Source organism: Oncorhynchus masou, chromosome 30 (genome assembly GCF_036934945.1).
Source record: "Oncorhynchus masou masou isolate Uvic2021 chromosome 30, UVic_Omas_1.1, whole genome shotgun sequence".
NCBI classification, from domain to species: domain Eukaryota; kingdom Metazoa; phylum Chordata; class Actinopteri; order Salmoniformes; family Salmonidae; genus Oncorhynchus; species Oncorhynchus masou.
This window is the reverse complement of record NC_088241.1, coordinates 51069908-51214086: the sequence shown is the minus strand read 5'-3', so window position 1 is coordinate 51214086 and position 144179 is coordinate 51069908. Positions and strand designations below refer to the sequence as shown.

The following is a 144179-nucleotide window of genomic DNA, read 5'->3' as shown; positions in this document are numbered from 1 at the left end:
CCATGTTTGACAGTGGGGATGTTGTGTTCAGGGTGATGAGCTGTGTTGCTTTTACGCCAAACATAACGTTTTGCATTGTTGCCAAAAAGTTCAATTTTGGTTTCATCTGACCAGAGCACCTTCTTCCACATGTTTGGTGTGTCTCCCAGGTGGCTTGTGGCAAACTTTAAACAACACTTTTTATGGATATCTTTAAGAAATGGCTTTCTTCTTGCCACTCTTCCATAAAGGCCAGATTTGTGCAATATACGACTGATTGTTGTCCTATGGACAGAGTCTCCCACCTCAGCTGTAGATCTCTGCAGTTCATCCAGTGATCATGGGCCTCTTGGCTGCATCTCTGATCAGTCTTCTCCTTGTATGAGCTGAAAGTTTAGAGGGACGGCCAGGTCTTGGTAGATTTGCAGTGGCCTGATACTCCTTCCATTTCAATATTATCGCTTGCACAGTGCTCCTTGGGATGTTTAAAGCTTGGGAAATCTTTTTGTATCCAAATCCGGCTTTAAACTTCTTCACAACAGTATCTTGGACCTGCCTGGTGTGTTCCTTGTTCTTCATGATGCTCTTTGCGCTTTTAACGGACCTCTGAGACTATCACAGTGCAGGTGCATTTATACGGAGACTTGATTACACACAGGTGGTTTGTATTTATCATCATTAGTCATTTAGGTCAACATTGGATCATTCAGAGATCCTCACTGAACTTCTGGAGAGAGTTTGCTGCACTGAAAGTAAAGGGGCTGAATAATTTTGCATGCCCAATTTTTCAGTTTTTGATTTGTTAAAAAAGTTTGAAATATCCAATAAATGTCGTTCCACTTCATGATTGTGTCCCACTTGTTGTTGATTCTTCACAAAAAAATACAGTTTTATATCTTTATGTTTGATGCCTGAAATGTGGCAAAAGGTTGCAAAGTTCAAGGGGGCCGAATACTTTTGCAAGGCACTGTATGTGGAGGAAGGAATGAAGCTCATAGAGTTTAATGACCTACAATGTCAGCGAGAGCAAGATCACAACGTCGACGTAGAGTGTTGATGCATAGCAGCCCGAAGCCAGTGAAGCTCAGCGACAACAGGAAGAAGCTCAGCATCGACAGCAGGAAGCTCACCGGGCCCGAGGAGCATCTACAGAAGGTATCTAATGAGCTAGATCTAGCCAAGCTTGTCACGTCTTTTCTTAAAGAAAGAGATGAAGGTGTTGATGCAGCCAGAACCCAGATGACTCAGTCAGAGGAGAGGAGCCCCTCGCCAGCGCCGTCTGATGAATTATGTGACAGCTTTGAGTCTATCCCACTGACACAACCACACCACGCCAACCTAGGAGAAAGAGGCGGAGCTTCACATCATCTCAATCTTTGCGCCAAAGAAGCAGCAGCAGAAGCGTTGCGCCAAAGAAGCAGCTGTCGATGCCACGCTTGGAGCTGTGTGCTGCACTCACTGGGGCTCAGCTGGCCAGTGTACCTCAAGGAGAAACTCACCCTGCCTATCGGACAAGTCATCCTCTGGGCCGATTCCACCACAGTCCTTCATTGGCTCAAGTCAGAATCTTGTACATAGAGGGTTTTTGTAGGAACCCATGTTACATAGATTCAGTACCTTACGGATGTAGTCAACTGGAGGTATGTGGATACTGCGAACAAGCCGGCAGATGACATCACTCTGGGCATGACCTTGAAAGAGCTGGCCCAACCACATCGATGGCACCAAGTCCCTGAGGTCTTCCAACACTTAGAAGATCAGTGGCCTTCAATGCCTTCTGCTGACCCGGAGCATGATGACAGCGAACTGAAGAAATTAGCCTTCTGCAAACATGTGTCTGTCAATTCCAGTCCTCAGTTCCCAGATATCAGCAGTTCTGATACATAGAAAGACCTCATGAAGGCAGCAACTAGTTCCTTACACAGGGCGGCCAATCCACGCTCCAGTTCACCCAGCGATGCAGTTGACTACATAGCTGCAGCGAACCAAGCAGGCTCAGATGGAATCATTTCCTGAAGAGGTCAACGCCATCATGTCAAACCAGTCTATACCTTCTAACAGTCATATGGGTCCCTTGTCTCCTGAGTATGATAAGGATTCAGGACTCCCTAGAGTTGGCGGTAGACTGCGAAGAGCACAGCACCTGGAGATGAATGCTATGCACCCCATCGTATTGCAGTTGCATCTACTGCTGACCAAGCTACTCATTCAAGATTTTGACGAGACTCTCCGCCATCCCGGCCCAGAGAGGGTTCTGGCGGAACTGCACTGTAGATATTGGATTCTGCGGGAAAGTGAAGCCATCCGAAAGTTTCAGCACACCTGTTTGCAATGCCAAAGATGGTGCGCCAAACCTGAAGTTCCAAAGATGACCTTCCTCCTGCTCTTCTGCGACTGTACAAGCCACCCTTGTCGCAGACCCAGATCCCGGCACACCGAGCCGCCTACTTATGAGATGCTATGACTCTTCTCTTCCTCAGGTTTTCTATGACTCCAGTAACATGAAAGAGAAACGCCGCTGGAGGCATAGCGAAGTCCTTGCCGATCACTGTTGGTCGGAGTTCATTCGCTATTACTTGCCAAGTCTACAGGAAAGACAGAAGTGTAGGAAGGATGGAAGAGAAATTACTATGGATCAAGTGGTTCTCATCATGGACCCTCAGCTCCCTTGAGCTCTCTGGTCTGTTGGGATGGCGACTCATACTTACCCCGGAGCTGATGGACATATTAGGACTGCTGCTATCCTGAGGAAGTGTCTCTCTCACCGTCTCTCTAATAGGAGTACAATCTCCATAACTGTAAGGAATGATGCTTGAGAAGAGAAGCAGGTACGGGGAGTTGACATTTAATTTGGAACGGACATGCAACAGGACAGGAACAGCATCAAAACTGGGAAACACAAAGAGAGACGACAATCAATCCCGAAGCAGGGAACAGAGCTAGGAAACAGACAGATATAGGGAAGGAAATTACACAAGTAATTGAGTTCACGTGAGTCCAATGAGCACTGATGCGCGTGACGGGGAAAGGCAGGTGTGCGTACTGAAGGTGGCTTGAGTGTGTAATGTTGGGGAGTCTGGCACCCTCGAGTGCCAGAGGGAGGAAGAGCGGTAGCAGGCGTGACAATAACCTCACCTACTCAATCACTGTATACATTTCAGAGGCATCATCCTCTAATTCAGTTTGACACTTTATTCAGACAGCAATGAAATTGGATGGGCAGACAGGCAAATGGGAGAAACAGTGGGAAGGTCAGTGGGAATGCTCTGCACAGGAAATACTAATATTAATGGCTGATGGCAGTGGGTCTCATTGTCCATAGACTGCTTTCAAGGTAAGGACTCAAACGTGTTGTATTTTGTCATTTTTGTCAACTATCTCTTTCAAACAGGTCTGGAAGAATATTCTGCTAGCTCTCCAGGAGGGTTGGCCAACCCTGATCTATGTTTCCCAAGTGCTGGGTGTTTGAAAATGTTCTTGTTTTAACAATTAATTTCTCAAAATCACTCATCGTTCAAGAAAAATTGAATACATATCAATACTCCTGTGGTTTATGCCTACTAGTTGAAGATCCTTGCCATCAACTTACTCCACATAGAAAAAATATGATGTGTTTATGAGTCGTGAGTCTCAAATCTCAAAAATTACATTCTAGCCCTGGAGCATTTAATAGCCATTGCTCAATTGTAGGACTTATTTAAAACCGTCCACAAATGGCTGCAAAACTACATAGCCTTATATAATTCATTTTCAAAGACACAGGTAGGCATTTCAGACACTGGGTAAATTGGGGAGAAGTGGAATAATAAAATACTGTGAATGTGGGGAAGAATGGTAGGGTTCAAGCATGAAAATGTCCCTTTATTTGAACCATTTGTTAATAATGAGAATTGTACAACTGATCAGACTTAATAAAGTAAATTGATAATAAAATCTCCTGAAGACAAGATGACATAAATCTTCCCCTACACCTAACCAAATGATTTGTATATTTATTGTCCCCCTTCTAGAATGACATTTTGACTTTTGGGTTCACAATATGTTTGGCAAAATTATTTCCATAGTCACAAATAAGGTCATCCTACCAAACTTCGCTGCTGTCTACTGCCTTTTCATTGTCCCAGCCAAAAAACCAATCTCGAAACGAGGGGACTAATGCGAGTGTGGATTAAATCGACTTTTGTACATGCTGTCAAAAGGCTGCATTCTGCAATCGGGACCGGAGTAACAGCAACCTAATTTTGTTGACAACATTGTACATAAAACAACCCTACTGTGCTGCTCTTTTTAGGGTCTTATAAACTCTCTCTCCATTTAGTTCCACTCTAATCTTGAGGGGCCTTTCTTTAAAATGTGCATCCAATTTCCTTGATCCCTTACATAACTACACCAATCACAGTGCTGTGGCAAGACAGGACAATAATAGAGGTTTTGTGCGTGATGTTAAATTGCTGTTGCAGATGCTCCGATTTCAAAACTATTTGGAGCACAGTTCAAAGGTTACCGCACTATATGCAATGGACTAATTAGAAAAATAAAAGCAGTAATTTCCAACGCGTCAGATATAAGAGGTGTTGCGTGTGACCGTGAGAAGAGGGTCAAATGCGTGTGCTTCATGGACAATGCATGAGAGTTGGCAGCTCTGTTAAGGTTTAGGCATTAGGTTAGCAGTGTGGTTAAGATTAGTGTTAAGGTTAGGTTTAGTTTTCAAATCAGATTTTATGAAGATAAATTGTATAAATGGGTAGGTTTAGCCATAATTATGACGTTGTGTCTGTGTTAACAAGTGACAACCCATTGAGACCGTGGCCAGCCAGCTGCGCATACTGGTGGGATGGGGGTGGGGGAGAGAGATAAACTGAATAAAGTAGGCTAGTAATCAAAATTTACGTTGAAAGTCTGTTTTCTTTTTGGTCAGTTGGATTAAAAAAAACATGGTATCTCTTTTGATGTCAAGAGACATTTTTATGGGGCAGTGTCTCTGCTTCTTTGTGAATTTCCCAAATGACCATATGGACAAAATGCAGTCAGTGCCCAATGAAAATAACTGTCAATTTAATTAATCCTACCCATGGGTGATTTTCAACAATCAAGTAAGAATAGCCTAAATGGGACTTTATGTAAACAGTTTCTCAGAATTTGGATGAGGTTAATCAATGTTGTTAAAAAGCTGCAGGAAAAACAACAACTTGTATCTAAAGCATGCAAAACTTTTGATATGCCAAGAGGTCTGGACCATTATGGCACAGGCTGTTGAGCACTTGGCCTGTAGGTTAATTATCTGCAGGCTCCTTATGAAATAGATCCACCTGCAGATTCACTTCTCTCTCTATGGCAGTGGTTCCCAAACTAGGGGTCGCGACCCCTTGTGGGTCACCTGATATGAAAATGAGGTCGCTTGAGAATTACCAAAATACTGAGAAAAAAATATGTATATACAAAAAAATATAATATTGTTTCTGTATTCCAAATTGATTGTAATGTGGCTAACCTTAAAAATCTAAAAGAAAATTATTGAAATTGAAAAGAAAAAAAGTCAACCAGAGAGCACCATGGGAAAAGGTAGCAATTGAATAATTCCCATGGTGAATGGCTAGGCTTGCTATGCTATGGAACCACACACTATTGCAGAGACTTTGATATTGCCTACCGGCCGCAATTGATATAGTGAAAACAATGTGTTGGGAGGCAGAGGCACAGAAACTCGCATTAATACCGTTGTCAGATAACACTGTTAACTGAAGAATTCATGCTAGCAATCAAGAGTAAATTCTGACTGAATGACTCAAAAACTCCCCAGCTTATGCTCTCCCAATGGACGTTAGCTGTGAGGGCAGAGGTGCCCATGCATTGACTTTTGTTCACTATACATGTCGGCGGGATGCTATTCACGAGGACATATTGTTCTGTCTCATGATCCCCGAGCATCAAACGGCACAGGGGATGTTCAATGTGCTGCATGACTATATTGACGAAAAACACGTGTCACTGTGGAGGAGTTTTGGTTCCTGACTCAAAGGGAATAATACCCTTCTGCATTCAAAACAACTAGGATCTCGAACTGGGAACTCAGAAATCTCTGACTTCCGACTTCAGTTTATTCAAGACAACTGGGAACTCTGAAAAAAAACAAGCTATAACAGGGAAAAAGAGTTTTGAACAGTCATCCAACACGGAATTCCAATTCCCAGAACACTGACCTCTTTCCAGCGCTCTGACTTTCTGACCTGATGTCATGATTTGACCTAGTATTTTTCAGAGTTCCCAGTTGTCTTAGGAAGAGCACCATCAGTTCTCTCTCGTCTGCATTAAAACAAAATATCGATCCAGGTTGAATGTTGGTGGAGTGGAAGGGTGTGAAAGATGGCGGAAGTGGATGCTGAGTTCTAATGAAGCAGCTCTTCAAGTAAATTCAATTGTGTAATTCATTCAATTGTGTGATTGCCAATATACCATAGAAGAAGAAGAAGAAAATTGTATGTGACAGCAGAGATGAGGCGCGCTCTGTCCACCACTCCTCCCATCTCATGTGTTAGTGAGATAAGACACATTATGTCAAACTAATTTGCAATTGACTGTCATGGACGAGGGATGCAATGTCGGAAGCATTGTGCGATTCTCTTGGCGCGAGTACAGTTGGTGAGAATGAGTGGACGATGGTGAAGAAGAGTGGAGTAAAGTTGAAAATGAACAGCAGTTTATGGTTGGAGTGAGATTCACTATTCACATTTTTTTGGGGTGACCCGTTTGCGGTCTCGAAGATGGTGTAAGACGAATTGGGTAAAGTGGAATCGGTCAGAGTGACCAGGATCGGTATGATGTTGATTTCGTGTGTGCCAAAAGAGCAAAAGTAGAAAGATCTGTGTCTTTACAAGATGGCGACGTATGATGTGGAAAGCTATGATTTTCAGAGTAGAGCACTGGTTAAAGATGCCATCTCTGGTGCCTCGTTGGACAAAGAGTGTGTGGTTTAGGGATAACATTCCAGGAGTGGTAGATGCACGTCACTTGAATCAAATGATAGATCGGAAAGAAGGAGCTAAGCCTATCGGTTTTACTGTCGTTTGATGAAGTGGTTCTCCCAATTTATGTAAAACTTGGGTATGTGAGATATGTGGTGAGACTGTTTGTCCAGTGTTACAATTATAAAAAGTTTGGACACGTGGCAAGGGTTTTTCGAATGAATAAATATGTCGTAGTTGAAGAGTCAGATGAAACACTTTGTTGTAATTGTGATGGGAATCACAAATCCAAATTCCCTGATTTCCCTGTAAGGATGAAGGAGGTCGCAGTAGTTAGGATTAGGGCCATCCAGCAAGTCTGCTATGTGGAGGCAGTGAAAATAGCTGAAGGAGTGAGTAGAGAGGAGATGGTAGTGGATGTCCCACAGTCTGCAGTGAATGCCAAGCAGGGGAAGGATCCCGACACACTAATAGTGAAGAAGGTGGACTTTTATCAATTGCACCAGTCAAACTAATACAAAATCAAAGAAGCTAGATGTCATTGTGAAGAAGGACCTGGACTTTATCAATTTCCAGGACACCAGTCAAACTTATACAAAATCAAAGAAGCTGTTCCAGATGTCATTATGAAGGTTCCCCCCACCCATGTTCCAGGAAAGCCAAAACGTTACAGATTTCTGTTCCAGATCTCCAGGACCCCCACCCATGTTCCAGGACCTTACAGCCGAAACGTTACAGGGAGTACTGAGTGGAGAGGTTCCCCCCACCCATGTTCCAGGACCTTACAGCCAAAACGTGGAGAGAGTTCCCCCACCCATGTTCCAGGACCTTACAGCCAAAACGTTACAGGGAGTGTGTAGGGATGTGATTTCAATCCTGCTGAAGGAGTACAGTTTTTTTATTCAGGGTATTAGTGTGAATTTTGTGAATTTGGTTAGTGTTTACTGAGTGGAGAGGTTCCAGGACCTGGTTACAGGGAGTACTGAGTTCCCCCACCCATGTTCCAGAGAGGTACTGAGTGGAGAGGTTCCCCCCACCCATGTAATTAGTATGAATTTGTTAATCCAAAACATATTTCGTTTTTGGGGTATTTTTTACTACCCCGTACAGTAGGTGGCGGCAATACACCTTATGAGTGTAGTCTGCCAATAAGACTAAAGACTAAAAGCTGTCATCAAGGAAAAGGGTGGCTACATTGAAGAATCTAAAATCTAAAATATATTTTGATATGTTTAACACTGTTTTGGTTACTACATGATTCCATATGTTTATTTCATAGTTTTGTTGTCTTCACTATTATTCTACAATGTAGAAACTAGTAAAATAAAGAAAAACCTTTGAATTAGTAGGTGTTTCCAAACTTAACTGGTACTGTATATTCAATGTATGCTTTTTTTAACCTATCTACCAATAGGTGCCCTCCTTCGCAAGGCAGTGGAGAACCTCCCTGGTCTTTTTGTTGAATCTGTGTTTGAAATTCACTGCTCAACTGAGGGACCTTACAGATAATTGTATGTGTGGGGTACAGAGATGAGGTTGTCATTTAAAAATCATGTTAAACACTATTATTGCACACAGATTGAGTCCATGCAACGTATAATGTGACTTGTTATGCAAGGTTTTACTCCTGAACTTACAGTACATACGTTTGTCACTCAAGACATTTCATCTTTTCATTTTGTATTAATTAGTAAAAAATTCTTAAAACATAATTCCACTTTGACATTATGGGGTATTGTGTGTAGGCCAGTGACACAAAATCTCTATTTAATAAATGTAAAATGTAGGTCTGTAACACAACAAAATGAAGAAAAGGTAAAGAGGTATGAATACTTTTTGAAGGCACTGTAGATATATTCATACTGATACTATACATTTAAACATCCACTGTATATCAAGCTTATACCCACAGTATATTTGTATATCTGCTCATTCTCTTATAGGTCTATGCTCACTCTACTTAGTTGTACAATATATAATCTATGTAAACTTTTGAAACTCTGCTGTCTGTATTCTGTCTCTAAATCTTGTCTATCACTAGCAGTGGCTATATTAGCATGTAAGTCTTGGTGTGGCAAACGCACATTTTTTTTTTTAGATGCATGCCAGCAACGCCGCTACACAACACTAAACAATACATTAATTGCACTATAACAGTGACAAACAGTGCCCACACACTGTTAGGGCCGACATAAAGTTGTACCAATAGCAGAGCTTGTGAATCCTTACCACCGCTACACCTGGCTAAGCCTTGTCTAGCAGCGAAACAGTTCATTCAGATTCATTTACTGCCTTTAAAAAAAACATAGTTGATATGGCTGACTTGTTTAAACAAATGTGGTTTCTACTGACAGTTTGAGATGTAAAAACTATGGCATAAGGAAACGATGAGCATATAAGAGGCAATTAGTCATTTCGATGAATACATTAACGAGTGAGCTAAGGCGGACGCAGTCAATATAACTATTTGTTCAGCCCTTTTGAAATGTACAGCGACAGAATTGAGAATGTGAGCCGTTCTTACAGTATTCTCCCTGTACACCAAGTCAGAACAGTAGGATAAATAAAGGGGGCATATAAACAGAAAATTAAAGCGCTTACAATATTCAATGATGACATTTCTCTAAAACAGGCTATAGGCTACATATGCACCACCAAGTCAGAACAGTAAACTAAGTTAAGAGGGGGAAAGTGATAACATTATTAGGGTGAGGCACATGTGCTTCTAACAGCTTACTACACAACATACATTTAGTATCATTTTCTTAGCTACAGTATACATATCTCCCCATCTCTTCAGTGGGTCATATGATCGAGTGTAGTCTGGCCCAGGAGTGGGAAGGTGAACGGAAAGGCTCTGGAGCAACGAACCACCCTTGCTGTCTCTGCCTGGCCGGTTCCCCTCTTTCCACTGGGATTCTCTGCCTCTTCTCGGCTCTCTCATGCCGTCCCTGGAAGGGGTGCGTCACCTGAGTGGGTTGATTCACTGATGTGGTCATCCTGTCTGCCCCCCCCCCTCTTGGGTTGTGCCATGGCGGAGATCTTTTCGGGCTATACTCAGCTTTGTCTCAGGATGGTAAGTTGGTGGTTGAAGATATCCCTCTAGTGGTGTGGGGGCTGTGCTTTGGCAAAGTGGGTGGGGTTATATCCTTCCTGTTTGGCCCTGTCCGGGGGTGTTCTCGGATGGGGCCACAGTGTCTCCTGACCCCTCCTGTCTCAGCCTCCAGTATTTATGCTGCAGTAGTTTATGTGTCGGGGGGCTGGGGTCAGTTTGTTATATCTGGAGTACTTCTCCTGTCCAATTCGGTGTCCTGTGTGAATCTAAGTGTGTGTTCTCTAATTCTCTCCTTCTCTCTCTCGGAGGACCTGAGCCCTAGGACCATGCCCCAGGACTACCTGACATGATGACTCCTTGCTGTCCCCAGTCCACCTGGCCGTGCTGCTGCTCCAGTTTCAACTGTTCTACCTTATTATTATTCGACCATGCTGGTCATTTATGAACATTTGAACATCTTGGCCATGTTCTGTTATAATCTCCACCCGGCACAGCCGGAAGAGGACTGGCCACCCCACATATGCTCTCTCTAATTCTCTTTCTTTCTCTCTCTCGGAGGACCTGAGCCCTAGGACCATGCCCCAGGACTACCTGACATGATGACTCCTTGCTGTCCCCAGTCCACCTGGCCGTGCTGCTGCTCCAGTTTCAACTGTTCTGCCTTATTATTATTCGACCATGCTGGTCATCTATGAACATTTCAACATCTTGGCCATGTTCTGTTATAATCTCTACCCGGCACAGCCAGAAGAGGACTGGCCACCCCACATAGCCTGGTTCCTCTCTAGGTTTCTTCCTAGGTTTTGGCCTTTCTAGGGAGTTTTTCCTAACCACCGTGCTTCTACACCTGCATTGCTTGCTGTTTGGGATTTTAGGCTGGGTTTCTGTACAGCACTTTGAGATATCAGCTGATGTACGGAGGGCTATATAAATAAATTTGATTTGTGATTTGATTTGATTTCTTGCCTAGTGTAAATGAAGTGCACAGAGCTTTATGGTGGCACAGTAGAACTCTACACTGTCCTCCATATTAAACCTGCCGTCTGCCATAACAACGTCCCCTGACTCGAGATTGTCAAGTAAGCCACTCAGTCTGTTCTGTCAGCTGTTTGTCACTTACTCTGCCACCCCATGCTACAGAAATAAGTTCTTCCTCCATTTCAGTAATGGCAGTGTTGGTCAGGTCCGTCTGGCATGCAGTGCTGACAGATGTACCTATGGACAACAATATGATATATACCAATGTCTTAATATAACCTTCCAATATCTTTCAAGTTTATTTCTTTAGGCCTAATGTGCAGTAGAACTCTGGCTGCCTGTTCCTCATGCACATCCACATCTAAATTTACCGAAATTGACCAAGTTCACAACTGAGCCCAAAATGAGATTGTTATTTTCAAATACACAATCATTTCATACCTTGATTACATTGAGACACAATCACATCCCACCGGGCAAAAACTGGGTGAATTAACGTTGTTTCCGATTCATTGATGACATTGAATCATTATGGAACACTGATTCAATTTTTAAAAAGTAATCAATGTAAGGGAATCTTTTTTCCCCCAACTTTGAACCTAAATCCAATGACATGGTGACATTTGTTGTTGATTTCAAATAGAATTCACATTAGTTGACAACATAACCAAATGTAAATAAAAACTAGACTTTCAACTGACATCTGTTCCCAGTGGGATATGTCTCTTGTTTTGTTGTTGGTGGGAATACTTGGGAACAGATTTTCAAAATAATTTTGTTTCCTGGTTATTTTTTTATTTAATACTTTTTTTCTCCAAAAACTAACATCCCTTTTCTAAAAAAAATGTTTAACTTGGGGGGCAAAGAAAATATAACTTGCGGGCTGTTTTTTGCCAGTGGTCCGCTTGTTGCTGACCCCTGTTCTATTTAGCAGTGATACATAAAACTTCATAGTAGACTATGTGCACTATGCTGTGGACCATTGGGGCGGCAGGGTAGCCTAGTGGTTAGAGCGTTGGCCTAGTAACCGAAAGGTTGCAAGTTCAAATCCCCGAGCTGACAAGGTACAAATCTGTCATTCTGCCCCTGAACAGGCAGTTAACCCACTGTTCCTAGGCTGTCATTGAAAATAAGAATTTGTTCTTAACTGACCTAGTTAAATAAAGCAAAAATAAAAAATTGTACAGGCCATGGAACCACAAGGTCACTTGTGTAGGCAATTAGTGCCACCTCTCTCCAGTCACATACAGTATATTCTGCAGTGACATTTTGTCACTTTAATGATGGATGGTCATTCAAGCATTTTTATGGCCATTTAAGATTTTGCCCCCAGGATGGACAGAGACCCCCGACCAAGCCGTTGTCCATCTGTCACTGTTTCCGGTGGTGAGTAGGGTGAGCCTGAGTAGGCTAATGCACAGCACGCATCGAGGGAAGCCCTGCTGGTTTAAACCTGCACGCAGGGAGTGAGGGAAGAAGGGAGGGGGGATAACGAGTGTAATTTCAGTCTAAGAAGATTAGTCAACGTCATTAGCCCGTTGGAGGCATTTCGGCTGCCCTGGTGGGCTCCGCACCACTGGTAAAGAGCAGGGAGACAGGTAGATACACAGGTGGCTCGAGGAGGCATGAAAGGCGCTCCTCACCTCAGGATGATTTATTTTACTGTGAGTCTCATGTGGGTGGCGAGGATACTGGCATTACACAGGCAGCAGGTATACCAGATTTGACGGTTAACGTTTTTAAGGGGGGGGGGGGTGAGATCAGAGAGGCGCCATGAAGACGCGGCCCACGGGTATCGGTGCCTCGAACGCCAACTGGATGAGCTCACTCTCCCCCGAGCTCACAGCTATGCCCCTGAAGCACCTTGCAGTGCCCGGTAAGCGCGCGCGTGTGTGTGTGTTATGTAAACAATTAACCATATCTGTTATTTACAGAGCCTTCAGAAAGCATTCACCCCTTGACTTTTTCCACATTTTGTTGTGTTACATAGTGGAATTAAAATGGATGTAATTGTCATTTTTTGTCGATGATCTACACAAAATACTGGAAGAAAATTCTAACATTTGTAAAAAAACAAACAAACTAAAATATCTTGATTGGGTTTATTCAACCCCCTGAGTCAATACATGTTAGAATCACCTTTGGCAGCTGTGAGTCTTTCTGGGTAAATCTGGGTAAATCTCTAAGAGCTTTGCACACCTGGATTGTACACCTGGATTGTACAGTATTTTATTTTTATTTTTTTTAATTCTTCAAGCTCTGTCAAGTTGGTTGTTAATCAGTGCTAGATAGTCTTGCCATAGGTTTTCTAAACTGTGACTAGGCAATTCAGGAACATTCAATGTCGTCTTGGTAAGCAACTCCAGTGTAACATAACCTTATGTTTTAGGTTATTGTCCTGCTGAAAGGTGAATTTGTCTCCCAGTGTCTGTTGGAAAGTAGCCTGAACCAGGTTTTTCTCTAGGATTTTGGCTGGTCTTTGTGGTATAATCTGTGTTTTAAATTCACTACTTGACTGAGGGACCTTGAAAATCATGTTAAACACTATTATTGCACACAGAGTGAGTGAGTTCATGCAATTTTATTATGCGACTTGTTCAGCACCTGTTTACTCCTGAACCTATTTAGGCTTGCTAATAACAAAGGTGTTGAATACTTATTGACTCAAAACATTAAAGTTTTTCATTTTTTATTAATTTGTAAACATTTCAAAAACATAATTCCACTTTGGGGTATTGTGCGTAGGCCAGAGACACACACATCTCAATTTTATCAATTTATTTCAGGATGTAACACATAAAAATGTAGAAAAAGTCATGGGGTGTGAATAATTTCTGACGGCACTTTACGTGTGTGTGTGTTGTAGGGGTGTCATATGTCGGTCGACATGAGGCGTATAATGATGACTGTTGGCTCTGACTTGGTTTATGACCTCCCACTGGTAAAGTCTATCTGGGGTTATATGGTTTTAACAGCAAAGCCACACTTTAGCTAAATTAAGTTTAGCACCTTCTCTGTCTGAAAACAGCATAGGCTACTGTTGGGCTAGAGAGAAAAACAGTGATGCAGCACCTGTGGGTCTGGGGAACTGGGGTGCGGCTGATTTTCTGTGTGACGTGTATGTGAGACGGATGTGGCATGCATGTGTTTGTTTTGTTTACAATGTAGTGAGCCTAGCCTAATGGATTCAGAGAGGGTTCTTGGTGTTAATCTGTACTACCTGCATGAGACCTGAGTTTGTGTGTTTGATGGAGACAGAAACAGAAACAGAGAGAGGGAGGGAGAATGCACAAAAGTAGATGGTTAGCCCACTCATAATATCGGCAGAAGGACCTTCACTTCCTTTTCCAGACTGAAAAGGCATATCTTTCTCTATCTCACTTGAATCTGTCTCTTCCCCTCTTCCTCTCTCCCCTCCTTCTCCCAATCTCCCCTCATCCCTCTCTCTCAGGGTCCCATGACTCGTTTAGTTTCTGGGTAGATGTGAAGGCCCCGGTGGGCCCTGACCAGAAGGCCATAGTCAAATACCTGGCCACAGCCTTCCGTTTCGTATCCAAGAAAGTCATGAAGAAGTGGTCCATGACACAGGTGAGGGTTCAACTGGTTCAGATGATTAACCAATACTCTATTGAAAAGATGGGATCCTCAGTCTTTGTCAGCATATGACTTTTATCACCAGAACCTGACGTTTAAGGAGCAGCTGGATGCAGGGATTCGTTACTTTGACCTGCGTGTGTCATCCAAACCTGGAGAGTCTGGTACTGAGATCTACTTCATCCATGGCCTGTTTGGACACAAGGTGGATGTACTGACCCCATAGCCAGACACCTAGAAGATCAATAAACATGTTATTATACAAAAACCTCCTCCTACTATTGACTTCTCTCACTCTCTCTCAGGTGCGTGACGGTCTGTCGGACATTAACGCTTTTCTGGACGCCCATGGTAAGGAGATGGTGTTCCTGGACTTTAACCATCACTACGCCATGGGGATGGAGCATCACACCTACCTCATCAACATGCTCCAGGAAGTGTTCGGACCTAAACTCTGCAAGATCGGCGTTGTTGAGGAGATCACTCTGGACTATCTCTGGGAGAACAAGTACCAGGTGAGACAGACAGGGTGAGGTCAGAAAGTGTGAACACTCCTCCACGTCCTCCACTTACAGATATAGTTGAACCTCTGATAGTAAGACCCAGTCATCTATATGTTGAGTGTGTGTGACACCTTAGAGTAATAGTGGAGTCAGGATTTCAGTAGAAGCTAAAGTGGATTGCTTACTAAATGCTGCTGCAGCTATTTCAACCTGTCAATCAGGGATCTCATCTCACAGACATTGATTCTCTCTTTGTCTCTCTCGCTCTCTTTCTCACACACACACACAGCTATTTCGGTCTGTAAGCGGCCAGTAAGTCTTAATGGATGACAGAAGATTAAGTCAGGAGGCAGTTGGTGTGTGTGTTTGCACTTGTGTTTGAGAGTGCTTGGGAAAGAATAGTGTTGGTATTTGTATCGTGTGTGTGTGTGTATGTGTGTGTGTGTGTGTGGGGGGGGGGTAGGAGCAGTGGTGGCTATTCAGCATGATAAATGTGACTTGTTTCAGGAAACTAGGTGTATGTCACACGTCACTACTTCACAGGAGAGGCATTTGAATGTAATTAAGTTTTATTCAAATGTGTGTTTTGGCAGAAATGAACATGTGAACTTTCATGTGCTTTAATAACAAAATTGTATGCCATCTGTAAATTACAATACAATTGTCAAATAATGAGCCTAGTTGGTTTAGCCACAGAAAAAGACAGGAACCTTCCCGCTAGCCATGATTGGCTGAGATCATGGATGGGGTGGACATGCCGAGAGAGGAGTTCGGATTAGTCTGCCATGTAGCACGCTTTTGTCTACAACAATAGCTGCAGTATGTGTAGGTAATCTTTTCTAACGTGGCGTTTTTGAAAGATATCACGAAGAACTGCAAAAATGTTGCTAAGGCTCTCCACTTTCTGGAGGATCGAGCTTTGAAGTTAGTAGGGAAGCCGAGTGTGATAGCTAAGGAGACTGAGAAAATTCAGGCGTGTTTGCAAGTGAGAATTGAGTTGAGAACAAATAAGGCTAATATACAAAACTGTCTCCGGATTCCATCTTCAAACTATGTGCAACCATGGCATTTGTGACAGAGGGAGAAGCATTCTTCCTTATATATGGGTAAGAGAGTGTAGCTAGCTACATTTGCAGATATTATACATTTCATATTTTGTCAGAAAGTTGTTTTTATTGCAAGTTAAAGTGTACTTTTAGCTAGCTAGCTAACATTGAGCCTATACTGAACAAAATATAAATGCAACAATTTCAAAGATTTTGCGGAGTTAGTTCATATAAGGAAATCTGTCAATTGAAATAAATAAAACCCTAGATATACAAAAACCCCTAGACAATACAAAAACTAACATACCCACCCTAGTCACGCCCTGACCTAACCAAAATAATAAAGAAAACAAAAATAACTAAGGTCAGGGCGTGACACCAGCCAATCAGAATTAGTTTTCCCCACAAAAGGGAAAACAGCAATACTCCTCAGCACCCCGCTTACCCCCTCTGACAAACCCGCAGGTGAAGAAACCAGATGTGGAGGTCCTGAGCTGACGCAGTCTGCGGTTGGACGTACTGCCAAATTCTCTAAAACGACGTTGGAGGCGGCTTATGGTTGAGAAATTAACATAAAATTATCTGGCACCAGCTCTGGTGGACATTCCTGCAGTCAGCATGCCAATTGCACGCTCCCTCAAAACTTGAGACATCTGTGGCATTGTGTTGCGTGACAAAACAACACATTTTAGAGTGGCCTTTTACTGTCCCCATCACAAGGTGCACCTGTATAATAATCATGCTGTTTAATAAGCTTCTTGATATGCCACACCTATCAGGTGGATGGATTATCTTGACAAACGAGAAAATGTTCACTAACGGTGATGTAAACAAATTTGTGCACAAAAATTGAAAGAAATACGCTTTTCATGAGAATGGAACATTTCTGAGATCTTATAATGCAGCTCTTTACATTTTGTGTTTATATTTCTGTTCAGTGTAGTTGGTTAGCTTTAGCTACCTGTAGATTCATGCAGTGTAGTTACGTTATGAGTTGGGATTATGGTTAGTTGTTTAGCTAGCTAGCTACATGTCTAAACAAAGGACTCCACTATGCAGGTAACCATTTCACTGTACTGTTTACATCTTCTGTATCCTGTACATGTGACAAATAAACATAGACTTTGTTTGATATAGTGTGTGTTTACCAGAGATGATAATGTGAAGAACAACATGACCTGCACCAAGGTCAAATTAGGATATAAAGTTAGGCCAATGAGACAGTGTCCAAGTTCAAAAATTCTCTGGTAGAATGCCTGCTTTTATTTCATCACGCTCACAACCAACCGTAAGCTATTTTCTGTAATCAGCTTTCCATTAACTTGTAAATAATGATATTGTTGTAAGTTTATTTTCCTGTAATAATGAATACAAATGAGCTAAAGTTAAGGAGTTGTCAGCTATATGATATGGTCATTATTTGAACTGGCTGGCCAGCTAACTTAACGTTATCTAGCTAGCTAGCAAACTAGAAACTAACCAAAACATTGTTTAGAAAGTTGCTTTTAGTTGCCTGGTTCGCTAGATTGACATATTTGTAAATTATTGCTGTTAAATTATTGCTGTTAAAATACACCAGTTATGCTATTTTGGACCACCAGGCTGCTGTCGTTTTTGGGTTTATAATTGTTCATAACGACAACAACAAGTTTGATGTTGGATGACAATAGCATGTTCATGATGTCACTGCGACAACTGTATACAGACATGTCGATAGACGTAATATAAACCAGACTTTAGTCTTGGGTTGTTTAAAACACTACTGCACTCACTGTTTAGCACATGGCCGCACATGTGAATCCTTAAAGAGATGGGTGGGGCTAAGCTTAAGGGGGTGTGAACAATGCTGAATGGATGTAGACAAAGAAGAGCTCTTCAGTAGGTGTACCAAAACATTCAAGGGACATTTTCTCAAAATAATTACTATCCCATTGTTCCTCAACTGTAGTGTATGATATGCAATGATAGTGTATGATAACATGATATCCAATGTTAAAAACACAAAGTTTGCTACATAAGACCGAATTGAGCCAATCGGTCAAAAATGTCCATTGGGGTGGGGCCAGGGTAGATGTCTGTTGGGGGGGTGGGGAGGATATCACATCATTTTATGAATCCGGTGACTGGGTCTGCTTAGTCATTGATGTTATCGCCAGAAATAACCCAGAACATATTCCAGTCCACGTGATCAAAACAGTTGGAACCTGGATTCTGATGGGTCAGACCAGCATGTACAGACCTGACCACTGGAACTTTCCTTGAGTCTTTGTTTATAGGCGGGAAGGAGCAAAATGGAGTCATGGTCAGATTTGCCGAAAGGAGGACGGGAGATGGCCTTATACCCGTGTCGAAAAGGTGTGCAGCAGTGGTCCAGCGTTGAATCTCCATGAGTTGGAAAGTCAATGTGTTTATATTAATTTGGGAGCACGGTTCTCAAATTACTTTTGCTAAAGTCCCCTGCAACAATGAACGCTGCAGATACGCGGTCTCCAGCTTGTCCAGGGTCCAATAAAGATCTTTGAGTGCATTTTTGGCGTCGGCTTGGGGCGGGATGTACACAGCCGTGTGTCGGCTTGGGGCGGGATGTACACAGCCGTGTGTCGGCTTGGGGCGGGATGTACACAGCCTTGTGTCGGTTTGGGGCGGGATGTACACAGCCGTGTGTCGGCTTGGGGCGGGATGTACACAGCCGTGTGTCGGCTTGGGGAAGGATGTACACAGCCGTGTGTCGGCTTGGGGCGGGATGTACACAGCCGTGTGTCGGCTTGGGGCGGGATGTACACAGCCGTGTGTCGGCTTGGGGCGGGATGTACACAGCCGTGTGTCGGCTTGGGGAAGGATGTACACAGCCGTGTGTCGGCTTGAGGCGGGATGTACACAGCCGTGTGTCGGCTTGGGGCGGGATGTACACAGCCGTGTGTCGGCTTGGGGAAGGATGTACACAGCCGTGTGTCGGTTTGGGGCGGGATGTACACAGCCGTGTGTCGGCTTGGGGAAGGATGTACACAGCCATGTGTGTCGGCTTGGGGAGGGATGTACACAGGCGTGTGTCGGCTTGAGGCGGGATGTACACAGCCGTGTGTCGGCTTGGGGAAGGATGTACACAGCCGTGTGTCGGCTTGGGGCGGGATGTACACAGCCGTGTGTCGGCTTGGGGCGGGATGTACACAGCCGTGTGTCGGCTTGGGGAAGGATGTACACAGCCTTGTGTCGGCTTGGGGAAGGATGTACACAGCCATGTGTCGGCTTGGGGCGGGATGTACACAGCCGTGTGTCGGCTTGGGGCGGGATGTACACAGCCGTGTGTCGGCTTGGGGAAGGATGTAAACAGCCGTGTGTCGGGATGTACACAGCCGTGTGGGGAAGGGATGTACACAGCCGTGTGTCGGCTTGGGGAAGGATGTAAACAGCCGTGTGTCAGCTTGGGGAAGGATGTACACAGCCGTGTGTCGGCTTGGGGAAGGATGTACACAGCCGTGTGTCGGCTTTGGTGTGGGATGTACACAGCCGTGTGTCGGCTTGGGGAAGGATGTAAACAGCCGTGTGTCGGCTTGGGGAAGGATGTACACAGCCGTGTGTCGGCTTGGGGAAGGATGTACACAGCCGTGTGTCGGCTTTGGTGTGGGATGTACACAGCCGTGTGTCGGCTTGGGGAGGGATGTACACAGCCGTGTGTCGGCTTTGGTGTGGGATGTACACAGCCTTGTGGGGAAGGATGTACGGCCGTGTGGGGGGAAGGATGTACACAGCCATGTGTCGGCTTGGGAGGGATGTACACAGCCGTGTGTCGGCTTGGGGAAGGATGTACACAGCCGTGTGTCGGCTTGGGGAAGGATGTACACAGCCGTGTGTCGGCTTGGGGAAGGATGTACACAGCCGTGTGTCGGCTTGGGGAAGGATGTAAACAGCCGTGTGTCGGCTTGGGGAAGGATGTACACAGCCGTGTGGCTCGGCTTGGGGAAGGATGTACACAGCCGTGTGTCGGCTTGGGGAAGGATGTACACAGCCGTGTGTCGGCTTGGGGAAGGATGTAAACAGCCGTGTGTCGGCTTGGGGAAGGATGTACACAGCCGTGTGTCGGCTTGGGGAAGGATGTAAACAGCCGTGTGTCGGCTTGGGGAAGGATGTACACAGCCGTGTGTCGGCTTGGGGAAGGATGTAAACAGCCGTGTGTCGGCTTGGGGAAGGATGTACACAGCCGTGTGTTGGCTTGGGGAAGGATGTACACAGCCATGGTGATAATCCCTAAGAACTCTCTCGGAAGGTAAAAAGGGCAACATTTGATGACCAAGTATTCCAAGTTGGGTGAGCAAAAGCTTGTAAATTCCTGTACGTTTCCCCATCGCACCACTTGTTATTGGTCATAAACCAGAACTCTCTGCCTTTGTTCTTGTGTGTGTGTGTTTTATCATAAACATCTCATTTAGAGATGTTGTCAGGTGAGTTTCTATGTTCTTTTGACCCTAATCTCGATTCTAGAGCCAGATTACCTGGCAGGTGACAGGTGTGTAGTAATCAGACAGGCGACGAGACCGGTACAATAGTTGAGTCATGTTCTGAGAGTGAGTCTGAGTCTTGTGTGTCCCAGGTCATAGTATTCTACCACCACCCGTCAGCTGAGAGCTGTCCATTGATATGGCCGGGCAACAAGTGTCCAGCTCCTTGGGCTAACACTACAGACACCACCAAACTCTTTCAGGTCAGTGCGTGTGTGTGTGTGTGTGTGTGTGTGTGTGTGTGTGTGTGTGCGTGTGTGTGTGTGTGTGTGTGTGTGTGTGTGTGTGTGTGTGTGTGTGTGTGTGTGTATTTTGTAGTGGATGAGATAAGGGGATACATCTCATATAAAAATTCTATATAAATCCAACTGATGTTGATAATGATTACGATTATGATTCTAGTTCCTGGAGACAACACTAGGTGAGAGGGCTAAGATGGGGTCCTTCCACGTGACTCAGGCCATCCTCACCCCCAGAGTCAAGACCATTGTCAAGGGCCTGGTCAAGGGGCTACGCAACTACCTAGTTGAGAGGTGTGTGTTATTAGTGTTTATGTGTGTACTGAGCGTATAGTATGTATTCTGATAGCAGCCAGCAGAGGGCGGTATACACAGTCAGTTTTGTCAGTTTATCAGTCAGTCAGACTCCCAGTAGGGTGAAGAGTCTAAACACGGACTAATCTAAGGTCAGTTTGGCATCTCCCCCTAATGCCTAAAGGTAGGACTTGGGGAAGGTAAACTGTAAGGGTAATTGTTAGTTAGACTCTCCAGGTAGTTGCCCTTAGGTACAGATCTAGGATCGGGTTGCTCTCCATAAATCCTCACATTAACCATTAAGAGATGACAACAGAAATCTGACCATAGATGAGTGTCTAGAAGCGACTCTGAAGCGGATATTTAGTGGAGACAGCAGGCTGGGAGGAAATGGCCTAATTTTGCATATCCACAGAAACAAGATGGCTTATTATCACAGGATAAACATTCCCACTTCCTGGTTTTGTCCTGACGGCTGCAGGGGCTTAGTGGAAGGTTAAGGGCTCTATCACTGATACGACCCTGGCCGTTGTGTGTGTGTGTGTGTGTGTGTGTGTGTGTGTGTTTGCTGAAATGCACCCATAACTAAAACAGCGAGAGCTCCAAACTTAAACAATGCTTTGGATACAATAACTATAGTCTGACTCAGACACAACAGCTCTTACACTCCTTCTTTTCTCTCTTCCACTCCCCCTTCCTCCCCTTATCATCTCCCCCCTCTTCCCGTCCTTCTCCCCTTCTCAGGAACCTTCCCATCATATTAACGTGGGTCGAGACCCAGAAACCCGGTGTTGACGGGATTAACATCATCACCTCTGACTTTGTGGACCTGACTGACTTCGCCAACACAGTCATCAACCTCAACAACCTCCTGCTCAACTAACAGGACGGCAAGAAAACCTGACTAACGCCACCATAGAGTCAGAATGAGTAGACTGAATATGAGTCGAAAAGAAACCCACTTGGATCTTTTCACGGTTCCGTTCTACCCATCAAGGCAGCTGCATCACTGATCACATGACCAGACACCAGGGACACGTGATAATGGGACACTCAGACATACATCACGTGACTATCTCATGCACTTAAAGCTCACATGACCAGTATTGACTGATCATGGTCAAGAAAATAACCACAGAGATTCACATATTGCGCTTATAAGTATAGCAATGTACAAGGACTGAGACTGCTTAAGCACACACACACACACACACACAGATTTAACACTATTTCAATGGTAGCAGTTTACAGCTGTGTGTTGACATGCAGTTATTATGATAACACATTCAAGATAGATCATAGCAATGTTATCGTGATTTATAACTAGCAATGAAAGTCTGGCTACAGCCACTCACACAGCTGTCTGGATGTGCGTGTGCGTGTGCGTGTGTGTGCGGCTTGTGGCAGTCCACTGATTATCACACTGACACAGAGAAAAACTCCCAGACTAACTGTACATTTCTGTGGTCCTCCTGGAGGGGAATGATGGGAGGGAGAGAGGAGGAGAAGAGAGGTGGAGACCCAGACAAGGGCAGACAGAATGGGGAAGAGCGATAGAGAGGCACTAAAAGAAAGAATAAGAATCAAGGAGGAAAGAAAGTGTGTGTATGAGAGAAAAAGAGAGAGAGAGAAATAGAGAGAGAGATTGTATCAGCACAGCTGCTGTCTGCAGGCAGTGAGGATCTCATTTTATTCTCCCTTATTGGGAAAGATGTTTTCATTTTAGCTCCCTCCCTTTTTCAAATCAAATCAAATTGTATTAGTCACATGCGCCGAATACAACAATACACCTTACAGTGAAATGCTTACTTACAAGCCTCTAACCAGCAGTGCAGTTAAAAAATACAGATAAGAATAAGAGATAAAAGTAACAAGTAATTGAAGAGCAGCAGTAAAAACATAACAATGTATACAGGGGGGTGCCGGTACAGAGTCAATGTGTGGGGGCACAGGTTAGTTGAGGTAGTATGTACAGATAGGTAGAGTTAATTAAAGTGACTATGCATAGATGACAACAGAAAGTGGCAGTGGTGTGGAGGGGGAGGGGGGGGACAATGCAAATAGTCTGGGTAGCCATTTAACTAGATGTTCCTTCCCTTTTTCTCAACTGGTGTGTGTGTGTCTCTCTCAGGCCAAACCGCATTGTTGACGCTCTTGCTCTCAGTATCACACATACACACACACACACACACACACACACACACACACACACACACACACACACACACACACACACGCACACACACACACTAATTGTAGAGTCATTACACATACCACAGAGGCTTGTGGGAGTGGAACGTCTCAAATGGACGAAGAAAGACAGACGCGTTCCTCTGTTATTTGTTTGTTCTGGTTTCTTTCTCTCTCTCTCTCTCTCTTCCTCTCTCTCTCTCTCTCTGGTCCCGATGATCCCAGTCAGTTCCTCAGGTCTCCAGGGAGAGTCAGGGTTTCTCGACCCCAAAGGGACCCTCGCTTCAGTGGGTACAAGAGCATTCTGACGTAGGGCCTTGGTAGTAGGTTATGGATGTCAGGGCAGGCGATGATAATCACATCCCGATCAGGGGACTCCGGGCCTCTCTCTGTGTGTCAGTATTTATTTAACTCATTATGAGAGGTGTCAAATGTAATGGCCTAGTATGATGCTGTGACTGTGTGTAGAGAAGAGATAATGGAGGGAGGAAGAGATATTGAGATGGAACTGGTTAAATGCAGCTTGGAATCACACCAAACCACACAGAACCTACCCAAACCACTCTGGATTGTACACACTCCAACCCTCTGGAGCAGTATGCAGTTGTCCCAGACACTGCTCCGTGGTGAGTTTAACTGTTTCCCCTCTAATAGATCAAGTTAGGAGTTCGGAGAGGATAAGCTGATTCTAGATCTTTGCCTAAGGGTAACTACTGCAGAGCACTCTCTTTGGGCTTCTTTTTGACTAACAGTTTGTTACAGACTTCACTCAGCAATCTTTAGCCGAAATGTGTTTCCTAACCTAAACACTGAGATTTGTCTGAATAACGTGTTTTTCTGGAATTACAAGGCAAAGAGCCCCTGATTCCGAGCGGCATCCCTGTCACAGCAGCTATGTTGTGGAGTGCCCACCCTCCCTGCCCCTACCTGGAATCACTTGGGAATTGTAAAATTCAGTGTAGAATGCTGTCCAACATTCCATGGCCATCTCTCTGCCACCAAAATCTGTGTTCCCCTATGATGATGTCATTGTGAAAGTTCAGTTCCTCCAGATGGGAGGAGGCCCCCATGGAGAACTCAAACACTGGCCAATCTTTGCTATACCTACCAAAGAATGGAAAATAATTATTAAGCAACATATTTTATAAAGCTATTTGTTTTTTTACTTTACGCAGCAGTTATCAAAAAGCCACCTGGACTACAGGAACTCAATTGTATGTTTATCGTTCAATGACAAGTAGGATGACTTGGTAGTTAAGGCTGGACAACTAGGTTATGCAAAGTCTGTTGATTTCTGGTAGAGTATACCTACATCAGGGCTGGCTCTAGGCATATGCGGTCGCTAGGGCCCCTGGTTGATAGGGTGCACCCAGCCCCCCTTAATATATATATATATATATATATATATACAAAAGTATGTGGACACCCCTTCAAATCAGTGGATTTGTTGTTGCTGACAGGTGTATAAAATCAAACACACAGACATTCAATCTCCATAGACAAGCACTGGCAGTAGAATGGCCTTACTGAAGAGCTCAGTGACTTTCAATGTGGCACCGTCATAGGATGCCACATTTTAAAAGTCAGTTCGTCAAATTTCTGCTCTGCTAGAGCAGCCCCGGTCAACTGTAATTGCTGTTATTGTGAATTGTAAATGTCTAAGAGCAACAACGGTTCAGCCGCGAAGTGATAGGCAACATAAGCTCACAGAACAGGACCGCTGAGTGCTGAAGCACTTTGCGCATAAAAATCATCTGTCCTCGGTTGCAACACTCACTACTGAGTTCCAAACTGCCTCTGGAAGCAACGTCAACACAATAACTGTTTGTCGGGGTGCTTCATGAAATGGGTTTCCATGGCCGAGCAACCGCACACAAGCCTAAGATCACCATGCGCAAAGCCAGCTGTCGGCTGGAGTGGTGTAAAGCTCACCACCATTGGACTCTGGAGCAGTGGAAATGCATTCTCTGGAGGGAGGAATCATGCTTCACCATCTGGCAGTCCACAGACAAATCTGGGTTTGGCGGATGCCAGGGGAATGTTACCTGCCCCAATGCATAGTGACAACTGTAACGTTTGGTGGAGGAGGAATAATGTCTGGGGCTGTTTTTCATGGTCCGGTCTAGGCCCCTTAGTTCCAGTGAAGGGAAATCTTAACACTACATCATACAATGACATTCTAGACGATTCTGTGCTTCTAACATTGTGGCAACATTTTCTGCAAGGCCCTTTCCTGTTTTAGCATAACAATGCCCCTGTGAACAAAGCGAGGTCCATACAGAAATAGGATGTCGAGATTGGTGTGGAAAAACTTGACTGGCCTGCACAGAGCCCTGACCTCAACCCATCAAACACCTTTGGGATGAATTGGAACGCCGACTACGAGCCAGGCCTAATAGCCCAACATCAATGCCCAACCTTACTAATGCTCTTGTGGCTGAATGGAAGCAAGTCCCCGCAGCAATGTTCCAACATCTAGTGGAAAGCCTTCTCAGAAGAGTGGAGTCTGTTATTGCAGCAAAGGGGGAACCAACTCCATATTAATGACCATGATTTTGGAATGAGATGTTTGACGATCAGGTGTCCACATACTTTAGTTATGTACAGTATATATACATATACACTGAGTATACATAACATTAAGAACACCTTGCTCTTTCAATGACAAAGACTGACTAGGGGAATCCAGGTGAAAGATATGATCCCTTATTGATATCACTTGTCAAATCCACTTAAATCAGTGTAGATGAAGAGGAGGAGACAGGTTAAAAATATATTTTTAGGCCTTGAGACATGGATTGTGTATGTGTGCCATTCGGAGGGTGAATGGGCAAGACAAAACATGTAAGTGCCTTTGAACAGGGTATGGTAGTAGGTGCCAGGCGCACCGGTTTGAGTCAAGAACAGCAATGTTGCTGTGCTTTTCATGCTCAACAGTTTCCCGTGTGTATCAAGAATGGTTCACCACCGAAAGGACATCTAGCCAACTTGACACAACTGTGGGAAGCATTGGAGTCGACTCAATATTAGGAAGGTGTTCCTAATGTTTGGTATACTCAGTGTAATATATTAGGAACAGAGTTGGGGTCTCAACTTACTGTTAAGAGTTAGAATAGTAGAATACATAAGGTCCAATTTCGACAATTGGTTGTGCATCAGGAGTGTTTATCTTATGTCAGTCATTGACTCTCACTCGACTAGCCATGTCAGCTAACATTTTATAGGTTGGTAAGTTAGTCTAGCCAGCTATCTAAACTTGTAGTAATCAAGGGGAGCCCCCATTCATTTCGTTAGTCGTTCTCACTCAGATAACATGTTAACATGGCATAAGGCATGCCAGAATGTGTAGAATTGCAGGACATAACCTGTAAAACTGGACCTTTTTCATGGCAAAAATGTTTGAATTGCATGAATTTAGCTTTTTTTGCAATATCTTCTCTGCGCCCTTTGGCAAAATGTGTTGAAATGCAGGAAATTAACTCTAAAAGGCTTCTTGACCTACATGGAAAATTACTTCACATTGAGAATATTTTGTAGGAGTAGGATACATGGTGACCTATGACAATGCCAAAATAAAACCATTTGTCCATTACAAACAAGATGGGACCTTTCATTCAATGACCTTCAAATGTATTGGGTGATTGGTTACAAATGTACATTCATGCCATTGGGTGGGACAGTTGGATTTTCCTGTTTATGCTGAGTCCTCTCTGTGTCAGATAGCCCCCTCTGATCCTGGGTAGCCTCTCCTGCCACACAGAGAGGAAGAGGTGAAGCAAGAGGTTTTACCCCGCCCAAAATCAGTCCACGAAAATAAACCCACGAAGTGAGGAGTTTTTGTATGGAGATCAATGAGAGTGTCAAATCTGGTAAAAAAAAATGTAATTGCTAATTTGTTACATTAGGCTATTTGATTGAATAGACGTTTCGTAATGGTTATGTTGCTGCAAATGCACTGATATAATTGGATGCACGTGGCATTTCAGCAACTTTGGAGAAGAAAAAAAACGTTATATCAGAGTTGTGCCTGTTGTCATAGAAATAGATAGAGGACTCATCATGGATAGCCCATTTTAGCATGGACATTGCCATCGAGGGCTTGCACCATTTTTAAGTAGTCAACTGGGTGTGGATTCCTATGAGTTCTGTCAATGCAGAAGAAGAACATGTACTACTTTAAAATGGAGATAGCCTCAATGGCTCTGTCCCATGCTGTCACATAGCTATAATGGTACAGATACAAAGATGAGTTCTCTATCCCTATGGCATGTTGGTCACACTCGTATCTGCCCACTCATATGCTAGAATTGTCCCAACTGATCTCTCCTCCTCCCGCCTGCCTTCCATCTCTGAGAACATGTATTTCCATTGTTCGAGCGGTCACTCAAATATCTTGTCAATATAATAGACAATCTTTGCGCCACACCACCGCGAGCCACCTGGGAAACTGGATGGGCGTGCGTAAATTGAGCGGGTCTTGTACAGACTATTGACAAAAAAACACCAGAGATTCGCGTGCTGTCGGCGTACTCCAGTGCATAGCAGGGCAAATTCCGTTTCGCACCTGTGGACGGCAGGTATGTGATGAAACGATGAGCCTTTACCACCGCTCTCTTGAGGCTTCCGTTACATAGAAGATGGATTTTTTTATGGGAATGAAAATCATTTAGCTGTATAGGCTAAGGGATTTCAACGTTCTAATCATAGCTCTAACTGAGTTAGGATACATTAGGAACTCTATTGTCATTATATGTTATTTCCCCCTGAAATAGGCTAGTCATCGTGCAATGAAATACATAACTGAAGTAATTAGGTTTGCTAAAAGATGTTTCAGTCAGGGCAGCTCAAAGGGAGTTGATTTAAATGAGATTAAAGCTACATGCGTAAAGGGGACTTTGTCTCAATCCGAAGAAGAGGTCACAATTTAGATATCTTTCTCAGAGGAGGAGATGAGGAGTTGGAAGAGGTCAAGCAGAGAGGTCTGTTAACACCTACCCATTATGACTGTACATTTGAGCACGCGCACACACACGCGCGCCCCCTGTCCAGTCCCTGTTCTTCCCAGGTCCTGTTCCAGCTGTTGTGCATTCCTGTGCGCTACATGGCCAGCCTCTCAGTGTGTATGTCTATGTATGTATATTTTGTTTGTGGGTGAGAACGGCGCATCAAGTCTCTCCTGAAGAACCGCGAGTGCCGTTGAACTTCTCGGTCCAGCGGTGGAATGCGCCGGTGATGCGTCCTGGACAAGGTTTCAGAGGAAAGTGACAGCAGCAGAACCGCTTGGATTTTTTATTAAAGAGAAAGTTTGGGAACTTTTGTGTTTGTGTTGGAATCTTCTCTCGTCATGACCGAGCTTCTCAGCACCGTTTCAACAACGGTAACCTTGATATTCTATTCGTTTTACGTTTATTTCGGTGTATTATTTACACGTGACAAGGTCTATATGTTATTTATAGCCTACCTCGTTTTCATAACATGTTATTCTGTTACATTAGCTTAAATGTTTTTTTTTAACCGGTAGGCTAGTCCTAAACTACCGGTTCCGTTGTTCTTTTAGAGGTTAATTTCCTGAGTGAGCCATTTAGCAGCACAATGACAGATTATAGCTCAGTAATCCGTATTTAATTGCAGATTTTGTTATTTTTGAACACACAAAGAACACGGTTGTTGATTTTATATTGCTGTGCACCCTGCATGCCAATATTGGCTATGGCTTTGGATACAAGTCTTGCGCAGGCAAGCCTGTGCCTGACGCATGAATGTTGTGTACAGTATACAGAATATGATCACGTGAATGATCCAAGATCTGTATACTGTATGGTACACCACGCCCTCTCGGTTCCCAGGTATTCTGATAGTGTTGGTGACATGTGCAGAAGATAAAGCTCCCTCTCTCAACAGGTAACTGGGTCAGTCTATATGGGAAGGTGGAGTTTAATGTAACATGAACCTGGTACACAACATACAGCATTACCATATAACCCCAGTGTGTATCAGACCATACCCCCTGACCCTATAACCTTTGACCCAGCCTTATCTTTTCAAGCCAGAGTGAATGTAGAATTTGACCTGAGCTTCACAAGCTACACACCCTAGCCATGTTCTCATAGTAGCATGAAGGTGAGATGGGCAGACAGGCCAGTGGCACATTGTCCGTGTGATGAGACGATCAATCACAACAGTGGAAGGAAGGAAGAGAAACCTAATTTAGCAGTTTGTCTCTACACAGACTGTGGAGAAAGTGCTGCAATGTTTTCTGAAATAGTTAGTATTTCCATATTTTTCTCAGATTGAAGGTAAAGACGGGGTTCTTCTAGTTTGAGACAAACATTTGTTTACTTGGTGGTGCAGAAGATAGTGTTAGGTGGGTCTAAGCAGTGTACCGTTTAGGAACCACAGGCATAGCCAAGTGGGGAGATACTATTGTAGAGTGGTATCTCACTCTAGTCTGTTTCTACTTAGAACCAGAGGGGAGTTTCAGAGTCTGGTCTGATATGAGGGAATAGATCCTCGTGAGAAACAGATACAGACTACCTCTTACTACCCTATTTTTCATCCAAACAACCACCATTCCTTTTCATGCTTTATACATTTTCTTGCTTTCTCTCTGTTTGAGGGACTGTCGTTTTTTTTCTCTCCCCTGATGACTCTCCCTTTTGTGCTCCTCCTCTCCCCTCTCCCGAATCTCCACCCTGCAATCTCGCCCCATTCCTCCTCACATTTCCCTCTAATTCTTTCATCTCCCACTCTTTCCCTCCTCTAATGTCTGGTCTATCCCAGAGTGATTTGGCATCTAAACCGTATAGGTCAGCTGACTCAGAACTAATTTAGTATCTGTCTGATATCCATCCTTCTACAAGTCAAAGCACTAGCTGATCCACCGCATAGAGTATATACTGTAAGTAATCTTGGGTTTCCTAATGCATACCTTCATATTAAATATCAGATTAGCTTCAGTGACTTTCAGCTGTACCAATATTAGTCATCCTGTCATATGTTGATTTGGATTCATTATTCATTTTTTATTTGCTTAAGGGTGATGCCAGCATTATCACAATGAAAACAAGAACTTCCTGGTCTACATGTATGTGTTTGAGGAGGGGTTCAGGCTAGGATTTATTAAGCAACTCTTCAGCTCTGCTCCTACACTTATTAAAACACACACACACACACACACACACACACACACACACACACACACACACACACACACACACACACACACACACACACACACACACACACACACACACACACACACACACACACACACACACACACACACAGGTTAGAAAGGCCATGCGGAGGATGAATCCAGAGACAGAGGGGGGTTTCTTTCTAAAGGTCACTATCGCCCAAGTGTGTGTGTGTGTGTGACTCTCTAAAGTGTGTGTAGGTTTCTCTCTCCAGTGTTGGAGACAGCTTTCTCCTCTCCCGGGTACTTAACTGATCAATTTAAGCCATTGATTTGCCAGAGAGTGATTGGAGTGAGACAGGGAGGGACGGAGGGAAGGGTGGCCACACTCGACCCTCATGTATAAGTGTTTCTGCGTGTGTGTGTGTGTCACCCAGAGGGGACGAGGCAGAAGCAGGGACACAATAAGAGCTTTGTCAGCGTAAGGAGACCTCACATGGAATGTAGGGAGGGACCGGCCAGAGAAAGGAAGACAGAAGAGAGAGTGGAAGAGAGAGATATTAAATTAGTGAGCTTGCGTACAGTTTCCTCTTTTTTACACCCCCACCCCTAAGGCCCACACCACAGACCGTAAGGGAGTGAATGTTATTTATAATAAGGGTTACATGGAGAAAATTGGACCTCTCTGAAAAGAAAATGGATGGCCCTCCCTTCAGCAAAATATATTTGACCTAAACCCTCACTGAACACATGACAAAAAACAAGTGACCCTCCCCTGTACCCCAAATGATCATTAAAACATGAGGTGAATAGGAGAGCACCTGTCTACCCTTTACCCCCACTTCTTGGACAGACCAGAGCCTTAGATATGCAGTTTTATAAACTAAGCTTTGTCCTGAAAGCATTACATGTCAACACAGGAATTTTGATCATGCACAGGGCTGCGGGCCAGAAGGTTGTGGGTTCACAGACCACCGTGGACAAGAGTAGGAATGGAAAGATCTCCTTTATAGTAAAAGCAAAAGCATTGCATGAATCTATCATCGTATTTGCAGGTCATAAAAAAAGTCATTTTATAACCATTTCATGAAATTCTATGTAATTTTACATATTATCAAAATATGATTTAATACCACACAAATTACCAAAATGACAGGCTAAGAATAGACAGAGAGATAGGCCTATGTGTTCCTTTTATCATATTTCTTCAATGTCAAATCAGTGTGTCTAGTTTGCAACTAAACTGTCCCTGTTTGCAAATAATTAAATCTGAGACGTCATTAGGAATCTGAGCATTGTACTTTCAAAACTTAGGCCTACCTTTCCACCCCACACAGAATAGGCCTACTGACGCATAAAAACTGCTGGCTACTCTTCTTCCGTGGCTTAACCCAACGAGAGAAGGTCACTTCTATTGCACAGAAAGTGAATAGCTTAATCAATTAATAGTGACAGAATTTGATTACTTCCCAAGTAAGTACATTTTTGGTCTCCTTGGTAATAGAAGGTTGTAGCTCAGCCTCTGAATGTCAAAGAAACAGCTGTTTCTAGCATAAAGCATCGCAGACCAAAGCGCTGTTATAGATCACTATATAATCGGATCCGTTTTATTTTCCTAAAAAACCTTAAGCTAACATGGGGTAAGCCTGTGCTTTTTCTATAATAAACAGTAGGCCTCTTATACCCCCTCAATTTGAGTCTTGGTTTTAACTTAGCAGCTCTTCACTGACAACGAGAAGGCTATTTAATGGAAGGTCGAGGAAATGACCTAAAAATCTATGGATATAGCAGCCTATAGCCTAATTTAGTCTGTCAAACAGGTAGGCCTATGTCTTATTTCTTAAATAGGAAGCAATAGGCTCCAACACAAAGCCCTCGTTAGTAAATTCAAATGAAAACGGTTTAAATGAATTATGCTGTTTACTCAAATTTGCCTATTTTCAGTACCATGTCCATTTCCGATTAATTGTGCCGCAGCTGCTGCTTGAAGTTTCAGCTCCACAATGTCATTTTCTCAAATCTGGCTTATTGTGAAGTGAATAATTCTGCTAAATAAGCCTACATCATGGGAAAGAAACATTATTTTTTAATAAAATTAATTATAGTAGTAGCAAGCTGTCAAAGTTGACCTCTAGTCCTCCTTCACATCTTTGTGCTCTCCTTCTCAAACTGAACAAAGCATATCCTATAGGTTAGTCCAAGCGCAAAATAGTGCATTTTTTGGATTAGGCCTAATCAACAACTAAAATCGGAAGAAGCCTTTGACTCTCCTCCTGAACTGCCACTGTAGGCCTACAAAGCACAGCCATTGGTTAGGCAGCACACAAACAAGTTTCTGATCAGCAAGAGCAGAGCAGGTCTACTGCCATTTCAACCTTAAGCAGTAGACCTCTGTTATGAAAACACATTAATCTCTGGGTTAGAACTCCTTTAGGAGCGACATGGACCGGGATACGATCCCCATCACCAGAGCCTATAGACGTATAGGAATGTGACACACATGCACGGACGGACGCACACACACACACAAACAACCCAAGAATGTGGCTGCTGAGGGTAGTTCAGAATTCTGTATCCCGGGGCGACACACCTGAGTGCTCCGCTAAAGCTTAACGAGGCCAAACACCTGCCCTGACTTGCCTACTCACCTGGGTGCGTGTTGTTTTGGGATGGGGGCTCTGTAGAAGTGGGAGGCGTGAAGATGGATAAGGGTGATCATAAAGCAGCTCCTGTCATTATGAAGAGCACTTCTACTTCAACTGCTGTTGACCTCCATCTACATCTGCTCATCTCAAACACCTACACATACCCCATTTATAGTGCCTTGCGAAAGTATTTGGCCCCCTTGAACTTTGCGACCTTTTGCCACATTTCAGGCTTCAAACATTAAGATATAAAACTGTATTTTTTTGTGAAGAATCAACAACATGTGGGACACAATCATGAAGTGGAACGACATTTATTGGATATTTCAAACTTTTTTAACAAATCAAAAACTGAAAAATTGGGCGTGCAAAATTATTCAGCCCCTTTACTTTCAGTGCAGCAAACTCTCTCCCGAAGTTCAGTGAGGATCTCTGAATGATCCAATGTTGACCTAAATGACTAATGATGATAAATACAATCCACCTGTGTGTAATCAAGTCTCCGTATAAATGCACCTGCACTGTGATAGTCTCAGTGGTCCGTTAAAAGCGCAGAGAGCATCATGAAGAACAAGGAACACACCAGGCAGGTCCGAGATACTGTTGTGAAGAAGTTTAAAGCCGGATTTGGATACAAAAAGATTTCCCAAGCTTTAAACATCTCAAGGAGCACTGTGCAAGCGATAATATTGAAATGGAAGGAGTATCAGACCACTGCAAATCTACCAAGACCTGGCCGTCCCTCTAAACTTTCAGCTCATACAAGGAGAAGACTGATCAGAGATGCAGCCAAGAGGCCCATGATCACTCTGAATGAACAGCAGAGATCTACAGCTGAGGTGGGAGACTCTGTCCATAGGACAACAATCAGTCATATATTGCACAAATCTGGCCTTTATGGAAGAGTGGCAAGAAGAAAGCCATTTCTTAAAGATATTCATAAAAAGTGTTGTTTAAAGTTTGTCACAAGCCACCTGGGAGACACACCAAACATGTGGAAGAAGGTGCTCTGGTCAGATGAAACCAAAATTGAACTTTTTGGCAACAATGCAAAACGTTATGTTTGGCGTAAAAGCAACACAGCTCATCACCCTGAACACAACATCCCCACTGTCAAACATGGTGGTGGCAGCATCATGGTTTGGGCCTGCTTTTCTTCAGCAGGGACAGGGAAGATGGTTAAAATTGATGGGAAGATGGATGGAGCCAAATACAGGACCATTCTGGAAGAAAACCTGATGGAGTCTGCAAAAGACCTGAGACTGGGACAGAGATTTGTCTTCCAACAAGACAATGATCCAAAACATAAAGCAAAATCTACAATGGAATGGTTCAAAAATAAACATATTCAGGTGTTAGAATGGCCAAGTCAAAGTCCAGACCTGAATCCAATCGAGAATCTGTGGAAAGAACTGAAAACTGCTGTTCACAAATGCTCTCCATCCAACCTCACTGAGCTCGAGCTGTTTTGCATGGAGGAATGGGAAAAATGTCAGTCTCTTGATGTGCAAAACTGATAGAGACATACCCCAAGCAACTTACAGCTGTAATCGCAGCAAAAGGTGGTGCTACAAAGTATTAACTTAAGGGGGCTGAATACTTTTGCACGCCCAATTTTTCAGTTTTTGATTTGTTAAAAAAGTTTGAAATATCCAATAAATGTCGTTCCACTTCATGATTGTGTCCCACTTGTTTTTGATTCTTCACAAAAAAATACAGTTTTATATCTTTATGTTTGAAGCCTGAAATGTGGCAAAAGGTCGCAGAGTTCAAGGGGGCCGAATACTTTCGCAAGGCACTATATCAGTTGTTGATTATCCGTTGTGTGTGTGTAAGAGTGTGTGTGAGTGATTGCTGGGAATACACCTGCATGAAGGTAACACCCATTTCTCTGAAGCGTGGAGTAGGATGTGTGTGTGAACATGATTGTGTTTGAGTGTTTGTGTGTGTTCTCTCGTGATGTGATGTCGGGAAGCAAATGTGATAAAGACAAGAGCTGATTTGAGACGTTGGCTGTGTGTGTGTGTGTCTGTGTGTGTATGTGTGTGTGTGTGTGTGTCCGTGTGTGCGTGTGTGCGTGCGTGGGCATGTGTGTGAGAGAGAATGTGTCTGTAGAGGGGCAATGGTGCTTTTGCACTGTAAAGGAAGTGAGCTCAGACAGGAAGAGAGTTCTGAATTAGAGGAAGTGCTCTGGAGCGGCTGGTGATTTGTGTTTCCTCTGCAGAGGAAAGGAGGAGAGGAGGAGAGAGATGATAATAAAGGAATGAAGAGGAGGAGAGGAGAAGGGAGGACCATGGAGAGGAGAAAAGAGTAGATGAACATGGAGGAGGGGAGAGGAGATGAGAATAGAAGAAAGAGGAGTAAAGAAGATGAGAGGAGAAACAAAGGAGGGGACAGAGGACGGCTGAGAAGAGACAAATGAAAGGAGAGAAAGAGGATGGAGGGGAATGATAGGAGGATAAGGAGCAGGAGCTGGAGGACGAGAGAGAGGGAGAGAAAGGAAGGAAGGAGGGGTGATTGAAGGGAAGGAGGTGCGGTTGATGGGGTTTTAACAAGGCTCTAATCATCTCAGCTGTGCTGTTTCACTCGTCTCTGTGTGTGTGTGCATGTGGTAGGGGTAAACATACTTCGATCACTCGCCAAGGCCAACCCACCCAGATCCTCAACAAACATAGACACACCTCCCCATCATGTCATTCTGGTGCTCTTACTGTTTGTATACATATCTATATGAATATTTTCTCTGTGTTTAATCCCTCCCCTTGCTGCTATTGTCCTTCGCTTTAATTCTTACACAGAGCTCTGAAATAAATCCCACTCCAATCAACAGTTGACAATTCACAATCTCTGTCCCATCTCATTCCATGGCCTTTAGGGTGGAATTGTCATTACCACTGCCAAAAACTATGGTCGTGGTCTTCTGTGGTGAACTTGGTCCCTCAGGGCGGTTTGACCAGAGACAACCACTCATGGTCACAGTCATGGTTGTAGAATGCCACTGTGGTGTGTGTGCATGTCTGTGTGTGTATGTGTGTCCCCCAATGTGGGCATGGGCATGCCAAACACTCCCATACACTCGTGGGAAAACGGCATGGAACATTCCAACCCATTCCTCCCACTGGAGTGTGTGTGTGTGAGTGTGTGTGTGTCATTCCAGCCTGTGCCCTGCTGAAGTCATTTTCTCCCTTCTGGAACACTTTCACACAGACATTCTCTCACATGTGGCAGCTGTGCTTGGAGAGAGGTTTCTGTGAGTGTGTGTGTGTGTGTGTGTGTGTGTGTGTGTGTGTGTGTGTGTGTGTGTGTGTGTGTGAGAGGGGGGGGGGGTTTTTGTAATATATGTATTTATAAAAAACAATTGTTTCGGGGGTTGTTCAGCTTTAATAGTGCAGGTAGATTGTAGATTCCATCAATGTAATTTTCTGCATCATTTCCATCCCCCCATATACGTATTTATATATATATATATATAACTCAGCAAAAAAATAAACATCCCTTCTTCAGGTCCCTGTCTTTCAAAGATAATTTGTAAAAATCCAAATAACTTCACAGATCTTCATTGTTAAGGGTTTAAAACACTGTTTCCCATGCTTGTTCAATTAAGCATAAACAATTAATGAACATGCACCTGTGGAACGGTCGTTAAGACACTAACAGCTTACAGACGGTAGGAAATTAAAAAGTCACAGTTATGAAAACTACTGACTCTGAAAAACACCAAAAGAAAGATGCCAGGGTCCCTGCTCATCTGCGTGAATGTGCCTTAGGCATGCTGCAAGGAGGCATGAGGACTGCAGATGTGGCCAGGGCAATAAATTGCTATGTCTGTACTGTGAGACACCAAAGACAGTGTTACAGGGAGACAGGACGGACAGCTGAACGTCCTCGCAGTGGCAGACCACGTGTAACAACACCTGCACAAGATCGGTACATCCGAACATCACACCTGCGGGACAGGTACAGGATGGCAACAACAATAGCCCGATTTACACCTGGAATGCCCAATCCCTCCATTAGTGCTCAGACTGTCCGCAATAGGCTGAGAGAGGCTGGACTGGGGGCTTGTAGGCCTGTTGTCAGGCAGGTCCTCAACAACATCACCTATGGGCACAAACCCACCGTCGCTGGACCAGACAGGACTGGCAAAAGTGCTTTTCACTGACGAGTCGCGGTTTTGTCTCACCAGGGGTGATGGTCGGATTCGCGTTTATCATTGAAGGAATGAGCGTTACACCGAGGCCTGTACTCTGGAGCGGTATCGATTTGGAGGTAGAGGGTCTGTCATGGTCTGGGGCGGTGTCATTGCATCAACGGACTGAGCTTTTGTCATTGCAGGTAGTCTCAATGCTGTGCGTGACAGGGAAGACATCCCCCTTCCTCATGCGGTGCCCTTCCTGCAGACTCATTCTGAGTTTATATACACACAGTACAAGTCAAAAGTTTGGACAAATCTACTCATTCAAGGGTTTTTCTTTATTTTTACTATTTTCTACATTGCAGAATAATAGTGAAGACATCAAAACTATGAAATTACAGATATGGAACCATGTAGTAACCAAATAAGTGTTTAACAAATCAAAATATATTTTCGATTTTCGATTCCTCAAAGTAGCCACCCTTTGCCTTGATGACAGCTTTGCACACATTTATCAGGTTTCAGGTATGACCCAGATGCAGACAGTGCCGAAGAAACAAAAGCTTATTTCTAGTACCGGGGCAGGCGAACGACAATTCAAAGGCAGGCAGAGGTCAGTAATCCAGAGAGGGTGCAAAAGGTCCAGAATGGCAGGCAGTCTCAAGGTCAGGGCAGGCAGAACGGTCCAAACTGGGAAGGACTAGGAAACAGGAGCAAGAACAGACAGCAGCAGGGAAAGAAACTCTTGTAGGTTTCACGAAACAAAACAAACTGGCAACAGACAAACAGAGAACACAGGTGTAAATACACAGAGGATAATGTGGGAGATGGGCGACACCTGGAGGGGGTTAGAGACAAGCACAAAGACAGGTGAAACAGATCAGGGTGTGACACTCTTGGCATTCTCTCAACCAGCTTGTTGGAATGCCAACAAAGGAGTTTCCACATATGCTGAGCACTTGTTGGCTGCTTTTCCTTCACTCTGTGGTCCAACTCATCCCTAACCATTTCAATTGGGTTGAGGTTGGGTGACTGTGGAGGCCAGGTCATCTGATGCAGCGCTCCATCGCTCTCCTTCTTTGTCAAAAAGCCTTTACACAGCCTGGAGGTGTATTGTGTCATTTTCCTGTTGAAAAACAAATGATAGTCCCACTAAGCGCAAACCATATGGGATGGCGTATTGCTGCAGAATGCTGTGGTAGCCATGCTGGTTGGAACTTCATTGGGAAACTGCCTGTTTCTCAGGCCCAGAAGCTAGGATATGCATATAATTGGTAGATTTAGATGTGTTTTCTAAAGTTTGTAAGGAAAGCGCTTGGAGGAAAGCGTGTTCTTTCTTATATATCTCCGGTAATGAACGTACTATTCTCCGTCTTAAATTTGATAATTTATTTGCGTATTAGGATACCTAAGGATTGGTTATAAACGTTGTTTGACTTGTTTGGAAAAATTTATTAGTAACGTTTGGGATTCATTTTGTATGCATTTTGATGGAGGGAAACGGAGTGGATTATTGACTGAAGCGCGCCAGCTCAACTGAGTTTTTCTAGATATAAAGAAGGACATTATCGAACAAAAGGACCATTTGTGATATAACTGGGACCTTTCGAGTGCCAACAGAAGAAGATCATCAAAGGTAAGGCATTTTTTATATCGCTATTTCGGACTTTCGTGTTGCACCTGCCTGGTTGAAATGTGTTTTTCATGTGTTGGTATGTGGGGCGCTGTCCTCAGATAATTGCATGGTTTGCTTTCGCCGTGAAGCCTTTTTGAAATCTGACATGGCGGCTGGATTAACAACAAGTTAAGCTTTATTTTGATGTATTGCACTTGTGATTTTATGAAAGTTAAATATTTATATTATCAATTTCACCGGATGTTGTCGCGGTGTCCCGCTAGCGGCACGCCTATCCCAATGAGGTTTTAAGTGTGCCTTGAATTCTAAATAAATCACAGACAGTGTCAACAGCAAAGCACCCCCCCCCCCCCCACACCATCAGTCCTCCACGCTTCACGGTGGGAACCACACATGCTGAGATCACCTACTCTGCGTCTCACAAAAACACAATTTGGACTCATCAGACCAAAGGACAGATTTCCACACGTCTAATGTCCATTGCTCATGTTTCTTGGCCCAAGCAAGTCTCTTCTTATTATTGGTGTCCTTTAGTAGTGGTTTCTTTGCAGCAATTTGACCATGAAGGCCTATTTCACGCAGTTGAAATGTGTCTGTTACATGTGAAGCATGGATGGCAGGCAGCTTAGCCCCAGTGATGTCCTGGGCCGTATGCACTACCCTCTGTAGTTGCGGTCGGAGGCCGAGCAATTGCCGTACCAGGCAGTGATGCAACCATGCTCTCGATGTTGCAGCTGTAGAACCTTTTGAGGTTCTCAGGACCCATGCCAAATCTTTTTAGTTTCCTGAGGGGGAAAAGTTAGTTTCATGACTGTCTTGGTGTGTTTGAACCATTCTAGTTTGTTGTTGATGTGGACACCAAGGAACTTGAAGCTCTCAACCTGCTCCACTACAGCCCCGTCGATGAGAATGGGGGCGTGCTCGGGCCTGCTTTTCATATAGTCCACAATCATCTCCGTAGTCTTGGTTACATTGAGGGATAGGTTGTTATTCTGGCACCACCCGGCCAGGTCTCTGACCTCCTCCCTATAGGCTGTCTTGTCATTGTCAGTAATGAGGCCTACCACTGTTGTGTCATCTGCAAACTTAATGATGGTGTTGGAGTCATGCCTGGCCATGCAGTCGTGGGGGAACAGGGAGATCAGGAGAGGACTGAGCACGCACCACTGGGGGACTCCAGTGTTGAGGATCAGTGTGGCAGATGTGTTGCTACCTACCCTCACCACCTAGGGTCAGCCCGACAGGAAGTCCAGGATCCAGTTGCAGAGGGAGGTGTTTAGTCCCAGGATCCTTAGCTTAGTGATGAGCTTTGAGGGTACTATGTTGTTGAACGCCATATAGCATTCTCACGTAAGTGTTCCTTTTGTCCAGGTGTGAAAGGGCAGTGTGGAGTGCAATAGAGATTGCATCATCTGTGGATCTGTTTGGGTGGTATGCAAATTGGAGTGGGTCTAGAGTTTCTGGGATAATGGTGTTGATGTGAGCCATTACCAGCATTTTAAAGCACTTCATGGCTACGGACGTGAGTGCTACGGGTCTGTAGTCATTTAAGCAGGTTGCCTTTGTGTTCTTGGGCACAGGGACTATGGGGGTCTGCTTGAAACATGTTGGTATTACAGACTCAATCAGGGACATGTTGAAAATGTCGGCGAAGACACCTGCCAGTTGGTCAGCACATGCCCAGAGCACACATCCTGGTAATCCGTCTGGCCCCGCAGCCTTGTGTCTGTTGACCTGTTTAAAAGGTCTTACTCAAGTCGGCTACGGAGAGCATGATCACACAGTCGTCCGGAACAGCTGATGCTCTCATGCATGCCTCAGTGTTCCTTGCCTCGAAGCGAGCATAGAAGTGATTTAGCTCATCTGGTAGGCTCATGTCACTGGACAGCTCGCGGCTGTGCTTCCCTTTGTAGTCTGTAATAGTTTGCTAGCCCTGCCACATAAGATGAGCGTCGGAGCCAGTGTAGTATGATTCAATCTTAGCCCTGTATTGATGCCTTGCCTGTTTGATGGTTCCTTGCAGGTCATAACAGGATTTCTTGTAAGCTTCCGGGTTAGTACCTCACCTTGAAAGTTCCGCACCTTGAAAGCGGCAGCTCTGCCCTTTAGCTCAGTGTGAATGTTGCCTGTAATCCATGGCTTCTGGTTTGGGTATGTACGTATAGTCACTGTGGGGACGACGTCTTCGATGCACTTATTGCAGGGGTGGCAGGGTAGCCTAGTGGATAGAGTTTTGGACTAGCAACCGAAAGGTTTCAAGTTCAAATCCCCCAGCTGACAAGGTACAAATCTGTCGTTCTACACCTGAACAAGGCAGTTAACCCACTGTTTCCAGGCCATCATTGAAAATAAGAATTTGCTCTTAACTTACTTGCCTAGTTAAATTGAAAAATTAATTGATAAAGCCAGGGACTGATGTTCCAGTCTGTAATAGCAAAACTGTCCTGCAGTTTAGCATCTGACCACTTTTTTATAGACCGAATCACTGGTGCTTCCTGCTTTAATTTTTGCTTGTAAGTAAGAATCAGGACAATAGAGTTGTGGTCAGATTTACCAAATGGAGGGCGAGGGAGAGCTTTGTGCGTGTCTCTGTGTGTGGAGTACAGGTAGGTGATCTAGAATTTTGTCCCCTCTGGTTGCACATTTTACATGTTGATAGAAATTTGGTCGTGTCAATGGCATGCGTACTGGGAGCGGAGTCAAGTGCAGGAGAGCAGAGAGTTGTGAACAGGCGCACACTTTATTTAGGCAGGAGAAACCAACAGACGGACGCCACTGTGTCGAAACCTCCAGCCAATGCAGAAGTGCAAACGAACAAACAGTCACAGTAATATTGTATAAACACAATAACATACCTCGTGAAATAAAACACGGAATAAACGCATACCAGTAAAACGTGTCAACATAGACACGTAACACAAAACAATCTCACACAAAGACATGAGGGGGAACAGAGGAATAAATACATGTAGTGTGATTGAGGAAAGAAAACCAGGTGTGCAGGGAACAAGATAAAACAAATGGATAAATGAAAAATGGAGCGGCGATGGCGAGAAAGCCGGTGACTTCGACCACCGAACGAACAAGGAGAGGGGCTGACTTCGGTGGAAGTCGTGACAGGTCGAACTGATTTAAGTTTCCCTGCATTAAAGTCTCCGGCCACTAGAAGCGCCACCTCTGGGTGAGTGGTTTCCTGTTTGCTTATTTCCTTATACAGCTGACTAAGTGCGGTCTTAGTGCCAGCATCTGTCTGTGGTGGTAAAATAACAGCCATGTCTTAAGGTAATGATGGACTGTCTTTTCTCTTTGCTTATTTGAGCTGTTCTTGCCATAATATGGACCAAATAGGGCTATCTTCTGTATACCACCCCTACCTTGTCACAACACAACTGATTGTCTCAAACGCAATAAGAATGAAAGAAATTCCACAAATTAACTTTTAACAAGGAACACCTGTTAATTGAAATGCATTCTAGGTGACTACCTCATGAAGCTGTTTGAGAGAATGCCAAGATTGTGCAAAGCTGTAATCAAGACAAAGGGTGACTAATTTGAAGATCCTCAAATATGAAATATATTTTGATTTGTTTTATACTTTTTTGGTTCCTACATGATTCCATATGTGTTATTTCATAGTTTTGATGTCTTCACTATGTCGTAAAAAGTCCTTTATAAATTTGTCTGTCCTAGTTAAAGACAAGTTATCATCCAATAGGCTTTGATTACATTTCCAATATCCTCGGCCCACATGGAAATTCTATAAGAGTAATATAATTGCCAATTATTTGATGGTCTGACCGCGTTCTGTCCCCTATCAACACTTTTTTTTGTGCCTGCATGTGTTTACGTTTCTGTGTTTGTTCTCAAAATGCAATCAGCCGGCTGTGGGCATCCCCGCTTCTCACACGGGTTCCCGGGTTTTACAGCTGTTGGGGTGTGTGTGTGTGTGTGTGTGTGTGTGTGTGTGTGTGTGTGTGTGTGTTTATCTTTCTGGGCCTCTCTGTGTCTTTACAGTATATGTGTGTTTGACCGAGTCTAACCTCACTCTCCTTTCTCTCCTGTAGGACCCAGAGACACTCTGTCAGCCAGAGTCAGACCAGATGAGTCCAGACGAGCCACAGGTGACAATAGATATCTCACTCAGCTACATCACAATGTACTGGTAGTAGAATAGGTGCTAGAGTAAGATCTTTATAGTTTGGACCAGCAGCACTATGGAAAGCTGCTTTCAGTTTATTTTCAAAATAAGGTGTTAGAGTTTACATGCTCAATTTTTCCTTACTTTAAAATAAAAATGGGTTGTTCATGAAAAGAAAGAACACAAACATACCTTTAAGATGTAATATTAATAACCATTTGACTGTATATGAAATGTGTGCATGTTTCTTCCCAGTCTCCCTTGGACCTGATAGACACAGGGAAATGCCTGAAGGTCCAAACAGCCACACCACATCTGGTCAGCCTGGGCAGTGGGAGACTGAGTGTGGCTATCACCCTACTGCCCCTTAAAGAAGGTAACACACACACACTTGATTGGGCCATACATGCCATGTCCCTTTTATCTGTTTCCCTAGAACCCCCTGTAACCATGGTAACTGCTACTGGGGAGAGGGAGAGAGGGGGAGAGAGAGAATGGGAGAGAGGGGAAGAGAGAGAAAGGGAGAAGGGGAGAGAGAGATGAGGGAGAGAGAGAGAGAGAGGGGGTGATAGAGAGATATGGGGACACAGAGAGATGGGGAGAGGGAAGAGAGAGGGAGAGAGAGAAAGAGAGTTTGGGCGAGAGAGAGGGAGAAATGGGGAGAGAGAGAAAGGGAGATGGGGGGATGTGATACTCTGGGAGGAAATCAGGTCACAATAGAGCCAGGACAGGGAGCCAAGCTGACTTCCTCCCTCAGGGAACACTAAAGACACACACACACGCATGCACGCAAATGCAATCGCACACACACTGTAACAAGTGCACACACATACATGCAAGCACACATGCGCACAGTCACGGTATTTTTACTGTATAATGACATAATTACAGTGTATTTATAGCCCTTTCAGTCATTGACACCACAGGTGTCTCTGGTTCATCAGTATTCCAAACAGATATCTTGTTAACAAGCCAACAGGGTGTAGATGGTAGCAGAGATAACAGAGATCTACACACAGAATCAGACTGACTGGTAGGGAGACTTAAACACTCTCTTAAACAGATGTGCTAAGCTTAGCTGACTATATAATTCTCTAGCCTAACAATGCAACACTCACCCCCAAAAAATCGGATCTAAAGTCAACTCAACTTTCACCCACAACGACATAACATACATTTTTCCAGGAGTGACCCGTATCGGGCGTGAGGATGCAGCGGTACCCCAAGACATCACCATCCAGGGTGTAGGTATTGAGGCGGAACACTGCATCATCATCAACACATCAGGGGTCATCATCCTCGACCCTTGTGGGAACCTCTGCTCCTTGGACGGCATCCCTGTGACATCACCTGTCCCGCTCACACAAGGTGAGATATACACAGGAATGCACACACAAAACCGCAAACAAACACACTTTGTCACCACCTACTGGTAGTACTTGTTTAAGTGCAGTGTTGTTTGCCTTGCCTGTGTGCCTTGACTGCATTGGTTACAAATCAAATCAAATGTTATTCGTCACATGCTTCGTAAACAACAGGTGTGGACTAACAGTGAAATGCTTACTTACAGGCCCTTCTCAACAATGTAGAGAGAAAGAAAGTAGAGAAATTATAGAAAAGTAAAACACGTAATAATACTGTAGATACACAATGAGTAATGATAACATAGTTATATACAAGGGGTACCAGTACCGAGTCGATGTGCAGGGGTATGAGGTAATTGAGGTAGATATGTACATATAGGAAGGGATAAAGTTAATAGGCAACAGGATTGATTATAAACAGTAACAGCAGCGTATGTGATGAGTCAAAAACGTTAGTGCCAAAAGGGTCAATGCAAATAGTTAAATAGTTACCTAGCTACCCAGACTAACTATTTAGGAGTCTTATGGATTGGTGGTAGAAGCTCTTCAGGGTCCTGTTGGTTCCAGACTTGATGCATCAGTACCGCTTGGTGTGCGATAGCAGAGAGAACAGTCTATAACTTGGGTGGCTGGAGTATGCCAATTTTTAGGTCCTTCCTCTGACACCACCTGGTATAGAGGTCATGGATGGCAGGGAGCTCGGCCCCAGTGATGTACTGGGCCATACGCACTACCTCTCTGTAGCACCTTGCGGTCGGATGCCAAGCAGGTGCCGTACCAGGCAGTGATGCAACCAGTCAGAATGCTCTCAATGGTACAGCTGTAGAACCTTTTGAGGTTCTGAGAGCCCATGCTAAATATATTCAGCCTATGAGTGTGTGTGTGTGTGCGCGCATGTGTGGTTAGCTTTTTCCTTCCTGTATACAATGAGTATACAAACATTAGGAACACCTTCCTACTATTAAGTTACTCCCAGTTCAAAGGCACTTAAATATTTTGTCTTGCCCATTCACCCTCTGAATGGCACACATACACAATCTATGTCTCAATTGTCTCAAGGCTACACTGATTGAAGTGGATTTAACAACTGACCTCAATAAGGGATCATAGATTTCAACTGGTTAGTATATGTGACGGAAAGAGTAGGTGTTCCTAATGTTTTGTACACTCAGTGTATATGTGTATGAATCATATGGGGAAGGTTTATGACCTGGGTTCTTCATGGTGTTGTGAAGCTGTGTGTGTGGTGTTTGTGTGTGGTTGAGTCATTAGCCTTTTAGCTTAATTATCCTTGGTTTGGAATGGATAGCTCCTGTTGTTTACAATGCCATGACTCACAACTTCCAACTGCAGAGAACACACTCGTATTTTTCCATTCCTCTCTGTCTCTCTCTCTCCTTCTCCTTTTCAGTCTTTCTTTAGACATTTATTTTTCTCTCTCTTTTAGTCCTTTTCACTCTCACTTCTCCTATTTCTCATCTTTAAATCCTTGATCCATTCTCCTTTTAATTAGTTTTCTTCTCCTTCATTACCCAACATTCCTTTCTCTTTTTCCTTCTTTGGGTTTTTGGAAGGTGTAAACAAGAACGCAAACACATTCCTCTATTTTCACATTCTCTCACTTTTTTCCCTCCCTCTCTCCCCATTAATCTCCCTCTCTCTTTCCACACCTCTTCCCCAGCTCTGTCGTGGTCTGGTCGGACCACTGTCAGTTAAATATTGACTGACCTGTTTGTTTTCTCACTGTGGCAAGCTGACTCAAATATTGACAACATCTTGGTGTGTATATGTACTGGAGACCAATGTGCCTCTATACTGCGCTCACATAAGAATTACGGTATTTTGCCTGTAAAAAAAAAAGAGTAAATGTTTACATGACCCCCTTTCAAACAGGCCCATTTTTTCCACATTCTTGCCTGCATATAAAGGTTAAATAAAAAAGTATGCCTTTTATACCTCCAGTGCCCATGCTGGCATGCCATTGACAAGTGGTTTGAATAAATCCATTGACTATACAGCATCAAAAAGGAATTCATTGTGAATTTGTTTAGGCAGGTCCAAAACAACAGAATGGCATATTTTGAGTTGAATCATCTTACGTCTAAATGAATGATATCAATAGTTCATTATTTTGTTCATTAAACAGACAAGCCACACTTACCAAGATCACAGTCAACACACATACATTTTGTAGTAATAATATACTGGAATATAACAGAATAAAATACAAATTGACTCTAGACACATAATAGGGAGGGGGGGGGGGTTCGGAAGGCAAGAAAATGGCCTTGCCGAAGTCCCCCCCTTCGAATTCCCTTAATTGTGTCACTAGAGTCAAATACTTTCTGTGGCACACATCGGAGTCAAATACTTTCTGTGGCACACATCGGAGTCAAATACTTTCTGTGGCACACATCGGAGTCAAATACTTTCTGTGGCACACATCGGAGTCAAATACTTTCTGTGGCACACATCGGAGTCAAATACTTTCTATAGAACACACTTCACGTCAAGATAGGCAACCAACGTGAATATGTATGGATGTTAAATTAAATATAGAGGAGGGAGTAAAATGTAGGCACGCAATAAACATTTCAGAACAACTACTAGTCGAATAAGAAATGGGAGAAATGACAAGTTTTGGCAAAGAGATGTATTTATAGACCAATACACTTGGAACAAATAGCCAAACCGAAAACTGCAGACATTACTAGTGCCTCCCATGCGATCAAACCGCCATAAAAAAAAAAATGAAACTTAGCCTAACTTGATCATTGACAGCTGCCTTTAAGGACACAAATAAAAAATGCTACTGCTACTAAGATCAGTGAAATGTAGGCTAAACTGACATCGGAGTGAAATCTCAACTAGCAAGCAAGTCTCAGCAATGAAGAATTGAGTGTGTGCGCGTTTACGCAAAGGGGGGGGGCTCTGGCAGGGGGGAGATTTTTGGCACAACACCTGCAATACCTTTCAGATACAAAGAAAAGCCGGAAAAACATCTTAGTGTGAAAAGAGAGGGATGATAAGAAGACAAAAAGGCCAGGGCAGAGGGCAAGAGGTCGAGAGAATGGGAGAGTTCATGGTAAGGACAGAGAAGAAGGAACAGAGAGCGAGAGAACCTTGTGGGATTTAGAGAAAGAGAGCGTGAAATGGAAACATCCTCTAGGATAATCTCTCAGGCTACAGACGTTAGCCACACACACACACACACACACACACACACACACACACACACACACACACACACACACACACACACACACACACACACACACACACACACACACACACACACACACACACACACAAAGTGATGTAACTTGACTGTTTTGTTGGAAACACATATTGTGTTTGCTCAGTATTACCAATAACAGAGATTATAAACCATACTGCTGACTCATATCAATATGATGATGTGGAGGCACCAGACAGACACACACACACGCACACACACACACACACATACACAGAAACACTATCCCTGAACATGTGTCTGCCAGGAGCAGAGTGATTCCTCACGAAACCAGGACAAAAAAATACCATGATTTTAGTGAATTTTACTCAATTTAACCCATAAAATGTCCCTTTGGAGGAAGGATTGTTTACATATATTTGACATTTGTTTCTAAAAGCATAATTGAGAAATAATTGATCAAATATGGGATATTTATGGAATTCTGGCCTTACCCAGGCCACCTTTTTTTTGTAAAAAAAAAAATGTAAGCCGTATTTTACCAGGTAAGTTGAGTGAGAACACATTCTCATTTACAGCAACGACCCAGGTAATAGTTACAGGGGAGAGGAGGGTGGATGAATGAGCCAATTGTAAGCCAGGGATGATTTGGTGACCATGATGGGATGAGGGACAAATTGGGAATTTAGCCAGGACACCAGAGTTAGCACCCCTACTCTTACCATAAATGCCATGGGATCTTTAGTGACCACAGAGAGTCAGGTCACCTGTTTAACATCCCATCCAAAAGGCAGCACCCGACACAGGGAAATGTCCCCAATCACTGCCCTGGGATATATATTTTTGACCCGGGAACAGTGTGCCTCCTACTGGCCCACCACTTCCAGCAGCACCTGGTCTCCCATCCACGACCAACCCTGCTTAGCTTCAGAAGCAAGCCAGCAGTGTGATGCAAGGTGGTATTTTAAGACACTATAAAATTTGATATTCAGGTGCTACTAAGCAGAAATTGTCATTTGAAGTGTCACCACTTGTTTTGTAATATGGGTAGTATTTTGATTTCAATAAAAAATGTCTTACATTAATTTATGAATATTGAGAAAAAAAAAAACATGAATTAGCAAATATACACATTTTGATTAGTCAAATTTGTCTATATATTCTTGAACATAATAGCATGGGAATATCAATGTTCCAGAGTTACATTTTGTGAAAATCCCCAAAATCATGGTCTTTTTTTGTCCTGGTTTTGTGAGGAATCACTCTCTGAAAATATCAGAGTGGATGTTTTTCTCCTTTTCTCTCCACCCTATACCATGCAGTCTCTCATCACAGTTCTCTACCTCATTCCATTCTGTCCAAGGCTTTCACTTATTTTCTAGTCCACTGTCTCTCTTTCCTTCCCCTTCTCTATTGAGTAGTTTTCCGAAGCTGTACTTCTGTGGGTCAGATCAAAGTTGTTATCTAATTAAATATTTAGGCTGAATTTGGAAAAATATGGCTTTGATAAAAAATCACATCTATTTAAGTTTGAGTTGTTCTTTTCTCCCTCTAAGCTGTTGAGCTCTATAGATGTGAGGTTGGTAACATTCCTCACAAGGTGTTTCCACAGAGAAGGGAAAAGTAGGCTAGGTAGACAAAGAAATAGAGTAAGGGGGCGGGGACCAAATACCTCTGGCTTTTAAACCACTGTGTTCCAACCAACAGAGAACGGGGTCCGAGACTGTTTTAGCTGAACTGAAATGCATTTTTAATCAAATACATTAGTTTGGGGTTTTACAAGCGGCTGCTTTTGATCTCATTCAGAACTTGTAAACTGTCTTAGGGGAGGGTTTTGCTTTTTACCCCAGTCTATTCGCGTCAAGCAGGCGTCACCACCCCTTTTTTGGAGAGTTGGTGCGCTCCTTACCTCAACCCCATCTGGATGGAAATCTGTTGAACCCCGAAGTCCCGAGTCATTTCTGGAGCTTTGGACTGGGTTGAAGGAGGATAAGAACGCGATGGTAATTGTTCAGACATAGAGAAATAACCGAAAATACCGCAGTTGTATTCGCTGAATGGGACTCTGTAAAAAGGTTAGTAAAGATAACCTCATTTCAGAAATTCCCTGAATTGGAAGACCCCTGTGAGTGCGCGTGCATGTGTACATCAATTTGGTTTTGTAGCCTTTTGTGACTAGAAAACGACAATAAGGTCTGACCATCCATGATATAAAACGTATAGTTTTAACCATGTTTAGGCTATATAGTGTTTGTTTACAAATATTGGAGTGAAACAAGCTTATATTTTTGGTTCTGATGCGGTACGACCGTTGAACTAAACTAAGAATAAGTTATTTTTCAAGAATCAATGGGTACGTTTAATTCAGAACTCCCAAAATAGATGAAGCAACTGCAGATTGCTCCTTGAAGGAAACGTTTAATTTTTATGATACAGCTCTTTTCATTGTTTGGCAAATTGTTGTTTGTCAGCTGCTCTTGATTAGGCTAAATGCAAACCATTTGCGTCACGCTTGCTCTGTTGCAACCATAAATTGTATAGTTGAGATAAGAACCTCCTGCTTAAATGCTTTCCAGATAGTCTTTTATATTGTCTACGTTTGCAGGGGGAAATTAACTTCATGACCTACGATCAAATTTGAAAAGGCTACCTTGACGTCAACAAGGTAAGCAGCACCGTACGAGTCACCTTTGTGAAGAATGGTATTATCGCGCGCACCTCGGGGGTTGTAGTTCACAGACAACCAATCACGTCGTTCACTTGACAAGAAAAAACAGCCTGCGGTCATAGAAAGTAGAACTGAAGTGACGCCAAAGGAAATCTTTATCTGCCTTCCTGGGACTCGGTTATTGAGAGAGTGCCTTTGATTTCAGATGTCTAGATTAGTCACGTTACTTTATTTGTTTTATAAAGGAGAGAGGACATGTAATTGAAAGCGGCAGCATCTGTCAGGTGACATGACAAAGCTACACATGTACACCAGCTGCCTCCCCTGTTCAAATGCATCCTCCCTCCCTTACTTTCTTTCTTCATCCCATCCTACTTTAGGCAATAGTAGGCCTATTTTTCAAAGGGACACTAATCGTGTCAGTTATCACACCGAGGAAGGAATGATGCATTGACTTTTGCAGTGTTTTTTTTTTTAGGGCCCTGAAAAGCCGCTGTGATCCACTCAATACATCCAAGCAGCAGACCAGAAGATTGAGCCCCCACCCCCCAAATCCAATAACCTAGATTGGAAGATCGTATTTGGTAGTTATAGGGGCCATTACCTACCCTCCTCTTCCCCTCCAGCAGCCAGTGTGACATATAGTCTGTGGGATAAAGGTCTAAGTGTTTAATATTATAACCTAATGGTCCACATTTGGCAATTAGATAGACACATATTCTACTCTTATTCCTAAATATAGACCGGTTTCCCTCCCATAACATTGTGGTTCCGTGTTAGGTTAATTTAGATTAACCAGAAGAAATTGGTACCAGATGTCTTCTTCACTGGCATCTGTGAGATCAAAGTGTGTGAGGTTATCTTTGTAGCTGGGGATATCTGTAAAAAACAAGATTGTGTGTTTGTTGTTTGGAGTGGTTGTTGTTTTTGGGAGAAGGGAAATTAGAATGTAGTGTAATGAACAAATAAGGGCAACAGTCCTATAAAATGGGCAGACAGTTGAGTCAAGGAATTTGAGTTTATGAAGAAAGACTGCTGTTACACACACACACACAGATGTTCTCTCTCTCCTTTCCTCTGTTTGCTGTCATGCTAAACACCATATGGTACTGTGAGTGATTAAACAGAGACTGTAAACAGTCTTTATACACACCCATGGTCACACATGGCATATACAGCTTCGTTATCCTATGATTCTACACGACCTGACCAAAGGTATGTGGACACGTGCTCGCCGAACATCTCCTTCCAACATCATGGTCATTAATATGGAGTTGGTTCCCATCCTTTGCTGCTACAACAGCCTCCACTCTTCTGGGAAGAAATAAGAATTTGTTTTTAACTGACTTTCCTAGTTAAATAAAGGAAGAGAAAAAAAGATGTTGGAACATTGCTGCTGAGACTTGCTTCCATTCAGAGCATTAGTGAGGTCAGGCTCTGATGTTGGGCGATTAGGCCTGACTCGCAGTCTGCGTTCCAATTCATCCCAAAGGTGTTCGATGGGATTGAGGTCAGGGCTCTGCGCAGGCCAGTCAACTTCTTCCACACCTATCCGGTGTATGTGACAATACAACATATTTGTTTATTTTTGATTAAGTCGCATGCATGGACACCTTTGGGATGCATGTGTGTGATCTTTGATGTGTGTGAAGATACGTGCCAAATCAACACAATGTGTCCTATCCTACTTTGTTTACTTTGTAGTGCCTAGTCCAGCTGCATAGACTAAACAGTCCTGTGTGAAAACATTCTCAATTCAATGGAAAAGGTCAAAACCAGAATTTCACATTTATGTCTTGAGTATTATTTCCTGTGTTAAGTGTGTGTGGGTAATAAGACACACTCAGCAGTGTGGTATGAGAAGTTTTGGTCTTAGTCCTGTCCTTGGCTTATTCTCTAGAAATACTACAGCGAGCCCAGAAAAGTACCCTCAGCTAAAAACACACACTTGCAGTTTTTCAGTAAGGGGGAAGCATGTCAGACATATTTCTTTACATGACCAGACACACACACACACATTATTCACACATACACACATTACTCACACACACACATTAGTTACACACACACACATTACTCACACACTAGTTACACACACACACACACACACATTACTCACACATTAGTTGCACACATCAGCAACATGTTAAAACCACACACACACACCAGATCAGACTCTGAGCCCTCTAAGGGAGTCACGTCATCCCTATTACCATTACCCCCTCTCCTAACATTGGGGTTTTGGGACAGAGAGGTGAGTGAGAGAGAGAATTAGCCCAGACATTTTTCCATGCTGTATTTTTCCATTCTTTCGCTCGCTCTCTCTTTCCTCTCCCCGGTTTGGTTTACTCTCTGGTATCTGTCTGAGTGTAGGTATCTCTGGTATCTGTCTGAGTGTAGGTATCTCTGGTATCTGTCTGAGTGTAGGTATCTCTGGTATCTGTCTGAGTGTAGGTATCTCTGGTATCAGACAGATGGATGGAACAGTTCTGTCATTTTCACATTGTTTTTCTCCATATTTAAGCTGCTTGGGAGGGATCCCTGAAACATCAATCCTACAAGCATCAGCATTGTTTAATACAGAGATAAGTGGCTGAATTGTTTATCTGGATCATGTGGAAGGGTCAGTTTGAGGCTGGCAGAGAGATGGCCAAGATGGTGTTCTTTTTCTGTCCTTCACTCAGGGATCTTCTTACCACTGCATTCAAGAGAGAAATAAAGAGAGCGATAAGGGGTTCCCCCCTCGTTCTTTATCTCCCTCTTTCTGTGAGGTATTTGGAGAGAGTTATCAGGTTGTGACCCCGATGTCTTGTTTAATACCTGACTCTGTGATCCTAATTGATGGCCAAACACTGTGGTCTGGAAAGTCCCAGACTGTGTGTGTGAGTGTGGTGCAGATGGATTGTCTGTTATACAGAGAACCTGGAGGTCTAACACATGTACTATGTTGAATTATTTATTCTGTCTTCTGTTATTTCTTCTGTCATTTAGTGTGTGTTTATCTGACTGTTTTCTCTCCAGGTTATTCTCTGTGTCTGGGTCAATCCTACTTCTTCCGCTTCAACCATCCAGAAGAGGCCAGCCGTATGAAGAGCATGCTGCCCCAGAAGAGCCCTGTCTCTCCTCTGGCCTACAGCACAGGTAGCACACACTTGGCCCTACCCTCTTTCACCTCTCTTCTCCTTTGTCCCCCCCTCTATAGATCCCATATCAGCCCCTAGTCCCACAGTTCTCATGTCACTTCCTCTCTCCCAGTGTTAGGGTATAGTTACAGGTGGAGCCCGCCGCGACAGGTGTACGTGATTGAGACGCGGTCATGTGTAACTGCTTTATTGAGGGAAAATGTACTTGCTTTGACTCTGTGGTTGTCTCACCCAGCTATCTTAAGATGACTGAACTAACTGTAAGTCCTTCTGTATAGAGGAGACTTAGCATCTGCCAAATGACTAAAATGTAAACTAAAGCATTCTTAGGTCCTTAATATGTATGTGGATATCTTCATATGTTTTTGCTGAGGCAGAGGGTCTTTGACAAGTCACAGGGTTAGAAACATACACACACACACACACACACACTTCTCAAGATGGGTGGAATGTTTTTCACATCTGGCAATAGCTGTCGTCGTGGTGATGCAGCTGTGTTCTGCTGTAACCGTGGTGATTGATCTCTGCATTTGAACATGGTGTGTGTGTGTCTGCGTATATCATCGCTGCTCGCTCACTGTCTCCGCAGCTAGACAGCAGGAATGTACACACACAAATATACATCTGTATAGGGGTCACACACACTGAACTCAATTGTATAGCGAGGAGCCATGGACCATTTTTAGTGTTAATAGTTTTAAAAAGATTAGAGTGAACTGATATTAACCAGACCTTAAAGGAAAATCTGTCTATTAATGGAGTCTACTGTGATTGTGTGTTTGTGTTTCTGACAGCGTCTCAAGACCAGATGTCTTCTGCTTTCTGCCCCATTTATCCCCCTCTTTACAAGGCTGAGGTTAAACCTTTACACACTAGGACCCCTCGCTCACACAATCTTACCTACACACACTCATGTGTGCACACACAGGACATGCACAATGAAAGATTAGTGGAATCTGTGTGGGTAGCTGGAAAGTAGGATGACTGACAGTGAAGGTGAACAGGTGGTCATGTGTCAGGTGACTGAGGAATGGATGAGACTGAGGCAGGAATTCCTTTAACCATAAAGTGGTATATTTACTGAGTAGTCTGTGCTGCATCACAAAGGAAGAAAATAACATGTATCCAATCAAATTCCTCATCCCAAAGATCATATCATAACAATCATTCACGATTAACATAATTAGGGAAGTCAACAAGCCAGTTCATTAATAAGTCAATAGTAATCATCCGTGAGTAATTTTGGCTCGTAACTATTTATCATAAATCATGAAAGAGAGCCAACAGTGAATGGTTATTAAATCTATAATCCCCATTTAGTTTGATATCAAAGTCGATCAGTTAGCAAACAATGATGTTTCTCATTTCACCCTTTCAATTGTCTTCATGTGTGCAGGTAATTAATTGCATTACATATTAACCATATCGATTGCATAATTGGCCTATGAGGATCCGTAGGGCCGTGATCATTGACAATTCACATTACATAATAGATTTGAAGTGTGTGCTCCAAGTCGCCCTCCGCGGTAATAACTATTAACAATAACTGATGGCCCACACCCCTGATTGCAACAGATAGTTCAGATGAAAGGTAACAGTCGGAGACATACGTGGATTCATGGACGCACAGAACTTCTGGATCAGGCGGAGTTAAGGAAGAGAGAGCAACGAGATCAGGCGATGGCAATTTCCTCCTTTTATGGAGTTGAGATCTGTCGGACATTTCCGCCTGACCTAATTAAAGCGCCCCTGGCCCAGCTGAGTAAGTGGCAATGAATTAAAGGATTATTCCAACAACTTCATGGGCCTTTTCTGTACACAGTATACATACGGTCATGTACACATTTAGTACATGTATGCACACACTTCTAGGTAAACACACTTCGGACATGTGTACACACAAGGCACACATGTCCGTCTATATCTAGTGATTTTATGTGTGTTTTGGAGGACATGTGTGCGTTACTGTCTTGACGGTATGTAAAAGAGGAGTCCCATTACTCAGGGTGAAATGGCTAACCTTGTCTCCTTTTTGTTTAGGTCTTTGATGAGTAAAATGACTAGGTTTCCTCTCTGTTGGATTTTCAAGGGGGGATTGAAGAAATTCCTGACCACTGAGAGGTTTTCTATTTCCCCAGGAAGTCGGTTGCCCTGCTACTTTTAGAGACCTGAACTACCATGTGTGTTATTTTTAAATCTGAGAATAGGTGGGAGCGTGTGAGTGAGTTCTGTGTGTGTGTGTTGGCTCTTGGGCCCTTAGTGTTATAGGCCATTTACTGGCAGCTCTCTGCTGTTTGGGTTATGAGTATCCTGCCAAGTCCAGCTATGAATAGACTTAGCTGCAGGTACAACCACCATATAACTTTTTCCTTTACTCTCAGACCAAAACCACACAGAAGAAGGCACACATTGACGCACCTATACACAGAGACATTCTCAGAATAATAAGAACACCCTCAGACCTATAGGCTTCAACAGACGAAACAGATGATGGACAGAGAGCTCGTGTAGAGGATGGTTTTTAACTGTTCACTTAGATAAGACACTTTAAAATAACAACATGTCTTATGTGTATTCTTTTCTGCTTTCTCCTCCTGTATCTACTGGTGCATTGTCAAGAAGGAACCTGCAAGTAAGCATTTCGTTGGATGGGGTATACCATGTGTTTCCTGTACATGCAACTTCTACAACTTAAAGTTGAACTCTTCTCCCTCCCCATCTCCTCTCCCTCCCTCCCCAGACTATCTGAAGTTCAGTAGTGACTACAGCCATGGGGTGGTGGGAGGGGCCGGCAGTGCAAGAGGGATGCGTTCTGCCTCAGAGCTCCGTGATTTGATGGACACCTTACAACGAAAGAAGATCGCCCTGGAGACCAGCCTGAGAGCCAATGGGGACTCTAGCCCCTCCTACTTCAGTATGACACAGGTATGACAGCTGTAGCTCTCAACGAACCCCAGCAGAACTGAGGAATGCACTAGATGGACATGGTTTTACACTTCTAATGTCTTTTCCCCTCTCTCCCAGTCTCCACCCACCACGCCTGTGACCTCACCCACCTCGATGTCGTCAGCCTATCAAGAGCAGGCTAGGCGTTTCTATGGCTCTGATCGCCCGCCCCTCTCAGTCAAAGCCGCGGTCCCTCCCTCCCCCTCTCGGCGCTCTGACCCCCCTTCCTCCCGATCCTCCATGACCCGGAACCAATCCTACCAATCACAAGACAGCCTGCTGGCCTCCCCTGGCGACGGGCGACGACAACTAAACCCAAACTCCTCCCCCCTGTTGTCGATGTGGAACGGTGGAGGTTCCTCTAACTCAGTGGCCGGTGGTGAGAGCCTCTCCTCTCCTCCTCCACGCTCATCCCTCTCTCCAACCAGTGGAGCAGCCAGCGTGCCCTCCAGCCCCCGCCTGGGACGCCGAAGTCATGGCAACCATGAGCCGACACCTAGCAACCGAACCAGGAAGTACTCTGCAGGGTCGATAGGCGGCATGATAGGAAGTCACAGCCTCTCTCTGCCCCGCCTCTGCCTGCCATCGTCGCCACGTTCCCATGATAATGGAGCCTTGGTGCTCTCTACCCTCCCCCCGACCTCGCGGCGCTCTGAACCTCTACGTAACTCTTCTCACAACAATAGCCAAAACCACACCACAAACAGTAACTACAACTACAACCAAACCACTAACTTTAACTACAGCCAGGCCCAAAACATGAATCACAAGGGGAACCAAGGTGAGGGGGTGGTATCCATCTCCCTCTCCTCCCCAAAGTCTCCCACCCAGGCCCCTCCAGACGTGACTGTCCCATTCCGATCAGGGGGCTCCTCCAGTCCCCGCGTGGCCAAGAAACTCAGCCTCACCTCCACCAGCTCCACATCCAGCCTCCAGGAGCCAGAGTGGCCAGCCAGCTGCGGAGTCTCCCCTGGACCAGAGCTTTTTTTCGGGGAGAGGGAGCACAGAGGTGGCAGCCTGGAGCCTGGTCTAGGGTTAGGGGAACGGAGACAGTCTTTTGGGAAGGGTGGGCTTGAACCAGGGTTCGGTCTGGGGGAGAGAAGACAGTCCTTTGGAAAAGGAGGGGTAGAACCTAATTTGGGATTAGGGGAACAGAGACAGTCTTTTGGGAAGGGAGGTTTAGAGCCAGGTTTAGCTTTAGGGGAACGAAGGCAGTCATTTGGGAAGGGAGGAGTGGGGCTGGGGGCGGGGGTGACCCCACCGGTGGGGTTCAGGGCGAGGAGTGGCAGTATCAGCTCCCTGAGTGGGAAGGAAGAACTGACTGACTACCACCATCGCCAGAGAGATGAGAGACTACGAGAACAGGAGGTGGAGAGACTGGTGAGTAGTGTGTGTGTGTGTGTGTGTGTATTTTTTTAAAGATCTGAATGAAATGGCAAGGCTTTGAGGTGGAATCAGATATCTTCCCTCTGACCTCTCGACCTCCTAACACACTCTTCGGGAGCTACACTGTTGGGTCATATACACACAGATGAATATGCATGCACACGAACATATGTTCCCTCAGGGAAGTACTGCCTCTGGCTGCTAGCCTATGTTAACATGCTCAGCTATTCTTACTACTCCGCTGGGTTGGGTCCGGTTTAGAGGAAAACACTGGCTTTTTTGGGCCCTCTGTGGTTTTGTGTGTGTGGTTCCGTAAGTGGGGCCATCTGCAGTTCAGCACAGTTAGGTTGGTTTGGATCGTTAGGAACCCATAAAAGAACTGTCAGATGTGGGCTAGAACCAGATTGTATTAGGATAACAGAAATATAGGGCAGGTGGATGCACACACTCTTTTTCTGACACACACACAAAGTAAACCGGGCTAAGTCCAAAATAAAGACGAGCAGCCACAACTGAGGTGTGCTGAATATTCCCAGAGGATCATTCCTCAAAGTATTTTCCCTGGCGATGTAAAGGCTGCCTTCATGGGAGAACAGACAAACATGTTGGAAACACACATCTCTGCACCAATCACTCAACAGAATTAGGCTTTATCTCAATAGTCTAAAATGGCTTCCTCTCTTAGTCTCCTCTCCTTCATCTTCACTATTGTAGACTATTGAGATGCGTCTCCTCTGAATGCTAACTCTGGATCTACTCTGCCCTCTAGAGGCGAGACAGGAGAACATTCACTACTACTCTGTCCCGGATTTCACTATTGGGAATTTATCTCCACCAGCTGCTCCTATGCTGGGTGAGGGAGATCTCAGTAAAACAAAAATAATGGTGTTCCAAAAAAGGCCCAGTTGCCAGGACCACAAATACAAATTACATCTAGATACCGTTGCACTAGGGCAGTGGTTCCCAAACCTTTTATAGTCCCGTACCCCTTCAAACATTCAACCTCCAGCTGTACCCCCTCTAGCACCAGGGTCAGCACATTCTCAAATGTTGTTTTTGTCATCATTGTAAGTCTGCCACACACACTATATGATACATTTATTAAACAAGAATGAGTGGGAGTGTTTGTCACAACCTGGCTCTTGGGAAGTGACAAAGAGCTCTTTTTGGACCAGGGCATAAATAATAATAATCAATCATTTTGCTCTTTATTAAGCCATCTTCCCAATAAAACCTGACTCAACACAGGCTAATGAGAAGGATGTGCTTCAAAGGATGCACATAACTCTGCAATGTTGGGTTGTATTGGAGAGAGTCTGTCTTAAATAATTTTCGACACAGTCTGTACCTGTATTTAGTTTTCATGCTAGTGAGGGCTAGAGGTTGACCAATTATGATCTTTCAACGCCGATACAGATTATTGGAGGACCAAAAAAAGCCGATACTGATTAATCGGCCGATTTTAAATAAAATATATATATTTTATTTATTTGTAATAATGACAATTACAACAATACTGAATGACATTTTAACTTAATATAATACATCAATAAAATCAATTTAGCCTCAAATAAATAATGAAATATGTTCAATTTGGTTTAAATAAATAATAAAATAAATAATGCAAAAACAAAGTGTTGGACAAGAAAGTAAAAGTGCAATATGTGCCATGTAAGATAGCTAACGTTTAAGTTCCCCTTGCTCAGAACATGAGAACATATGAAAGCTGATGGTTCCATTTAACATCAGTCTTCAATATTCCCAGGTAAGAAGTTTTAGGTTGTAGTTATTATAGGAATTATAGGACTATTTCTCTCTATACGATTTGATATTTCATATATTTTTCATATACCTTTTGACTATTGGATGTTCTTAAAGGCACTTTAGTTACAGTGTAACAGTATAGCTTCCGTCCCTCTCCTCGCTCCTACCTGGGCTCGAACCAGGAACACATCGACAACAGCCACCCTCGAAGCAGCGTTACCCATGCAGAGCAAGGGGAACAACTACTCTCAGAGCGAGTGACGTTTGAAAAGCTATTAGCGCGCACCCTACTAACTAGCTAGCCATTTCACATCGGTTACACCAGCCTAATCTTGGGAGTTGATAGACTTGAAGTCATAAACAGCGCAATGCTTGAAGCACAGCAAAGAGCTGCTGGCAAAACGCACAAAAGTGCTGTTTGAATGCTTTATGAGCCTGCTGGTGCCTACCATTGCTCAGTCAGACTGCTCTATCTAATCATAACTTAATTATAATATAACACACAGAAATACGAGCCTTAGGTCATTAATATGGTCGAATTCGGAAACTATCATTTCGAAAACGAAACGTTTATTCTTCAGTGAAATACGGAACCGCTCCATATTTTATCTAACGGGTGGCATCCCTAAGTCTAAATATTCTTGTTACATTGCACAACCTTCGATGTTACGTCATAATTCTGTAAATTCTGGCAAATTAGTTCGCAATGAGCCAGGCGGCCCAAACTGTTGCATATACTCCGACTCTGCTTGCACAGAATGCAAGAGAAGTGACACAATTTCACCTGGTTAATATTGCCTGCTAACCTGGATTTCTTTTAGCTAAATATGCGGGTTTAAAAATATATACTTATGTGTATTGATTTAAAAAAAGGCATTGATGTTTATGGTTAGGTACAGTCGTGCAACGATTGTGATTGTTTTCGCAAATGGCTTTTGTTAAATCATCCCCCGTTTGGCGAAGTTGGCTGTCTTTGTTAGGAAGAAATAGTCTTCACACAGTTCACAACGAGCCAGGCGGCTCAAACTGCTGCATATACCCCGACTCCGCTTAAACAGAACGCAAGAGAAGTGACACAATTTCCCGAGTTAAAAGAAATTCATGTTAGCAGGCAATATTAACTAAATATGCAGTTTAAAAAATATATATACTTGTGTATTGATTTTAAGAAAGGCATTGATGTTTATGGTTAGGTACACGTTGGAGCAACGATGGTCCTTTTTTCACTAATGCACACCACATCGATTATATGCAACGCAGGACACGCTAGATATACTAGTAATATCATCAACCATGTGTAGTTCACTAGTGATTATGATTGATTGTGTTTTATAAGATAAGTTTAATGCTACCTAGCAACTTACCTTGGCTTCTTAGTGCATTCGAGTAACAGGCAGGCTCCTCGTGGAGTGCAATGTAATCAGGTGGTTAGAGCGTTGGACTAGTTAACCTTAAGGTTGCAAGATTGAATCCCCGAGCTGACAAGGTAAAAATCTGTTAACCCACCGTTCCTAGGCCATCATTGAAAATAAGAATGTGTTCTTAACGGACTTGCCTAGTTAAATTAAATTGTTAATTAAAAACAAAAAAGGCCAAATCGGTGTCCAAAAATACCGATTTCCGATTGTTATGAAAACTTGAAATCGGCCCTAATTAAGCGGTCATTCCGATTAATCGGTCGACCTCTAGTGAGGGCCAAGAATCCACTCTCACAAGTGCGTGGTTGCAAAGGGCATCTGTGTCTTAACAGCGCGATTTGCCAAGGCAAGAAACTCCTGAGCAGTGAAATGAGGCTACGCAGGCGAGAGAGAAAAAACTCACCCAAATGTATAGCCCCGTTGGAAAATATAAATGTCCTGTTTGAAAATGTGAAGAAATAAAGTTATCTGACAGTGGCTTCTGATTCAATTCAATTTTCACAGAACCGCTTGTTGCAATTTTGATGAGGCTCTCTTGTTCTCACGTATGTTACCACTCCACTATGTCTCCCTGTCATGGCTTTTGTGCCATCAGTACAGATACCAACACGTTTTGACCACCAAAGTCCATTTGATGTCACAAAGCTGTCCAGTACTTTAAAAATATTCTCTCATGTTGTCCTTGTTTGCAGAAGAGGATATGTTTCTTAATATACCCCCTATAAATGTAACGGACATATACCAGAAGCTGTGCCAGGCCTGCCACGTCTTTTGACTCATCCAGCTGTAATGCATAGAATTCACTGGCTTGTATGCGAAGCAGTAATTGTTTCCAAACATCTCCTGCCATGTCACTGATGCATCGTGAAACAGTGTTGTTTGATGAAGGCATTGTCTGTATTGTTTTTATGGCCTTTTCCCAAAGCATTGTCCCAGCCATATTATCTGCGGCAGCAGGAAGAATGAAGTCCTCCACAATAGTATGTGGCTTGCCTGTCCTAGCCACTCGGTAGCTCACCCTATAAGACGCTTCTAGCCCCTTCTTATTAATGGTATCTGTTGCTTTGATACATGTCTTACTACTCTAAAGTCATGTTTATTCTCGCTCCAAAAACTCTGGTGGCTTATTTTTCAAATTGTCATGTTTCTAAAAGTCCTCGCAAGAGTGAAGCTTTCCCGCGAGAGAGTAACGGTTAATGTGATTGGATGTTAATTATTTGACTAGGCTACCAGTATTTGATATTGTGTGGTTATTTCACTGAACAGTGGATGGTTTAATTGTTTTTTTGGCAGTGAAATGAGGCTACGCAGGCGAGAGAGAGAAAAAACTCACCCAAATGTATAGCCCCGTTGGAAAATATAAATGTCCTGTTTGAAAATGTGAAGAAATAAAGTTACAAAAACAATAAAATATTTATTTGGCGTACCCTCGACGGCATTGTGTGTACCCCTGTAACTATTTGATGACATTTGAAATGTCTTTACACTCACAAAAGTTTCAAAATAATGTTTCCTGTAAACATTTGTTATTGTTTATTTCACTTTTGTTTATCTATTTCCCATGCAAATAAAGCCCTTAAATGGAATTGAAATTGAATTGAGAGTGGTGGGTAGAGACAGGAAGGGAGAGAGAGAAAATGGAGGTGGGCAGAGGGGGAGATTGTGAATAGGGATGGATGGAGGGAGGGAGGGAGAGCAAGAGTGAGAGGGTGTAAATCAGGAGAGCGGGATGGTGAGAGAAGAGGAAGGATTGCATTTCTATATCAGTATATCCTCTCCTGTGGGAGCCAGGGCTGTTTGTGATCAGATCAGGTTACACCCAGAGCCAGTTGCTGTTATTAACTGTACTGCTTCACCTCCTTTTGTGTAGTAGGTCTACAGCGGTTTGTCTCCATTAGTACTGAATCAGGTGTCAAATTGACAAGAGTATTGCTATACTCTGCTACTTGTTGACTGACCATTGTTATTAGTGGCCTCTGTTTGTGTGTGTAGATGTGTATGCATGTGGGATGTATTTCTAGTCCCTCTCCTGTGTGTTTGGGATATATTTCCAATGTTGTATGTAGTACGTTGGGCTTTTCCGGTTGGAGAGTCTTGACACCGAGCCAATAACATTCGCAGGAAAGCCCCCTGCTGCCTCTTCTCTCTCACACATACAGACACACACATACATGAATTCTCTCTCTCTCTCTCTCTCACTCACTGTATCTGCTAGCAGCCACTCAGTTCTCAGGGCGATGTGGTTTCTAATTTCTCTCACCTGCAGCAGTGCATTGCAGATAGCAGCCCACTGTCTTTGTGAATTTCTATGTCTAGTTCAGTAGCACAGTGCTAGTAGTTAGTTAGTTAGCTATAGGTTTAGTTTTAGTTATAGTGGGCTGTTGTTATTCTCTGAGAGAAATATAAGGGCTATGAGAAAATTCTGTTTGCCCTGTGGAGTGTCTGTGAGGAGAAATGCTCCTAATGGCAGCCATGCTTCCACAGGTAATATCTGTGTATTTGGCTTTCAGTTGGATACAGATAAGAATCCATGTGCTTGCTGTGTGTGTGTGTGTGTGTCTCTCTCTCTGTACATATATATCTAAGTATGTCTGTGTGTGTAACTCTGTATGTACGTATTTGTGTGGGCTTCTAACTGTGTGTGCTGTGTTGTAGGAACGCCAGCGGCTGGAAACCATTCTGTCTCTGTGTTCAGAGCTGGGTCGATCGGAGCAGGACAGGGAGAGGAGTGTTGGTTCTAGTGTCAATACCGGTGCTGGTCTGGCCGACCTTCAGATGATCAACCGGGAACTAGAGAAACTCCAGGTCTCTGACGACGATGAGTCAGAATCCGTCTTCTCCGACTCAACTGTGAACGGAAATGGGGCCGGTAGCGGCTCGGAGAACGGTTACTATGGTAACGACGAGGAGCGTCCAGTCCGACAGCGACGGAGCAGCGGCCACCAGGACAACATGGCAGAATCGCCGGCCATTATCCTACGAAGCTCCGCCACCTCGCTCACCGCGCACCTGCCTAGGACTAATCGGGTGAGAGTTTTTCACTTTCTCGCTTGCTTTTGCTTTCTCTCTTTCTCCCATTTATATTTGATCTCTTGTTCCCTTTCTCCTGTACTTCTTTCAGCCAACCTCCCTGCCTCTCTCTCTCACTCACACACACACACAGATACATAAGGTGCTACTGCTGTCCTTCCTCTGAGTAAAGCTTAATTAAGCCTTGTTAAATGATTGGCAGGAGGCAGAGTGTTTATTACCTGGCAACCTGTTAATGAGACCTCTGGTCAGGCAATCCTTACACAGGCCTAATCAAGCTTAATAACAGCCTATGAAGCTATATGCAGCTTAATGTAGCTTCTCATGACTAAATGAGAGTTAAAGGAGAGAGAGGAGAGTGGTAGAGAGAAAGAGAGCTCCCCTCTCACTGTAAACAGAAGAGAACACACACTAGCCATGGTCATGGCTCAACCCCTCCTTGTACATTCCTTAGTTCTGATGTGGAAACTCCTCTGGAATCTGACTTTCCTTACCATTTAAGGTCCACATACTGTATTTATATTTTCCCTACTCTCAAACATGTATTTTCTTCTTAGACCTCCACAGCAACCTATTGTTTTAGAGGTCAGAGTTGTTTGTTGTTGTGAATTAGTCTTCAATTTAACTGTGAGAACCTGGAGGTGCTGGATATTGTAAAAATGGTTGCTGTAAGAGGTCACACACACATGAGATATTTACAGTCTGGTTATTAGATTAGAGAGTGCTAAGGATAGCAACCTAAGGTGGGCTGTGTGTGTGTGTGTGTGTGTGTGTGTGTGTGTGTGTGTGTGCTCCATATGAACAGCTGCATAGTTTCTGGTGAGTAATTGAATAACAGAAATGTACTCTACAGTGTATCATGTTAATACCTATAACTTTTCTATGAACCATAGTGTTTTTCACCCCTCATTCAGGACAACCTGTAGCTTTTGTTCCAGCCCTACACTAACACACATGATTCAACTAATCATCAAGAGCTAGATAAACGGAATCAGGTTTGTTAGTTCTTGGCTGGAAACAAATGTATTCACTCCCTGTAGCTCTCCAGGACCTGTGAATAAAGAACATAGCATAGATTCCATTGTGAGAGTGTGACGTCATCTTTAGGCGCTGGTGGAGGAGGGCCAGCGGAGGCAGGAAGTGACCCGTGTGGAGGAGGAGAGGATCCAGGTGCTGAACAACATGGAGGAGCTGGAACAGAAGATCAAAGAACTGGACAACCAGATGGACGAGTCTCTCAGAGAGGTAGAAGGATGGAGGGAGAGGGATGTGCTAGAGAGGGGGATAGAGGGAAGTAAAAATGGTGGTTAGAGATGAAGGGAGGAAGAAGGAGGTAATAGAGGTAGAGCTGGATAGAGACTCACTCCCTCTTTCTCTCCATCCAGGTGGAGGTGGAGCGTGCCCTGGTGGAGGCAGAGCAGCAGGCAGAGCTAGCGGCCTTGCAGCAGGAGAGAGATGCTCTGGAGACACTCAACACCAAAATGTCTGACATGGAACAACAGGCACAGAACCAGAAGACTCCGGTAATACCACTGTGTGATAACACTGGGGCAACTGGGATCAACGCAACATGAGGGAGGGAGAGAGAAAGTGTGTGTCTGTGTGTGTACTGCTATATGGAGTTTCTAAGAGTTTGTGGTATCATAAGCACTGTGTGCATATGTAATGAGCATGCTGCAGTATGTATTCTCTAGCCACACCCAATGACACATTGATTGACATGTGACTAGCTGACTTGGTATGTGTAAATCCCTGTCATGCAGTCTCCGGTCCAAATATACAGCTGTTAATACACAACAGGGTATAGTGGTCACTACCCTAGTGTGTGTGTGTGTGTGTGTGTGTGTTGACACCCTCATCTCCTCTGGGTCGTGTTCAGGCCTGCTTCCGGAGAGTTCCATTAACCCTACAGCTGGCAGATACATGAGAGAGGAACCACATACCATATGGGGGGGGGGAGTCTTCCCCTTACACATTTTGGTGATTACAGATCTGATGAGAGGAAGATGGATAATGAACAGTTGAGAGAAAGACAAAAATAAAGTTGACTAGTTTGACACATACTGTGTCTGGTCAGTTAGCCTGTTTCTCCTGCGTCTGGCCAGTTTGCCTGGTTTCTCGTCAGCCTGAACGTCTTGGACTGTTGGGGGTCTGTGTTGAAGACCCCTTTCCCTCTCATAATAACCCTCATCATCCCCAACCCACAGCTGTATCAGTCCTTCCCTCTTCTCTGCCCTCTAGTCCATTCTGCTTTCCTGACCACTGTAACACTGTAGTAACTAACTCTGCCTCCCGACTCCCACTAACGCTACCATCCTCTCTCCCTCTGTCCTGTGTCTGCTTGTCATTCCTGTGTGTGTGTGTGTGTACTGTACCTCTGCGTACATATGCACATTTGAGCGTGCTTGTATGCTTGTCGTGTGTGTGTGTGTCAGGCTTGTGTGTCGCTGCAGGCTGAGAGGGCTAGGGTAGAGCAGCTGTCTCAGAGTGTGTGTGAGCTGCGCTCCCAGCTCCACTGCTGTCCTGAGGCCATGAAGGAGCCCCTACAGGAGCAGCTCACCAGGGTCAGTACACACACACACACACACTTCCTGCTAAAAATGTCCTGTGACACACCTTCCCCACCTGTTCACCCATCCTTATCCTCTTGTTCCTTCCCCCTATCATTTATCTACAGGAGGGTCTCTCTTCCTCTCTCGCTCTTCCTCTTCACCTCTCCTCCTGTTTGTCAGTTTTAATGTGTCATATTATGTCCGTCAGGAAAGCTCCACACAGTCAGCCTGCTCATGGGGGATAGTAGCAGTTTTTTGATAGGATGAGGAGGCATGATTGTGCAGCAGGTTTGGCGAGAGCATGCCTTTGTGTGGATGTGTGAGTATGTTTGTGCTTGTGTGACTAAATGCTCTCTCCCTCATGCAGAAAATAGTAATTGAACACTTGCGGACAGCCAAAATGTTATAACACAATCTTAGAAAAACGTGTGTGTGCGTGTGTCAGAACTCTGAGGTGCTGGAAGCTGAGACGAAGCGTTTTGAGGACCTGGAGTTTCAGCAGCTGGAGAGAGAGAGTCGTCATGATGAGGAGAAGGAGGAAAGCACACAACAACTCCTCAGAGAGATAGCTGACTACCAACGGAGCACCGTCACACGCAAGGTGTGTGTGTGTGTGTGTGTGTGTGTGTGTGTGTGTGTGTGTGCGCGTGTGATTAAAACTACTGTATGTGTGTGTTCCAAGGAGAGGCTGGTGGCGCTAAATACGCAGGCGGGACAGATTACCCAGCAGGCTCAGCGAGAGAAGGACAGCTTCCTGAAGGAGCGGACCAACCTGCAGATGATGGTGCAGAGGGTATGTACACGCAGTGTGTCTGTTTGTGTGTTTTGCAACAGACCATTGATTTCAGTCCTAATTGCATGTTAGTCTCTCTCTCTCTCAGGAGAAAGATAACCTTGCTTCTGTGGAAAAGAAGTATGCTGACCTCACAGGTGGGCGGGGCTTCCCTCTCAGCCCTGTCAGTCTCAAGGAGGTATGTTTGACTATTGCCTAGCAACCTTCTCCATTCCCACCCATGGTCCCCCTCGTCTCACTGTCTTCCTCCTCTTTTCCTCTCCTTTCCTCCTTTCCTGTTTCCTAGGATACGGCGTCGTTGGCTGACGTGTGTCAATCTCCTAGTGGCCAGTCCCGTGACCACGCCTCTTCCTCTCTTTCTTCTCTTATCCTTCCTGCTGACCTGCTGGTCCTATCCTCCCTCCTTTCTTCTCTTTCCATAAAGAGCGCTGAGGTACTATGTCCTCCCTCTATCTATCTTTCCAGATTTCTATGAAATATGACCTATAATTAATGACAAATAATGGAGTGAAATAGTTTTCCTTCCAAAAATGGTAATTAAGTATGTTAAAAAGCAGCTTTTTTGTTTTGGAATGATGTGGGCGTAGCCCAACAACATGACCGGCGTATACTGGTCATAAAAAATATTAATGTGAGTAGACTGCTGATTGGCCAGCTCATCCTCCTCAGAAGGATGACATCATCAACTATGATGAAATGGCAAGCGTTTTTTAAACGGTCTGTTTGAGATACAAGTTTGAGGCAGGGTTTTTTAAGTGTTTTTTTTTTTTCTCTCCAATTTATACTTGGCCACAAATACGAGTATAGGACGAGTCAACAACATTATTTGTGTACGCGTTAACAGAATTTAAAAAGTGAGTTTCACTGGACAGTTACTTTAAGCTAGTGTTTCTTAGAATCTTGGTCCCTTGTATCAAAAAGGTTATGGTCAAAACGATAACATGAGAACTATGGAATGAGTTGTGTGATGGATAGTTTCTTGTAGATCCAGGAATCTTGAGGTTGAGAAGCACTTTTTACAGCCCGTTTTAGAAACACCTCCTCTTGTCTTCCATTTATATAGTGATAATAACACATTCCACTGGTAACAAACTGGCCTTTAAAGATGTTCATATTGTTTATGTTTAACCTTCTCTCTTCATACATTGTCTATGTGAAACTAATGGAACAGTACAGCTCTGTCTCTGTCGCTGCAGTTTAACTGACCAAGCTAACAAAAAGTTTTAACATGGCTGAATCTCTCTATCTCTCAAACCCCCTCTTTATTTAATCTCTCTCACTTTTAATCTCCCTCTCTTTCACCATTGTTTATCCCTCTCTCTGTCCACTTCATCTCTAGCCACTTCTTCTCTCCCCCCTTTTCCCTCATGGTATGTTCCAGGGCTATGTAACAGTCAGTGAGATCAATGAAATTTACTCCCAGCTGGGGGGGAACCCTAGTCCTGCCCCTGTTCTGGCCAATCCCTTCCCTGATTCTGAGCCTAGCCCCCCCACTGACGACAGCGCCCCAAAACCAGCGGATGACGAGGTGTGTGTGTGTGTGTGTGTGTGTAAGGGGCACGTGTGTTTGTTGGTCAGTAGGTATGTTTGTTGGTCAGTAGGTGTGTTTGTGTGGAGGAGGATAACATTATTTACAGTGCATTCAGAATGTATTCAGATCCTTTGACTTTACAGTCTTATTCTAAATGACAAAGTGAAATCTGATTTGTAGAAATGTTTGCACTTTTATTAAAAATAAAAAACAGAAATACCTTATTGACATAAGTATTCAGACCCGTTGCTATGTGACTTGAAATTGAGCTCGGGTGCATCATGTTTCCATTGATCATTCTTGAGATGTTTCTACAACTTCATTGGAGTCCACCTGTGGTAAGTTCAATTGATTGAACATGATTTGGAAAGGCACACTCATGTCTTTATAAGGTCCCACAGTTGACAGTGTATGTCACTGTATGTTTTACCCAATAAATTACTGGGAGGTTATACATATGGAGTGTACAACTTTCTTTGTTTTTATAGCTTAGAGCAAAAACCAAGCCATAAGGTCGAAGGAAGACAGGATTGTGTCGAGCCACAGATCTAGGAAAGGGTACCAAAACATTTCTGCAGCATCGAAGGTCCCCAAGAATACAGTGGCCTCCATCGTTCTTAAATAGAAGAAGTTTAGATCCACCAAGACTCTTCCTAGACCTGGCTGCCCGGCCAAACTGAGCAATCGGGGGAGAAGGGCCTTGGTCAGGGAGGTGACCAAGAACCCAATGGTCACTCTGACAGAGCTCCAGAGTTCCTCTGTGGAGATGGGAGAATCTTTCAGAAGGACAACCATCTCTGCAGCACTGCACCAATCAGGTCTTTATGGTAGAGTGGTCAGAATGAAGCCACTCCTCAGTAAAAGGCACATGACAGCCCACGTGGAGTTTGCCAAAGTATTCTCAGACCATGAGAAACAAGATTCTCTGGTTTGATGAAACCAAGATTGGATTATTTGGCCAGATTGCCAAGCATCTCACCTGGAGGAAACCTGGCACCATCCCTATGGTGGTGTCTGAAAACCTTCCGAATGCACTGTATGTCTTCCTCAGTTCTCCATGCATTTGCCTTTTCAGTTTTTCTAGATTTTATATTTTGTCTGCTGTACTCTCTTTCTTTGATGGTGTTCCTCTCTTCCTCTTTAAGCTCTGTCGCTCCTCCTCTCCTGTCGATTGTCCTTCCTCCTTTTCCTCCCAACCCCTATTGCCCCGCCGCCCCCCTCTCACCAAAACCCCCTCGGTTCATTGGCCGGAGGACATGGTGACCTATCGTGACCCCTCTCCCCTCCCTGACTCTCCTCCTCCTCCTCTGCCTGTCAAAAAACACAGCCACAACAGGCAGGTAAAGGCTGTGTGTTTGTGTCCTGTGCTGTTGTGTGTGTGTGTGTTTGTGTTTGTGTCCTGTGCTGTGTGTGTGTGTGTGTGTGTGTGCGATTCTGACTATTGTGTGTGTGTTCAGCACTTCCGTTCACTGGAGGAGAGAAAGAGGTTAGTGAAAGAAGGTGGGGCCCACCTGAGTGACACATTACCCAGGAAGAAGACCACGTCCATCGTCACCCCTCAGTTCAACTGTGCTACACTAGGACGCAGCATGCCTAACAAGGTACACACACACACACACACATTCACTCTCTCTCAAACACACACACACACACACACACACCTTTAATCTCTCTCTTTCTGGTCCTCCACAGTCCCATCAGCCCCTGGTCCAGAGTTCTAGCTGTGGCAGTATTTTACCCCGGGCCATGTCTGTCTCCTCCAATAGAGACACAGATAAACGGCGCCTGCACAAGGGTGAGGACACACCTCACGCATGTGTAAACTGACCGCGAAACTGAAGTAGTGAGAGGGGAGGGAAGAGGAGTTTGTCTAGGAGAGTTGTCTGTCACACCACCAGTGACCCTCGGGACAAGTTAGTCACACAGCTTACCTTATAAGGCAAGGGTTTCAACCTATAAAAAAGATGGATCATCAGATGTGTGTGTGTGTGATGGGTGGACAGACGCATGGTTTGTTTATTTGTTTGTAGAGAGATTTGAGGAGAGGCAGGAAATGCTCTGCTGTTGTGAAGCATCCGTTAATAGGTCCTAGTAACCCATGGATAACGTGTGTGTGTGTGTGTGTGTGTGTGTGTGTGTGAGATTGAAGCCTGTCCCTTGGGGCGGGTCATCAGAGGGGTGTGGTGTGTCTCTGACCCTCTTTGGGTGATGGTATCAGGCTTCCTGTGTGTGTGTCTTTGTTGTACCCTACTGTAGTGTTACATTACTCCCTTCGTAGTGACAGTCAGGTTGGAGGTCCACTGCTTGTGGTTGTTCATTTTGTTCTGGGATCTATTTTTTTGGACTATACGGTTTTGGACATTGTTATTTGGACCTTTTGGTTGTGGTAACTTTTTGCACCTTTAGTTTGCTGTATGTGCTTTAACCGTGGCTGGTCAGTGTGATCAGAGGGAGGGCCAACAGTCTGTACCATACGGTCAGACTGTGGTCCCTGAGGTGGCGGGCGGTCATGGAGAACAGGGCTCAGTGCAGGGAGGGGTACAGACAGGTAACTCGATGGTATACACACATCAAATATGCACAGCTTCTCTCTCGCGCTGTTTTAAAGTATACGCCGGTTTCTGGTCTTTGTTCTCTCTCTCTCGAACCCTGTGTGCTTTGGTAGTGGTCTCTCTCTTTCTGACTGTGTGATTTTGTTGTTGTTTCTGTCTGTGTGTGGTCTTGGTCTAGGTCAGCCGAGCTCTCGCGCCGCCTCCCAGTCCAACGTGTACCTGGACACCTACGGTCACTGTGATAACGGCCAGGCATACGACACCATGAGCGTGGACAGCTCGGACTCAATGGAGACCAGCATCTCTGCCTGCTCCCCGGACAACGTCTCCTGGTAGGTGGGGGTGTGTGTGTTGGGGAGAGAGGAGAGGTCAACGAAAAGGGGGATATGTGTGCTACGTGTGTTCAGAGGCTGAATGTACATACCGATCATATGAAGTCAGTTTCTCATTTTCTATAATGTGAAACATGGAGGGAGAGAGGTGAATGTTCATGCATGTTGAAACATTTGTGTGTATTTGTGTAGCGCTAATGTAAAAAGTATGTTTGCAAATGGACCTGTAGCTCTCCCGCCATTTAGGCTCCCTCCTCGTGGGGGGTTTGAAGGTTAGGGGAGTCAGGTTACAAGTGGGGATAGCTATTGAGCGGTGGTAGATTTGGGCTTCAGCCTCACTGGGGTGAAATCATGTGTTCTGCATGCAGAGTGCTCTCTCTCTCTCGCTGACTCTGTATCTCTCGCTCTGGAGAGGTTTTAGATGGGTTAGTCTGTTAGCTGTTTGCTTGTTTCTGTGCACTGTGGAGCTTTCCGTGACACAGCAAAGCACAATTAGGGTTTGTGGTTTCATTTCGGATTGGACTGAAGGTAAAATGGGATTGTTTCTGTGAACTCACGGCACAGATTCTGTATTCTGTGGGTCTTTACTCTGGTTGGTTATTTTTGGGTTAAATTGGACTGGACTAGCTTGGAGCATCTGAATGGACCACAGGTTCCATTCCCTCTCATTTATGCAGGTAAGCAGGAGGGAGTGAGGGAGTGAGTCTGAGCTTCAGGTTGCTTATATTTCTTGGCTAGTGTTCCTGTTGGATTACCTCTCTGATCCGCATGGCGCTGTAATCACACATACAAACACACACACAGTGCTCCAATCAGGATAATTCCCAAAGGAGTATCCACGTAGCCTCGGGAATGGAACACCATATGGAATACTGCATCTCTGTAACGCTGTGTGTGTGTGTGTGTGTGTGTGTGTGTACTTGTTATGTAAGAGAGAGGCCTCTTTCTGACAGGAACAGGAAAGAGAAGCCCCGTGTGGCTCCGTTGGTAGAGCATGGTGCTTGCAACGCCGTAGTACAAAAAAAAGATGAGAATGCATGCACTCACTACTGTCGCCCTAGATAAAAGCATCTGCTAAATGATTCAAATGTAAGCGAAGAGATGTCGAGAGGGAAGAGGGTTGAGAGAAGGAATGAAGGATTATGGTAGAGATGAAGCGGAAATGGATAGAGGAGGAGTTAGTGGGTGTTAGTGGGTGGGGGGGGGGGGGGGTCAGACTTATTCCAGGTGTTTCTTTTGAAGTGGAAATGAAAAGCAGCAGACTTTGCTGTGACAAACACACACGTCCAGGCTGGTTCCAATGTGTTCCAGCAGGGCCCATTCTTAATGACTGTGTGTGTTCCATGGGGGGAATCAGTCCTGTGCTGCATCATTCCCAGCCTGTAGAATGTTGGTGTGTGTGTTGCAGTGCCAGTACGTCTAACGTGACCAAACTGGAGGAAATGGAGCGTCTGCTGAGACAGGCTCAGGCAGAGAAGAATCGCCTCATAGAACACAAGGTAACATACACACGTGCACAGATAAACAAACAAACAAACAAACACACACACACACACACACACACACACACACACACTGAAATCTAAAGTAAAGCATGTGTTGTGTCTGGTGCAGGAGCAAGAGATGGAGTCACGCAAACAGGCTCTGGAGGAGGAGAGGAGGAGGAGGGAGGATCTGGAGAAACGACTGCAGGAGGAGACCAACAGACGACAGAAACTCATCGACAGGGAGGTGAAACTACGGGAGAAACAGAGAGCACAGGTGAAACAGTAGGCTTACGAAACAGTATCTCTTCAGGACTAAGATTGCTGACCACTAGAGTAACCTTTAACCCCTGTCCCCACAGTCCCGCCCTCTGACGCGCTACCTGCCAGTTCGAAAGGATGACTTTGACCTAAAAGCCCATATAGAGTCAGCGGGCCACAGTGCTGACACCTGTTTCCACCTGTCCCTCACGGAGAAGACATGCCGAGGATTCCTGGTCAAGATGGGGGGAAAGATCAAGACCTGGAAGAAACGCTGGTTCGTCTTTGACCGCAACCGACGAACGCTCTCCTACTTCTCAGGTATAGAACAGACAGGTACCATGGACTGGAGTGTGAGTAACACACACCTCAAAGTCCTAATCTTCTGGTCTGATTGTGTGTTTTGTCTCTGCTGCAGACAAGCATGAGGCCAAGCTGAAAGGGGTCATCTACTTCCAAGCAATAGAGGAAGTTTACTATGACCACTTAAAGAACGCACACAAGGTACCTACTCATTTGTTGTGTGTGTGTGTGAGACACGGTCTTTCTCTTATTAAATGCTGAATCTTTGTAGCCTTGCTGTATCTGATCCCTATTCTTCTCTCCCCATCCTTCCCTCCCCCCTCCAGAGTCCTAACCCGTGTCTGACGTTCAGTGTGAAGACTCATGACAGGGTCTATTACATGGTGGCCCCCTCTCCTGAGGCCATGAGGATCTGGATGGATGTCATTGTCACTGGGGCCGAGGGATACACTCAGTTCATGGTGTAGAAGGAGTAATATGGTCATGGCGGAGGGATACACCCACTTTATGGGGTAGGAGACTTGATCTGTACGCGTCGGAGGGATACACTCAGTTCATGGTGTAAAGAGGGGTGCTTCGGAGTGGAAGGATACAGCCAGCGTGTGGTTACGACGACAGGACGAGCTCCTCTTTTCTCTGACACAGATGGACTGTTTTTATTTCTGTATTTTATTATTATAGAAATGTCCAAGGACGTGTTCTCCAACAGTGTGCCTTAACTCTCACAGTAGCTCCGCTGGGATTGGCCAGTATTTTTATGCATCATTAGTAAACAAGCAAACAGAACGGTCATTTCAATTCCAGGTTGTGTAGGGTCAAATGATCAGGCGGCAAGTTACTGATATTTACTCATCCCCAAAGACCTCAGGTCTCGTGTGAGTGTGTGTGTGTGTGTGTGTGTGTGTGTGTGTGTGCGCGCGTGTGTTTTTTGCTACATAACCCAGAGGTGCTAATCTTTTTGTATGTTGTCTTTTCTCATGAGGCCAATGTCCTCCATTGCGTCTTCTAGTGTAGCCAAAGGTCAAGTCATCTGTGGTAAAATATAATACCCAAGGTTGCTACTTGGGGAATAGGTTGTCATTGGGATGCAGCCTTATACATGTCAGTGGTAGAATAAATACAGGATCATATTGGTTAACCCTCACAGATTATAATCATGCTGGTCGAGCTTTCGCTGCGTATTTTATCGCTGACTAACCAGATAGTTATATGGTAGCTGTGAGTTGTATTTAGTTGTATTTAATGCCTTGTTTCATGTTTAATGGTGAGCAGCCTTGGCATATAGGCTTACTGTATGTTCATGCTCAGTCATGATGCTTTTCCTTCCCACCATCATATACATCTAGTTATTCCCTCTCATCAGTAGAGGATGACAGCTGAACAGTCTGAGGGACAGAGGATGACCCCTAAACCATCCCAACTCTACCCTACCACCTTCTGCAGTGAGTGTAGAACTGAAAGGACAGATGGAAGCAAATCCAATCCATGTTTGTCACTTGCTTCATAAACAACAGGTGGAGACTAACAGTGAAATGCTTACTTCAATGACTCAATTCCACCCTGCCCATTATTTCTACTGTATCCTTTCAGATATGAAGCATCCGGGGTTGGGCTAGCCAGGCGTTTGATTCATTATCGGGCATTGATGTGCTTTTTAACCATTATACAGTGGGGCAAAAAAGTATTTAGTCAGCCACCAATTGTGCAAGTTCTCCCACTTAAAAATATGAGAGGCCTGTAATTTTCATCATAGGTACACTTCAACTATGACAGACAAAATTAGAAAAAAAAATCCAGAAAATCACATTGTAGGATTTTGAATGAATTTATTTGCAAGTTATGGTGGAAAATAAGTATTTGGTCAATAACAAAAGTTTATCTCAATACTTTGTTATATACCCTTTGTTGGCAATGACAGAGGTCAAACGTTTTCTGTAAGTCTTCACAAGGTTTTCACACACTGTTGCTGGTATTTTGGCCCATTCCTCCATGTAGATCTCCTCTAGAGCAGTGATGTTTTGGGGCTGTTGCTGGGCAACACAGACTTTCAACTCCCTCCAAAGATTTTCTATGGGGTTGAGATCTGGAAACTGGCTAGGCCACTCCAGTACCTTGAAATGCTTCTTACGAAGCCACTCCTTTGTTGCCTGGGCGGTGTGTTTGGGATCATTGTCATGCTGAAAGACCCAGCCACGTTTCATCTTCAATGCCCTTGCTGATAGGAGGTTTTCACTCAATCTCATGATACATGGCCCCATTCATTCTTTCCTTTACACGGATCAGTCGTCCTGGTCCCTTTGCAGAAAAACAGCCCCAAAGCATGATGTTTCCATCCCCATGCTTCACAGTAGGTATGGTGTTCTTTGGATGCAACTCAGCAGTTCTTTGTCCTCCGAACACGAAGAGTTGAGTTTTTACCAAAAAGTTCTATTATGGTTTCATCTGAACATATGACATTCTCCCAATCTTCTTCTGGATCATCCTAATATCATTGGTTAATAATCAAATATTAAGATGTCATACAAAGAACAGCATACAAACAAATGGATATCATACGATCATAGATTAACTTGACTACACAAGTTTACAAACAATTACAATGGCAAAGTCACAATAATCACAAGAATGGCTTTGTGATTATTGTGACTTTGCCATTGTAATTGTTTGTAAACTTGTGTAGTCAAGTTAATCTATGATCGTATGCTATCCATTTGTTTGTATGCTGTTCTTTGTATGACATTTTAATATTTGATTATTAACCAATGATATTAGGCCACTCTTGGCCATGATTACAGACACCTGTGTCTTTTGACACTATATAAACAAGTCATCCCGCAGTGTTTGTGATTATACCCTGATGAAGACAGCTTGGCTGTCAAAACGTTGGTATTACATTTTTGCATCTGAGCTCCTAGAGTGTGCGGCTCTTTTATTTTCAAGTTTCTATTCCGCTAGCCAGCACCTCGTCTTAATAGGTGTGCGTTTTCTTTTTCTTCTAGATCGTCTTTTATACTGATAACAAGTTCAAACAGGTGCCATTAATACAGGTAACGAGTGGAGGACAAAGGAGCCTCTTAAAGAAGAAGTTACAGGTCTGTGAGAGCCAGAAATCTTGTTTGTAGGTGACCAAATACTTATTTTCCACCATAATTTGCAAATAAATTCATAAAAAATCCTACAATGTGATTTTTCTGGACTTTTTTCTCCCTAATTTTGTCTGTCATAGTTGATGTGTACCTATGATGAAAATTACAGGCCTCATCTTTTTAAGTGGGAGAACTTGCACAATTGGTGGCTGACTAAATACTTTTTTGCCCCACTATATATTTTTTAAATGGCAGTTTTTTTTATCATGTAGCTATATCATGCTGTATTTATGCTATTGATTATCAATGCATGTATCTTTATTTCTGCATACAGAAAAAGCAAGAACATATATTAAAGTAAGAACATATTGTCACTTAAAAATGTGTTTGGTCATTTTTCTTGAAAATATAACATGTTTTCATGAGACATTGATTTGATGGAAGGGTCTATGATCCATGTAAAGGTTCTGTTTATGCTAAACGTCACTGGGAAACTCTGTGATCAGAAGCAGCAGTGTTGTATCAGAACCGCTAGATGGGTGATCTGGTCCTGTATTCAGACTGGCTCTCAGTCCTCTTGGCACATTGTATACACACAAGGGTTACATGAGGAGAGACCTTCAACCAAAGAACAGGGTCACTTCTCCCACGGTCTTAAAGAACATCAGATAATCGAGACCTGCTATAACCTCATCTTTGTCATAGTTTTCTGTTCAATCAGCGAGTTCTTGAAGTTCTTGTTTTTCTGTCAGAAACAGATGTTAAATTCTCATGTGGTGGCTCCCTCACTTGTGCATGTATATAAGGAAGGGGATTGTGCCTATAGAATACATCATGTCTAAAAGATGTATCATTTCAGAATAAGTGGTGCTGTTGTAGGTCTGCTGATGTTGCTGTTCTGTCTGTCTGGAGCATGGAGTCAGGGAGAGAGTGGAGGGGTCAGAGAGAATGACATCACTCAACAGGGTCACAGGGAAGGGCAAGAGACCACCACCACCCCTGACATCTGGACCGAACTGAGGTGCACTGAGTGATGTGGTGTAACAGAGAGTGGATGTTAGATCAACATATTCATATTGTTTCCCTTTAATTCCAGTCAAAGTAGCTGAATTGTTATCCATGGGGGGCAGAGTGACAGTCAGTGAGAAAGAGGTGAAGGAGCTGGAGAGAGAGAATGCAGGTACTATACAAGTATAGACATGAACTGGCACGTTTATTTATCTTACTACAAATGCATCTTTCTAAATATAAAATGCAATGTAAATCATCCTAAACATGTATACAAGCGCCTTCAAAAAGTATTCAGACCCCTTGACTATTTTCCACATTTTATTACGTTACAGCCTTATTCTAAAATGGATTAAATAAAACAAATCCTCAAAATCTACACACAATACCCCATAATGACCAAGCAAAACATGGTTTTCAAAGTTTTTGCAAATTTTATAATAACATTTAAAAAAGGATACCTTATTTACATAAATATTCAGACCCATTAATGTGAGACTCTAAATTGAGCTCGGGTGCATCCTGTTTCCATTGATCATCCTTGAGATGTTTCTACAACTTGATTTGAATCCACATGTGTTAAATTAAATTGATTGGACATGATTTGAAAAGGCACACACCTGTCTATATTAGGTCCCACAGTTGACAGTGCATATCTGAGCAAAAACCGAGCCATGAGGTTGAAGTAATTGTCCGTAGAGCTCCGAGACAGGATTGTCAAGGCACAGATCTGGGGAAGGGTACCAAAACATGTCTGCAGCATTGAAAGTCCCCAAGAAGGTCTCCATCATTCTCAAATAAAAGAAGCTTGGAACCACTAAGACTCTCTTCCTAGAGCTAGCCGCCCGGCCAAACTGAGGAATCGGGGGTTAAGGGCCTTGGTCAGAGAGGTGACCAAGAACCTGATGGTCAATATGACAGAGCTCTAGAATTCCTCTGTGGAGATGAGAGAACCTTGCAGAAGGACAACTATCTCTGCAGCACTCCACCAATCAGGCCTTTATGGTAGAATGGCCAGATGGAAGCCACTCCTCAGTGGAGTTTGCCAAAAGGCACCTAAAGGACTCTCAGACCATGAGAAACAAGATTCTCTGGTCTGATGAAACCAAGATTTAACTATTTGGCCTGAATGCCAAGCGTCATGTCTGGAGGAAACCTGGCACCATCCCTACGGTGAAGCATGGTGGTGGCAGCATCATGCTGTACGGATGTTTTTTAGTGGCAGGGACTGGGAGACTAGTCAGGATCGAGGCAAAGATGAACGTAGCGAAGTACAGAGATATCCTTGATGAAAACCTGCTCCAGAGTGCTCAGGACTTCAGACTGGGGTGAAGGTTCACCTTCCAACAGGACAACGACACTAAGCACACAGCCAAGACAACGCAGGAGTGGCTTTGGGACAAGTCTATGAATGTCCTTGAGTGGCCCAGCCAGAGCCCGGACTTGAACCCAATCGAACATCTCTGGAGAGACATGAAAATATCTGTGCAGCAACGCTCCCCATTCAACCTGACAGAGCTTGATAGGATCTGCAGAGAAGAATGGAAGAAACTCCCAAAATACAGGTGTGTCAAGCTTGTTGCCTCATACCCAAGGAGACTCGATGCTGCAATCACTGCCAAATGTGCTTCAACAAAGTACTGAGTAAAGGGTATGTATGCTTGTGTAATTTTTTAATAAATTAGCAAAATTGTCTAAAAACCTGTTTTGGATTTGTCATCATGGGGTATTGTGTGTCGATTGATGAGGGATAAAAGGTATTTAATCCATTTTAGAATGAGGCTGTAACGTAACAAATAAGGTCAAGGGGTCTGAATATTTTACGAAGGCACTGCATAGACAGACATTCGGTCCAACATCCCCAATAAGTTGCAATGACAGTGTTGATCTCTCCCTGCTTCTCCTCTGATGCATGTATTTTCACAGCACCAGTGAGAGGAGTCTACTACTACAGATAAAATACAGTGGACTGGCGCAGCTATAATACAGGTACAGTTCTTTTCCACAATTATCAGAGGGTTATGGTAAAATATGAACACCCTGACATGGAAAACATGAGTTCTTGTCCCGTTTATTGTCTCTAGAGCTGGAGGAGGGGGATGTCGTCTATTCAGGGTGTGGGTTCTATGGTGACATAAATAATTACACCACCTTCATTGGTTTCCTACTCTTCCCTGTGTGATGGAGAATGCCGTATTTAGCTCAGGAGGTTAGGTGTAGAGTCAGGAGGTTAGGTGTAGAGTCAGGAGGTTAGGTGTAGAGTCAGGAGGTTAGGTGTAGAGTCAGGAGGTTAGGTGTAGAGTCAGGAGGTTAGGTGTAGAGTCAGGAGGTTAGGTGTAGAGTCAGGAGGTTAGGTGTAGAGTCAGGAGGTTAGGTGTAGAGTCAGGAGGTTAGGTGTAGAGTCAGGAGGTTAGGTGTAGAGTCAGGAGGTTAGGTGTAGAGTCAGGAGGTTAGGTGTAGAGTCAGGAGGTTAGGTGTAGAGTCAGGAGGTTAGGTGTAGAGTCAGGAGGTTAGGTGTAGAGTCAGGAGAATAGGTGTAGAGTCAGGAGGTTAGGGCTTCCTCGACACCCAACTGTTCTTCTCGTAACCCTTAATAACCTCCTTATAAAGGATTTGTGTCTCTTTTTGTATAATTTACTTTCTACTATTTGGTCTGCACACACTTACATACAGATAACCATATTTATTTGCACATATATATCCCCTCTAAAGGAAAAAGATGGTATATTACCTTGCTATATTACCATGTATGTCAGTGGGTGTATGTTTCAATGTGTTCCTGCTTCCTTTTGTTTACTTTGGCTAACTAACCAATGAAGGCTGTCACTTTCACCAAACAACAACACAGACCAGAGCAGGAGGGGAGAGGCCTTCAACCAAAGAGCAGGTTCACTTCTCTTACAGTCTTAAAGAACATCAGACCTGCAATTACATCTTCTTTGGCAATTTTTTCAGAAACATTTGCACAATTCTTATGAAGCAGCTTACTACTTACTGTACATTGTGTGTGCACTGAGTATACAAAACATTAGGTACACCTGCTCTTTCCATGACATAATGACCAGGTGAATACAGGTGAAAGCTATGATCCCTTATTGATGTGACTTGTTAAATCCACATCAGTCAGTGTAGATGAAGGGGAGGAGACAGGTTAAAGAAGGAATTTCAATTCTTAAGACAATTTAGATATGAATTGTGTATGTGTACCATTCAGAGGGTGAATGGGCAAGACAAAATATTTAATTGCATTTGAATGGCGTATGTTAGTAGGTGCCAGGCACACCGGTTTGAGTGTCTTTGAACGGGGTATGGTAGTAGGTGCCAGGCACACCGGTTTGAGTGTCTTTGAATGGGGTATGGTAGTAGGTGCCAGGCACACTTTGAACGGTTTAGTAGTGTCTTTGAACTTTGGGGTATGGTAGTAGGTGCCAGGCACACTGGTTTGAGTGTCTTTGAGTAGGTGCCAGGCGTATGTCTTTGAGTAGGTGCCAGGCACACCGGTTTGAGTGTCTTTGAATGGCGTATGGCAGTAGGTGCCAGGCAGTAGGTGCCAGGCACACCGGTTTGAGTGTCTTTGAACAGGGTATGGCAGTAGGTGCCAGACTCACCGGTTTGAGTGTCTTTGAACGTGGTATGGTAGTAGGTGCCAGGCACACCGGTTTGAGTGTGGCTGGGTTTTTCACACTCAACAGTTTCCTGTGTGTATCAAGAATGTAAAACCACCCAAATGACATCCAGCCAACTTGACACAACTGTGAGAAGCATTGGAGTCCACATGGGCCAGCATCCTTGTGAAATGCTTTTGACACCTTGTAGAGTCCATGCCCTGACGAATTGAGAGCAAAAGGGGGTACACCTCAGTATTAGGAACGTGTTTCTAATGTTTTGTACAGTCTGTGTATATAAATAAGGGGACAGAGCCTCATAGACTATGTAATTTCTGAAGAGGTGCCATTTCAGAATAAGTGGTGCTGTCGCTCTGCTGGTGTTGCTGGTCTGTCTGTCTGGGGCATGGGCTCAGGGAGAGAGTGGAGGGGTCAGAGAGAATGACATCACAGTAATTTTGTCTCCATGTTTGTTTCCACAAAAACAAATTTGTTTTAAGAGGCCTGCATATATTTTCTATGTGCAGTAGCCTATCTTCTCTTCAAAAAGAAATACGTTGATTAATCAGCCAGCTGACTGCCCTGTGTTCACAGACAGGCCAAATGTGGCCTTCTCTGCAGGTTTGACTGATTCAGAAACTGTAGGACCTTTCAATACTGACACCACACCGGTCTACAGTAGAGTCATCACCAACACTGACAGGGCCTACAACCCAAAGGCAATTAAATATTAAATATCATCTTCACATCACCAGGCAACACCAATCAACACACACTGAACAGTTTACTGTAACATAGAAAAGTGGGCAGTGCTGCCCCCCTGCTTCTCCTCTGATGCAGGTATCTTCACAGCACCAGTGAGAGGAGACTACTACCTCACATTCACTACTATAGAGTATCTTGGACATAATATGGGTGTAAAGCTATATCACAATGACCTCAGAGTTGTGTTTAATGAGAATATCAATATCGATTCACATGGCTAGAATGTGCATATTTAAAATGCATTCTCTCTAGAGCTGTAGGAGGGGGATGAGGTCTACCCTCAGACAGGAGGCTCTATGATAATAGTAATAACTTCAACACCTTCAGTGGTTTCCTGCTCTCTCCTGTGTGAGGGGGAAATGTTTCTATCTCAAGTGAAGTTAGATGAGGGCTTCTAATTACCACACATAACTGTTCTTCTCATTAGCATGAATTAACAGATAAAGGCTTTATGTCTCCTTGTACCTATGACTTCTTACTATTCTATACTGTGAAACATAGTAGTGGATAGATGAGGTGACCTGGGACAGTGAAACATTGTTTTGTACATAGTGCAGTGTTGGTTATTATTGAGGCACTGATCAACATCATCAATTAGAGGCTCCATCATGCCTTATGTCATTGTGCTCAGGACCCGCAGTTCCAAACCCGAACCACTAGATGGTAATCTTGTTCTGTATTCATTCTGGCTCTGAGTATTCTCTCCAGACATAGGTGTAGACTAGAGGTGCATTGTGTACACATAGGGGGTTACTTTGGGACAAAGCACAAGTTCATTTCTCCCACAGTCTTAAAGAACATCAGATACAAGAGACCTGCTATGACATCATCTTTGGCAAAGTTTTCTGTCCGATCAGCGAGTCAGAAACATGACAAATTGTCATGCAGCGGCTCACCACGTTGTGAGTGTATATAACCAAGGGGACAGAGCGTCGTAGACTACATCATTTCTGAAGAGGTTTCTGAAGAATTAGGGTTGCTGTTCTCTGCTGGTGTTGCTGTTCTGTCTGTCTTGGGCATGGAGTCAGGGAGAGAGTGGAGGGGTCAGAGAGAAAGACATCACTTAACAGGGTTAAACACAGTCTACCAGCCTTGCCGCTCAAAATGAGTGGAGCTGAGGAACATGGAGGCCAGACTGAGGGACAGTGAGGGGGAGAATGCAGGCAATTAGCTGATGTAAAGGGCATGATGAGGTCATATCAGTGAAAGATTAATCATTTTTGAGAACTGATTGTCAAAATGACAATTTCATGTGTGGGCCAGAGTGACAGCCACTGAAAACAAGGCGATGGCTCTTAGAGAGGAGCAGAGTGTCGCCAAGACTGAACTGTAGCTCCAGAAGAACAAGGTGGAGGAGTTAGAAATGATACATTTACTGTATTTGAGTAATGTTTGATATTATGGTTTAACTTTGTTCAGTATTCATATTTTATTTCATGTTATGTCAGCCCTGGTGGCCAGTGACAGCCAGTGACAGCCAGTGACAGCCAGTGACAGCCAGTGACAGCCAGTGACAGCCAGTGAGAGCCAGTGAGAGCCAGTGAGAGTGAAAACACAAGTACTAGGAGGACTTTGACATAATGAAACCATTACCTTAAAAATGGTCAGGATAACTAAATTCAAGTTCGCTTTTGCATATGTTTTCTGTTAAACAACAGCCTTGGAAGCCAGAGTACCAGTGAGAGGGAGGTGGAAGAGCTTAAGAGACAGAATGCAGGTAACAGATGCAGACAAACCTTTCCTCAGGTTTATTCATCCACATTTGGATTTTAAAGTTATAGTTTGCTTTAGGATTTGGATAAAATGCATAAAAGACAGCCAGTGGTTTTTGTGAAAATGTTGCGTGCTAAATGCTACTCAAAATGCTAAGCTAGCTTAGCATACTCTTACACAAATTAGTCAATTGCTATGGTTCAAAAGCATATTTTGAAAATCTGAGATGACAGTGTTGTTAAGAAAAGGCTAAGCTTGAGAGCAGGCGCATCATTTTCATTTTATTTGCGATTTTCAGAAATCGTTAACGTTGCGTTATGCTAATGAGCCTGAGGCTTTAGTCATGATCCCGGATCCGGGATGGGGAGTTTCAAGAGTTAAGAGACAGAATGCAGGTAACAGATGCAGACAAACCTTTCCTCAGGTTTATTCATCCACATTTGGATTTTAAAGTTATAGTTTGCTTTAGGATTTGGATAAAATGCATAATAGACAGCCAGATAAAAGCATGATCTTATTTTACTTTGATTACACATAAGTACATTATAATGTAAATGTCTTTTTTTCACTCTCCCGTGTTTACAGACAGACCAAAGCTGGCCTTCTCTGTTGATTTAGGTGATGGACTGTTGGGACCCTTCTTCAGTACTGAAATCCCACTCATCTACAGTAAAGTCATCACCAACATCGGCACAGCCTACAACTCAGTTACTGGTATAGTAGTGCATACTACTACTTCTTCAAAAAGTATTAGTTGTACCATTACAGTGCCATCAGATTGTAAAGAATAAGTATAGGTATACACACAGAAAACAAGAACAATGACTTCTGAATCCTACTCCTGGGTCACAAGTCAGTTGTGATTTTAGCATGTAAATCTTGGTGGGGCAAACTCAACAATAGCAAACATTATGCATGCCAGCAAAGCTACTACAAAACACAACACTAAAACAATACATTAATTGTACTATAATGGTGACAAACAGTGCCCACAAACTGTTAGGGCCAACATAAAGCTGTCCCAACAGCAGAGCTTTCTTTTCATCACAATGGAGTGAATCCTTACCACCGCTACACCTGGCTATCAGCGGAGCCTTGTCTGGCAGTGAAACAGTTCATTCAGCCTCGTTTACTGCCTTTTAAAAAACATAGCTGATATGGCTGACTTGCTGAAAAGAGATTAGTGGAGTGGTTGAAAAACAAGTTTTAATGACTCCAACCTAAGTGTATGTACAATTCTGACTTCAACTGTATGTCTAATGCATTGTCTCTAGAGCTGGAAGAGGGGGATGTGGTCTACATGTGTCTCCCCAAAGAGCATGTGCTGGCTGGTTCTTCTTGGTTGCGCAACACCTTCAGTGGCTTCCTGCTCTTCCCTGTGTGAGAGAGATGTTATATTGAGCTCAACTTAAGAGTCAGGAGGTTAGAGCTTCCTAGACCAGGGGTGGGGCAACTGGCTGCTCCCCTTTTGTGTTTAGGAGAGATTAGCTTTAAAACTGCAACATTTTCTCTATGCCTAATGGCAAAATGTTTAGAATTGCAGGAAATTTACTCTAAAACTTCTCTCCACTGTCAAGAGGGGGCTGACAAAATGTTTAGGTCGTAAGGTGGGGGGGATCCCCCATCAGAATGTTGCTTAGGACCCCCAAAAGATTAGGGGCTCTGACTGCATGTGTCAAGCACCCAAGGTAACCCTCATGGTGAGTTCAGAATGTTTGTGGCCTCCAACCCATCCAAGATCAATTGTTCTCATAACCATGAATAAAAGCATTTAAGTATTTTCCCTCTCACCATTGACTTTTACTGTTGATAGTACTGTATCCTGATGCCATCAAACATTTCAAAACTAGACCAAGTAACTGAATACCCATTATGGCATCGATGGTTTTTTCTTAATTTGTTTACTGTGAAACAAAGCACTGGCTTTGCAGTAAATAGGTGAATTGTGCCTGTCAAAAATTGTAGTTAGATTCTCTGGTAATTGTAAATTTTTTTTGCCAGTAGTTCTGGCGAGCCAACTATGGTCCCAAAAATCACTCAATCACTGCTGTGCCCACTGAGCTGTTGGGCCGGCCCTGCAACCTCATTGGATAATGCTGGGCAGGCCTCTTGCTAGATGTCACTTAAATGGGAGGGGCTGAAGATCATTGTCTCAACTTAATTTGCTAGTGGGCTGGTCCACCTGTGGTGAAATTGTAGGGAACATGACACAGCTTTAAGGAAAATTGCTTTTAAACTAGGGATTACAGCTAATTGAAGTAAGACAGTAATGACTTATTATGCATGTATGAATTACACTGACACAGCCAAAAATGTGTAAAAAATGTACAGAGCATGTCTTTAAGAGCAAAGCTTCAATGTGCCTACCATCTCATATGAATTAAATGTTTGACAGTGCAGATAAGTATTACCTACAAAGCAATAGTGACAAGTGTACTCAAATGAATCAATGAACAGTATTGCACAAGCATATTTGTACCATATTGGGTGAAAACCCACAGAGAAGAAACATTTCACAGACCAACATTTTATTGATGACTTCAGCTTGAAGGGGGGAGGGGGGGCGGTTTCAGGATCAAATGATAAATAACAGTACGCAGGGTTGGACACTGTGCTGGACAAGTGCCTAAAGGCCTAGGACACTTAACATTCTAGAACACAGACAACTTCTAGAACTTTGCAGAGTAGAGTTCTAGAACATTCTAAAGCAGTAATTCTAGAACACCTCATTCTAGAATATTCTAGATTAGAAGTCTGCTGAGTCCTAGAAAACTGGGCTGAGACTGGCACGCGCTCAGTGGGGGTAGGTGGCTAGGTGGGGGTCCTTAATCTTCAGACTCTCCCGGGCTTCTGATGTCATCGATCTTCAAGATCATCTTAACCACCTGGGTGGCCAGAGAGATCTGCTGCTTTTTCCCATGCAGAGTCTCAATTACATGTTGCTGCTTCATGTCTAGGACAGAGAAAAATAATCCACATCAATAACAATTACAGCTATATTAAAGATATAACGCTTCATATTAAGTGTTTACATGTAGCCCCTAGACAGGTGAATGAAAACATTTAACATTGTGAATGTTGGGTATAAACACAAATGTACAGTTGACAAGTTGTGAGTCTGTCCTTACCATTGGTGTTGAGGTGCAGACAGTCGATGCCCAGGGCGGGGTTGTTCTCGGTGACCTGCCTGGCGCGGACCTCTGTCATGGTCTGGATGGAGTTAAGCCCGCTGTTCTCTGCCAGGGCCATAGGGATCACCTCCAGGGCATCAGCAAATGCACGCATGGCATACTGCTCCAGGGACGGGCACTGCAGAGAGAGATGGCGGTATGAGCACATTGCTTTGTTTCAGAATCATCATCAGGCTATTACTGTTACTCCGGGGCACACTCTTGAAGCAAGTCAAATACAAAATCTTTCACCTGAGACTGTGTGTGTGTGTGTACACACTACCTTGTCAGCAGCCTGGTTGACAGCGAGGGCACAGGAAATCTCAGAGGCTCCGCCCCCGTACACAACACGGTTGTCTCTGACCAGGTTACGGATGACACACAGTGCATCATGCAGGGCACGCTTAGCCTCCTCGATGATCTGACACGGAAATTAAACAGTTAGTTCTGGGCTGCAATGAAAGCCTGTACACTTAGGTACAGGAAGTGTCCATCCGTGACCTAAAGATACAGCTGATGAGAAATCACAGCTGTCTACATTAACTGATTATCAGTTGCCTCAGCATAATCTCTTAACAGTCAACATTAGCAGACTACCAGTACACCCACCATCTTGTTTCCTCCACGGATGAAGATGGTGACTGCCCTGGAGTTCTTGCACTCCTCGATGACCAGCATGCGGTCCTTGGTTGTGCCAAAGCATATCTCCTTAACGACGCCAGCTGAGCCCAGCTTCTCAGCGGTCAGCTCAGAGAACCGAGGCACGATGCGGCCCCCTGTCGCTATGGCAATCAGCTGAGGGAGGAGAAAACAGGGAGGTTAGCGATGCAGAAATACTTTAGCGAACCCCCCCCGATAACTTTTTGTAGGTAGATGGCAAGATGTATGTAGTTTGTGTGTGACGGTGCGCGTATCACCTCGATCTCAGGCCCTCCGACCCAGCGGATGGCAGGCAGTTCATTCTGCAGCAGCAGGTGGTTGGCCTCGTCATCAAAGCCCCACTGGCAGATGGCCAGGTTAGCACCGGTATCCTTGATCTGTTTAAAAAAAAGTAAATAGTTAAAATATTACATTTGACCCATTCATGTTATTTCACCAAACTCTACTATCTGGTTTAAATAAATAAAAAAAATTGTCTTTTAGTTTAGATCATATTCAATTAGGTTCAAGGAGATGAGGGGAACTTCATATACACATATTTAAGTTGTCCAGACTGAATGGCTGGAATTAACCGTATGCAGCTGTGCTATAGAGATATGAAGTCCTAAAGTTTCTGTGACTGACCTGTTTGATCATCTCCAGGAACTTGTCCTTCTCATACTTCTGCAGGGCCTTGTATTCCTCCACACAGGTCACGTCCAGCTTGTGCTTGGTCTTGGGCTTAGGGGGCTCAAACGGGCAGGTCAGGATGGCCATCTTTGTGTCTTTCAGGAGCTGAGGGGAAAAGAGTACAGGTAATTACTGTACAAGATAATGTATCTGGCTAAATACAATAAAAACAATTTTTAAAAAGTGCTTCAGACTTAGATGGACAAAAAAATAATACCCCTTAAATCTACAGAAATCGTCAGCTCTCTCACAAGCCTAATTTAAGGTGAATGTCTTAAATGAGAGGCGAGACAGCTGTGGTGCTGTATCCAGTCAATGTCAGACCACTCCACTGGGGACAGAGTGACTGGAGTAAGGGAGGGGAAGAGTTACTGATCCAGTCAGTCCTAGTTTACACTGGGTTGGATCTGAGGTGTGCTAACATGACCCTTGTTTGTATCAACTGTATGACTGGGTTTGGAACTTGGATAAGGTACCACTACCTTCTGATGAAGGTCATGCTAGCCTAAACGTCAACGCTATTACATTAAACTATCCTGAGCTGTGTGTGGTGTGTACCTTGGGCATCTGAGGGTGGCTGAACTCCTTGTCTATGATGACTCCCTTGATGAGCTGGGTATCCTCCAGCTTGCCCCCCACCTTGCCCTCCATCTTGATCAGCTCAAAGTCCACGTCCTTACGGTTCATGTCCGCCACAGTCAGGACGGCGTTCACTGCAATCTCCGCCATCTGTCTGTGGCAGCGGTTGATCCTGAGAAAGGGAAGATGCGGGAGAGAAATCTGTATGAGACCTTATGAAACCAATGACCAGGTTCACAAATAATAACTTAATCCTACTTTCCATACGGGCCAAATCAATTTGTGTATCATTCATCTTTGTGCAAAGACTGCATGGTTCCATTAAAATAAAAAATACAAGTAGACGTGCAAACAATAAAAAGGCAACTGCTAGCTGGACCATTAATGAAATTCTTGAAAGTTGCCATGACGACCACAAAAAACACTAACTGCCAGTGAGACTCACACTTTGGATCCCAGTGTGGTCATGGCGGTCTGAATGAGTGGCTCCGTGTTGCTGGGGTCGTATGGGTAGGTCTCGCTGATCTTGTCCAACTGCGCGATGGCGATCTTGGCGGCCTGGTCATAACCGTCAGAGATACGGATGGGGTGGATGCCCCTGTCCAGCAGCTGTTCTGCCTCCTCCAGGAGAGCACCAGCCAGCACTGGAGGGGAGATTAGTTAGGATGAGTGTACCAATATGATTCTGCATTGATGAACACAATCTTATCATAGAAAGAATTGAGCATGGCTTTTAGAAATGATCAGCTGTCTCACAAGCCCCATGTAAGATTAAGTTCCTAGTTGGGAGAAGTGAGAAAGCCATGCTGCGGTATCCCCTGTCAATGCAACATTAATCCAATGTCCAGATTAGTGCCAAAAAAAGGAACCAGGAGAAGAGTACAATCCAATTTTCATAATAGGATAGCGATGCAAGAAATGACATTTTTATTTAGTAAGCTAATGAGTCAGACCAATCACAGACTCAAATCTGTAGGGTCCCGTACCAACGACTCCGGTGGTCCCGTCTCCGATCTCATCGTCCTGAGACTTGGAGAGCTCCACCATGAGCTTGGCGATCTGGTGGTCCACATCCATCATGCTGAGGATGGTAGCTCCGTCATTGGTGACGGTCACCTCTCCATCCCGGTCAACCATCATCTTGTCCAGACCTGTAGGAAGAGGAAGGGGGGGAAATCAAATGTACTACACGATGAATGTGTAGCCATTACTGTGTTGAGTAATGAGGGACTGGGCACACACCAATACTAGAAGTTCCTTTATTGCTCTGTTTACAAATGTTGCTCCCGAGTGGCACAGCAGTCTAAGTCACTGCATCTCAGTGCTAGAGGCATCACGACAGACCCTGGTTCGATTCCAGGCTGTATCACAACCGGCCGTGATTGGGAGTCCCATAGGGCAGCGGACAATTGGCCCAGTGTCGTTAGGGTTTGGCCATCATTGTAAATAAGGATGTTAACTGACTTGCTTAAATGAAATCTAATAAATAAGCTTCAGTGTGGCTGTGTTTGTTCGGGCTTACCGTTTGGTCCTAGAGAGGTCCTCAGCGTCGAGGCAACTGCCTTCGCTGCCATGATGTGAGACTGCACAACACAAAAGGACATTCGTGAATTTTTCACTGAGGCTGGGATTCTGCAGGAGTCAAACTATAACCAAATAAAATCAACATATCTATGGGACCCACTGGCTAGATGGCCATGTCCGTGAAAATTAAATTGACGATCAAGATTCCTCGTTAATTGCCAAGAAGCAACTGCCAAATATTGTCAGCTGAGTTAGGCTATCCAACGAACTGTGTCGCTAAACTACTTTACCAACGTTACCTAGCTACGTCATGACTGAATGTGTAAAAAAAGAAAAAAAGGACTTTATTCATCATAAGTGATAAACACAGAACTGTTGGTGGTATGTTATCTAGCGAATTCCATTGTTAATTTGACAACCAGCCGCGCCTCACTGTGGCGTCCTCAGAAAATAAGCACATGGGCAGACTAGCCTGCAGTTGCTAGCTAGCCATATAAATAACGTTAAAACTTTCTAGCTAGCAAGCAAACTTTTACAACATGAACTAAACGTATGCATTGGCCCGTAATGTTATAATGCAGCTAGCTAGCCAACTGTCTAGCTAAACAAGTGGGTCTGAAGTTGTTGTGCATTTGAAGTGTTCTGCATTTGCCTTGACAAGATCTTGACGCATGAATGAAGTGGCATGCTAGCTGACTTGCTAAATCCATTGTACCTTCAGTGCGTCAAGGCCCGATAAGCGAGTCTTCTTATCCTGATCCTTGATGATGATGAACGGCCGTCCATACTCATCGAATGCGAGTTGCCCCATAGCGGACATATTGCCCGAAAGACGGCGACACTTTAGAAGTGTCCACGGATTAAATTCAGACTTTCACCGGTGAAAAAGTGGAGTGTTGGTAGGCACCTGGTCACACTGGTCTGCTGGCGACTTCTAGAAGGATCTCGGGGCGGGGAGGGCGAGACCAAGTAGGAAAAGGGGGAAGTTGATACATCATTCAATTATTCGATTTTTTAAAAACTATATTGTTAAGATACATTTCGTTTGCCTTTTCTACAATTACATTTTGAGACAGATGTTGTGCATAAAAGGCTTGAATTCATGAAATGTTTTCGAAATCACCAAAATTCCTCTCATCACGTTGTTGCCAAATCAGTTCTTCTAGTCTCGCGATCTCACTCTTTTTACTCTTGTCTTGTTTTCTCGCGCTTTAGATACATCTTTTGGTGCTGAAATTAAGAAACCAGGGGTGATAAAAATACTCAGCTAAAGAGAGTTTAAAACTTCAATGTATTAGCTTGATAATGTGCGTTGGGATGAATACGTTCACTTGAGTGAACTCACAGGCAGCTACTTTTTCATTATCACTGGTATTGTTTGGCTCATTGCATTGGCCATCCAGCCCAAATCGTCCAGAAAAGTGTTAAACATTTGACTTGTGTCAGCTCCACCAAATGTTATGGATATACTGGCAAGACATGTCTCCCCGCCCTAACAATTGTCTACAAAGTAGAATGGCAAAGACCGAAGTTGCCGGGATGTCACGTGTCCTACTTATATCAGTACACACGTAACAACTTAACCATTACGAAACTTATATTTGATCAAATAAACCTCAAATAACAAATAAGCCATTCATTTTTGTAAGATCAACACCTCACAAAAACTAATTGCGGACGAAACAACGAAAAAACGCCACCTGCTGGAGGGCGACAGATTTTCTGCAGAGTTGGGCCTCCTCTCTTCCTCTCTGGCTCCGTTACGGAGTTTAGTTTCTGGCCCCTGTCTCGTGCTGGAAGACTAGCACTCGGGAGTTTTACTAGCAGACCAGTTGGATGATACGCGAATCTCATGGAGTTACAGAGAGCTGTTCTCCAAAAGCATTCTCACATCAGAGAGAATAAGTTCGTGTTATGTTATAAGTTTGATAAATACATGGGCACAAATTCAAGTACATACACATAGTTCTGTACACTCACACATACAGGTTGTTCCTTGCTGGGGCGACAACGTGCCGTGCGTCAAACGTGACGTAACTTCCGGGTAAGTTTTGTAAGGCGTTGAACGTGTTCAGTTATGTATTTTCTACAATGTTAGAAAAGGAGTTCCACGGGGATCTGCAACTAACTTTTCAATTTTCCGATTGTGTATGTACGATAATGACACGCAGACAGTCGTGGACCTTTTGAGGATTTAGATATTTTCTGAATTCACAGTTTTATTTGGTTGGTGTGTAGTCTGTTGAGATGGAAGAATCAGTGTCATGGATGATGTTTCTCAGTTTTCAATCCAGCATGTCGATGTCTGCAGAATGTTTTGTTGTTGACAGCGGTGACAATGTTGCCACAACAGTTATTATATATATGATACACTCACTGTAACAACTTGCTGCAACGTGAAGTTACACTGACTGACTTATTTAATTCCCACTTGTCCAGCAGAATGCCTTGTGAGGTGAAGCCCCGGTTCCTGGTTCTGTACGGGTCTCAGAAAGGCCAGGCACAGTCCATAGCCGAGGGGATAGCTGACGAGTCTGAGGAGAGGGGACTGGTTGCTGACATCTACTGCTTGAGTGAAGGAGGGAAGGTAAAGTTGACAAAATAGTGTTAACCTGCCCTGGCTTGTATTCCAATGCTGGCACAACACTGATGATTACAAAACGGATGATTACAACACTGATGATTACAACACTGATGATTACAACGCTGATGATTACAACACTGGTAAACTACTATCAAGCTGCTTAGGAACAAAACTAAGTCTGTATCATCGCATTTGTGGCAGAGTTGTTGTTACCACTGGTCTTTTCGGCTCTGGTATGAATACTGATCCTGTCTCCCCTCAGTTTAACTTGGAGAAGGAGAGTGCACCTGTGGTGTTTGTTGTGTCTACCACTGGGGATGGGGACCCACCAGACACGGCCCTGAAGTTTGTGAAGAACATTAAAAAAAAGACCCTGCCCAGCGACCACTATTCACACCTCTGCTATGCTCTTATAGGTAAGGAAGGAGTGTGTGCCTAATCTTGGTTAACCCAGAACTACATTCTTGCGTAATTGGTCAGGTGCTCGATTAAGTTCCAGGTCCATACATGTTGAGAAAATAGATCAAGAGATACTAGAATGTGGAGCAGAACTGGAACGAGGAGCTCCACCCTCTTTCTTTGCAAGTTAAATGTCAAATGTCCCCTCCCCTTTTGAAATTCGAAAGATGCTAACACCTGTGAAATTGGGATTTGTCCAAGTAACCAGTGATGAAAAACCCTGCTCGTTCTCAATTGGTGCGGCCATAGTATAAAGACAGTTCTACGGTACCATTTATGTTTAAATAGTCTGTCCACAGCAGATTAGGGTGTGCCTAAGACTAAAGGCCTAGTGCTGAAATTAATTGCTACTGCTTTCGTCTTTATCTTATTTGATGGCTTTAAAATAACAGATTCATTGATACATTATGTGTGATGATCAATATCTTGTTTTTGTCTGTGCTCCAGCTCTGGGTGATACAAACTATGAAAATTTCTGCAACTGTGGGAAGACTATTGATGGCCGTCTACAGGAACTTGGTGCTAAACATTTCTACGCAACAGGACATGCAGATGATGGTGTAGGGTAAGGCCCAAGGTCTTTTAATAGGGCAAATACATTTTTTTACATGTTGATGTATGAGAAACACTCATCAAGTCCTGACACTCACCTAAGAAGCTTTAAAGTAGGGGCACAATGTCTTCTTGAATTAGTAGCAATAAAAGTGGTACCAATACAGACACACTTTGAATGTACTTTCCCCATTTACCTTGTGTCACCTCATTTGTGGTATGTGGCACATTACCTTTTGGATCCTTCACACTGCTTATCTCTGAGTCTGAGTGGACTTTGCTTTCTGTCCAGGCTCCAGTTGGCGGTGGTCTCTTAGTGGGTTTCCCATGTTAATAATTTAACTCTTAATCCAAACTGTGTGTGTGTGTGTCTAGGCTTGAGTTGGTGTTGGACCCCTGGCTTGAAGGACTCTGGGAGGCCATCAGAGGAGCATTATCCAAGATGGCCACCCCTCAGCCTGAGAGGGATGGCCATGTAAGGGACCTGAGAGCATCGTTCAACGAAACACCCAAATTGTCAGTGACAGATGTCAAACTCCACCTCATGAGTCTTAAAGAATCAGAACCTCAGAGCTCTGGCTCACTCAGAACGGCAGCAGAGTCAGAGAGTACTAAGACTGAGCCCAAATCAGCTTCTCTGAATGTTACAGAAGCAGCCTCTGAGACAGGGAGTGCAGTTACTGATGTTAGACCAGTGTCATTGACCAGCAACAATAGGACTGCTCCTAAACTAGATGGCGTTGTCACTGATCCCGAGTCAGTGTTAGAGACACAGAGTAGAGCACCCTCTGCTGTTGTAGAGGCCTCTCTGACATGCTCCTTGCCTCCACTGTCTGAGTCTGTCCTCAATGTCCCTGCTCTGCCTCCAGCCTACCTGGATGTCATGCTCCAGGAAGCCACCATAGAAGAAGAGGTGGGTTGTGGTAATACTGGGTTCTTTTGGCAAATTCATATTTGTTTGAGTTCTAACATCACCAGCCACTCTTTCCATACCACCCCCCCCAGACCAGTGCTCCGGTCAGTAAGGGAACCCTACACGAGGTTCCGATCTCCAGGGCAGTCCAGTTGACCAGAGATGACTCTGTGAAAACAGCCCTTCTGATAGAGCTGGACATCTCAGTGAGTGGCAGGCGTTTCTTACTATATACACTGAGTTTACAAAACATTAATGACCCCTTCCTAATATTGAGTTGCACCCTCCACTTTTTCCCAAAGCAGCCTCAATTTGTCGGGGCATGGACTCTACAGGGCGTCGAAAGCGTTCCACAGGGATGCTGGTCCATGTTGACTCCAATGCTTCCCACAGTTGTGTCAAGTTGGTTGGATGCCCTTTTTGGGTGTTGGACCATTCTTGATACACACGGAAAACTGTTGATAGTGAAAAACCCAGCAGCATTGCAGTTCTTGACACAAACCGGTGCACCTGTCACCTACTACCATACCCTGTTCAAAGCCACTTAAATATTTTATCTTTCCCATTGACTCTCTGAATGGCAGACATACACAATCCATATCTCAATTATCTCAAGGCTTAAAATCCTTCTCTAAACTGTCTCCTCCCCTTCATCTATACAGATTGAAGTGGATTTAACAAGTGACATCAATAAGGGATCATAGCTTTCACCTGGATTCACCTGGTCAGTTTATGTCATGGAAAGAGCAGGTGTCCTTAATATTTTGTACACTTAGTGTAGTTTCATGCAGAGACCAAATATATTGGTCAGTAGTTCAAAATTATGGTTAAACTAGTTTCTTTACTCCGTCCTTGCCTCTGTGTACCTAGGCCCATCCGATTGCCTACCAGCCTGGGGACTCGCTTGACGTTCTCTGCCCAAACAGAGCCTCCGAGGTGGGGGAGCTTCTCCAGAGACTCTGCCTGCAGGACCAGAGGAGCCACCGTGTCCAGCTCTCACTGCGCAAAGACACCAAGAAGAAAGGTATGCTGTTCTCTCTTGTCATACACATGACAGGGACATTGTGTGTTTATAGTTTCACATTCAGTACCAGTCAAAAGTTTGGACATCTACCTTTTTTCTTTATTTTTACTATTTTCTACATATTCTACATGTAGAATAATAGTGAAGACATCAAAACTACATATATAATCATGTAGTAACCAAAAAAGTGTTAAACAAATGAAAATATATTTTAGATTTTAGATTCTTCAAAGTAGCCACCCTTTGCCTTGATGACAGCTTTGCACACTCTTGGTATTCTCTCAACCAGCTTCACCTGGAATGCATTTTCCAACAGTCTTGAGGGAGTTCGCACATATGCTAAGCACTTGTTGGCTGCATCCCAAACCACCTCAATTGGGTTGAGGTCGGGTGTTTGTGGAGGCAAGGTCATCTGATGCAGCATTCCATCACTCTCCTTGGTCAAATAGCCCTTACACAGCCTGGAGGTATGTTGGGTCATTGTCCCGTTGAAAAACAAATGATAGTCCCACTAAGCGCAAACCAGATGGAATGGCTTATCGCTGCAGAATGCTGTGGTAGCCATGCTGGTTAAGTGTGCCTTGAATTCTAAATACATCACAGACACTTTCACCAGCAAAGCACTCCAACGCCATTACACCACCACCTCCATGCTTCACGGTGGGAACCACACATGTGGAGATCATACTTTCACCTACTCTGCGCCTCAAATTTGGACTCATCAGACCAAAGGACAGATTTCCACCGGTCTAATGTCCATTGCTCGTGTGTCTTGGCCCAAGCAAGTCTCTTCTAATTGGTGTCCTTTAGTAGTGGTTTCTTTGCAGCAATTCGACTGTGAAGGGCAGATTCACACAGTCTCCTCTGAACAGTTGATGTTGAGATGTGTCTGTTACTTGAACTCTGTGAAGCATTTATTTGGGCTGTAATTTCTGAGGCTGGTAACTAATGAACTTATCCTCTGCAGCAGAGGTACCTCTGGGCCTTCCTTTCCTGTGGCGGTCCTCATGAGAGCCAGTTTCATCATAGCGCTTAATGGTTTTTGCGACTACACTTGAAGAAACGGTCTTGAAATTGTCCACAGTGACTGACCTTCATGTCTTAAATTAATGCTGGACTGTCATTTCTCTTTGCTTATTTGAGCTGTTCTTGCCATAATATAGACTTGGTCTTTATCCAAATAGGGCTATCTTCTGTATACCACCCCTACCTTTTCACAACACAACTGATTGGCTCAAATGCATTAAGAAGGAAATACATTACAAAATTAACTTTTTAACAAGGCACACCTGTTAATTGAAATGCATTCCAGGTGACTACCTCATGAAGCTGTTTGAGAGAATGCCAAGTGTGCAAAGCTGTCATGTATAGGGTGGCTATTTGAAAAATCTCAAATACAGTGCTGATTTTGCAGGTTTTCCTACTTATAAAGCATGTAGAGGTCTGTAATTTTTATCATAGGTACACTTCAACTGTGAGAGACGGAATCTAAAACAAAAATCCAGAAAATCACATTGTAAAATGTTTATGTAATTAATTTGCATTTTATTTTTGTTTTAGATTCTGTCTCTCACAGTTGAATTGTACCTATGATAAAAATGACTGACCTCTACATGCTTTGTAAGTAGGAAACACTGCCGATTTTGCAGGTTATCAAATACTTGTTCTCCCCACTGTATATATTTGATTTGTTTCACACCATATGTGTCATTTCATAGTTTTGTTGTTTTCACTATTATTCTACAATGTAGAAAATAGTAAAATAAAGGAAAAACCCTGGAATGAATAGGTGTGTCCAAACTTTTGACTGGTAATGTTTGTGTGTACAGTTGTGGCCAAAAGTTGAGAATGACACAACTATAAATTTTCACAAAGTCTGCTGCCTCAGTGTCTTTAGATATTTTTGTCATATGTTACTATGGAATACTGAAGTATAATTACAAGCATTTCATAAGTGTCAAAGGCTTTTATTGACAATTACATGAAGTTGATGCAAAGAGTCAATATTTGCAGTGTTGACCCTTCTTTTTCAAGACCTCTGCAATCCACCCTGACATGCTGTCAATTAACTTCTGGGCCACATCCTGACTGATGGCAGATCATTCTTGCATAAACAATGCTTTGAGTTTGTCAGAATTTGTGAGTTTTTGTTTGTCCACCCGCCTCTTGAGGATTGACCACAAGTTCCCAATGGGATTAAGGTCTGGGGGGTTTCCTGGCCATGGACCCAAAATATCAAAGTTTTGTTCCCCGAGCCACTTAGTTATCACTTTTGCCTTATGGCAAGGTGCTCCATCATGCTGGAAAGGGCATTGTTCGTCACCAAACTGTTCCTGGGTGGTTGGGAGAAGTTGCTCTCGGAGGATGTGTTGGTACCATTCTTTATTCATGGCTGTGTTCTCAGGCAAAATTGTGAGTGAGCCCACTCTCTTGGCTGAGAAGCAACCCCACACATGAATGGGCTAAGGATGCTTCACTGTTGGCATGACACAGGACTGATGGTAGCTCTCACCTTGTCTTCTCCGGACAAGCTTTTTTCCGGATGCCCCAAACAATCGGAAAGGGGATTCATCAGAGAAAATGACTTTACCCCCGCCCTCAGTCTGTCGCTGATGTTTTTCCTGAAGAGAAGTGTCTTCTTTGCTGCCCTTCTTGACACCAGGCCATCCTCAAAGTCTTTGCCTCACTGTGCATGCAGATGCACTCACACCTGCCTGCTGCCATTCCTGAGCAAGCTCTGTACTGGTGGTGCCCCGATCCCGCAGCTGAATTAACATTAGGAGACTAACCTGGCGCTTGCTGGACTTTCTCGGGAGCCCTGAAGCCTTCTTCACAACAATTGATGGTTGATTTAGGTGCAATCTTAATGGCAGCAATATCCTTGCCCGTTTAATCCCTTTTTGTGCAAAGCAATGATGACGGCACGTGTTTCCTTGCAGGTAACCATGGTTGACAGAGGAAGAACAATGATTCCAAGCATCACCCTCCTTTTGAAGCTTCCAGTCTGCTATTCGAACTCCATTAGTATGACAGAGTGATCTCCAGCCCTGTCCTCGTCAACACTCGCATCTGTGTTAACGAGAGAATCCCTGACATGATGTCAGCTGGTCCTTTTGTGGCAGGGCTGAAATGCAGTGTAAATGTTTTTTGGGATTCAGTTAATTTACAATGCAAAGAGAAACTTTGCAATTAATTGCAATTCATCTGATCACTCTTCATAACATTCTGGAGTATATGCACATTGCCATCATACAAACTGAGGCAGCAGACTGTGAAAATGAATATTTGTGTAATTCTCAAAACTTTTGTCCATGACTGTATATGTATGTACATAGGCCACGACTGTATATGTATGCATGTATGTATACATGTTTATGTAGGTAGGTACGTACAGTTGAAGTTGGAAGTTTACATACACCTTAGCCAAATACATTTAAACTCAGTTTTTCACAATTCCTGACCTTTAATCCTCGTAAAAATTCCCTGTCTTTGGTCATTTAGGATCTCCACTTTATTTTAAGAATGTGAAATGTCTGAATAATAGTAGAGAGAGTGATTTATTTCAGCTTTTATTTCTTTCATCACATTCCCAGTAGCTCAGACGTTTACATACACTCAATTAGTATTTGGTAGCATTGCCTTTAATTTGTTTAATTTGGGTCAAACGTTTCGGGTGGCCTTCCACAAGCTTCCCACAATAAGTTGGGTGAATTTTGGCCCATTCCTCCTGACAGAGCTGGTGTAACTCAGTCAGGTTTGTAGGCCTTCTTGCTCGCACACACCTTTTCAGTTCTGCCCACACATTTTCTATAGGATTGAGGTCAGGGCTTTGTGATGGCCACTCCAATACCTTGACTTTGTTGTCCTGCAGCCATTTTGCCACAACTTTGGAAGTATGCTTGGGGTCATTGTCCATTTGGAAGACACATTTGCGACCAAGCTTTAACTTCCTGACTGATATCTCGAGATGTAGCTTCAATATATCCACATAATTTTCCTTTCTCATGACGCCATCTATTTTGTGAAGTACACCAGTCCCTTCTGCAGCAAAACACCCCCACAACATGATGCTGCCACCTCCGTGCTTCACGATTGGGATGGTGTTCTTTGGCTTGCAAGCCTCTCCCTTTTTCCTCCCAACATAACGATAGTCATTATGGCCAAACAGTTCTCTTTTTGTTTCATCAGACCAGAGGACATTTGTCCAAAAGTACGATCTTTGTCTCCATGTGCAGTTGCAAACCGTAGTCTGGCTTTTTTTTTATGGCGGTTTTGGAGCAGTGGCTTCTTCTTTGCTTAGAGGCCTTTCAGGTTATGTCGATATAGGATTAGTTTTACTGTGGATATAGATACTTTTGTACCTGTTTCCTCCAGCATCTTCACAAGGTCCTTTTCTGTTGTACTGGGATAGATTTGCACTTTTCGCACCAAATTACGTTCATCTCTAGGAGACAGAACGCGTCTCATTCCTGAGCGGTATGACGGCTGCGTGGTCCCATGGTGTGTATACTTGCCTACTATTGTTTGTACAGATGAACATGGTACCTTCAGGCGTTTGGAAATTGCTCCCAAGAATGAATCGGACTTGTGGAGGTCTACAATTTTTTTTCTGAGGTCTTGGCTGATTTATTTAGATTTTCCCATGATGTCAAGCAAAGAGGCACTGAGTTTGAAGGTAGGCCTTGAAATACATCCACAGGTACACCTCCATTTGACTCAAGTGATGTCAATTAGCCTATCAGAAGCTTCTAAAACAATGACGTCCTTTTCTGACATTTTCCAAGCTGTTTAGAGGCACAGTCAACTTAGTGTATGTGAACTTCTAACCCACTGGAATTGTGATAGTGAAATAATCTGTCTGTAAACAATTGTTGGAAAAATTACTTGTGTCATGTGTAACTGATGTGAAATGGCTAGCTAGTTAGCGGTGGTGTGCACTAATTGCGTTTCAATCGGTGACGTCACTCGCTTTGAGACCTTGAAGTAGTGGTTCCCCTCTGCAAGTGCTGCGGCTTTTGTGGAGCGATGGGTAACGATGCTTCGTGGGTGTCAGTTGTTGATGTGTGCAGAGGGTCCCTTGTTCGAGCCCGGAATGGGCGAGGGGACGGACTAAAGTTAAACTGTTACACATGCACGAAGTAGATCTCCTAACTGACTTGCCAAAACTGTAGTTTGTTAACAAGTTATTTGTGGAGTGGTTGAAAAACGAGTTTTAATGACTCCAACCTAAGTGTATGTAAACCTCCGACTTCAAGTGTGTGTGTGTGTTTGTGTGTGTGTGTGTGTGTGCACACTTAAATCTATATATATTTATGCGTGTGTGTCATTGCGATTTCGTCATGACATTTAAACTATATAAAACTGCATGTAACTACTCACATCTGTAATGGATGTAAAGTTGATTGTGTTTTTTCCCCTCCAGCTGCTCATCTCCCCTCCTACATCCCAGAGAACATCACTCTAACCTACATGCTCACCTGGAGTCTTGAGCTCAGGACTGTCCCTAAGAAGGTCCCTTCTGCTTTCACGCTCTATACCTGAACTACCCAGTTCAGAACCCAAACCTGACTGTGAAAGGTTACTGCACTGCAGTAGGACAAAGACTCTCTTTAGTCTAGCTTCTATGGAGCATGTTTGGCAGACGCCTACGGTAGCAGGGTTGGCAGGTACAGTAGGCTGCAGGAATGTAGCCTGGGTGCCAGCCTGCCTCTGCCGACTTTTCATTGTCTTGTTTGACAAGGTGACAATGTAACATTGTTGAATGCAGAAACAAACTGACTAGTAGGCCAGATGTAACTGTGTGAAATCTATTTTGTATTGTGTGTATGGGGCGGTTTTCTGGACACAGATTAAGTGAAATCCTGGACTGAAAAACGATAAAAAAAAAAATCTCTATATATAATTATATTATTTAATTAGAATTAGGCTTAATCTATCTGATACTATTATCTTCTTTTCTTTCTCTCTTTCTCTCTCTCTCCCCCCCCCCCCCCTTCCAGGCATTTCTTCGTTCCCTGGTAGAGTGTACAGAAGACAGTGGCGAGAGGAGGAGACTACAGGAGCTGTGTAGTAAACAGGGATCTGCCGACTACAACCTCTATGTCAGAGACCCCAGCCTCGGACTATTGGACCTGCTCAGGGCTTTTCCTGCCTGCCAACCCCCTCTCAGTCTTCTCATAGGTCAGAACTCACTCCCTCTCCTGTCAGTCATAATGTTTGAGCTAATCAGAGTGTGTTGATTTACATGTCACAAAACATGGCTCTAGTTTCTAATGATCACCAATACAGGCAGGTACTGCTATTTCTCTATCCAGCAGAGGGCGGTATAGCCTCAGTAAATGCAGGTTCAGTCAAATTGTACATAGTGTTTTCCCCTTCTTCACTCTCTTTTCCTTTAACATTTTTTTTTTTCTCCACTTGGGTTTTTCATACATTTTACTGAATCCCAAATGACCAAACCAATGTTTCTGCATTGCTTCAATCAAGTTGTTATCTGTGACTTCAAAAAGGACATTTTTACATGGCATTATTCTTGTGAACCACCAGTGCTTCCTGACTCACCATTTGGTCGCCCCTGACATGGAGAACTGTTATAGTCTCTCATGGCATGAGAGACTATAATGCCAGACTGTCTGCAGCCAACAGTTCTCCATGTCAGGGGCGACCAAATGGTGAGTCAGGAAGCACGGGTGGTTCACAAGAATAAGAATAAGAATGCTCTGATGATGACAGAGATTTTGTTTTAGCCTATGGGAAAGGGCATTTATATCAGATGAATACATGCAATCTAATATTCATAAAAAATGCTTTGCCTGGAACTGTTATTTGTCCTATTTGCACTTGTACTTTGCAGTGTCCTCCCTCTAAAGAGCTGTGTCACAGCTTAATATCCAATGTCAAAGTTATTTTGGGCCCTTTTGCTAACTGCAGCACCTTTCCAGTAGTGGAACCGAGCAATGCAGAAATCTGGCCATTTGTAAATGGGGACATTAGTACGGCTGGTGAAGAATGTGCTGGTGGAAGCGTTTTGGGGCCACCAGCTGTTGCTGGGGTCCTGTCATTGACTGTCCTACATTTGACAGGGACAGAGCTACAGAGCTGTGGAGGGCAGGGCAGGCCAGGGTTAACGATCACTACTGCTCTGACAGTGTCTGTGTTAACACATTTACTGGCCACTCCCCATTTTAGCTTCACTGAGTGAGTTTAAAAGCGTTGCGCCTAATCATTCGCTAGCTACAGATGCTGTGGAATGTAAAGGTAGGATAAATAGTTGATTTGTAATAGTTATCCACTTTGGGGTTATGCCTTCTCATTTTGACTCCTGTGCAATGGCCAAAAACCTGAAGGAACAGATTTTGTTTAGATTTTTTTTACAACAAAAAATGAGCTGTCACTCATGGTGTCAAAATTCTCACACTACTACAAAATATTAAAGGAATATCTTGTGATATGCATCAGATTCCTTCTCCCAGTGATGTTTAAATTGTCCCCCAGTTGAGACATGTTGTCATAGTCAGTGATCGAAAGTCAGCTGTCAACTCCGAGGTATGGCCGTAGACTGTAGACAAACGGAAAGGGAATGACACTGTTAATGGGCATGTTAAACCTGTCACTGAGGAGATGGGGATGGCAGGGAGTGATATAATTCCAGTGGTGCCTGGGGTGCTGGGTACCACATTTCTCAGTGATACACCCGGAGTTGTTTACTGTAGAAGAGAGAAGGGCTTAGTTAGTCCAGCTGTTTTGATTCTTTCTCTCTCTGCGTCTCTCTGACACTGTCTCTCTCTCTCCTCTTTCTGTCCAGCTGTTTGGGTTACCTTAGGGTTGAGGGAAAACCATTTCATTTTTGGCAGAACTCATAGAGCTGGTGCATATGGTGTAATGTAAATTACGCTCTCTACTTGAGTGGGTTTGAGGGTATTTTAGCAGATGAAAACTGAGAAATATTTTACCCTTCCCTAACCACTGATATGACTAATTTTAGTATACAATTTAACTCAAAACTATTTTCCTGCACCATATTCCTCAGAGGCCTCATGGCCAGACACCAAATTACCCAAAAAGAGGGCACCTTTACAGCTGACATTGAAATAAGGTGGACATTAACTAGCTCCATCCCACAGGCACCAGATCTGCACTCTAGGGATCTCACAAGTGTATAACTTTTAGATTTAATGAATACAGAAGTATGCCCTAAAATAAACCTGTGTGCGCACTGAGAAAATAGGACTTAGTAGCTTCCTCCTCCCATTCCTCCATTCTTAGTGAACTAGATGGAAACATCAGACCGGGATAGTGATATACACTACCGGTCAAAGGTTTTAGTACACCTACTCATTCAATGGTTTTTCTTTATTTGGACTATTTTCTACATTGTAGAATAATAGAAAAGACATCACAACTATGAAATAAAACATATCCAATCATGTAGTAACAAAAAAAGTGTTAAACAAATCAATATATTTTTTATTTGAGATTCTTCAAATAGTCACCCTTTGCCTTTGATAGAATGCCACGAGTGTGCAAAGCTATCAATCTGCTTCATGAGGTAGTCACCTGGAATGCATTTCAATTAACAGGTGTGCCTTAAGTTAATTTGAGGAATTTCTTCCTTAATGCATTTGAGCCAATCAGTTGTGTTGTGACAAGGTAGGGGGTTTACAGAAGATGGCCCTATTTGGTAAAATACCAAGTCCATATTATGGAACAGCTCAAATAAGCAAAGTGTAAGATGGCGCCGGAGAAGAAGGCAGACGTTTTACGTGCCCCAGCCCATTGTTTTTTTGTTTGTTTATTTGCATTGTTTGTTATTTTTGTACTTATTTTGTACATAATGTTGCCGCTACCATCTCTTATGACCGAAAAGATCTTCTAGACATCAAGACTAAAATTAGTCACCACGGTCTAGCAGAGTCCGTTTTTTCTTCCACAACTCTGATGAGCCCGACGCGAAGGATGTACTGCTTCCTCGGGAACCGGCCTCGATCCCTGTGATCTGCGTGAAGAGGAGTCAGAGAAAGAGGGGCCGAAGGGCGGGCTGCCTTCTGAGAATTCGTAGGCGATCGAATAAACCCTCACTTCCCTCCATTCTGCTCGCAAACGTGCAATCTTTTGAGCATAAAATCACAGAGTTACGAGGAAGATTAAACTACCAACGGGACATTAAAACTGTAACATCTTTTGCTTCACGGAGTCGTGGCTGAACAATGACAATATCAACATACAGCTGGCTGGTTATACGATGTACCGGCAGGATAGAACAGCGGCGACTGGTAAGGCAAGGGGCGGCGGACTATGTATTTTTGTAAACAACAGCTGGTCTTCGAAGTCTAAGGAAGTCTCAAACTATTGCTCACCTGAGGTAGTGTGGTCTACAGCTTATCATGAGTTTTCATCTATTTTTCGTAGCTGTTTACATATCACCACAGTCAGAGACTGGCACTAAGACAGCACTGAATGAGCTGTATTTTGCCATAATCAAACAGGAAAACTCTCACCCAGAGGCGACACTCCTAGTAGCCAGGGACTTTAATGCATGGTAACTTAAATCCGTTTTACTAAATGAGACAGCCTATAGGGAGGAGATCAGAGACCTGGCCGTGTGGTGCCAGGACAACAACCTTTCCCTCAACGTGATCAAGACAAATGAGATGATTGTGGACTACAAGAAAAGGAGGACCAAGCACGCCCCCATTCTCATCGACGGGCCTGCAGTGGAGCAGTTTCCTGCAGTGAGAGCTTCAAGTTCCTTGGTGTCCACATCACAAACAAACTATCATGGTCCAAGCAAACCAAGACAGTTGTGAAGAGGGCACGACAAAACCTATTCCCCCTCAGGAGACTGAAAAGATTTGGCATGGGTCCTCAGATCCTCAAAAAGATTTACAGCTGCACCATCGAGAGCATCCTGACTGGTTGCATCACTGCCTGGTATGGCAACTGCTCTGCCTCTGACCGCAAGGCACTACAGAGGGTAGTGTGTACAGCCCAGTACATCACTGGGGCCAAGCTTCCTGCCATCCAGCACCTCTATACCAGGCGGTGTCAGAGGAAGGCCCTAAAAATTGTCAGACTCCAGCTACCCTAGTCATAGACTGTTCTCTCTGCTACCGCACGGCAAGCGGTACCGGAGCGCCAAGTCAAGGTCCAAGAGGCTTCTAAACCCCAAGCCATAAGATTCCTGAACATCTAGTCAAATGGCTACCCAGACTATTTGCATTGCCCCTCTCCCTCTCTTTACACCACTGCTACTCTCTGTTGTCATCTATGCATAGTCACTTTAATAACTCTGCCTATATGTACATACTACCTAAACTAACCGTTACCCCTGTAACATTGACTCTGTATCATTACACCCCTGTATATAGTCTCCCTATTGTTATTTTACTGCTGCTTTTTAATTACTTGTTACTTTTGTCTCATTCTTTCTGTATTTTTTGGAAACTGCATTGTTGGTTAGGGTCTCGTAAGTAAGCATTTCACTGTAATATTCACTGTTGTATTCGGCGCATGTGACTTATAAAATTTGATTTGATTTGAAATGACAGTCCATCATTACTTTAAGACATGAAGGTCAGTCAATATGGAACATTTCAAAAACGTTACGTTTCAAGTGCCCATCAAGTGCTATGATGAAACTGGCTCTCATAAGGACCCCCACAGGAAAGGAAGACCCAGAGTTACCTCTGCTGCAGAGGATAAGTTCATTAGTTACCAGCCTCAGAAATTGCAGCCCAAATAAATGCTTCACAGAGTTCAAGTAACAGACACATCTCAACATCATCTGTTCAGGGGAGACTGCAGCAATTCATGGTCGAATTACTGCAAAGAAGCCACTACTAAAGGACACCAATAAGAAGAAGAGACTTGCTTGGGCCAAGAAACATGAGCAATGGACATTAGACTGGTGTCTTTTGATCTGGAGTCCAAATTGGAAATGTTTGGTTCAACCGCTGTCTTTGTGAGATGCAGTGTGGGTGAACGGATGATCTCTGCATGTGTTTTTCCCATCGTAAAGTATGGAGGAGGAGGTGTTATGGTGTGGGGGTGCTTTGCTGGTGACACTGTCTGTGATTTATTTATAATTCAAGGCACACTTAACCAGCATGGCTACCGCAGCATTCTGCAGCAATACACCATCCCATCTGGTTTGTGCTTAGTAGGACTGTCCCAACACACCTCCAAGCTGTGTAAGGGCTATTTTACCAAGAAGGAGAGTGATGGAATGCTGCATCAGATGACCTGGCCTCCACCAAATTGAGATGGTTTGGGATGAGTTGGACCGCAGAGAGAAGGAAAAGCAGCCAACAAGTGCTCAGCTTATGTGGGAACTACTTAAAGACTTTTGGAAAAACATTCCAGGTGAAGTTGGTTGAGAGAATGCCATGAGTGTGCAAAGCTGTCATCAAGGCAAAGGGTGGCAATTTTGAAGAATCTCAAATATAAAATGATCTAGGTTTAATGATCTAGATGGAAACATCAGACAAGGGATATGGATATGATGGAAACATCAGATAGGGATAGGATGGAAACATCAGACAGGGATAGGGATATGATGGAAACATCAGACAGGGATAGGGATATGATGGAAACATCAGACAGGGATAGGGATATGATGGAAACATCAGACAGGGATATGATGGAAACATCAGACAGGGATAGGGGTATGATGGAAACATCAGACAGGGATAGGGGTATGATGGAAACATCAGACAGGGATAGTGGTATGATGGAAACATCAGACAGGGATAGGGGTATGATGGAAACATCAGACAGGGATAGGGGTATGATGGAAACATCAGATAGGGATATGATGGAAACATCAGACAGGGATAGGGATATGATGGAAACATCAGATAGGGATATGATGGAAACATCAGACAGGGATATGATGGAAACATCAGACAGGGATATGATGGAAACATCAGACAGGGATAGGGATATGATGGAAACATCAGACAGGGATAGGGGTATGATGGAAACATCAGACAGGGATAGGGGTATGATGGAAACATCAGACAGGGATAGGGATATGATGGAAACATCAGACAGGGATAGGGGTATGATGGAAACATCAGACAGGGATAGGGATATGATGGAAACATCAGACAGGGATAGTGGTATGATGGAAACATCAGACAGGGATAGGGGTATGATGGAAACATCAGACAGGGATAGGGGTATGATGGAAACATCAGACAGGGATAGTGGTATGATGGCAACATCAGAGTGAATATGCTTCCACCAGTTGTTTTCCTTTTTCTTTCAGAACATTTGCCTAAACTGCAACCAAGACCGTACTCAGCGGCAAGGTAAGCTGGTCTCGAAGTTCCTACAGTGTTTCATAGTTTTCCTAATGTTTAACCCAGGCCCATACTTTGCTTTTTCATTTTGTGACCCAAATCAAACAAACCTAAAATGGGTGAATGCACATTGAATGTAGTAATCTGGATGTTGGTCTGTTGTGAAGGCCAACCGCTGTTCACCATAGAGGTTCAGGTCAATAGCAGAATGTTTATCCTATGGCCGGGACGATGCCAGTATTGCAATATAAAAACACAAAGTCGACTCCTTGGTCCTTTACAAACCTGCTATATGTAAAATATGATGTGCTATAGTTTGGAAAATAAATAAATGTGACTCTGGATGACAACATAATGATGTTTTGTTTTCCAACATTAGGGCTGTTTTCCTAAAAGAAGTTACATCGGCTTTGTGTTTTGTTTCCTTTCCACGAGACTAACAAGTATTCACACACACACACACACACACACACACAACAAATGAGAGTGGGAAACCATTACATTATCACTTACATTACTGTCCATTAGTACCATTTTAAACATGTCAACACTGGTTTCCTATGCTCGTTAGTGGTGTTTGTCTGAAGCTGTGTTTATTTTTATTTTTTTACGGTGTGTCCGTGCTTTGGTGGGAGGACTGTAGTCGATCAGATGCAGCTGGAGCATTAGGAGGCTGCATCGTTGATGCTGTGGTCAATAGAGGTCCCCAGAGACCTGCAGAATGGGAAGACTGAAAATCAGAGAGGGGGAAGAAAGATTGAGGGAGAGGGAGGAAGAGAAATCAAAATGTGAGAGGGAGAGAGCAATCCACTAGATGGAGAGGAATCGGAGAAAGAGGCGAATATTAAAGAAAGAGAGAGGGTACAGTTAGTGTTTGTGGATGAGAACCAAAGGCTTGTTTACTCTCTGCAATGTAGAGTATAGCATATTTCATCTACCTATTGTACCACATCTACAGTATCTAATGATGTATCACATTAACTTTCACACTTATTTCCATAGCCTAATGAGTGGTGCACCAACAGGACTCTTACTTCCTTGCAATGGTATACAGTCAGCCACAGCATCTGCTAAATTACTCAAATCCACTTATAGTTGCTGTGAAAAAGTATTTGTCCCCTTTCTAAATTTCTCAACTTTTGCAAATATGCAAAAATAGAGTAAATCAGAAAGGGGGCAAATACTTTTTCACTTTATTGTTACAACAGGATTGTACACGAAAGTGAAAGACTCACCAAAAGGGGGCGGGTGGTAAGGACAGGCAGAGCAGTGACTGTATGCTAGCAGGATATTTCCAATCATCTTTGCTGATAGCGATGTTTCTGTAAGTGGATGAATTGGTCTAATTTAGCATGTATGGTAAAGCCTCAACCCGTAGCTACATCTTCCCATTTAAATGAGCTTGGAAAAAAAGGAATAATTACATTTTTATAGTTTTGTTTGCCAGCGATAAAATGCAAAAAATTGAGACACGTTATAATTGAGCGAGGTGTCAAAGCGGACAACCCGCCCGGCTTCGGTTGGGTCATTATAATTCAAAACAATGCATTGTAAAAATAAATCACACTCGCCTTGCTAAAACCCCTTTCACTTTGCCTTCCGTTCTCTCCCCTTTCCCTCCCTCTCTCCTTCCTTTCCCTCCCTCCCTCTCTCTTCCTTTCCCTCCCTCTCTCCTTCCTTTCCCTCCCTCTCTCCTTCAGCTCCAGTTTCAGACATCCAGGTCAGCTGCACTTTGTGTTCAACGTCATAGAGTTCCCAGCATGCACTTGGAGACCCACGGGGAGGCAGGGCCTGTGTACTGGTTGGCTCTCTGACCTCGTCAACCCTATTCTGTTTAACCCTAGGAAGGCTCAGCCCTCCAGCACCCCGACCCTCCCTAAGGTGAGTAGAGGAGTAACCTGTGTGTGTGTGTGCACGTGTGACACACCATAACACTTGTTTATGTTTGACCCCAGGTCTTTGTGAGTCTGCGTGAGAACTGCTCCTTCCGCCTGCCCTCTGACCTCTCAAAACCCCTCATCATGATTGGACCAGGGACCGGCGTCGCGCCCTTCATTGGTTTCCTACAACAAAGGTACTGCCCTCAAAGATGGAGGATTCATACTAACACTCCCAGGGTACTCTTCAGTTATACGTGATGCTTGTTTGTCTGATTAGTGGAACTGATGTGTTGTTTATGTTTTGATGACAAATTTCTTGTGAAGCTTACTCTCTGAGTGTGCACTGGTCAAGAACATAAATATGTTAATCACCAGGTTGCTATAACAACCATGACGCAATAGGAAGTGTTTCAGCTTTGACGAGTGTGTCATCAAATCAAGTGTTAACTGTGATGTCGAGGTAGTTGATCAAGTTTTTGCATTAATCTCCATAATCATTTACAATAGATCCCATCAAAGATTCACAACACTCTCTTTCCAATATGTCTTGGATGGTGGTTTAATGGTGGTAGTAATATTGCAGACATTGCTGTGATTAACACTTCTACTTCACTAAAACTACCTGTAGGAGGAAATTGCCTGGCCTCTAAATGCTGATCGAAGGTCAGCTTTGCATTCTACCCCTAAAGGTTAAGGTCAGGATTTGGAGAAGGTAAGCTGATCCTAGATCTGTGCCTAAGGGCAACATTCCACTGAGGTAATAAGTTAAGCCATTCCAGAGCTGCAGTCTGTCTGTCTGGTGTTTATGACTCTAATGAACAGTTCTGGGTCAGTTATGGGTCAAACTGGCCGAAGGAGACGTATTGATTTGAATGTAAAGAGACCAGTAGACCGTTAGTGTGTCATTAATGTAAATCATAGCTGGTGATCACTGTGGAGGTGTAAAAGCAATATTGACCTGTGTGTGTGTGTGTGTGTGTGTGTGTGTGTGTGTGTGTGTGTGTGTGTGTGCCTTGTAAAAGACCAGCTGTTAACAATGATGGAATACATAAATAATGGCTTGTAAAAGGTGCTGCTTGGTGTAATTTGACAAGATTAACTTTGTGAGTCATTTGGAGTAGCTAAGCTTACTAACATCACCAAAAGCCTACTAACATCATCTTAGACCCAGGGCTGTTGCCAGGGCTGTTGCCGTGACTGTATTACCGCCACACCTGCAGTCACTGCAGTAAAATTCCACATGATCGTTGAGTCACGGTAGTACCCAACTCACTAATGACCATCAGGTCCTAATGGCCTGGTACTCAGGGCACTACTGTCCCTCCATCAGGTCCTAATGCCCAGGTACTCAGGGCACTACTGTCCCTCCATCAGGTCCTAATGCCCTGGTACTCAGGGCTCTACTGTCCCTCCATCAGGTCCTAATGCCCTGGTACTCAGGGCACTACTGTCCCTCCATCAGGTCCTAATGCCCTGGTACTCAGGGCTCTACTGTCCCTCCATCAGGTCTTAATGCCCGGGTACTCAGGGCTCTGTTGTCCATCTAACGCCTCTGACAGCAATGCAAATGCAATGGAAAATCACATCAAAATAGTATCGTCCTTTTTAAAATTCACTTCACTACAATTGATCAATTTGAAAAAAAGAGGTTCAACAACAGGTTGAAACTGAGTGGAAAACATGGTTGTTGTGGATGTTGTTTCAAAGCTTAACACAATGAAATGGGCAGAGCTTTCTACGGTGATGAGTCATTCAAAACCCCCATATGCATATTAAAGTTTATGCGTATGCATAGGCCTATGCTGGTTCATTGATTGTGCGGGATGGCTAAGTCTACACTTAGTGTATTTAATTTTGAATAGCCTAGTAATAGGGGATTTAAAAAATGAATTTTCATAATTAAAAGGCTGACACATGACCTTTTAGCGACATAATATCTCACCACCATGCGTTTCATCTCCTCTCCTTTATGCAGAAAGAGGGGCTGTCAGCAGTTTAATGATATAGGTTTAGTTGTGAATACATGTTACTATTGATGTTCCCATACAGATTTCACTAGGTTTTCCAAATTAAGCACTGGCTAAATGCCGCCACAGGGCTGGAGAGCCCCTGGCATACAGAGTTTGGGGGCGAATATCACCTGTCGCCCAGCGAGGGGCTGCATGCTCCGTTAAGTGGTTGATGCGTGGAGTGAAATAACCGGAATAGCCTGAAAAACGAACCAACGGGTATGCGATCTCCATACAATATTCGAGTACATATGGATAACGTGTCTTTTTCCCCCTGCCCTTGTTCTTGTTTGTATGATAATGGGCAATTCTAAACAAATTTGTCATATTAGTAAAGACAAGTATAACTTGTGAATAGTGAAAATATGATACCCTTCCTTGAGGAGAGAACAGCGTGTGGAATGCAATTTTTTGGGGCTATTTTATCAAATCATCAATAGCCTATAGACGCATGCAGCCCATATATGTTTAGATTTCTAAGACATTTTAAGGTTTATTTTATTCACAACTAAAGTTGCCAAATAACTGTAAATCTAGCGTATTTAGACCCGTTTCAAATGGTCACTTTTACGCTCAACATAGCCACTTCATAGTTGCACTCGCTCCGGAATGAGAAAAATATAATTTCTCTTTTATTCAGTTAAGTTCAATTGTCGTCATCTTACTATAAAACCATACAATGGCACGGGACTTATAAGCGTATCTTGTCTGCCTAAAATAAATAGATTTATCGTGATGGTGTATATTAAATTAATTTATTCAACTTTTTGAAATGCCGATGTTCCAAAGGCACACCTCTGCAGCTTGTATGTGTTTATGGTAATTGGCGGTCAATTACAATGAGACCGGCAGTGTTTTGCATGACAATAACCTTACTTACACCTTACTTACACCAACATCCTACTAACATCTTACACCATGTTATTATGACTGCCTAAATAATGTTATATCCGGTTTGATTATTTTTATCCTACCTAGAATACCCAGTATCACTTGTCATTGTGACAGTACAAATAAAGTTGTTTCTATATTGAAACACTTTGCTGGCCTGAATGTTTCATCCAGACTGTTCTTTTATACCTCAATGATTCAGACAGTGACTTGACAGTTCCTGACAACTCAGCTGTTTACCAGTCAGCTCCAGTTGTCTTGTTTCTGTGATGTCTTCCGAGTGACACTGTTTGGTATTCACTGGCGTGTGTGCAAGTATTCTGAGGTGATGCTGTTTGGTGGTTAATCGTGTGTGTGGGTGTATTAAGGTGACGCTGTGTTGGTTGTTAATTGCTGGTGTGTTTGTGTTGGGACTGCATTTTGATAAATGTTCTAGAAGGTGACTGATGTTTCTCAGTGGGGAGAGCTGTCTGTTGTCTGCACCTGCAGGACACCACCTCTACAGGACTGATGAATGTCTAACACCTACCATGACACGGTCACATGCCACCCGCCAACTACGCCAACGTGTGTGTGTGGTTGATGAATGACTTATGTTGCTAGTCCGACTACCGCGAATGTCAAGGTCGTGATGGGGAGTGTTCTCTCATACAACGTTCAGTGACATCACTTCCTGCTGTTCAGTGCATTAGTTCATGTTAAAGCTTTTCCATTTTCTTGTCACCAACTAAATAAATCAATGTTTCTTGGCACATCCCAGGCTTTAGCCTTGACCAAGAAGAAACTAGCAATGTCCCATCTGGAGAGAAGATGCTCTCCAGTGTGTGTTTCTCTATTTTTCTTAGTAGGCTTCTTTAGTGTAGTATGGGACTGCAAATTCAATGTTGGTTTTGTGTGGAATGTCATTGTTTATTTATTGAACCCTTATTATACCAGGTAAGTTGAGTGAGAACACATCATTTACAGCAACGACCTGGTTAATAGTTACAGGGGAAAGTTGGGAGGAGGAATGAGCCAATTTGGAATGATTAGGTGGCTATGATGGTATGAGGAACAGATAGGGAATTTAGCCAGGACACCAGGGTTAACACCCCTACTCTTATGATAAGTGCCATGGGATCTTTAGTGACCACAAAGAGTCAGGACATCTATTTCTGTTTAACTTTCCGTCTGAAAGACGGCACCCTACACAGGGCAATGTCCCCAATCACTGCCCTGGGGCATTGGGATCTTTTTTAGACCAGAGGAAAGAGTGCCTTCTACTGGCTCTCCAACACCATTTCCAGCAGCATTTTGTCTCTCATCCATGGACCGACCAGGACCAACCCTGCTTAGCTTCAGAGGCAAGCCATCAGTGGGATCTGCTCATATGCCCAAGGAATCTTACATTAAGCGTCCTCTTACATGTGAAAGGTTTTTCAGATTACATAGCTACAAAGTTACATGATGTACCTTCTTTCAAATCTGATTGATATAACTGGGATATTCCACTCTATAGCATTCTGAAAATGTTTAATGTCTACAATAACACCAAGCAGTAACATACATGGTAGTGATGGTACATAGCAACTTTCAGTAAGCCCTGATGATTTGCTGTAGAAGGGCAGCTTCTCGCCTCTTAAGTGCAGTCTGACAGTGCTTTTCTCTCCTTTGTGCTCCTCCATAGACGGTCCTTTTCTCTATATAAAGCTTTTCACTGCTGGAAGGCGAGGAAGACGCTGGGGCAAACCGATCTTTCAGTGTACCTGTCTCTCTTCTCTCATATTTTCTCTCCCTCGTCTTTTCATGCCCCCCACCCCTCTCTGCCTGTCTTGCTCTCTTTCTCTTCTAGTAGTCTGCTTGTCTTTCTCCGCTCTCTCTCCTTCACTCTTTCTCCTTATTCAACTCTATGTCCCCTGCCAGGGTTCTGGCAGATTGTAAAACCTGTCACGAGGAAAGCTTTGTACAGTACCCGAATTAAGATTCGAAACAAGGCGTTTACCCCAGATGCTGTGCTTTGATAAGAGATAACAATGTTCATTTTGACAGCAGGATGCTTTATCACCAACAAAACCTGAAGGTGCCTCCTTTAAGCAACAAAAACAGCATGGGGACACTTCAATTCTTCCTCTTTTCTCTGTCGCTCCCTCTCCCCTCCCCCTTCCCTCATTCTGTCTGCCTCTGTCAATCAATGGATGTTTTGAAAAGTACTTTGTGCCACTTTGTAACCACGGAAGCAAAAGAGAGAGGGAGCGGTTGAAGGGTCATAACTGTCTCAGTGGGATCTGGAGACCTCCGGCTGTCTGATATTGATTAGCCATGTCTGAGCTTAAGGATGAGTAATGGAGCAGGATGACCTTACCTGAGGATCAGGCTGGGTTGTTACAAATCGTAAACAGTCAGGGTAGCATGCTGTTTTCATTCATCAGTGCAACAAGTGGTCTGATTGACATTATTAATTGAGGTTGTTCATCAGATGACAGGTAGAGTTTTTGTTATTGTAAACTACTCTCCATAGGTTTGCCATATTCAGCTGAATGCATTCAAAATAGGGCATGTTAAACATCAGTAATCATAGCTCAGTGGCACTTCCTGGAATCATCGCGTACAGGTACATTTTATCACAGTCTCTTAAATCTCTCAACACCGTCTTACGCGGAGCATCAAACCCCATTGAACATGAAAAAGGGCAGAGGAGACCTTGCTCCTGCTGAATCACAGTTTCCCCTGCTTCCTGTTCATCTGAGAGGCAACTGCTTTATTTGGACCCAAAATGGAGTATCTGGCTGTAATATTGTGATGCTGCTTCCCTCGGGGCCTGTGTTCTGGGCAGAGATGTGATAGAATTGGAAGCCATGTTTTTCCTATTGATTTTGCTCCTTGTGTGGAGAGGTGAGCGAGGCGAGGCCTTGAGGGAAGAGAAGACGAGCCCAGTTAAATTAGTTTACTGACTTTTACTCAGGAATTGCAGATTGACAATAGTGGATGATGTCACTTGTTTGGTCTGCTTACCCAAGGGAGGTTTCATGAGACTTATTGGAATGCTCAGAATCGGAGCATTCAGAAACCTTGTCCAGTCAAGGTTCTCCACATCTCCAAATCAAATTTTATTGGTTACATACACATGGTTAGCAGATGTTAATGCGAATGTAGCGAAATGCTTGTGCTTCTAGTTCTGACCGTGCTGTAATATCTTAACAATCCCAACAACTACCTTATACACACAAGTGTAAAGGAATTAATAAGATTATCTATATATGGATGAGCGATGGCCGTGCAGCATAGGCAAGATGCAGTAGATAGTATAGAGTACAGTATATACTAATGAGATGAATAATGTAGGGTATGTAAACATTATATAACGTGGCATTGTTTAAAGTGACATCCAATTTTTAATTATTAAAGTAGCTTGAGATTTGAGTCAGTATGTTGGCAGCAGCCACTCAATGTTATTGATGGCCTTGAGAAGCTGTTTTTCAGTCTCTCTGTCCCAGCTTTGATGCACCTGTACAGACCTCGCCTTCTGGATGATAGCGGGGTGAACAGACAGTGGCTCGGGTGGTTGTTGTTGTGCCTTGGTGATCTTTTTGTTCTTCCTGTGTCCTGGAGGGCAGGTAGTTTGCCCCGGGTTGTGTAGACCTCAATACCCTCTGGAAAGACTTACAGTTGTGGGCGGAGCAGTTGCTGTACCAGGTGGTGATACAGCCCGACAGGATGCTCTCGATTGTGCATCTGTAAAAGTTTGTGAGTGTTTTGGTGACAAGCCAAATTTCTTCAACCTCCTAAGGTGCTGTCTGTGTGGGTGGACCATTTCAGTTTGTCCGTGATGTTTAAGCCGAGGAACCTAACTTTCCACCTTCTCCACTACTGTCCCGTCGATGTGTATGGGGGGGTGCTCCCTCTGCTGTTTCCTGAATCCACAATCATCTCCTTTGTTTTGTTTTGATATTGAGTGTGAGGTTATTTTTCTGACACCACACACCACACATTTTCCTGACACCGCCCTCACCTCCCCCTGTAGGCCGTCTTGTCGTTGTTGGTAATCAAGTCTACCACTGTAGAGTCGTCTGCAAACTTGATGATGGAGTTGGAGGCTTGCATGGCCACGCAGTCGTGGGTGAACAGAGAGTACAGGAGAGGGCTGAGAACACACCCTTGTGGGACCCCAGTGTTGAGGATCAGCGGGGTGGAGATGTTGTTTCCTACCCTCACCACCTGGGGGCAGCCCGTCAGAAAGTCCAGGACCCAGTTGTACAGGGCGGGGTCGTGACCCAGGATCTCAAGCTTAATGACGAGTTTGAAAGGTACTATGGTGTTAAATGCTTAGCTGTAGTCAATGAACAGCATTTTTACATAGGTATTCCTCTTGTCCAGATGGGTTAGGGCAGTGTGATTGCGTTGTCTGTGGACCTATTGAACCAGACTCAGGTGTCCGAATGCTAGGACAGAGAAAAGGCCTATGTCATATCAGGGGTCTTCTGAAAAGCTATCGACTGTACTTTGCTTGTGAATTACCAGTCCTTTTCCTACAAAACATTGTCATTGTCATCCAGAGTGAGTTTCAATTCACACCGCTTTAGGAAATGAGAAATGTGACGTCAGTCAGTCCCCTCACAATGACTCATTCTGTGGATGTGAATGGGTTAGGTATTAAACCCAGGAAGTAACGTCTTATCCCTGAGGGCCTCTGACTACTGCAGCTCTCCACAAAGAGATGAGAACTCCATCCCATCCTTCTTCCAGCTTTTCTTCTCTAGTTCTTTCTGAATAGTTGTTCTCTTGTCACCACTCTCTCTGCCCAGATGGGGCATGGTTATGGCGCTTGACCTTTTTAGATGGCCAGATGACTGATGCACTAGTAAAGGTTTGTGTGTGTGTGTGTGCCCAGCAGGTGTACAGTGTAGATAGCATCACACCGCCTCAGTGTTTTGTGTCTTTGTGCCAACTCGGTGCAAAGGATTCTTCAAGCCCTGCCAGACCCGTTGGCCACAGGAGTAATCACTTTTATAGAAGCGGGGCTTACTTTCAGTGGGGAGATTTAGACACACACACACCAGTTTTTTCCATTCGCGCCGGCCGTCAGCTAATCAGACGGTTACTTTTTCCACCTCGTACTAACTAGGTTTCCTTTCATTGAAAAGGTTCAATTCGCTAGTCCATAGTGCCCTCTCCCGCTAGAATGAACCATATGCATCTTTTAGCCATCTATTGATAGGATAAGCTGCCTGTCAGTCACAAAGCGAGCGGTGATAGGATAGACTGCCTGTCAGTCCAAAAAATGTCCACGGAAGAGGGAGAAAGCATGATGCTCATGAATGTCCCATGTAATGTAAGTGGTAACGATGAGTCGTACTTAGCCTAATTATTGTTTTCTGGCACATTAATACATTTTCTTTTGCGTGTTTGACGTAGCCAGCCACATGAAGTCATGGGTCATAGTAGGCTATTTTACTGTGCTTTGACACCGAAACAGTAAGTTGACTCGTTTATAAAAGGGTGTCGAACTGACTACAACGTCTATCTCCTATATCCCTTCCACGGTCGGACTACTGTATTTGGGTCCCTGAGACACCAACCTCCAGGGGGCCCACAACTCAAAAAACAACAACAATTGGTTAGGGGCCCCCTGGAGGTGGAGAGCCCCGGGGTACGAGCCCTGTCTGCCCGTTCGGTAATCCGGCCCAGATCGCTTTGCCATTCATAAATCATGCAACTTGCTTATATGTCTATTATATCTTATCGGGACAAGTAAACCAAAGGATTTCCTCTTAAAAGAATAATGTGCAAATATTGTACAATCCAGGTGTACAAAGCTCTTAAGAGAACAACTCACAGCTGAAATCGGGGCGGCAGGGTAGCCTAGTGGTTAGAGTGTTGGACTAGTAACCGGAAGATTGCGATTTCAAACCCCCGAGCTGACAAGGTACAAATCTGTCGTTCTGCCCCTGAACAGGCAGTTAACCCAAGTCAATACATGTTAAAATCCCAGGCCGTCATTGAAAATAAGAATTTGTTTTTAACTTTATTTAACCTGGTTAAATAAAACAAAATTAAAAATAAATAATAATAATCACTGCCAAAGGTCATTTTAACATGTATTGACTTGGGTGAGAATACTTATGTAAATGAGTGTCTGTATTTCATTTTCAGTACATTTTCAAACATTTCTAAAAACATGTTTCCACTGTGTCATTATGGGGTACTGTGTGTAGATAGGTGAGAAAAATATCTCCGTAATCCATTTTGAATTCCGGTTGTAACAACGGTGTGGAATAAGTCCAGGGTTATGAAGACCTTCTGAAGGCACCGTATAATCAAGCTGTTTACCAGTCCCTCTGTGACCGCCGATAACTTGGGAACGAAGTTCACTACAAATACACAGTTACCAATGTCTTTGCATTTGAAGTGAAGGATCAAACATGAAATAACCCGAGATGACGGCATAAAAATATGAATACGGTACGCCTACATAGGCCGATATATTTCAAATGTATTGTAATTACATGTAATGTTCTATTTGTAGGCTACATTTTTGCCTCAGTATATTTCATGATGTGTAACAACGTGCGCGGTCATGTGCCAAATAAATCTGTGATTGAGTGCATTATTATAGGTTATAATTCTAATGTTAAGGTACGATTTGAATGGAGAAATTTGGTCGGAGAGCAGCGCTGTATCCATATCCGACACATGCTTTCTGTGTGGTGTTTAGGGAAACGCATGTTTCATCTTCTACCGTTGTAGGGAATCACTCACGTTAACCTTTCATCGCTATCAGGGAACCAGGCCCTGAGCATATAGGCCTTGACCTAGACGATATCCAAAACATCTAACAATAAACTGAATTCATACATTTTCAGTAATCTAAATTGTAAAGTCATGTCTTCCTACACAATACTGCCACACATTGTTCCAATTTGTGAGGTAAACTCAATAAAGGATTCAATAATTTCACTGTGTTTTGGATGGAATCGAGCCATTAAATGTACCAGGTGACACCAAAATGGAGCTCCTTAGGCAGAAAATGTAGTCACCTGGCCGGCTATTTTTTAGTATTTGGCTGGATACTCTATCAACTTGTGGAAAACACTGACACATACTATATGGGTGCCGGCCTACTCAAGTTCTTGTTTTCATTTTCATGCATTGTGGAGTGTGATCCATCTTTTTTTAGCGTGTACTTTTCGTGTCCCCTCTGTACTGTGTCATTCCCATCCATGCATTAGGTAATTGTGGCACTCTACTCTATTGGTGTTGTAGAGATAGATACAGCAGTGTCACTGCTCCATTTAACCTCTGTTGTGAGCAAGGACTGTCCCGTCTTCTCTCTCTGTGTTTTTATTGATTGGGCTTTGAGCTCTCTTGTGTATTTATTTATTTTCTCCTTTTTTGTCTTTCAGGGAGAAGGAGAGGGAGGAAAACCCGGAGGCAGAGTTTGGTGAGACCTGGCTGTTCTTCGGTTGTCGCCATAGAGATCAAGACTTCCTGTTTAGGTGAGGGTCATTCTGACAAACATGGGTCTTTCCCAAATGGCACCCTATTCCTTATGGGCCCTGGTCAAAAGTAGTGCACTATATAAGGAGTGTGATCCCATTTCGGACGCACCCATGCATCCCCAATGTCTAGCACCCACCTTGGTGACCTTGGACTTTTCCTACAATCAGAGTGCAGATCATCATGTAAACAAACTGTCTGAGTGGAGAGGATAGGGCAGTGCGATGGCGATTGCATTGTCTGTGGATCTATGAGGTTGGTAAGCAAATTGCAGAGGGTCTAGGGTGTCAGGTATGGTAGAGGTGATATGCTCCTTGACTAGTCTCAAAGCTCTTCATGATGACAGAAGTGAGTGCTATGGGGCAATAGTCCATTTAGTTCAGTTACCTTTGCTTTCTTGGGTACAGGAACAATGGTGGACATCTTGAAGCAAGTGGGGACAGCAGACTGGGATAGGGAAATGATGAATATGTCCGTAAACATTCTAGCCAGCTGGTTTGCGCGTGCTCTGAGGATCCGGCTAGCGATCCCGCCTGGGCCGGCAACCTTGCGAGGGTTAACACGTTTTAAATGTCTTACTCACGGCCACGGAGAAGGAGAGCCCACAGTCTTTGGTAGCGGGCCGCGTCGGTGGCACTGTGTTATCCTCAAAGCGGGCAAAGAAGTTGTTTAGCTTGTCTGGAAGCAAGACGTCGGTGTCCGCGATGTGGCAGGTTTTCATTTTTTAGTCCGTGATTGTCTGTAGACCCTGCCACATACGTCTCATGACTGAACCGTTGAATTGCAACTCCACTTTGGTTATAGTCACAGTACAGAGACAAAGATAATTATATTGGGAGGTAATACGGTCAGCATTTGATTGTGAGGTATTCTAGTTCCTTGTCTAGTTTTGAATTTCTGTGTGTTAATACAAATCACACCATGAGTATTTAATCATGAAACATACACTTCCTCCTTCTTCCCGGACAGTTCTTTATTCTTGTCTGCGCTATGTACTGAGAACCCAGATGGCTGTATAGATTGGGACAGTATATGAGTATGTTACAATCCCTGAAGGAGATCCTCGTCCTGAGCTCGTCTACTTTATTATCCAGAGACTGAACGTTAGCGAGTAATATACTCTCGAGCAGTGCATGGTGTGCACGCCTCCTGAGTCGGACTAGAAGTCCACTCAGAATACCTCTTCTCCGCCGGTGGTGTTTTGGAGCAGCCTCTGGAATAAGTTAAATTACCCTGGGGGGTACGAACAAGGATCCAATTCGGGAAAGTCGTATTCCTGGTCGTAATGCTGGTGAGTCACCGCTGCTCTGATATCCCAAAGTTCTTTCCGGCTGTATGTAATAACACAAAACAAATTCTGGGCTAATAATGTGAGAAATAACACACACAAAAAACTAAATATTACAAATGTGCTTAGGAGCTAGAAACAGACCTGCCGTATCTGTCAGCGACATCTTACTTTAAATCGATTCAGTTGCAGTTCCAGTTCTGAAGACTTGAAACCATTTTTGTTTCAAACCAAACTTACTTAACAGAGAATGCAAATCTACCAAGCTTTCCTCAAATGACTCATAACACTACCAACACAAGGCCATGTGAAGGTTAGTGCACCAATCAAAGCTGTCTTCTGACTAGATCACAAAACGGTGCATTGGTCGCAGAAATCATGAAAGAACAGATCAAAGAAAAATCTGCCTGTATTCGTATATTGCCCTCTATCTCTTTGTTAAATACGTCCTCACAGCCAGGTATCCTGGGCTGGTGGGTGTTTGTTCACAATGTGGGTCTCTCTATCTGGGGGAATTCAAAATGGAGGCCCCCCCCGTGACTGAATCGATTTAACATGTGCTAATGAGCATGAAACAGCTGTATCAATCAAAACCAAATGCTGCATTTTTGGGAAAACGTAAACAAGATTTTTCTTGCACTATAGGAAGGTACATTTGGATTCATGTTATGTATGAAACTGTATGTTTACCTTGTGAATGACCCATGTCAGCATTCAAATGTTCTCTTGCAGCATGATAAAATCATTATATTAATCTTTACTCCAGAAAAAAACAACCTACAATGTTTCACATGTTCTTTATTATTATTATTATTATTATTGACCTAACCCGACTAGCCATCAGTGGGGGTCTGAAATGTGAACTGATAGAAAAAAATGAAGTGTTCCCTTTGATACTAAATATATCCTGTGGTCCTAGGCTAAACCCTGACATCTTCGGTATGACATTATAGAGTAAAGTTCATTCCAGAATGTTCTTTTTAAAAGCAAACAGGCTATGGGATCAGCCTAATCAACCCCAACATTTAACATCTGTGTTAAGAGGTTGACACCAATCTGACCTCAAGTCTGTTACACGCAACCAGACACTCGGACCCCCTGCAGTTTGCACTCATTTTCTCCCTTCCTCGCTCGTTCCATCCTCATACCCTCCCTCCCTCTTCATGGATTGTGATTTCACTGCTGAGGGAAATGGGGTTACTGGGCTCTTGTTCAGGGCCATTAAGGGCCAGAGTCCCACAACCGGACCAGGGTTGTTTTCTCTGTCAACACACACCAAGATTTGACTGAGGCCAAAGAGAAGAGCATGGCACAGTGGGGTGTGGGTGGGACCCCTGGTACCAGGATATTAACCTTTCAAACAGAAATTAAAGTTGCATGATATTGCCTGACATTCAACAGAAGAGGGGTAAGGAGAGAGAGAGGGAGGAAATGGCAATGCTGTATGTCTCTCATGACAGTCTTATACAGTCAGGTCCAAGAACTGTTGGCACCCTTGATAAAGATGAGCAAAAAAAGACTAACATAAATACCAATACTGAGCTATATTGTATGCTAAAAAAAGGAGGAAATTAGATTTTATACTAATACAATTGCTCAGAGAAAGAGAGATTTTGTATAACAAGTACTTTTTTTCTCAAAACGATAGATGTCAAAATGATTGGCACCCCTAAAGATTCTTATAAATATAAACAAACAATTAAATCTCCATTAACATTCTACCTTTTTGAGTTGACCTCAGTATAATAAACTGTATTGTGACCTTCCATGGCTTCCTGTTTCACTGGGGTATAAAAATGAGGTATTCCGCATGTAAAATCTTTGTCATCAAAGATGGAACAGTAAACTTTCCTGGTATTGGACCCATGTGGATCTTGTCCCCACGCACAATGAGGAAGATATTTTGTGAGGCAAAGTAAATTAGAATGGACAAAGTTGGAGAATTACAGAACTTGGTCGTATCTTCAGATCTACAATTAGACGTCACCTCCATGCTAATAGGGTTGCCAGAAAGAAACCTATGTTGAGAGCAACAAACAAATGTAAACACCTGGAGTTTGCTAAATTGGATTGGAACCGGTGGTATGTTCAGATGACATGAAAATTGAACTCTTTGGCCACGCACACCAGTAGTGGGTTTAGCATTGAAAGAAGGATATGCAGAAAATAACCTCATACCTACTGTAAAATCAACTTTACCAAGTACCAGGACCTTTCTAGCCAAAAACCTGGTTTCCTCTGCCAGGAGGCTAAATCTTTGCAGCAAGTGGATCTTCCAGCAAGACAATGACCCCAGGCACACATCAACATCCACAAAGAAATTGTTAATTGATCACTAAGTCCACATTTTGCGATGTCCATCTCAGTCTCCGGACATGAAACCCGTTGAAAACCTGTGATTTGAATTGAGGAGGGCAGTCCATAAGCGCAGAACGAAGGATATCAAGGATCTGGGAAGATTCTGTATGGAGGAATGGTCATAGATCCCTTCCAATGTGTTCTCTAATCTCGTATAGCATTTTAGAAATAGACCCATTTATCCTCGTACGGGTAGGGTATTGAAAACCGGTGTATTGAAAACCAGGGTATTGAAAACCGGTGTATTGAAAACCGGTGGCAACAATTTTTACACCCATCTTTCTTGTAGATTTTTTTATTTGTTAAACAAAATCTTTCTCTGTGAAATTGTATTTGTATAAAATAATATAAATTCCCAATTTTGGGGGGCATACAATATAGCTCAGTATTTGTATTTTATACAGTCTTTTTTTGCTCATCTTTATCAAGGGTGCCAATCATTTTGGACCTGACTGTATATCTGCAGAGAATATGTTGTCATGCTTTCCCCCCCTAGACTTTTATGTTAGTCAATGCCTCACGTTAAAGGGTCAGTGTTCTTTGTTTTTATTTGAAAACCAGGAAGTGAACCCTCATCACTGCTCAGTTGATACCATAGGTGACACACCGGCCCGGTGTCTAGGACACACGTCCTCTTCTTTCTCTTTTGTTCTTCCCTCTCCTGTTTTTTTCTCTTGTTATTCTAGGGCAGGGATCATCAACTAGATTCAGCCTTGGGACGATTTTTTTATTGAGCAGATGGTCGAGGGGCCGGTACATAATTACAAATAATTTGTAGGCTGCAAATTGACACCAAGAAGCCCAAACGGATATAATATTTGACTAAAACTTTATCATTTCAAACCTTGCTTACATTTGGATATGATCACGTCTCTCTATTATGCATGGGAAGTACTTGAGAACAAATTTCCAAAATTAAAATCACTTTGAGCTGATTTCCTGGTGTTCTTTACTTTTTTTAATGTCCAACAATGAAACCCCCCCCCCCCCCAAAAAAATCTCTCTCAATTTATTTATTTTTTGCTCAGTAAACTTGGGGCGCCAACTAAAACCATCGCGGGCCAAATTCAGCTAGCGGGCTTGCCAGATAAAGAACCATGTTCTAGCGTTTAACATACTTGGTAATCTAGGGATTTAGATGTAGGGCTGTCAGAGGTAAAAAAATAATAATATATAAATAAATAATGAGTTATAAGTAATGAGTTATCCAGATTAACATGGTAATGGTGTTGTTGCAGCAACAATACATAACATTTAACCCCATGAAGGTGAACGAGAAAGAAGGAAAGAGCAGAATGGGAAATAATAACAATACATCTCCTTTACTCTACTCTCTTGCAGTATTTACTGCATTTTTACTTATCCTAGTCATGGTCTCCTTATTTTATTAAAACTAGTTTTTAAAAGTCTCCCGGCTACTGCAAAACGACCTTCACCAGAGTTCCTTTAACCAGACCACATATGTCTGTCTGTCTCTGCATCTTCTCGTCTGTCTATCTGTCTGTCTGTCTTTCTTCTCGTCTGTCTCTGCATCTTCTCGTCTGTCTGTCTGTCTCTGCATCTTCTCGTCTGTCTCTGCATCTTCTCGTCTGTCTCTGCATCTTCTCGTCTGTCTCTGCATCTTCTCGTCTGTCTGTCTCTGCATCTTCTCGTCTGTCTGTCTCTGCATCTTCTTGTCTGTCTGTCTGTCTGTCTGTCTCTTCATCTTCTCGTCTGTCTGTCTGTCTCTGCATCTTCTCATCTGTCTGTCTCTGCATCTTCTCGTCTCTCTGTCTGTCTGTCTGTCTGTCTGTCTGTCTGTCTGTCTGTCTGTCTGTCTGTCTCTGTATTTTCTCGTCTGTCTGTCTGTATCTTCTCGTCTGTCTGTCTGTCTGTATCTTCTCGTCTGTCTCTGCATCTTTCTCGTCTGTCTGTCTGTCTGTCTGTCTGTCTGTCTGTCTGTCTGTCTGTCTGTCTGTCTGTCTGTCTGTCTGTCTGTCTGTCTGTCTATCTGTCTCTGTCTATCTCTGCATCTTTCCTTCCTTCCTTCCTTCCTTCCTTCCTTCCAACCTTGGGTAAGGTTCTTCACCGGCTCAGAAAACTCAGTAGACCTTATTGTTGTTACCTACCCAAGGCCCTATTAAAAACATATTGAGATGGAACACACACAGTGTTGTGGCAAGGATAGGTGGATTGATTGTAAAAAATATGCTTATGAGAGGGCCTCGACCTTGCTTATGAAATCCATATTTGACCATTTATCTTCCATTAAATAAGACATATCGGTGGCCTGTGTTTTTATAGGTAGGCTTGTACACATGGCTGGGATGGAACTTTATTGAGCTTGACTGTTTTTTGTCTATTTTGGAAATGAAAACTGTTTTCATGCCCTGAACTAATCTCTCTTTTTTTCTCCTCTCGCGCTTCTCTTATTCTTTGTTCTCTTGCTTAGTCCTCTCTCTCTTTTCTCTTCTTTCTTTTCTTCTTGCTCTCGCTCACACTTTTCTTCTTTTTCTCCAGAGAGGAGCTGCAGGGGTTTGTGGGTAAAGGAACCCTGAACCATCTGAAAGTGTGTTTCTCGCGAGACACTCAGATAGGGACAGAGACCAAGACAGGTCCTAGATACGTCCAACATAACCTGCTCCTCCATGCCAAAGATCTCACCAACCTCCTCCTCAAGGAGAATGGATACCTCTACGTCTGCGGGTGAGCTTAGGTTTGATGGTGATGATGATGTCAATAGGAAAACCATGGAATAGTCTGGTTCATTATTTTAGTGGCTGTGGATTTACTGACTTAATTACTTTGCTCCCACAGTGATGCTAAGAACATGGCTAAAGATGTGAACGAAACCCTGATAGAGATGGTATCAGCAGAGCTTCAGCTGGATAAACTAGATGCCATGAAGAGATTGGCTGGACTCAGGGAGGAGAAACACTATTTACAGGACATATGGTGCTGAGTGGATGAATCTTCAACATATCTTATGTCACAGACCGAAAATATCCATATATAATTTTAGTGGGCCATTCATTTCCTTTAAGCAACACAAGCTGCCCATATGGATTGGGTTGTATGTTGTTCCTCTTGCCTCATAGCACCTGACCATAAACTTCATAAACTGACCATAGAAGATTGAGTTTCGAGTACTGTAGTTGTTTTATAGTGGAATTATGCAAGACTAACACACTGCCTGTTCAGCTTACTCCTCATCCTACTTCACATTCTTGTCTTCCAATACTTTTTTTGCTGTGTGCAAAAATGTGTCCAAAATACAAAAGGTGTGTTTGCTTGAAAAGGTTTAAAGGTATCTGATGTATTTCTTGTGCTCACTGTATGATGATAATGAGTGATATGGTGGGTGAAACATATCTTGGCACGCATACAAGACGAGATGAAACCCATTCAGAGATAACGATCAAAGGTAATGCATTTTGATTGATATGGCATGATTGTGTTTTTAATTAGAGAATAATTCAATTGTTCAAGGTGACTTTCCTCACTAGATGAAGCTGTAGTCGGCGGTTAGTTAATTGAAGGATTTTCGCTATGGGCCTTCCACCGTACCCTAGAGAGACTTCTCAGAATTAAATCTTCAGACACTGCTAGTCTTTTTATATCAGCAGGCCTCTCGTCAGGATGGGAGAGGGAAAAGATGTTGACAGTCTCCACAGCTGGGCTAGACTGGGCTGGGGCTCTGTATGAGAATGGATGACATCACACTCAATAAAGCTTTGCCAAGTAAACAAATCAACTTCTTCTTGTCTGTCAGAGTAAAGTATAGGCCTGTCCATGAGGTCGGACCGGGGTGGAGAATTGTGTTACGGACTGGACAAATTGGAGGAATTTCAAACACAGTTCAATGAATACCAGAGTGGATTGGAAGTTATCAATAAGTCTCGGCCACTTTCTCCTGCTGCTCCACTTTGTCAGAGGATCATCATATCAGTAGTGGTGGTTTGAAACCGTTGTCCCTGCAGCCTGGATGCCTGTCTCACTGTCTGCTTTAGCCAACTCCTTTTGTTGCCATGACAACATGAGACCCGAGGGTCATATGGAATGATACAGGTTATGAGTCACCGAGGTCATCGTACGTATAGACGTCATTAAACTGTGATGAGAGGTAATTTGTATTTTCATGCACAAAATGTCTTTGGCCAAAAGATTTGGTTGAGGCTGAGACGAACTGGCATCCAGGCTGAGTGTCAGGGAGGAATTACAGGCTGCGAGTCACCAAGGCTGTTTTCTAAACGTCACTGAATAAGGTGGAAAGGAGTTGGGTATTGAATGTGATGAATGGTCTTTTCATTGATCCACAATCCACGAACGTTATCATGCAGCTATCATTCTTAACCCAAGGCTGAATTATTATTATTTTTTTTTTTGGGGGGGGGGGGTGCAAATATCAGTAAGCCTTGGTAGCTAGAGAACAATTTATCATCCCCTGCTAAAGGACAAAAGATAAGTTAAGCAATCGCTTAGATGTCTGCTAAAAGGTGACAAAAGTTGTTGTTTTAGTGAGAGAAGGAAGTAAGGTTCAGGCACTTCTCCACACGCATGCTTGACGAACACACACAACACATACACATGCTTAGGCTTGATTAATGGCACCAAGCTCACCCAGTGTGTAATAAACAAGAGGGGAAACTTTAATCAAGTTTGGCCTCGTCTTTGACAAAGCAACACCCCCTGAACATCGTCGCTGCTGACTGGGTTTTTGGGGAAGGCGCATCACTCTTCGCCTACTCCTTATTTACCTAGCCTATTCGCATCCCTTCACCCCCACCTGAAAAATGACCCTCTCATCTGAAGACGGAGAGCCCCGCGGATCCTCCGGCCCCGTCATGGCCACCGCGCAGTAAGGACTGATGAAGTTTTAAATTACAGTTTCTTAATTAGAAAGGTTCAAGGTGCCTTTTCCGTCTGCAGTGAGAGGCGAGACGCAAAGAGGTAATCGAAATAAATCAGAGAAAGAGAGAGAGAGAGCTAGGCGCTAGTGAGGACTGGAGGATAATGCTATGATAGATCTGTGTAGTTAAGAGTGGTGTAAATGAAGCAGAAAGATGTATATGGAAGGTAATGACTCATTAGGTGGAAGTGGAGAGTGAAGTAGCGTGGGGGGTGTAGTTGGGTTCTCAGGTTGTTCGGGGGTACAAGAAATGTGTTACCGTACAAACAAACTTCAACCCAGTACAGTGGGTGCAGATGGGGGATATTGAATGTTAGCGAGTGCCAATCTTTCCCATTGATTTGGTGATTGAAGCCTGCAGTTATCTTCTGATGCCCATCCCCTGGCCTTATGCCCGTAACGGTCCAATGCAGCCGTTTTTATCTCAATATCAAATCATTTCTGGGTAACCATTAAGCACTGTGATATTTTTCAATAAACTGTTTTTTTTTTAAAAGGGCAATTTATCGAGCAAGAATTTTGCTAGAACTGTATGGAAGTAGTCTAAGTGGAGAAAAATTACACAAATAAAACCTGTTATTGGAAGAGGTTTGGAACTCTTTTATTAACTAATTTACTGCATGGTGATGTCACCATGGAAAGCCAAAACTCAGTCTTTTCAAACAGCTCTTACACTAAAATGGCATTATCATTTTCACAATTTCACAGTATTATTCCAACCTCATAGTGTGGAAATATATATAAAACCGGTAAATCATGTATTTGACTGCACTGGGCCTTTAAACTTCTAGGACAGAGGAGGACACACTCAGTTCTCAGACTGAAGTGCATGGGGAAATGTCTACTCTGTGGTCTGCTCCATCATTTAAAACAAACATACAAATACTGCTAGATCCAGCTTGACTCTAGAGAGAGAGCCAACTGTACACACACTGATGTTCACTCCAGCATCTGTCAAGAAAGACCAGAGGCGACAGAAAAAAGGCTGTTGTGATATTGCGTTTCCTGCACTGTTCTGATTTCGCTGTGGAAACTGGAGAATGTATGTTTTATATTCCAGGGCTTTCTGTTAATCAACGGCAGATGCCTCCAGTCCACAAAGAATCGAGTAAATATTTACTGTAATTGAGGCTGGTAGATTGAGGATGAATTCAATAACAAGTCCCATCTCCCAACCCTCCTAAGCTTTTAAAGATTGTTTTCATTTATGAAGTTACCTTACTATGGTAATAGACAAATACAGTATGTGACAACCATCGTAATATGTGGTCTTAACATACTGCACTGAGGTATATACTCCACACAACTCAAAACGAAGTAGGATTTATCTCTTATCTCTTGATATACAGTGCTATAGGCAGTCGTAAAACACCTGGTGTGAACGTTCATCTTCTATATTCTAGTCGCACGCATGTATTTGTCCCAAATGATGGCGCAAGGAACTGAATATGGATGTATCTCTAAAACAAACACCTCCCATTGCTTCTTAATTCTACACAATAGCAAAGAAAAACACTAAACTCAGCAAACCCAAAAAAACAACAACTCGCATTGCCCCAATTATATTTTCAGCTAGGAACACTCTCAATCATCATTAGTCAAAGACAAAACCCAAATTAAACATAAATCGTTTTAGCGTGTATAAATTTTGGGCAGCAAGTGGCGGTCGAATGTGTGTTTCCCAAGATTGACGACATCCTGCGTCCTGACAGACATAATGACTTATGCAAATGAGTGATTAATTGGATTTCAGAGAGATTAGTGTGTTGGGCAGTGAGGGACGTGCTAAGACTGAGGGATGGACAGTGTGTGTGTGTGTGTGTGTGTGTGTGTGTGTGTGTGTGTGTGTGTGTGTGTGTGTGTGTGTGTGTGTCTGTCTGTCTGCGAGAGAGAGAAAGTGTAATTATGTTCTATCTATTACCGGGTATATTTAAAAGAAAATCTGTTCACTCAATAAACTGCTTTCCCCTACTTCTAGTATGTTCAGATGAACTCTATTCTAAAATCCTACCAGCAGGACTATGTGCTCTTTAGCTCATCATCACCACACATATTGACCCCCCCTGTCTCAGCCTCCAGTATTTATGCTGTAGTAGTTTATGTGTCGGGGGGCTAGGGTCACTTTGTTATATCTGGAGTACTTCTCCTGTCCTATCCGGTGTCCTGTGTGAATTTAAGTATGCTCTCTCTAACTCTCTCTTTCTCTCTCTCGGAGGACCTGAGCCCTAGGACCATGCCTCAGGACTACCTGGCATGATGACTCCTTGCTGTCCCCAGTCCACCTGGCTGTGATGCTGCTCCAGTTTCAACTGTCCTGCCTGTGATTATTATTATTTAACCATGCTGGTCATTTATGAACATTTGAACATCTTGGCCATGTTCTGTTATAATCTCCACCCAGCACAGCCAGAAGAGGACTGGCCACCCCACATAGCCTGGTTCCTCTCTCGGTTTCTTCCTAGGTTTTGGCCTTTCTAGGGAGTTTTTCCTAGCCACCGTGTTTCTACACCTGCATTGCTTGCTGTTTGGGGTTTTAGGCTGGGTTTCTGTACAGCACTTTGCGATATCAGCTGATGTACAAAGGGCTATAAATTTGATTTGACATATTAGCATTTAAACAGAGAGCTTTAGAGCAGTCTCTCTCTCTGTTGCTCTCTCCCCTGCTCTCTCTCTCTCCCTGTTGCTCTCTCTCCTGCTCTCTTTCTCCCTGTTGCTCTCTCCCCTGCTCTCTTTCTCTTTGTTACTCTCTCCCCTGCTCTCTTTCTCTTTGTTACTCTCTCCCCTGCTCTCTTTCTCTTTGTTACTCTCTCCCCTGCTCTCTTTCTCTTTGTTGCTCTCTCCCCTGCTCTCTTTCTCTTTGTTACTCTCTCCCCTGCTCTCTTTCTCTCTGTTGCTCTCTCCCCTGCTCTCTTGCTCTCTGTTGCTCTCTCCCCTGCTCTCTTTCTCTCTGTTGCTCTCTCCCCTGCTCTCTTTCTCTTTGTTGCTCTCTCCCTGCTCTCTTTCTCTCTGTTGCTCTCTCCCCGCTCTCTTTCTCTCTGTTGCTCTCTCCCCTGCTCTCTTTCTCTCTGTTCCTCTCTCCCCTGCTCTCTTTCTCTCTGTTGCTCTCTCCCCTGCTCTCTCTATCTCCCTGTTGCTCTCTTTCTCTTTGTTGCTCTCTCCCCTGCTTTCTTTCTCTTTGTTGCTCTCTCCCCTGCTCTCTTTCTCTTTGTTGCTCTCTTCCCTGCTCTCTTTCTCTCTGTTGCTCTCTCCCCTGCTCTCTTTCTCTCTGTTGCTCTCTCCCCTGCTCTCTTTCTCTCTGTTGCTCTCTCCCCTGCTCTCTTTCTCTCTGTTGCTCTCTACTTCTCTACCTATCCCCCCTTTCATGCTCCTCGCTCTCTCTCTCTCTCGCTCTCAATTCAATTAGATTCAAACGGGGCTTTATTATAAATGATTTTTTTGTCATTTATCAGATGCTCTTATCCAGAGCGACTTACAGTAGTGAGGGCATACATTTTTGTACTTTTTCGTTCTTGGCATGGGAAGCATACAGTGCATTCAGAAAGTATTTAGACAGCCTTATTCTAAAAATGTCCTCAATCTACACACAGTACCCCATAATGACAAAACAATAACAGGTTTGAGAAATATTCAGACCCTTTGCTATGAGTCTTGAAATTGAGATCAGGTACATCCTGTTTCCATTGATCATCTTTGAGATGTTTCTACAACTTGATTGGAGTCCACCTGTGGTAAATTAAATTGATTGGACATGATTTGGAAAGGCACACTCCTGTCTATGTATGGTCCCACAGTTGACAGTACATGTCAGAGCAAAAACCAAGCCATGAGGTCGAAGAAATTTGTCTGTAGAGCTCCGAGACAGGATTGTGTCGAGGCACAGATCTGGGGAAGGGTACCAAAAAATGTCTGCAGCCTCTCAATAGCAAGGCTATGGTCACCGAGTCTGTACATAGTCAAAGCTTTTCTTAATTTCTGGTCAGTCACAGTGGTCAGGTACTCTGTTTTTTTATTAATTCTTTCCATTGTGTAAAGTAATTATCTTTCTGTTTTCTCATGATTTGGTTGGGTCTAATCGTGTTGCTCTGTGGGTACTGTTTTGTGAATAGAGCCCCAGAACCAACTGGCTGAGGGGTCTCTTCTCTAGGTTCATCTCTCTGTAGGTGTTGGCTTTGTTATCATTTTACATTTACATTTAAGTCATTTAGCAGACGCTCTTATCCAGAGCGACTTACAAATTGGTGAATTCACCTTCTGACATCCAGTGGAACAGCCACTTTACAATAGTGCATCTAAATCATTAAGGGGGGGGGGGTGGTGAGAAGGATTACTTATCCTATCCTAGGTATTCCTTGAAGAGGTGGGGTTTCAGGTGTCTCCGGAAGGTGGTGATTGACTCCGCTGTCCTGGCGTCGTGAGGGAGTTTGTTCCACCATTGGGGGCCAGAGCAGCGAACAGTTTTGACTGGGCTGAGCGGGAACTGTACTTCCTCAATGGTAGGGAGGCGAGCAGGCCAGAGGTGGATGAACGCAGTGCCCTTGCTTGGGTGTAGGGCCTGATCAGAGCCTGGAGGTACTGCGGTGCCGTTCCCCTCACAGCTCCGTAGGCAAGCACCATGGTCTTGTAGCGGATGCGAGCTTCAACTGGAAGCCAGTGGAGAGAGCGGAGGAGCGGGGTGACGTGAGAGAACTTGGGAAGGTTGAACACCAGACGGGCTGCGGCGTTCTGGATGAGTTGTAGGGGTTTAATGGCACAGGCAGGGAGCCCAGCCAGCAGCGAGTTGCAGTAATCCAGACGGGAGATGACAAGTGCCTGGATTAGGACCTGCGCCGCTTCCTGTGTGAGGCAGGGTCGTACTCTGCGGATGTTGTAGAGCATGAACCTACAGGAACGGGCCACCGCCATGATGTTGGTTGAGAACGACAGGGTGTTGTCCAGGATCACGCCAAGGTTCTTAGCGCTCTGGGAGGAGGACACAATGGAGTTGTCAACCGTGATGGCGAGATCATGGAACGGGCAGTCCTTCCCCGGGAGGAAGAGCAGCTCCGTCTTGCCGAGGTTCAGCTTGAGGTGGTGATCCGTCATCCACACTGATATGTCTGCCAGACATGCAGAGATGCGATTGCCACCTGGTCATCAGAAGGGGGAAAGGAGAAGATTAATTGTGTGTCGTCTGCATAGCAATGATAGGAGAGACCATGTGAGGTTATGACAGAGCCAAGTGACTTGGTGTATAGCGAGAATAGGAGAGGGCCTAGAACAGAGCCCTGGGGGACACCAGTGGTGAGAGCGCGTGGCGAGGAGACAGATTCTCGCCACGCCACCTGGTAGGAGCGACCTGTCAGGTAGGACGCAATCCAAGCGTGGGCCGCGCCGGAGATGCCCAACTCGGAGAGGGTGGAGAGCAGGATCTGATGGTTCACAGTATCGAAGGCAGCCGATAGGTCTAGAAGGATGAGAGCAGAGGAGAGAGAGTTAGCTTTAGCAGTGCAGTGTTATGGATGGTTTGGGAGTCACTTCCTTTTAGATGGTTGTAGAATTGAACATCTCTTTTCTGGATGTTGATAATTAGTGGGTATCATACTAATTCTGCTCTGCATGCATTATTTTGGGTTTTAAGTTGTATACAGAATATGTTTTTGCAGAGTCTTAATTTGGTGTTGGACACATTATGGGACTTCTTGGTTGCTGAGTGGACCCCGGGGACCTCATAACCATGGAGGGCAATGGGTTCTGATTCACATATTTTTAGCCAGATCCTAATAGGGATGTCAAATATAATGTTATTTTGATGGCGTAGATGGCCCTTCTTGCCTTGTCTCTCAGATTGTTCACAGCTTGGTGGAAGTTACTTGTGGTGCTGATGTTTAGGCCGAGGTAGGTATAGGTCTTTGTGTGTTCTAAGGCAACGGTGTCGGGATGAAATTTGTAGCCCTGGCAACTGGACCTTTTTTGGAACACCATTATTTTTGTTTTACTGAGAGATTCACTGTCAGGTCCCAGGTCTGACAGAATCTTTGGGGAAATGTAGGTGTTGCTCTAGGCCCTTGGTTGGGGACAGACACACTAGATCATCCGCAAACAGTAGACATGACTTCAAAGTCTAGTAGGGTGAGGCCGGCCGGGTGCTGCAGACCATCTAGTGCCCTCGTCAATTCATTGATATATATGTTGAAGAGGGTGGGGCTTAAGCTGCATCCTTTTTCACCCCACAGCCCTGAAGAAAGAAACTTGTGTGTTGTTTTGCCAATTTTATGTGTTTGTGTACATTGATTTTATTATGTTATGTTTTTCCCACAACACCACTTTCCATCAATTTATACAGCAGACCATCATCCCATATTGAGTCAAAAGCTTTTTTGAAATAAACAAACCATGACAACACTTTGCCTTGGTTTTAGTTTATTTGCTTGTCAATTGTGACGTGCAGGGTGAATACGTGGTCTGTCGCATGGGAATTTGGTAAAAAGCCAATTTGACAATGTTTGATAATGCAGAGTATTTTCCCTAGGTTGCCGGAAGTAGCCGGGGTCGAATTTGTCAACATTTTTTGTGGATTAGGATGATCAGTCCTTGGTTCCAAATATTGGGAAGATGCCATAGTTGAGGATGATAAAGAGTTTAGACATCAAAGCCAAACCAGTTGGAATCTGTTTGTATATTTTATTATTTCAATTAGGAGACCATCAACACCACAGGCTTTTTTTGGTTGTAGGGTTTGTATTTTGTCCTGTAGTTCATTCAATGTAATTGGATAATCCAGTGGGTTCTGGTAGTCTTTAATGGTGGTTTCTAAGATTTGTAATTCATCATGTACTGTATATGTTTTTGCTATTTGTTCTTTGTTATAGGGCAAAAATGAGAAGTGGTTTCCATTTTGGATAGATATTGTAGCTCTTCGTGTTGTTGGTTTAATGTGTTCCAATTTTCCCAAAAGTAGTTAGATTCTTCAATTACATAGAGATGATTTCTGACATGCCGTTCCTTCTTTTTTCATCGTGTATTTCTGTACTTTTTAGTGTTTCATTATTGTGAAGGTGTACAGTGCCTTGCGAAAGTATTCGGCCCCCTTTGCGACCTTTTGCCAGATTTCAGGCTTCAAACATAAAGATATAAAACTGTATTTTTTTGTGAAGAATCAACAACAAGTGGGACACAATCATGAAGTGGAACGACATTTATTGGATATTTCAAACTTTTTTAACAAATCAAAAACTGAAAAATTGGGCGTGCAAAATTATTCAGCCCCCTTAAGTTAATACTTTGTAGCGCCACCTTTTGCTGCGATTACAGCTGTAAGTCGCTTGGGGTATGTCTCTATCAGTTTAGCAGATGTTTTTAGCAGATGTTATTGCAGGTGTAGCGAAATGCATGTGTTCCTAGCTTCAACAGTGCAGTAATATCGAACAATACACACATCTAAAAGAATGGAATTAAGAAATAGAAATACTATGATGAGCAATGTCAGAGTGTGTATGTACTTGTGTGTGTGTCATATATATATATATATATATATATATATATATATATACATACATACACTGTCGTGTCTTTGGCATCATTACATTTTATAAAATAAATTCTCTGTAATTATTATTACGCGATTAAACTAATCATGTAAATTTAATTTACTAGGAAGTTGGGGTACCATGAAAAATCTTCAGATTACAAAGTTATAATTTTCCAAATATAACTCTTCAGATACCTTAATCTCTGATCAATTAGTCTTCTATGAATTAATTATTCTTTACCTCATGTCAGTCTCATCTGAATGTCGTAAATTGTTGGTTATTTTTATTTTTTTATTTCACCTTTATTTAACCAGGTAGGCCAGTTGAGAATTTTTGCATCTGAGCTCCAAGAGTGTGCGGCTCTCTTTTATTTTCAAGTTTCTACTCCGCTAGCCAGCACCTCGTCTTAATAGGTGTGCGTTTCTTTTTCTTCTAGGCCAGTTGAGAACAACTTCTCATTTACAACTGCGACCTGGCCAGGATAAAGCAAAGCAGTGCGACAAAAACGACATAGAGTTACACATAGGATAAACAAACGTACAGTCAATAACACAGTAGAAAAATCTGTATACAGTGTGTGCAAAGGAAGTAAGGAGGTAAAGCAATAAACAGGCCAATAGTGGCAAAGTAATTACAATTTAGCAGTTAACACTGGAGTGATAGAATGTGCAGATAAGGATGTGCAAGTAGAACTACTGGTGTGCAAAAGAGCAGAAAAACTAAAACAAATATGGGAATGAGGTAGGTAGTTGGATGGTCTATTTACAGATGGGCTGTGTACAGCTGCAGTGATCGGTAAGCTGTTCTGACAGCTGACGCTTAAAGTTAGTGAGAGAGATGTAAGTCTCCAGTTTCAGTGATTGTTTGCAATTTGTTCCAGTCATTGGACGCAGAGAATTGGAAGGAAAGGCGGCCAAAGTGGGTGTTGGCTTTGGGGTTGACCAGTGAAATATACCTGCTGGAGCATGTGCTACGGGTGGGTGTTGCTATGGTGACCAGTGAGCTGAGATAAGGTGGAGTATTACCTAGCAAAGACTTATGACCTGGAGCCAGTGGGTTTGGCGACGAATATGTAGCGAGGACCAGCCAACGAGATCATACAGGTTGCAGTGGTGGGTAGTGAAAGGGGCTTTGGTGACAAAACAGATGTCACTGTGATAGACTGCATCCAATTTCCTGAGTAGACTGTTGGAGGCTATTTTGTAAATGACATTGTCGAAGTCAAGGCTCGGCAGGATAGTAAATATTACAAGGGTATGTTTGGCAGCATGAGTGAAGGAGGGTTTGTTGCGAAATAGGAAGTCGATTCTAGATTTCATTTTGGATTGGAGATGCTTACTATGAGTCTGGAAGGAGAATTTACAGTCTAGCCAGACACCTAGGTATTTATAGTTGTCCACATATTCTAAGTCAGAACCGTCCAGAGTAGTGATGCTAGTCGGGCCGGCGGGCGGGTGCAGGCAGCGATCGGTTGAAGAGTATGCATTTAGTTTTACTAGCATTTAAGAGCAGTTGGAGGCCACAGAAGGAGTGTTGTATGGCATTGAAGCTCGTTTGGAGGTTTGTTAACACAATGTCCAAAGAAGGGCCAGATGTATACAGAAGGGTGTCGTCTGCGTAGAGGTGGATCAAAGAATCAACCGCAGCAAGAGCGGGTATATATCATTGATATATACAGAGAAAAGAGTCGGCCCGAGAATTGAATCCTGAGGCACCCCCATAGAGACTGCCAGAGGTCTGGACAACATGCCCTTCGATTTGACACACTCAACTCTATCTGAGAAGTAGTTAGTGAACCAGGCGAGGCAGTCATTGGAGAAACCAAGGCTGCTGAGTCTGTCGATAAGAATACGGTGATTGACAGAGTCGAAAGCCTTGGCCAGGTCGATGAAGATGGCTGCACAGTACTGTCTTTTATCGATGGGGGTTATTATATCGTTTAGGACCTTGAGCGTGGCTGAGGTGCACCCGTGACCAGCTCGGAAACCGGATTGCATAGCGGAGAAGGTATGTTGGGATTCGAAATGGTCGGTGATCTGTTTGTTAACTTGGCTTTTGAAGACTTTAGAAAGGCAGGGCAGGATGGATATAGGTCTGTAACAGTTTGGGTCTAGAGTGTCTCCCACTTTAAAGAGGGGGATGACCACAGCCGCTTTCCAATCTTTAGGAATCTCAGACGATATGAAAGAGAGGTTGAACAGAATCGTAATAGGGGTTGCAACAATTGCGACGGATAATTTTAGGAAGAGAGGGTCCTGATTGTTTAGCCCAGCTGATTTGTAGGGATCCAGATTATGCAGGTCTTTCAGAACATCAGCTGTCTGGTTTGGGTGAAGGAGAAGCGGAGGGGAGTTTGGGCCAGTTGCTGCGGGGAGTGCAGAGCTGTTGGCTACCAGGTAGGTGGTTGTCCCCTTATGTGCTGAGAGTGTCAGGTTCTTGTCCAGTTCTGGCATTTAGGTCGCCACAGACTAGTACATGTCCTCTTCTTCATTAAAGTATGGGGAATGTCAACAAGCACAGCATTTACACAAATGACTGATGATCGGCTGAGAGTAATTGATGATTAAATTATTGTGGGGGCTGTCTTGTTAGACTTCAGTGCAGCTTTTGACTTACCGATCATAGTCTGCTGCTGGAAAAACGTATGTGTATGCATCATGGGATGGAGTCTCGCAGGTCTGGGTGGGGCGCTTATCGCTCTGTTGCTCCTGTGTGAGGTGCTGGGGCTGCGGTTGGGTGCAATGTCTTTCAGGGTGCTGGCAAAGGTTGGGACTAATGAATTGTATATGTGTATATGCGCTCCATTTAGTTAGTCTGCCTTTTAATTAGTTACTTAGTTGGTCGTAGAGGCTGTCCAAGTCTAAATCAAATCAAATCACATTTTATTTGTCACATACACATGGTTAGCAGATGTTAATGCGAGTGTAGCGAAATGCTTGTGCTTCTAGTTCCGACAATGCAGTAATAACCAACGAGTAATCTAGCTAACAATTCCAAAACTACTACATTATATACATAAGTGTAAAGGGATAAAGAATATGTACATAAAGATATATGAATGAGTGATGGTACGGAGCGGCATAGGCAAGATGCTGCAGATGGTATCGAGTACAGTATATACATATGAGATGAGTATGTAAACAAAGTGGCATAGTTTAAAGTGGCTAGTGATACATGTATTACATAAAGATGCAGTAGATGATATAGAGTACAGTATATACGTATACATATGAGATAAATAATGTAGGGTATGTAAACATTATATTAAGTAGCATTGTTTAAAGTGGCTAGTGATATATTTTACATCAATTCCCATCAATTCCCATTATTAAAGTGGCTGGAGTTGAGTCAGTGTGTTGGCAGCAGCCACTCAATGTTAGTGGTGGCTGTTTAACAGTCTGATGGCCTTGAGATAGAAGCTGTTTTTCAGTCTCTCGGTCCCAGCTTTGGTGCACCTGTACTGACCTCGCCTTCTGGACGATAGCGGGGTGAACAGGCAGTGGCTCGGGTGGTTGTTGTCCTTGATGATCTTTATGGCCTTCCTGTGACATCGGGTGGTGTAGGTGTCCTGGAGGGCAGGTAGTTTGCCCCCGGTGATGCATTGTGCAGGCCTCACTACCCTCTGGAGAGCCTTACGGTTGTGGGCAGAGCAGTTTCCGTATCAGGCAGTGATACAGCCCAACAGGATGCTCTCGATTGTGCATCTGTAGAAGTTTGTGAGTGCTTTTGGTGACAAGCCAAATTTCTTCAGCCTCCTGAGGTTGAAGAGGCGCTGCTGCGTCTTCTTCACGATGCTGTCTGTGTGGGTGGACCAATTCAGTTTGTCTGTGATGTGTATGCCGAGGAACTTAAAACTTACTACCTTCTCCACTACTGTTCCATCGATGTGGATAGGGGGGTGTTCCCTCTGCTGTTTCCTGAAGTCCACAATCATCTCCTTAGTTTTGTTGACGTTGTGTGTGAGGTTATTTTCCTGATACCACACTCCGAGGGCCCTCACCTCCTCCCTGTAGGCCGTCTCGTCGTTGTTGGTAGTCAAGCCTACCACTGTTGTGTCGTCCGCAAACTTGATGATTGAGTTGGAGGCGTGCGTGGCCACGCAGTCATGGGTGAACAGGGAGTACACGAGAGGGCTCAGAATGTACCCTTGTGGGGCCCCAGTGTTGAGGATCAGCGGGGTGGAGATGTTGTTACCTACCCTCACCACCTGGGGGCGGCCCGTCAGGAAGTCCAGTACCCAGTTGCACAGGGCGGGGTCGAGACCCAGGGTTTGGAGGGTACTATGGTGTTAAATGCTGAGCTGTAGTCGATGAACAGCATTCTCACATAGGTATTCCTCTTGTCCAGATGGGTTAGGGCAGTGTGCAGTGTGGTTGAGATTGCATCGTCTGTGGACCTATTTGGGCGGTAAGCAAATTGGAGTGGGTTTAGGGTGTCAGGTAGGGTGGAGGTGATATGGTCCTTGAATAGTCTTTCAAAGCACTTCATGATGATGGAAGTGAGTGCTACGGGGCGGTAGTCGTTTAGCTCAGTTACCTTAGCTTTCTTGGGAACAGGAACTATGGTGGCCTTCTTGAAGCATGTGGAAACAGCAGACTGGGATAGGGATTGAATATGACCGTAAACACACCAGCCAGCTGGTCTGCGCATGCTCTGAGGGCGCGGCTGGGGATGCCGTCTGGGCCTGCAGCCTTGCGAGGGTTAACACGTTTAAATGTTTTACTCACCTCGGCTGCAGTGAAGGAGAGTCCGCATGTTTTGGTTGCGGGCCGTGTCAGTGGCACTGTATTGTCCTCAAAGAGGGCAAAAAAGTTATTTAGTCTACCTGGGAACAAGGCATCCTGGTCCGTGACTGGGCTGGTTTTCTTTTTGTAATCTGTGATTGACTGTAGACCCTGCCACATACCTCTTGTATCTGAGCTGTTGAATTGCGATTCTACTTTGTCTTTATACTGACGCTTAGCTTGTTTGATTGCCTTGCGGAGGGAATAGCTACACTGTTTGTATTCGGTCATGTTTCCGGTCACCTTGCCCTGATTAAAAGCAGTGGTTCGCGCTTTCAGTTTCATGCAAATGCTGCCATCAATCCACGGTTTCTGGTTTGGGAATGTTTTAATTGTTGCTATGGGAATGACATCTTCAACGCACGTTCTAATGAACTCTCACCGAATCAGCGTATTCATCAATGTTGTTGTTTGACGCAATACGAAACATATCCCAGTCCACGTGATGGAAGCAGTCTTGGAGCGTGGAATCAGATTGGTCGGACCAGCGTTGAACAGACCTCAGCATGGGAGCTTCTTGTTTTAGCTTTTGTCTGTAGGCAGGGAGCAACAAAATGGAGTCGTGGTCAGCTTTTCCGAAAGGAGGGCGGGGCAGGGCCTTATATGCATCGCAGAAGTTAGAATAGCAATGATCCAAGGTTTTGCCAGCCCTGGTTGCGCAATCGATATGCTGATACAATTTAGGGAGTCTTGTTTTCAGATTAGCCTTGTTAAAATCCCCAGCTACAATGAATGCAGCCTCAGGATATGTGGATTCCAGTTTGCAAAGAGTCAAATAAAGTTTGTTCAGAGCCATCAATGTGTCTGCTTGGGGGTGGAATATATACGGCTGTGATTATAATCGAAGAGAATTCCCTTGGTAGATAATGCGGTCGACATTTGATTGTGAGGAATTCTAAATCAGGTGAACAGAATGACTTGAGTTCCTGTATGTTGTTGTGAGCACACCACGTCTTCAAAATATGTTTTGAACCATAAAGCATACGCCCCATTTAGCCCTCTTCTTACCAGAAAGATGTTTGTTTCTGTCGGCGCGATGCGTGGAGAAACCAGCTGACTCCGATAGCGACTCTCCAGTGAGCCATGTTTCCGTGAAGCAAAGAACGTTACAGTCCCTGATGTCCCTCTGGAATGCTACCCTTGCTCGGATTTCATCAACCTTGTTGTCAAGAGACTGGACAATGGCGAGTAGAATGCTAGGGAGTGGCGCGCGATGTGCCCGTCTCCGGAGCCTGACCAGAAGACCGCTTCGTTTGGCCCTCTTTTACGACGTCGTTGTTTTGGGTCGCAGGTTGGGATCCATTCCGTTGTCCTGGGTGGAAGGCAGAACACAGGATCCGCTCCGGGAAAGTCATATTCTTGGTCGTACTGATGGTGAGTTGACGCTGCTCTTATATTCAGTAGTTCTTCTCGATTGTATGTAATGAAACCTAAGATGACCTGGGGTACCAATGTAAGAAATAACACGTAAAAAAACAAAAAACTGCAGAGTTTCCTAGGAACGCGAAGCGAGGCGGCCATCTCTGTCGGCGCCGGAAGTACATCTAGGGTGGGATGATGTGCCAGGTGGACATTGGGTTTACCTGCTGTATGCTGGCAGGGTGAAAGTATTTTCAGAGTAGCAGGATAGAGATGACCACTCTTGAGTTGGGGAAAGTGGAGCTTTTTCAATCACTCCCTTGAGTGTTGTGGTCACCCTTTTCTGCTGGGCCCTCCGGTCGTTGGTGCCAGTGTGATTTATTATGTGGCTGGGGGACCCTAGTTGGTCCTCTGACAGCAGCTCCAGGGCGAGTCAAATTTTTGGACTCAAGAGTGTATCCACATTGTGTTCGGGAAATCATCTTTGTTCTTTAATGTATTTCCCATTTCAGTCCGTGGGTGTGTGTGTCTTCCCTCCATCTGGGAAGAGTTTTTCACCGCAGTCCAGAGTGCAGACACATCTCTCTTTTCAGCTCTCCGGGACTGTTTGAAGGGATTTTGTAATGATCTGTTAGGGTTTGTGCTGTCTGTGATGAATCGTTGTTCGAGCTCCACCAGCCTTATCTCCAGCTGGGTGAATTTTACTGTCATATCAATGAAGCAGTGCTGTTTTGGGATCTGTGTTTGCTCAGTGATGCAAGGGTGACTGTCCTCTTGGGGCTGCTCGTCTGTGGAACAGTTTGAGGAGGAGGTGTGATCCGATTCTCTCAGGGTGAGGGAGTCGTCACCAGAAGTGCTGTGCACTCTCTTTTATTCTGCAAATGTCCTGCCAAACTGTGTGTGGTTTCACTGCACCATTACTGTTACAATCTTGTACAGGTTGAGTCAGTGTCCTCGTTGTCCAGTATTCTGATTTTCCACCCTTTGCAAATACAATCTTTCTTGACAGAGGGGTAGTGTGCTATTTTAGCGCTGTGCCATGACAGGGTCTGTGTGGGAAATTAAGTTGCTTAAAATCAAATAAAAAAATTCTTTGTCACATGCGCCAAATACAACCAATGCAAATAGTCTGGATAGCCATTTGAATAGATGTTCAGGAGTCTTATGGCATAGGGGTAGAAGCTGTTTAGAAGCCTCTTGGACCTAGACTTGGCACTCCGGTACCGCTTGCCGTGCGGTAGCAGATAGAACAGTCTATGTACTAGGGTGGCTGGAGTCTTTGTCAATTTTTAGGGCCTTCCTCTGACACCGCCTGGTATAGAGGTCCTGGATGGCAGGAAGCTTGGCCCCAGTGATGTACTGGGCCGTACTCACTACCCT

General features: G+C 43.8%; 4 protein-coding genes across 10 annotated transcripts; 3 read left to right on the top strand and 1 right to left on the bottom strand.

The window, feature by feature from the left end:
• The first annotated feature begins 12747 nt into the window (after positions 1-12747).
• plcxd2 (phosphatidylinositol-specific phospholipase C, X domain containing 2) lies at positions 12748-22029 on the top strand. Its single transcript, XM_064949898.1, has 7 exons — positions 12748-12850; positions 14426-14562; positions 14654-14773; positions 14874-15083; positions 20706-20816; positions 21016-21146; positions 21891-22029. Exons 1-7 carry the CDS (start codon positions 12748-12750, stop codon positions 22027-22029), a joined length of 951 nt encoding a protein of 316 aa, XP_064805970.1.
• A 6332-nt stretch (positions 22030-28361) lies between these two features.
• On the top strand, positions 28362-75385 carry LOC135522724 (pleckstrin homology-like domain family B member 2). Of its 4 annotated transcripts, XM_064949255.1 has the most exons (22): positions 28362-28713; positions 42952-43008; positions 43281-43401; positions 44211-44393; positions 53275-53394; positions 56137-56321; positions 56421-57722; positions 63566-63937; positions 65048-65185; positions 65326-65463; positions 66376-66504; positions 66938-67093; positions 67175-67285; positions 67374-67463; positions 70274-70417; positions 70509-70611; positions 71547-71700; positions 73109-73199; positions 73315-73461; positions 73547-73766; positions 73864-73949; positions 74075-75385. In XM_064949255.1, the coding sequence occupies exons 1-22, from the start codon at positions 28681-28683 to the stop codon at positions 74213-74215; spliced, it is 4221 nt and encodes a 1406-aa protein (XP_064805327.1). In that variant the 5' UTR covers positions 28362-28680; the 3' UTR covers positions 74216-75385. The 4 variants fall into 4 exon arrangements, with proteins under 4 accessions (XP_064805327.1, XP_064805328.1, XP_064805330.1 ...); XM_064949256.1 differs by lacking the exon at positions 66376-66504 and having other exon boundaries at positions 28363-28713; XM_064949258.1 differs by lacking the exons at positions 28362-28713; positions 42952-43008; positions 43281-43401; positions 44211-44393 and adding exons at positions 49505-49660; positions 50191-50250.
• An 11051-nt stretch (positions 75386-86436) lies between these two features.
• LOC135522723 (T-complex protein 1 subunit epsilon) lies at positions 86437-91480 on the bottom strand. Its single transcript, XM_064949254.1, has 11 exons — positions 91243-91480; positions 90526-90586; positions 89990-90154; positions 89449-89647; positions 88983-89175; positions 88380-88529; positions 88013-88132; positions 87705-87890; positions 87379-87516; positions 87054-87234; positions 86437-86878 (listed from the first exon to the last, which is right to left on the bottom strand). Exons 1-11 carry the CDS (start codon positions 91345-91347, stop codon positions 86751-86753), a joined length of 1626 nt encoding a protein of 541 aa, XP_064805326.1. The 5' UTR covers positions 91348-91480; the 3' UTR covers positions 86437-86750.
• An 868-nt stretch (positions 91481-92348) lies between these two features.
• LOC135522722 (methionine synthase reductase-like) lies at positions 92349-127379 on the top strand. 4 transcript variants are annotated; one of them, XM_064949251.1, is made up of 15 exons: positions 92349-92571; positions 92967-93114; positions 93374-93527; positions 94018-94135; positions 94498-95035; positions 95128-95241; positions 95906-96059; positions 101482-101570; positions 102059-102239; positions 108328-108370; positions 110062-110242; positions 110317-110435; positions 120521-120613; positions 126760-126945; positions 127057-127379. In XM_064949251.1, exons 2-15 carry the CDS (start codon positions 92971-92973, stop codon positions 127199-127201), a joined length of 2259 nt encoding a protein of 752 aa, XP_064805323.1. In that variant the 5' UTR covers positions 92349-92571; positions 92967-92970; the 3' UTR covers positions 127202-127379. The 4 variants fall into 4 exon arrangements, with proteins under 4 accessions (XP_064805323.1, XP_064805322.1, XP_064805321.1 ...); XM_064949250.1 differs by lacking the exon at positions 92349-92571 and adding an exon at positions 92582-92675 and having other exon boundaries at positions 92970-93114; XM_064949249.1 differs by lacking the exon at positions 92349-92571 and adding an exon at positions 92582-92675.
• Positions 127380-144179: the final 16800 nt, after the last annotated feature.

What these genes read in the sequence shown, in the direction of transcription:
- LOC135522724 (XM_064949255.1), top strand. Translation starts at nt 28,681, where the DNA reads ATGACCGAGCTTCTCAGCACCGTTTCAACAACG. An exon ending in GCCCTGTCAGTCTCAAGGAG is followed by an intron (nt 67,464 to 70,273) that starts GTATGTTTGACT and finishes GTGTGTGTTCAG; the next exon opens with CACTTCCGTTCACTGGAGGA. An exon ending in ATCGCCTCATAGAACACAAG is followed by an intron (nt 73,200 to 73,314) that starts GTAACATACACA and finishes TGTCTGGTGCAG; the next exon opens with GAGCAAGAGATGGAGTCACG.
- LOC135522722 (XM_064949251.1), top strand. Translation starts at nt 92,971, where the DNA reads ATGCCTTGTGAGGTGAAGCCCCGGTTCCTGGTTCTGTACGGGTCTCAG. An exon ending in CCTCTGCTATGCTCTTATAG is followed by an intron (nt 93,528 to 94,017) that starts GTAAGGAAGGAG and finishes TCTGTGCTCCAG; the next exon opens with CTCTGGGTGATACAAACTAT. An exon ending in CCCTCTCAGTCTTCTCATAG is followed by an intron (nt 102,240 to 108,327) that starts GTCAGAACTCAC and finishes TTTTTCTTTCAG; the next exon opens with AACATTTGCCTAAACTGCAA.
- LOC135522723 (XM_064949254.1), bottom strand. Translation starts at nt 91,347, where the DNA reads ATGTCCGCTATGGGGCAACTCGCATTCGATGAGTATGGACGGCCGTTC. An exon ending in CGGGCCTTGACGCACTGAAG is followed by an intron (nt 90,587 to 91,242) that starts GTACAATGGATT and finishes TGTGTTGTGCAG; the next exon opens with TCTCACATCATGGCAGCGAA. An exon ending in TCCTGGAGATGATCAAACAG is followed by an intron (nt 88,133 to 88,379) that starts GTCAGTCACAGA and finishes TTTTTTAAACAG; the next exon opens with ATCAAGGATACCGGTGCTAA.
- plcxd2 (XM_064949898.1), top strand. Translation starts at nt 12,748, where the DNA reads ATGAAGACGCGGCCCACGGGTATCGGTGCCTCGAACGCCAACTGGATG. An exon ending in TCTGGGAGAACAAGTACCAG is followed by an intron (nt 15,084 to 20,705) that starts GTGAGACAGACA and finishes TGTGTGTCCCAG; the next exon opens with GTCATAGTATTCTACCACCA. An exon ending in CGCAACTACCTAGTTGAGAG is followed by an intron (nt 21,147 to 21,890) that starts GTGTGTGTTATT and finishes TCCCCTTCTCAG; the next exon opens with GAACCTTCCCATCATATTAA.